The sequence below is a fragment of the Strix aluco genome, chromosome 5 (assembly GCF_031877795.1).
Source record: "Strix aluco isolate bStrAlu1 chromosome 5, bStrAlu1.hap1, whole genome shotgun sequence".
Lineage (NCBI taxonomy): Eukaryota > Metazoa > Chordata > Aves > Strigiformes > Strigidae > Strix > Strix aluco.
In genome coordinates, this window is record NC_133935.1 from 7,864,387 (window position 1) to 7,982,524 (window position 118,138).

A 118,138-nucleotide genomic window follows, 5' to 3' on the forward strand; every position below is an offset into this window, starting at 1 on the left:
ATATTTCTGATGACATCCTGGTAAAGACACCTTTATAAAAATCGGACCCCTATACGAAATACAGTAACTGAGCACTCCTGCTGTCATCAGCTGTGCTAAAGCGGAGCAACACATCTCCCAGAGAAACATCAGCAAGCCTTACAAAACCTGGAGGCAAGTGCCTTTGGTGTGTAAGCAATAAACATGGTCTCCACCCCTTCCACCGCCCACATCCCAGCCCCAGCCATTCGCAGATGATTTTCACCTTCTTGGTTTGGAAGCCAAGAGAGACACAGGTACTCTGTCAGGGCAGGAGCTGTATAGTCCTTCAGCTCTGGATGAGGGGGAGAGGGAAGAAGGAAGACAGCAGAAGCAGGGGCAAAACAGGGACAGAGGAGAGGCTAAGCTTTCCGTGGAGGGATTCCACCTGTCATCAGCTATGTGGAGCATCACTTTCCTGTGGGGCAGCATCCTTCTCCTGCCTAGCACGGTTGGAACGCCTGCAATGCTGTAAGAACCTCAGCTGCTTCATATATGTGCTCTGGTCTGTGGGGAATTTGGGGCGGGGGGGGGGTGGGTGTGACAGAAACAGGACAGAAATCCTAAGACCAGGACTGTTTTTCCAGAGAGGCATAATTTCTCATATTGCCAGGGTTTCACTTGGTTCTCATGTGCGCTCTCCCTCCCTCCCTGCCCCTACTACTTGGCTCTCCCTTTAGTGCCTTCGATGTAGACCATGCATTTCTGCAAGGACCAGACAGAGCAACTCTGCCAGCTTTCTGCATGTGTTTCAATTCTGACCTGCCAACATCTCATGACTCCTACTGTGCTCCAGAATGTGTTTCCTTTGGGGCTATGCTTTTCTCCCCAGAGTTATAGGTCACCATTTAAATCTTTAGTGAACAAAGCTGGGTGCCTTTACAAACCGGGCAAGCATGAGCGTGAGTATCTAATAGGGATGCTCTTTGTAAAGCAGTGTGTTCATTCCCTCCGCGTCTTTTCTCAGACCTCTGGCAAGGACCATTCCCAGCACTGCTTCTCTTCATATACTTTATCAGGAATGCAACTCCTGTTTCCAGCAGGCACCACTGTGATATACTGGCTTGTGAACTTGCTTTTGCTTTTTGAAGGCCTTTGCCTTTGCAGCCAAGGCATAAGTGCAAACAGAAACATGGTTGTGCTTGAACAGTAAATGTTAGTGGGAAATAAACCACTAGGTCGTAGCTGGGTTCCCTCCTGCTGTGTGTGGTGTGGCGTACACAAGCCTAGTTTTAAAAATATTTTCCAGAGGGAGTGTAGACTCTTTCTCTAAGACATGTTCCATAGGCTGACACAGCTCCCTCTCAAATGATGCTTTACTGCTACCTGTTTCTCACTGTTACCCTCACCATGAAGCTTTGCTTTAAGGAAGTATTGTTTGCTTCAGTAGGCTGTCTGCTGTGCCATCTGTATGCCAACATTTTTTGTGGATTCATGAGAAATTAATCCAGCCTGGCTCTTTGGATCCTTGAATGACAGCCTCAGAGATGCTGTCTCGTCCTTTTATAGCTTAGAAGGCAAAGGCAAGGGCTGAATTGTCAAAGAGTTGTAAGAAAATGTTCCAGAGTAAAAGGTCATTAGGAGCAAGGGAGGTAAGGGAGGTTCAAGCAGTGAGTCTTTAGTGCTCACCCCATCCTTTGGCCCAGTGGCAGGAAAATCAAAATGTCGTTGGCATCTGTTATCAGATCCCCTAATATTAGCAGCAGACAAGCTGCTCAAGGCAGCCTGACAGCATTCAAGTGTGAAAGCACTCAATGCTCCTGGCCAGCAGGACTTTGACTCCCTCTTGCCAGGGTGCTGAGCTCCAGCTAAGAACTGCCAGCAGGTCACGTCCCTGCCTGCTGCTGTTCTGATCTTTCCAGGCCCTGCCTTCCTGCTGCTGCAAAACATGACACTGCCTGAACCTCTCCAGAGGCAGTAAGCAGGAGGAGTCAGTGATAAGAGTTTTCAGACCTGCTTGAATGTTGGCTTTTCTTTGGTCTTAGTTGCTGCAGTGCAGTATAAGATGAACAAAAAACCAAAACAAACTATGAACAGCTTCTTGGTGTTATTCACAGGCACAGCTATGAGAGTAGCCACAGAGGTGTGAGATCTGGCATAAGAGAACAAAGCTGAAGAGAAGGTGGTCGTGAGACTCTGTGTCTGAGACACGAAGCCGGGACCCTGGGTCCCGTACACATGGTGTTAGTTCTGAGCTCAAGAGTAGCTGATAGGAAAAAAGCAGATAACCAACCAAGCAAACTGATGGGGATGCATAGTGTGGGTCAGGGAAAAGGCTGAAGTCTCAGGAAACATGCAATGTAGCCAAGCTCTGCTGCTGATCCCTTGGGTGACATGGGGAGATCTTTTCACATTATTATAAGGCAGTGCCTTCATCTTTTTACATGTGCACGCAGCATGTAGTGCAGACCCAGTGTTAATGGCTGCAGTACCTACAGATGAGAAGAACGGTGTGATCTTGTCCCACTGGCATCATGACAGTGTAATGAAGAGATCAGAAGTTTTATTAAAAGTACCCAAATACCATGGTCAAAAACTGCCCTCCTAGAAAATTAGTTTAACCTGACTTTTTTTTTTTTTTCCTTTTTTAACAGAAATTATGCCGTGGCAATACCATCTCAGCTCTACTACCCCTTCTCAGAGACAGTGTGCCTCCAGCTCAGCAAAAAGCAAGCAGTCCCAACCCATGTGACAGTAACCTTGCAAAGCAGAGCTGGGAATGAGACTCTGATCAGTCAGTCCATCTCTCAGCTCACCTTCTTTCATTGCACAAGCTTCCAGGTGAGGAAGATATTTTCAAGTGCTGTCAGTAGGGTGGATAGTGCATGAGTTCTGCTCTTGCTGGGCAGGAAGTCAAAGAATTGTGTCTTCCCATGGGGACACCTTAATCAGGTACTGAATCCTCTGCTTCAGCCTGTATGGGCCAGTGTCCTTCCTGCTGTGTAGCCTCACTGATATATTATTCTTCTAGAAAACATTCTAAAAAGTACTGTGAAGTCTTTCAGGGCAAGAAGAACTGGAGCAATACAAGAGCAGTATCATAATTGTTCTTCCAAAAGCCTGGGGATCCATGAATGTAATCCACCCTGAATGATGATTACAACTATGCCTGCAGGTCCCTCCTCCTGTTGGAAACCCAGATGAAGTGGCTTTTATTGTTGTCACAGTCCTGGAAGCCAACTCAGAGTTTGAGAAGAAACAGAAAGTCCTAATCAAGCATGCAGACAAGAAGACTTTTATCCAGACAGACAAACCTGTGTACAAACCTGGACAGATTGGTATGAACAGAATGCCATGTCTTATGAGAGAAAGAGCAGTCCTTGGGCCACAAAATATGGGGTAGCCTCTAGTGCTTGGAGCAGGGTCTCTTCTGCAACGGAGATGGGTCATGGCCTTCATCTCCCTTCTAGGCTTTGAGGGATTTGGGGATACCTCACTCCTACGTCAGCATGGCACATGTTTTCTCCAGTACTAGCCATTCTCAGACAGCTTGCCAGTGTGTTTTGGCTGATGCATGAGAAAAGGTTCAGATGCCACTGTGTTATATTCATCATTGCTCCAGTCAAATCCACAATAGTCTGTCAGTGCTCTAAATCCCTCTCTCTCCCACAGTCTTCCTCAGGTGAAGATCGTGGTCCTGCAGGCCCCATCACTGCCCTAGCACAGCTCAGCTCACCACAGGGTACAGCTGTTTGCCCCATGCCTCTCCACCCTTTTTACTGGCATGACCTTCACTGCAGGCAAGATGGAGTGCCCCACCAAAAGTCCAATGTCCAGCAAAATGCTGTTTCTGACCAGTAGAGCCAGTCTTGCCAGAAAGCCCACACTGTCTCTCCTACCACTTTTTTTCTATCAGGCTGCCAGCTCGTAGCAGGGCTTTGAGCATAGGCCCAGGAGTGGATGGCTCTAGCTGCTGCCCACACCCTATCAGTAAAGCACATGGGCATGTCTTAGCCATCCATTCTTATTATTATTAACAGATTTGATTTAATTTCAGCCAGTCTTGTTTTTCTTTTGCTCTGTAGTCAAGTTGCGAATTGTAACCTTGGACCAGAACTTTATTGCCAGCAATAAAACGGTAAGTCAAGAGGGGAGAATCCTTGATAAGTCTGAAAATGTTATGGGCTGCCTTCATGACTTCTGGATCAGTGCTTGGCCCAGCTAGGTGATCCATCTGTGGATAGCTAGTCCCAGTGTTGCTTTTTGTGCTTACAATCAGCACCGGGCACCACCTGTCGCACAGGAACTGCTCATGATGTTGGGTCATGGGCAGTCCCTGGGAATTGCTTAGGGAAGACTCATGGGTGGTTGGGGGATAAAATTACCGGGGAGGTGGATGGTAACTTGCCTGAAAGCATCCCAACAGTAACTGCTATTTTCTCCCCACAGCACCACAAGGTGGAACTGAAGGTAAAGCACCTACTTTATTGAAAGTGGTGATCTCATCTCACCTTGGGGAAGACACAGGTTTGGAGATGATGGTGGGATAATATGGATGCAGAAAGTCAGTTACCTGAGAATGAATCATAACAGTCCTCAACTTCTTTCTCTTCCTTCCTTTAGTATCCACACAAGTTTGGCAGTGTAGTGTCACGATACCAGCCACACAGGGGTCCCTGCTGTAAATTATGTGAGCCACTGAAAACCAGTCCCACACAGTGCCACTGAAAACTTTTCTAGAGTGGTCACAGGACTTCTAGTCCATCTAGCCTGTGAACTGAAGATTTGTGAAAATCCTGAAGTTTCTTTAAGGAGACTTTTACATTTAACATACAGAAAATAAAAGTTTGAAGTGTTGTGGCTACACAGCTAGAGAAACTTCCTAAAGCAGCTTTCAGGATATTGTTCTTAAAATCTGTTAATTTAGTTTCAATATTATAGGTAAAATATGAACTGCAGTCACCTGGGTTGAGGAAAGATATATGAAAGTGGTGGGGAGTTTCTAATAACCCATGCAGAGAGGTCACAGTTCCAACTAGCAATTGGCGGTAGCTAGTGCACATTTGCATGCCATACCCACCAAGCAATCAAGACATAAACACATGATTTCTGAGACACCTATGCAATGCTTCATGCCAGTTTATACAAACGTAGTACTCTGATCCAGCTCTGCCCTTTCAAACAACAGTTCCCACTTGTTCTATATGTTTATAAAATACCCATCAACTCATCACTGAGTCCCTCCTGGCTCGGCAGTGTGACCGTATCGCATCTTGCCCTCCCAAGAATCAGCAGTGGGAGAACATTGTCTGTCATGGACTGACCGTGACAGTCAACAAATCCTCCAAATGCCCTTGCATCCCAGGTCTTTACATCCTCCTGTCTATACTGGGCCACATGGTCCCCTGCATGAAGTTGTGGACTCATTTGTCCAGACTTCCCTGGGGATTCAAGACATCGGACTCCCCAGTTATCAATCCCACATAGCTCACGCCTTAGGCAGCATGTGCTGTCAGGATTGACCCTCTCCGCAGCGACCTGGGGGCTATGCCAGCTCAAATCACCACAGGGGTGTCTAAGAGGGACCACCTCTATCTCTTAGTGAGTCAGGCAGGCAGTAAACCACGGTTTTGCAGCGGTCAGTGAGATGGCAGTGCCACCGGAGAGCAATACTATCATAGGTTGACTTTGCCAATGAGACAGAGAGAAAAGCCCTATCCTCTTTGAGCTCAGACTGACCTGAGTGCTGTAGATATGTCAGAGACCTGGGCTCTTCAGGGCAAGAGGATATGTGCTCAGACCATGCTGTGGTAGCTTGGACATCCTGCAAAGGAGTCTCTTTGCACTGGGAAATAACTACTCTCTACTACTGCCTATGCAGGACCCTAAAGGGAACCGAATTGCACAGTGGCTGAATGTTACACCTGTGGGAGGCATTGTGGATCTGTCCTTCTCTCTGGCTGCAGAAGCACCAGTTGGAGAGTACACCATCAAAATGCCTGACCGCACACATACCTTCAGGGTAGAGGAGTATGGTAAGAGTCTTAGGGCACGGATGGCAGCAGAGAAAGATGTATCGCCTCCAGTCCTCCTCTCTCACATAGATTTGAATGGGCCATGCAGCTGTGACCAGCACAACCTGAGATGGCCAACTGCCTGCAATAGGTGTAATCACTGACTTTCACTGAGGCCCTCTGGCTTTCTGAGGATGGACTGAGGCACTGCCACACAGCTGCACTCCGGGAAGGAGGCTAAGGCTGTCTATTCCCACCACACTCCTGGCTGGGCTGCTGGTGCATTGCTACCAGACCCTGTGCTGGTAGTCAGGGAATGAAAGGAGAGATCTCTTTTCTGTGAACAACCATTTGGGGAGGATTGGAACAAACGAGCTCCCTCTGATCTCACTGAATTATATTTCTTTTGCTTTCACACAGTGCTGCCCAAGTTCAGTGTCTCCATCCAGATGCCTCAGGTGGTCACCATCTTGGAGGAGAACTTCCGTCTCCACGTCTGTGGCATGTGAGCTGACTTGTTGTGACAGAATGTGCATTCTTACTGGTTCGGAAACTGCACAGCTATCAATAACTGAGCTGAAAATGGTCTCTGCCAACCCTACCCCCACCCCAAAGTCTGGTACCCTGGCATCCTTTGCTAAGGAATTGTCCTGGACTCTCACTATTTTCCATATTCTCTCTCCCTACTTCTTTCTCTGTGAGTTTGAAAGTGTGGCAGTGGATCCCCTCAGTGGGGCATGTGCCCTACAATACAGTACCTCTGCTGCATAGATTAGTGCCAGTGTGGAAGGAATAATGACTCAACTTGTGGTCAGTTCAATGTCCCCTAGCACTGCCTGGTGGAACTGGTGTTGACTTGGAGAGAAGTCACCCACCACTGCCTTCTGTCTCAGTCTGATGAAGTCATTTTAACTTCTTGGCCTCTGTTGAGCTCATGAACCATGGAGATACTGCAGGCTGCTGGGTTGTATAGCTGCAAACCACAGGCTAAAGCTGGTGAGCCAGTGCTTCTGTATGTGAGTGTAAGTCCTCTCTATGTTTGCAGGTACACCTATGGGAAACCAGTCCAAGGTAGTGTGAAGGCTGTGGTGTGCCGTAAACATATCCGCCACAATCGGAAGTCTTCCAAAGCCAAGCACAGTATTTGTAAGGATTACACTGGCGAGGTGAGCATGTGGTACATCTACTCCTCTTGCAAAATTGAGGAATAGGAGCAAAGAGAGGAAAGAATACTAAGGGAAGGAGTGGGACAGACATCAATTATTGAAGCAGCATGCTCTTTGCTTGGGGATGAATGACTGATATGTACTTAACTCCCCAGTGCAGCAATCTCAGCCCCTCTCAGTGATTTCTCTGACTGCACTTAGAAGTGCTCAAAGGAAGAAACATCTGTAGGCAAGCTAAGTACTGCAGATTTGCCTACAAAACAGGTATTGCAACAGGACAATAAAAAATACAAACACTGTCCACATTAATTCACTTCTACTGGATGTCTTTTAGCACCACCTTTTAATCTGGTTTAAGCACCTATGCGTCGTTTCCCAGAAATAGCTGTTTTGGAGACACAAAAATTAACTCTTGCATCTAAACAAGAAATTGCAGTTCAGCACAGACTTTACTCGTTCACCTCTAGGGTTGAATGAATGTATCTGTATTTGTTTACATATTTTTAAGTAACCCAGCACATACCTTAAAGATAAATCCTACCCTAGCAGAAGAAATCATGTTGCAGGGCGAAATGACAACTCATGTTTGCTACTGCCACATAAGTGAGTGTGTAAAGACGAGACACGTGTGAAACAGCATCTCCTATTAGTGACTGCTCCACAGAAAAGAAGTACATTTCATGCCAGTATGGGAGTTGCTCCTTTAACTCAATTGTCTTAGTGATGTACCTTTAGTCTTCAGGGCCTTGGGTTTGATCTGCACTGCAGAAAGGATTAAGTGCATTCATGACTGGCTAACAGATATACTTTCACATCCCCAGACAAATGAGGACGGCTGCTTTGCCACTGAGGTGAATATTAAGATTTACCACCAGAAGCGTGGTGACAATTACGACTTCAACCTGGAAGCTGTGGCTTTTCTGAAAGAAAGTGGAACAGGTAGCAAAAACTGATTCTACGATTTGTGGAAAATCTTTTACTTTACACTCATACAACATGCTTGTCTTTGGGTTTTCGTCTGTAAGACTCCTTATGGATTCTTGTGTCTTCCCATCAAACCACCAGAGCTTTCTGCACCAGCTTACTTGTGGTCAAGTGTTCAGAGGGTTGTGTCTTTCCTGGGAGCACCGTGGCAGCACGAATGTTCTCGTGTGCCATACCACCCAGGTCTGACTCACATACATGTGAGTTCTCCCACTTGCAGGATGGGCTTTACCGGGATGCTTGCTCCTCCACAAGGTGCCGTGGCCAGCCCAGCCTGACAGTCACCTTAGTTTGGCAGAGATGGGCTAAAGCTACTTTTTCTCATCTTCTAGTCACAGTAGAAATGTTCACAGAGGTGGGCCAGGCCAGGTTCTTTTGTTCTTAAACCATACTTTAAGAAAGTCCATTGGAATGGGGAGATACTCAGAGCAACCAGTGATAATCAAGGCCCTGACTGCTCCTCATCAGATTTATCTCCACATCCCAGGCAGGAAGAGGAGGCTACTTGTCCAGAGCTACTGTTAAATATCCTTACAAAATTTTACAAACCCTTCCTTACAAGAAAATGTTTTGCAGCCCCTTGCTGAAAGCAGTGACACGCTTCACAAACAGGCCTAGTGAACAACTGCAGCGATTTCAGATGGGCACCACGTGACAAGACAGCAGACTATAAACTAACATGGTGAAGGCAAGGAAAAACGTTGCCTTCTAGTGACTCTGCTGTGAGAATGGGAGGAGAATGGAAATGGACAATTATGAGTAGAACCATCTTAAACAAAGTCAGAAAGGGCATTTGAGAACTGTCTGGCAGAGGCTTTCTGGTAGACTGCTGTCATTCTAGCAGGTCAGAATGTAGGAAGCACTATCGCCGAGTGTGTGTGTTAGATGACTCCTGAAGTTACATGGAGAAACTACAATCCCTTATGAGTGATAGTCCATCCAATCTTGCTGCCTTTGCTCAGATGCATACTCACCTGCATGCACCTCCCGTCTTTCCTAGGGGTGGAGTTCAACACCACTGAAAGCTGCAAGGTCACTTTTGATATCACAACAATTCAGTTCCAGGGATCAAGCTACTACTATCAGCAAGGAGCTCCCTACTATGGAAATGTAAGTGAACAGGGCAGAAACATGGAAAGCCCAGCAGCTGGGCCTAAGGGAATGGCAGGCACAGAAGTACTGAGGGGTCCCCTTGCTCTGAGCTGCCCAAAGCTGCTAACAGTCCTCTGTCACAGTGTCTCTTTTGACATCTCTACCAAGGGGTAATCCAAAGGTGTGACCACAGGATGGGCACATGGCTTTGCCAGATGAGATGGCTGCCAAATAAATGAGGAGTTAAGAGCTCACACTGAGAGTCCCTTTGCAGAGAGGGGAACTGGGACTTCTATTGGGAGGTAGATTTTCAATCCTGAGGCCTCCAATTCTCTGACTGTTCTCTGCATCATTACAGCTGGAACTCAAAAGTGCCAGTGGGACACACCTGAAGAACAAAGAGGTGATTCTTACAGTGTCCTATGGTAGCAAGAAGCAGACCAAGACCTACCTCACAGATGACAGTGGAATGGCCTCCTTCACCTTAGAGACGTCAGCATGGGACAACAGCAGTAAAGTTCTACTACAGGTTAAGCCAAATAATTATACTGGATTTGGTTAGCACTAAGCAACGCATCCCTCAGACCTATAGTCTGTGTCATTGTCTCGGTATAGCCAGGGAGATGAAGGCATGGAGCAGTGAAATGACAGATCTAGGGCAAGAGGAGTAGCTCATAGCAGAGCCCATGTTCTGGGCCCTGGTGCCACATGCAGTCCCTGAGCAGTCAGGAGACATGATGAGAGATGGGGCAGTGGACAGAAGCCCCATGAAGTTGTGACTGAGGTCTACCTACTATAGCACCTCTCTCTAAGATGGAAAGGGCTTTGTGGGGCTGGCCAGGAACAGAGAGCAAAGGAAGAACTCCCACATGGTATAGAACAGGAAGATAGCAAAGGAGCTAGGGATGAAGCATCTGAAAATACATGTGGAGAAGAAAACGTCAGTGACCAGTTTGCATTATGTTTCCTCATAGCATAAGAGTTAGGAGAAACCTGGTACATAAGAAGCAGAAAACTTAGGAGAGAAGGAAGGAAGGCTAATAAGGAAGCAGTTGCTGCAAGCCAATCTGGAGCAGAGCCAGTAATCAGGATGTAAGGAGCTAAACAAGGATGTCACCAACAGGGAACTGACAGAGAAAAGTTTGCATCTGCTTTCCCATGAACAAGAAAGGCTCTCTTGTCTGATTGTAGGGGTAGGTTTCTAATACCTGTCATATCTAAACTTCAAGGTCAAGGCACTTCAAGGCAAGCCCTGTCTCTTTATCAGAGCACATACAGTATGATGGATCTTGACCTTGCTGAAAGTCCACAAGATGTTAGTATCAGTCTCAGTGCAGATAGATCAATAGGTCAAAGATAAACAAGGCTATTGATCTTCAGTTCTCCCTTGCCACCTCTACCCCTAGCCAAGTCCTAGTAGTATACAGCTCCCTGCATCCTGTTTAGTTATCCCAGAGAGTGATGGAGCGGGCAATGCCAACCTCCACAGGAAGGGGCTGACTGAGATTGGCTTAGGTGGAAATAGACACCTTACCCTGGGAGAGTTCAGAGCCCACTGTCCAGTCAGTCTTGATTTTGGCATGAGGAGAGCCAGTCTTCAGATTGAGAGAGAAATCTTCAGACACCAAGCCACTTTTTTTGTGCCACAGGCAAAGACCGAGCCAGAGGACTTAAGCGATCGAAATGTGAGGGTGTCTTATGGCACTGCATCCCTCACACTGAGGGCCTTCTACTCCTCCAGCCGCAGCTCTGTGAGGATCCAGCCAGTGCAGGAGATGCTGCCCTGCGGGGACGTACAGCGGGTCACTGTGCACTATCGCATCCTAGCCACAGAGCTGGGGGACCGGGCTGCCAGGGCAGACTTCTACCACCTGGTGAGTGCAGGGCAGCACCAGCAACACGGTTGGCTTTGTGCCGGGTCTGTGTCAGCACAGGGCCCTTTGCTGGCCCAGAGACATGGAGCAGAGGCACTACTGACCCTTTGCTCTCTTCGTTACTCTTTAGGTTTTGGCTAGAGGATCCCTTGTGCATCATGGCCAAACAACAGTACTTCTTCATCCACTATTAGGTAAGAGCATCTAAATAACAGGAAGAGATTAAGGACCTAACAGGTAAAACCTTCCAGCCTAAATGGGCAAGGAGAGAAAAGAGATCTGAGGCCACCAGGAAACAACAGACTTGTCACAAAAAAAACAAGAGGAAATGGCAAATATTATCTTTATTTTGTCTTTTAATTTCCCCTTTTTTTTTTTTTTCTGATCAAATGATGAAATTGTCAGAGTTTATCTGCCAAGCAGGAATTATCAGTAACCTCCAAGAAAACTCACAGAATCTTCTTGCTGGACTCAGGTGGAAAGTCATTTCTCTTCCAAGTGCACACTGTTGCCAAGATCCCTCATGGTGTAAGGCCACTGCTACAAAATGGCACTAACCTACACCCTGGTCTAGCTGTGGCCTCCCCAGAAGCGAGGCAGAATAATTTTTATCCAAGGAACTGTATAGAGGATGAGCATGTTGCTGCTGTAATCCTTGGAGACAGACTTCCTTGTCTCTTCCTATGTTTTCTCTATTTCTCCTTCTTTCTTCAGGTCAGTATAGTGGGGCTTTCAATGTCACTCTGCCCATTGACCTTATTTCACCTGTGGCTACCCTCTTCGTTTACACTGCCTTCCCTGAGGGACAAGTGGCAGCTGACACCTTCAGTCTGAAAGTCTCCAAGTGCTTTAGGAATCATGTAAGTAGTGCACAAAACATAAGGGGGCAGGTAGCTAATTAGGCTGGTGGGTAGCTAATTAGGCTGGTGGGTAGCTAATTAACTGCAAATTGGCAATAGATGTCCAGCAGAATCCAGTAGCCACAGTCTCTCCTTTCCTTCTTCTGTCAGTGTCTTCAGCCCCTCTTTCTTCTGCTGTTTCAGGTGAAGCTTGGCTTCTCAGATGCAGTGGCTCTCCCAGGATCAGCTGTCCGTCTCCATTTGCAGGCTGCAGCAGGCTCCCTGTGCAGCATCCGTGCTGTAGACCAGAGCGTCCTTCTCCTGAGGCCAGAGGCTGAGCTATCCAGGGACAGTGTGAGTCACTTTAGTGCTGAGCCTTGCTAATATTGGAGAGATGTCTTTTGAGTACCTGTTTGCAGGCACTGGTTAATAAGACATGGTGAATATACCAACAAGTATTTGAATGGAGACAGGACATGGCTTAATGAGAAGAAATGAAGGCCAACATCAAACACCAGTCAAAATTTCCAGTCTCTATGGAGGGATCTAATAGAATAACCCAGTCATCCCCAAAGTCACATTCTTGTTAAACTTAGAGTGCTTTGCCACAGTGGCAACCAGATGGCAAGAGACTTCCATCTCCTGAACCAATTCATGACAGTGCTCTGAAAAACAAGAGTGATGTTTAAAAAAATGCCCAATGTGTGATATGTTCTATGTCTCTGTTCCAGCTCACATGAACCAGACAGTCTTTCTGTTCACAGTAAGTGCTGCCTTGGCAGTGGAAGGGTCCTATTTCTCCTCTAGACCTGGGATGCATTGGGTCTAAGGATGCTTGAATTGCCTCTTGACACTGTCTTGGTGGGTCCAGGATGTGTCTTCAGTCAGACAAGCAGCTATCTAATGACTCCTACAGGGAGTATGCATTGAGCTCACAGGTACAATCTATGAGCTAGAAGTGGCCACAGCTACACAGCCATACCCCAGAGGGGTTTGTGTTCATCTCTGGTGCTATTCATCTAGAACTTGTGGAGGTTCTCATGAAGCTCAAAAACCTTTGGGGCTGGGCTTTTGTGGTAGGCAGGATCCAAGCTCTGCTTCTGCAGTCACAGAAAATCTCTGGATAGAAATGAAAAACTTCCCACCTCTTACACTGACCTGTACTGTTTTCATTCTCTGTCTACAGGTGTACAATATGTTCAGCTATTCTCAGGAGCACCCGAGCACCCTCACAGACTCTTACAGTGACTACTGTGCTATCCACAAGAGCCCAGGAATCATCAGTTCCCCTCAGACCACCCTTCCTCCAGGAACAATGTCACCATTCACGTACAACAGATACTCCTATGCAGTGTCCCAACCAGATGTTTATGAACTTCTGAAGGTAAATCTAATTTCCAGAAAACCTGAGCCCTTTTGTATCCCAGGTCAGTGCTGGGTAGCTTCACAGACTGTCTTTCCCATAAACACTGGCAACTTCAGGCTCTGAATTTGCCAAGCTTCTGAACTGAGAGATCTCTGACACTCCATGCTCCCAGCTTGATAAATTCCCATCGGTCAGGCAGACCCCTAGAACACAGCTCCCTGTTTACCACAAATGCAAGACCCTCAGACTTTCTAGGAGTTGGAAGGAGAGGGGAGTCAGAGAAAATTTGAGGAAAAGCAAAGCACCTGAGATAAAAAGGGGACTGGGGAAAGAAGGGAAAGAATAGTAGAAAGGAATAGCAGGTGAAAGATGAGAACAAGTCTGTGTTAGGGTGGGCAGCAAACTGACACTGTGTGTGGGCAACATGGGAGTGGTGACGCCCACAATGCTGGCTGGAGAGAGCCTCCTTTGGCAGGAGGCCTCAGGACCAGGCTTTGGGAGCAGAGGGGTTCTGCGTTCTCCCTCTGTATAAATTTGCAGGTCAGGCTGAGGTACAACAACACAGGGTGGCTGATACGCTGGGAGGAGGGAGCAGAGACAGACCCTCAGATACACCACCCCTTCCACTGAAATCTACCTTCTTTTCTTCCCCTTCTTTCCCCCAGAATTCAGGTCTAACATTTTTAACCAGCCTTAAAATCAAGTCTCCAATTGAGTGCCGCACCCAGACCACTTACTACTACGACTACATGTGTACATCTTGATTTATGCTGTTTCTTTGGAAATCACGGGTAACATACAGGCTGCACAAGGGCAGCTGAACATGCAGTGTGCTGAGGAACTGGGGATGGCTTCCAGAGATGAGTGGGAGGTCACACAGGAGATATGCACCACAGGAAGAGGGAAAGGGTCCTGATGTGTGTGTGTGCCCAGTGCACTGGGGTGATGGGAGGGGTGGCTACATAGGAAGAACCTGCTTGCAAGCTTCTGCTGGCAGGCAGGAAGATAATACGGTCAAGGGGGAAAATGAGGCAGCTGTCTCAGGAAGGAACATCTGTTTGTAAGACTAGGAAAGGTCTTGCTGGAAACCAGAGAATGAGCCAAGATTGGCACTGGGCAGTATCTAGGCCTTTCTGCAGGGTCTGAGAGCACAAGTGTGAGCAGGTAGAGTTCCTCATGGGAATGTACACACATACTGGAATCCACATGGTCTCCTGGGTTGTCTCGTGAAAGACAATAGTGAAGTAGGTTGAGGGCATCTTGGAGAGGACAAGGGGGATTGGAGTGGGAGTGGGAGGGATGATGAGCTTTGCCCAGCTGAACTCTATCCTGATTTCACAGTTGCTCTGCCTTTGAAAAAATGCTTGTATTCCCAATAGCGTATGGTGAGCTGGCACACTTGGACAACTTGGACCCAGAAACAGATGCTGCTGTTGAACGTGCTGAGTATGAGCACGTTGATCTGGGTAGCGAGACAGGGCCAGTACGTACCTGGTTTCCAGAGACATTCATCTGGACTCTGGTTCCCATCAAGTGAGTAATTATGGGCTGTGGCCCCATATGGATCCAGACCTCCTACCAGCCACAGCAGAGAGGGAATGGGCAGGAGCAGAGCCAGGGCATTACTGCCTTCTGTGCCCACAAAGAAAGGGGAGGTGTGAAGAAGTGGATAAGGACAATGGACATCTGGTTCAGTTCCTGGCTCTGCTTGAGATTTTAAAAACGAACCTGGGGAACTTATAATCACAGACTCCTATAGGATGGAAAAGGCCTCCAAAGGTCTGTAGTTCAACATCCTGCACAAGGCAGGTCCAGTTAGATCAGGTTGTAATCCAAGGACAGAGATTCCACAAACTATCTGGGCATCTGTTCCAGTGTTTGACCATCTTCATGATATTTTTTTTTTTTTTACGTCAAGTCAGAATTTCCAATGTTCCAACTTGTATATGTTACCTTTCATCCTATCAATATGCACCTCAGAAGAGACTGGTTCTGTTGTCTCTACACCTTCCCAATAGGTAACTTCAGAAAGCTGAAAGATCTCCCCCTAGCCTTTCCCTATTAAGTTTGAAAACTCCAGTTCTTTCAGCCATTCCTTGTACATCAAATGTTCCAGCCCTCTGACCATCTTGGTAGTCCTCCACTGGATGCATTCAAGTATGTCAGTATCTTTCTTATACTGGAAGGCAAAAATTGGACACAATACTCCAGATGTGGTCCCACAATAGATGAATACAGGGAAAAAATAATTTTTCTCAAGCCAGTAGCTGCAGTCTTCTTAACACAGTCCAATAGTACACGGCCTTCACTGCTGTAAGGGCACATGAGATGTCTCATGCTCAACTCGCTATCTACCAGGATTCCCACCTCTTTTTCTGCAAAGTTGCTAACTAGCCAGTCACTGCCTAGCCTGTACTGTTGCATGGTATTATTTCATCCCAGATACAGAATTTACCCATTTTAAAGACCATTTCTCCAGCTTGTCAAGGTTTCTCCTAACAACATCCTTTCCCTCCAGCATATCAGGAACCCCTCCCCAGCAAGATATAGTCTTCTTATACATAGCAAGATTAGTCTGCTAATCTTGTGGAGGGTATCTTCTCTCCTATTATCCAGGTCATTAATTAAGCCATTAAGCAGTATTGGCCCAAGTATCAGTCCCTGAGGGATGCCACAGGTAAACAGCCACCAGCTTGACTTTGTGTCACCAACAGCCATCCTTTGTCCCCAGTGGTCCAGCGAATTTTCTGCTCACCTTATCATCCACTTGTCCAGTCCACACTAATGTGGCTACAAGGATACTATGGGAGACTGCGTCAAAGGCCTTGCTAAAGTCAAGTTATGCAGCATGCGCTGTTCTCCCCTTATTCACACATCTCAGCTTGTTTAATTCTCCCACATGCCAATATTCTCCATCTGTAAAATAAGATCTCTACCTCCCCATCTCATTTGGGTGGATTATGTCCATTTCAGGGCAGGTACCATCTTCCATTTTGTGTGTGCAGATCTGTAAGTGACACTTGTAACAATCACCGCTGAGCTGTGGTTGGGAGTTTGGGTGGTGGAAGTGTCACACAGTGCTCCCTAGCACAGGCTCTCAGTCCTTCCTTGCCCACCAACTTGCTATTCTTCCCGTACCTCTGTTCTACTTTCTAGGAATCCCCATACCTTCACATGCACTTCCAGTTCATAGTCCTTCTGCATTTGTCTTCCCAAGCAAAATCTTTACAGGGATGGGAACAACTCCTTCCACTCTGTTTTCTCCTCAGTGATTCAGGGGCTGCTGAGCTAGCTGTCACAGTACCTGACACTATCACAGATTGGAAAGCCATGACCTTCTGCACATCAGAGAGCCATGGGTTGGGAATCTCAGAGACCACTAGCCTGCGGAGCTTCAAACCCTTCTTCGTGGAACCCACCTTGCCCTACTCTGTCTTCCGGGGAGAGTCATTTCCCCTGAAAGTCAAAGTCTTCAGCTACCTGAAGGAGTGCATGGTGGTGAGTGGCTCCCTCCAGGATGGTTTTTGGGCAGGCGGTTGTGTGGTAACAGTACTTCACTGATAGAGACCCAGACAAGGGGCTGCCTCCTCAGGCACTGGGCAGAAGACACTAAGGAAGCTCTCCACAAATCTCCATGTAAAGCCATCTCTGTGCAGCTTATCCCTCCCCATAAGCTCAGCCCTACAGGACTGCAATATCCACGGGCTGTTGGTGTCCCACAGATATTGCAACAGGGCCATCATCATACTCACCCTGGTTTTCTGGGCTTGACTGACATTTGGATCAAGGACCTGAAAGGAAAAACACAGCAGCAGCTCTGTAACCTGAACTTCCTTTTGTTTCACCTCTAGCTCCAGCTTAGCCTAATGGACTCCAGGGATTTTGAATTTGTGCATGCAAATGTCAGGTTCACTCTTTGTCTGTGTCCTGATTCAGCAAAAACATTTTTCTGGGATGTGAAGGCTACAAAATTAGGTAAGGGGACAAGGGAGGGGCAGGAGTGGGAGGCGCTGGCAGAGCTGCTTGAGGAAATCAGAGCTGGGGTGGAAGGGAGAGTGGCCTATTATGCAAAGCATGAGTGAGCAGCCTTAGACTGAGCAAACTAAAACATAAGCATGGATGTGCTAACTGGCTTCGTGATGTTTTGTTCTTTAGGGAAGGTGAATTTCACTGTCACTGCCGAGGTGATGGAGCAGGAAGAAGTTTGCACTGAGAGTACAGCTGTTGTGCCAGAGTCTGGAGGGAAGGACACAGTGGTTAAACACCTTCTGGTGAAGGTCAGAGTGTGCTTCAGGGTCCTGGAGAGGCTGGAGTGTGTCAGGCTCAAAACAGCCTGGTGGGTGACTCTGGGAAGGGAGAGTCGCCCAGGCAGGTAGGCACGTTTCCCAGGGAGGCTGGTCAAGGACTGATTCTAAGGGTAGGTTTGGTCAGGGCATGAGCTGAGCACCTCCACTCAATGGACAGAGATGTCAGAACTGCTTGATAGGAGGGCAATGGGGACAAAGGCCACGTAGCAGCTAAGAAACCTGCTTCCCAGTGAAGCTTCTCTGTCGGCGTGCATATCCCTGCTGTCTTTGCATGGCCTGTGAGGATGGAAAAGGAACTTGCAGGAAGGTGGGGTGCTGCGCAGCTGCTATCTCATTTTACTGTTCTCCCTTCTGAGCTGACCAGCCTTTTCTCCACCAGGCAGAGGGGCTGCTGGAGGAAAAGACCCACACCTCCCTCCTGTGCCCTAAAGGTAGGTGCAGATACCCCAGAGACAGCGACTGTCTTACCACTGGAGCTGTACATGTGCACAGAGCAAGGAGACCGACCAGAAGCAGTGTGGTGTGTAAATAACTCTAGGACTATCTGGAGGTACATGGGAAGGGGAAAGTCAGGGATTCTGGAGCTTTTATGGGGAGGCAAAGCCATTCAGCTCTACCCAGCACTACAAGTTCCTGGCAGCACCAAGCCACTGCCTAACCCCATCAGTCACTCATCAGTGAGTGGCCTGATCCCTGTGTCATCCTCTCTTTTGAATGTTGATTTCACCAACTGATGACGTGATCCCAGCCTTGTTTATACCATCTTCTGGGGATGCCTGTGAGTCTGCCATCTCCCTCCCGCCTGTTATTGTTCTGACACTTTTGCTGTTTGCAGGAACTTCAGCTTCAGAAACAATCACTTTCACTATGCCGGAAAATGTGGTCCTTGGATCAGAGAGAGCCCACATCTCTTTCTTAGGTGAGATTTAGGGGGGCCTTGGAAAGTCAGATTTTTCTCTGCAGGGTTCTTTTCTTCTGGTGCCACCATGTCTGCTTTAGCAGAGTAACAAGAGGGAATGTGTACAGAGAGGTGTGACACTGGGCCCTTATATCTTCCAGAGAAGCACACCACATCTCTTATACAAGTGACACTGGGCCAGATGATGTATAATTTCACCCAGCCAAGGGGAAGATAGACAGGTACCATATCACTGTTCTTACAGGACTCTGTGGACATTAAAGTCACCCTAGTGTGACCAGAGGTGAACTGAGACCAGTCTTAGCAGGTTATCTGGAGAATCAGCGAGACCAGAAATTTTTTACATGCAAGAATATGTAAAACTTCCAAAGCTGTGGTTCTGACTTACAGGTGACATTTTGGGGACAGCATTGGACAACATAGATGAGCTCCTCCAGATGTCCAGTGGCTGTGGTGAGCAGAACATGGTTCATTTTGCCCCCAACGTCTTTATCACACGATACCTTGAAGAAACAGGACAACTGACTCCAGAAATCAAACAGAAGGCAATTGGCTATCTGGAAAGTGGTGAGTGGATTTCTGCTCATGCTGGATGCTCATGCTAGTGATGTCCACTACAGTAGGTGGTGCGGTGGGGATCTCAGCAGAGGCTTGGTGCTGAACAGGATTTGTGCAGCATCCCTTGCCTGACACCATAGGAATTGTAGCAGTGCAAATCAGGCCGCTGTGTCTCAGCTGAACAAGGGGTACACGGCACCCCTCCGAAAGCCCCTTGCTGAATTTGTCAGAGACAATGCTCTCTATAATGATCAGCAGGATTGACAGGGCAGGTTGTCACCTTCAGAACATGACAGACACTGAGCATCTTCACTACCTCCAGCCTCTTCCCACAGGATATCAGCGGCAACTCCTGTACAAGCACACAGACGGCTCATACAGTGCCTTTGGGGAAGGAAGTGAGCCAGGGAACACATGGTAAGCAGAGATATCCAGACACAGTTGATGAGCAACAGCTTGACCTGGTCAGGCTCAAGCTGGCTTGGATTTTGGTCTGGGGAAACAGAGGGAGTCTGGAGGTGTGGAGTTTCTAACAGAAACTGTTTTTGAGACTTTTTGGAAGAGAACTGTGCCAATGAGCTGACTTGAGGTACGCCTGTTTGATTGTTTGTTCTTGGGCACTCCAACTGAGGCTGATTCTGAAAACCTGGCTGCAAAGACACCTTCTATCCAGGTTTTCCAGAGTGCTTTGTGACCCAACAGGATTGTGAAAGGGGCTGAGTGAGCTCACTAAATATCAGCCCTCCTGGCTTTAAATTGAACAAGTGCACCCTGTTGGGATTGGCAGAGTTCTGGGGGAAGCACTGAACTGTCGGTGAATTTTTTCTCTCATTCTGCAAATGGATCTGAGCTCAGGCTTGAGGAGCATCTAACTCATGTGCATTGCTTCCAATTCTCCATCTGCACAGAGGCTCTGGCCTGCTGGTATTTCTCCAGGAATGAGAGAGTGGAAGACACAAAGACTCCTGACTCCTATTGCAGATGGTTTTATGAGTGACTGGTTCAATTTGATTTTTCTTCTCCCTTCCTTGGCTCTAGGCTTACTGCCCTTGTCCTCAAGACCTTCAGCCAAGCCAGGGACTACATCCACATAGATGAGCAGAATATAAAGGATGCTGCCAGTGCCCTGATTAAAAGTCAGACTCCATCTGGCTGCTTCAAGAGTGTCGGGAAGCTCTTCAACAATGGTCTGATGGTATGACATGCCCTAGCTGTTCATTAGGTACCGCAGAGCTCGTTCACTTTCTGGTCCAATTTGAGTGCCAAGAACAAATGAACCCTACTGCAGAAGGGAGACTCTGATATGCCCAAGGCCACGCTTGGTTAACACTCAGGGTTCTTAGTCATGGTGGTAGTTTTTCAAGTTATGAATGAAGGAGGTTTGCATTTGACAATATACTCATGAGAACTGAACACGTGCCCTACGCTAGCCCAGTCTCAAAGCTAACACATGCCTCAAAAAACCCACAAAAAAGTAGTTTTCAAGCTCTGTGTTATTCCCTTGGTAAACTGGTTTAGCTTCCTTCCCCATTACTGAGCTGCCGTTTCTTCCTTCAGTCTGAGATCCGCCCCCTGTACAGAGGGAGTCAGAAATTGAGTGAATGGAGATTGATGGCAGCCACTCATGTGAGGTTCACCTTGCCAGGGATGCGCCCTATACATTCAAAAACACAGTTCTTGTGCATGCACAGACACACACAGAGTACCACCAAAGTGGAGCCAGCAGCAGTTTGGTGGTAGGACCTCAGATAATTCATCCTTTAAGTAAAGAGAATGGTACCTTTCACTTCCGCTTGCAAAAGATAATTTTTCTTTTGCTCCTCCATATCCTTGCCACTGTCAGGGCCCTCAAGTGAGGTGCCACCTTGCAGCTGGGTTGTGGAAGCATCTCTTTTCCCTGGCACTGAAATCTGCTACTGAAAATCTTTTGCAGGGGAGGGGAATGGGTAATGTGTTCAGCAGAGGGAGGGAATCGGCTACCCGAGGATCTTGGGGCACCGTGGCTGAAGTGCTCTGGTAACCAGGACCTGCAAGAGTAGATACCAGCCCTGGGACCACCGTAGCAGAAGGAATAGGACCAACACTGTTGCCTGTGCTGACTTTTGCTTGGGGAGCAGAAGGCACTGGAAAACTTCTCCCTCTCCCTTCTCACAGCAGCCCTCCTCTCTTTTGTTTTGTGGTGGCTGCAGGGTGCAGTGGAGGAAGGACTGGGGCTGAGCTCTGCGATTGTCACAGCTCTCCTGCACGCAGGGATGCCACGCTCCGTGAGTATCGGCAGCAGGGACGGGCTGTGCGTGCGGCCTCTCGGCAGACAGCACGCTGGCACGCTGCCTTTGTGCACACAGGGGTACGTTACCAGTTTTGTCCCCATGTGTCCTGTCCCTGTTTTCACCCTCCTCTGCACACATCCAGGCTGCGTCCCCTCCCCATACACCCTGTCAGCAACCGGTGTGCTTTCAATTATATCCTAGGACCCAGTTGTGGGGAAAGCTCTGAAATGTATAAAGGACCTGGTCAATGCTGATACTGGCAGTTCCAATCTCTACGGCCTGGCACTAGCCGCAAATGCCTTTGCAGTAGCAGGTGATAAGGCCCTCAGGCAGAAAATCCTCAGAAGATTGGATAAGGTCGCCATAATATCAGGTACCAAAGACTGTGGGGCAGAAGAGAGGGCCACTGGCAGAATTGTGTGGAGATCCCAGGCTTGAATGATCAAGGGAATGGAGGACAGGAGTGGGGGGTACTGGCAGAGCTCTGTGGGGAGCCCAGGGCTTGGATAACTTCTGTTTGCCAAGCTGTCACAGGCTATATCTATATTGTGAGACTTTCTCTATGGATGATCTCAGAGTCCTGGTCTCCCAGTCATTCAAACCAGGGGAGCTTCATGGATGTTGCAGAGCTCCTTCCCAGCCTGCAGGCCCAGGTTTTTTCTGGGAAAAGCAGGGTATGGGGGGCAAATAGGGAGATATGCACCCATATCTTGTCCCAGTGTACATGTTCACTCAGTACCTAGGAACAGGGACTGAAGTAGGACTCCAAGGTCATTAGATACAGCTACACACTCCATAAGTGTTCCCACTCCATCTCTAGATGACCAAATATTCTGGAGTCAACAGTCCAAACAGGAAGAAGACTCTCTATACTGGTATCGGGCTCCATCTGTTGATGTGGAATTGACATCTAGTATCCTCATGGCTCACCTTTCAAAGTCAAGTTTGTCTTCAGATGAAATCAGAAAGGCATCCCAGATTGTGTCTTGGCTCACCAAGCAGCAAAACCCTTATGGAGGCTTTGCTTCAACCCAGGTAATTCCCTTGAGCCATCATCATCAGAGAACCTGCTGTCAGCTATGGTTGTTGAGAGAAATGGGTTCTAGCACAGCCCATAGTAAAAGAGAAAAAAAATATGTATGCATTTACAGCTCCTGGGATTTGGGAAAAGGTGAATATTTGTATTCATCTGAGCTAATCCCATGCTAAAAGTCCAAGGGGAAAGCTCAACCCTTATTATGCTGTAGACGTAGTATGAGGGAGGGAAAGGCTAAGGACTGGGCACGCACAAGAAGCAGGGATCCTATTTTGCCCAATGTGTGTGTCTTTCCTCAGGACACGGTGGTTGCTCTGGAAGCCCTAGCTCTGTATGCAACCAAGACCTTCAGCAAGGATGGCCCTGATCTTCAGGCTTCTCTCTCCTCTGAGGGTTTCAACCAAAACATCCAAGTAGACAACACCAATCGCCTCCTGCTGCAGACAGTGGAGCTGCCAGCCATTCCCCAAGATTATACTGTGCATGTGCAGGGCCAGGGGTGCCTCTTCCTGCAGGTAAGCCCAATCAGGGAGAAAAGGTCAGTCTGGGGAAAAGCCTTGAAAGCCAGGGGACTTCTCACCTTGCTACTTAGCCAAGACTGAAAACAGACTGCTGCTGTGGCTTGCAAGAATCTGGGCTTCAAGGCTGGTAGGAGTAGCTGGGATCCAACAGGAAGGGAATAGCAATTCCCCAAATGAAATCTGGGTCATCTCTACCTAATCAGAGCCGCACCTCTCCTCCAAGAAGTCCAGTGAACACCACCTAGTGCAATGCTCTAGCAGAACCTCTGCTTGCGCCACAGAAGTTTTCTCTTACACCAGTGCAAGACAGCAAACAGCAGCCAAACACTAGACAAGGATACTCTCCAGCAAAAAAACCCTGCTATGTCCACCAACTAGCTTCTTTCTGTCCTGGCAGGCCATTCTGCGGTATCACATCCCTCCACTGAGGAGTGACGTCACCTTTGCCGTATCTGTGCAGACAGAGTGCACCGCTCCCAACATCACCCAGTTCCCTGTCACCGTTCATGCTCGGTAGGAGACACTCAGTTGCCCCTTGCCTCCCCTGTGCTAAGAGGCTTCTGGCACCACACCAGTCTTTTGATGGCCAAGATTCCCCTTCACTCATGAGGTCCAAGTGCTAAGATGTCCCCATTTAACTATGCTCTCCTCAGCTGGGTGAAAGGTACAAGGTTCCAGGGAGATGGCTGAGGCTATAGTCCTATCTCTGGGATCTCATGTCAGTCACCACAAGTTCTCCCAAAGTCTATGGGTCTCACCCCCTTCTAGGATTAGGTCTCAAAACACTAGTGATGTGAAGTCCTGTGGGACTGACTGCTGACACTTATTCCTAAGTCTTCCATCCCCTGCTCCTGGTTGACTGTCACACCACTCTCCTCTGTTGTACCCCTCCCTGACTTGGGACAGAACTGCCACGACAGCAGGAGGAGGATGTGATATTCCCTACCATGCCTAGAGCAGGTAACTCCAGAAACTTTCCAAGGGATTTATTCTCCTTGGCTCAGCACAATTGAAAGAGAGATCAGGGGAAGCACAAAGATTTATTACAGTACACGAACAGCTACACTTACAGGAGAAACACTGGAAGGAAAGGCAGATTCCTCCACCTGAGTACCAAAGCTGGGCTGGAATATCTGGAGATCATGGCTCAGAAAGTAACGTTAGTGCTGTCCCCTGGGTTCCTGCTGCAGCTACACAGGGAACCGTGTGTCCACCAACATGGTCCTGATCCAAGTGGAGCTGCTCTCTGGATACAGCCCCGTGGCAGGTTCACTGGAAGAGGTGAGACCGCGAGTTTGTGTCCAGCTGGGATGGGAACAGTGATGGATGTCCATCATGCAGGATTGTATGCAGAACTGTGATCATTCCTGTGGGTAGAGAAACACGGTTCTTTCTTCCCAAGAAATCTTTATACCTAAAGTCTCTTCCAGGCCACATCCTTTCCTTCCCCTACCTTAAGGGCTTCCTTGGCCATGTGAACATTTTGCCCACACTCTCATAAGGACAAATATCCCTGAATATTTCACTTTCTGTTAGAGTCTTTCTGACATATTTTTCCCCTATTTTCAGCTAAAGAAAATGCCTTTAGTGAAGAAAGTTGAAAGCGAAGCTGACCGAGTCATTCTCTACCTGGAGGAAGTGAGTGGAATTTAGGCTAACACCATCATTAAAAGGACGAGTGTGTCCAAAGAAGGGCAACAAAGCTGCTGCAGGGTCTGGAGCACATGTCGTACGAGGAACAGCTGAGGGAACTGGGGTTGTTTAGTCTGGAGAAGAGGAGGCTGAGGGGAGACCTCATCGCCCTCTACAACTACCTGAAAGGAGGTTGCAGAGAGCTGGGGATGAGTCTCTTTGACCAAGTAACAAGCGATAGGACAAGAGGGAATGGCCTCAAGTTGCGCCAGGGAAGGTTTAGACTGGATATTAGGAAGCATTTCTTTACAGAACGGGTTGTTAGGCATTGGAATGGGCTGCCCAGGGAGGTGGTGGAGTCCCCATCCCTGGAGGTGTTCAAGAGGTGGGTTGACATAGCGCTGAGGGATCTGGTGTAGTTGGGATCTGTCAGTGCTAGGTTAATGGTTGAACTAGATGATCTTCAAGGTCTTTTCCAACCTAGATGATTCTGTGATTCTGTGACTATGATAGGCAGATAACTTTTAGCTTACTCTTGTATCTTGGTTCTATTAGCAATACTAATATTAGCCATATTTGCTAACCTGGAGAACTATGTTGTGTCAGCCTGCAGTAGTTCAGCTGTAGGGACTGTATACAGGGACGCTTAACTTGAGTGAAATGAGGCTAGCTCTGATGTTAAGCCTACATTTGTTGGCACTGTTCAGAGACTGGTGAAAGTCAATATACAATGTCTGATCAGGATTGGGGAGTAGGATCCATCTAGTAAATTCAAGCAAGCCTGGCTTCTTAGAAAGCCCTTAAACAGCCTGAATGTAGTAGGGAGCATCCAAGATTGCCCATGGAGTTTGCCAAGATTAAACCAGATAGTTGTGTGAGGAGTGCTTGCTCCACAACTTCATTAATCATCAGATTAACAACCAGCCTTTATCTAGCTACATGCATACCTAAACAGCACCAGAAACAAGACCTGGCAAGAATTTTAAAACTTCGGAATTTCCAAGGAGCACTTCTACGTTTCTGTGATTCTTTATTCCCAGTTGTCAATAAGCTGAGCTAAGCTAGTTTCCCAGTAAGCAGGTTGTTGTCATGTGGTTGCATTAGACTTGCAGAGATGCTGCTTTTGTTAGACCTACAGCACAGAAGAGAAAGGCAGCACAGAGAAAGATTTTGGCCTGCCAAGTAGCACAAGGTGGAACCTAATAAACAGCAGGTCATGTAACTACTACCATTTGGCAGATGTTCATCCACACCCTGCATTTGTCTGCTTAATGATGAGGGTTGTGTGATACTGGAGAATAAAAGCCGATGTAATGGGACTGTGTATAAGAAAGAAGCCACTGAGGCAAGATACATGAAGGAGCTCAGAGCAGAGCTGGATAGGAATTTGGGATTGGTTGGGAACACTAGTGCTACATTTAGATACCTAGTGCACATTGACTCTGTGGGTTTGATGTCTCTCATGAGCTGACTTAAATTTGGTGACTAAAAATGGAAGATGGCCATAGAATGTGAAGTAAGAGATATTTCTGAGATGGACTGGAAAGCAGAACAGATCTGTCACAGTGGTGAGGCCTCCATGGAGCCTGAGTGTGAGCAGGTGGAAAGGATTGTCTTACAGGATTTTGGTTCTGACTGTAATCGTTGCATCTCTTGGTCTTAGCTGACTAGACAGCCTCACACCTACACTTTGCTGGTGCAGCAGGACATGCATGTGAAGGATCGCAAGCCAGCTAATATCAAGGTCTACGATTACTACATGCCAGGTGAGCTCAGATGCTGTACTGCAGCAACCACCCAAATGTACCACTGGAAAGAAATTTCCTGAAGTTATCAAGTCTAAGACAATATCAACCCTGACATGTTTATCTAACTGCCCCTTAGAATCTCTCTAGTGATGGATGTAACCTCTTGGGTTTCAAAATGGTAGATCTTTCTTTCCCTGGTCCCAGAACTTGCAAGCTTTAAGTTGGCATGTAGATCCACTTAGGGTCTAACTCTCCCAACAAGAGGGGAGCAAGGAGCTCAGCACCATGCTTTTGTACACTCATTTTGTGGGAGGCAGCAAAGGCAGAGGGACCATAGTGATGGGGTGGCTTAGAAGAATGACACAGAAAACAACTTGTCCTCTCTTATCTGGGGTCCCTAGTGGAAGGAAAAGCTAGAAATGTGTCAGGGATTGGTGTTGCTTCAGAAAGTGAGGAATCTGTAACTGTAATGGAGCTGTTTGGGACTTAACAGCTTCAAAAGATTGCAAGCCCCATGACTTGCATGTCATCCGGACTCTGCACACAGAGTCTTTGGCACATAACAGGGGTTTCATGTGTCACAGCAGAGGGGAGTCATCACCTGTAAGCTGAGGGAACACCTCTCCTAGAAACAGAGCCACAATGCTGAGTTGTTTGAATGAGTTTTTGGCAAATGTATCTCACCAGCACTCTTTTTTCTCATCTTCCAGAAGAATCTACAGTGATGAGTTACAGTGCCCCGTGTGAGTGAGGTGAGGCCCAGAACGTCTTTTGTCATCGCAGGCATGGTCCTGAAGAGTATGGAGAGGGAGGGAGATGCAGGCAAGGGCCCTTGGTCAATAAACTTGACAGACTGCACTCTCAGGGTAGGAAGTGATTAGCAATGCTAAGTAAGGGTGAGTTCCTGTATCCCAGCAGTTAAAATGAGGAAAAGGGAAAACTCAAGTGGAAGGTTTGAGGTGCCCAGCTCATGACACAGTTGGAGGTATGTTACAGTAAACAAGGGCTGCCTGTCCTGAGTCCTACCACCACTCTTGGCATTTTGCATCAAATATACGTTCCTCAAGTCAACACAGTTCCTTTCCCTGCAGTTCCACAGCCCTCCAGCCCTGTGCACGCAACACCGCAGGGCCTTTCACAGTCTCAGCTTGGCTTCTGAAACATGCTAGGGGACAGGCACCTGCCTGTCCTCTTTCCAGGCTGGACAAAGGCAAAGCTTGAACTTGACCAGTACCTGATCCTGTTCTAAACTTTGCTTGCATCTGCATGCTTCCTTGGCCACAGCCCACAAGATGAAGAAAAAGACCTGCTTCATAAATCACGTGTGGGAGGCACAAAACCCTGCCCTGGGATGCCTGCCAAAAGCCCAGGGTAGAGTCAGAGAGAGCCCTGTCCTTAATGGCTTGACAGTCCCATTAGGTCATGAGGTACAAAAAGCCCCCTAAGTTCCCAGTGGTTAGTTTTAGTACTTTGGGAACACAGATTTTTTTTGTCCTTTGTTGTCTTCACAGGAACATGGACAGACCCATCCTCTGCAGTCTCTGTCCGTCAGTCCTTTGTCACCCTTGCTAACAGCCACCACATGCAGACGAGAAGCAAAGAGAAAATACTTGAAATTGCCTGCTGAGCAGTTAGTTTCTGAAAGGCTCAGACTGTGCCTGGCATCTTATTAAAAGTCGGGAGACTAGAACTGTCTGATTGAGTGATTATTCAAGTTTAATGTTTTTCTCTCAAACCAGGAAAACTGCGTTTGTGAGCACCCAGGAAAAATAACTTCTTTACCCCTGTATGTACATGTACACGTGCAATACTCTATCCCTCCAGTAGCAGACTTGCACAGGAGGAGGTAGAGCATGCAGCAAGGCAGAGTTGTTACCTAGGGGAGGCGACCATCACACAAGCTGGAGGTGAAGGCAAGGGAGGGCTGGGATATGTTCAACAGTTCCTTTGGCCAACAGTTGCATTTAGAGACCTTTATCAAGAGCAATTTGCAAGGCTGTACTGCCGAGGCGGGGTGAGGGGCTAGAGACTCAATGCACTGCATTACTATCTGGAGACAGCTTCAAAGAAGAGCTGATGGAACCGGAGCTTGCAGGAAGGGCACAGGAGATACAGCTGTCACAGCATGTTCAGTTGCATCTTGTACTCCAAAGCTGCCTGAGTCCAGCTGCAGGAAGTATTAGGAGAAACCATGGGAAGCATGAGGAGAGAGCAACAGACGAGCTGGAAGGTTTGTACGTTGGCAATGGCAGACATGGTATCTTCATAGGCTAAGCCTGTCATTCATCAACAACTGGCACAGAGATGGCAAGGTCAGGCCTCATGTTGACTTTAATTTTTCTTCCCAGGTGTGTACCAGATATGTGACCCACCCCCACCCAGCCCCAACCCAGGCCCTCACAGTGCAGGCACAACTGCTGGACTGTTGTGATCCCTCAGTCCATCCACTCAGGTGCAGGACCACATGGGCTCAACTTTAATGTGGGCTGTGTCCCAGCTGGGGCACTTCCTTCCATTCAGTGCCTAACCTGAAATATTGGGCAAAGGCAGAAGTCATGGTATGGCAGTTCTTCTCCTTTCCTTTGCCACAAATTTGGGAGCTCCTCCACCCCTTTCTGAGGAACCATGTGCAATTGTGGGGGCAGAAGGTAAGACAAATAAGGAGGGCATGATCCAGTCCCTCCATGGTTGTCAACAGGCTGTGGAAGGTGCCTTGTCTTGGTTAGTAATGGGGGTGGCTCTCTAAGTAGGTCCCTAGGCATCACTCTTTCTGTGGGATGATGTCAGGATGCAGCATGTACCATGTCAAGATTCTGTCTTATCCTTCCAGAAGGGACTTCTTCAGACCTGTCGTGGATTCAGGCTACTACTAACAAGCCATGCCCCTTCTGGCAGCTGAGTACGTCACCCCACAAGACAAAATATTGCATCTTCCCAGCTTCAGCTTGCTCCTTTGGCTCCCTGAATCCCCCTTTCCTACGCTGCAATGATATAGAGGCGGGTGGAGGAAATGGAGCTATGTTCAGGTCTGAGGGCCCTTAGCACAGGCTGCTATAGCTCTGCATTCTCGCTCTACGTGATGCTCAGCCCTTCCTTCCTTACTCATTTTGAGGGCTGCTGTCCCTGTCTCTGCCTTCCACCAGAGCCTTCCAGCTGCCTCCTTAGCTGCAGAAGAGCCCCCATCCTAGCTCCACACACCTAGCCACAGGCAAGTGCCAGTTCCTCTTTCTAGGTGGATATATGCTTCCCACTGATTACCATCCTCCTTCTCATCTTTTCTTACATTCCCTCTCTCCCACCCAGGACCCATCATTTCATGATGCCACTGTTTGTGTCACTCAGGGACTTGATGCCTACCTCAACTACAGACAGCACTGTATTCAGCCAAGGCTCGCTCCTCTGCAAAAGGAAATGAGGAAGTCAATTGCACACAAGTGCACACACAAAAAGAAGAGTGTACAACACCTTTTCCCAGCCAGAGAACTGGGAACCCACCTCCCAACCCCAGAGCAGGAGGGAATCTCCAACCCACCTGGCTGGTAGTAATCATAGACTTTGATGCTGGCTGGTTTCAGGTTCTTCATCTGAATTACTTGTTCCAGTTGCAGAATGAAAGTCTGAGATTCATCATTGAGCTTGTGGAAGTGGGAAAAAATTAGCAAGGAAGGGGAGAAAGAACTCATTACATCTTCATCTTCCCTAGCCTGAATGTTTTCATGCACTAAATCTCTCTAATCCATTAGAGATTCTGGATTTCAGAAATGGAGTATGTGTGAGGAATAGCAAACGCTAACGCAACAGCAATGAAACTGGGCAAGTTCCCTCTGCCCACAGTTCTACCGGTGCTCTTTCCCCACGCTATAGCCCAGCCTTGGGCTTCTCAAACAGCTCCTTCTGCTCTGGCTTTTTGCTCTTGCTGTGTCAAACCAAATGCGTTTGTTCCCACTTACCTTCTCCAGATATATGTAGACCACATCAGTTTTCACTTCTATTTTCTTAACAATGGTTCTGCGCTCCAGCTGGGATAGGAAACAATAACACAAGGAAATTTGTAAGCACTTTTCTTAGAGTTTCCTGACCTGAAGGAGCCACTGTTGTATTGAAGGGATGGTGTGGAGCTGGACTCTCTGTGGAAGTGTCTTTCTCACGCATAAGGGTTTTAGTGGTTGTATCCTTGGTAGTCCCTTCTGGACATCCCTTGTGAGCATCTCGGGGATGAACTATGCTGTCCCTGCTCAGTTAGAGGAATCTCCCACTCTGAGGACAAAAGGCTGTGTGGATAATACATAGGACTGATGCATTGGTCAGCAAAGAGGTACAGGCATCAGTAAAGATTCTTTTTATATCATCTCACTGACTGCTAGACTGTTCTTAAAGAACTGCCCGAGGGTTGTGCAAATAATTAATCTTTAAGTTTTATGGCTTAATTGGAAAAAAAAAATCTTTTTGGCTAGAACTAGAGTGTCTCTAAGAAATCTTGTCTTAGAATTGCTGGCAAACAAATCCTGGTGTTTAGCACACCCTGCAGCACATTTTATTCCTGGCCCAAGACAGAATAGTGTTAGTGGGAGAAGCTGAACCACCTCTGATCTGTAGCCAACCCTTGTGGGCCCTGTATGGAAATGAGAGGTTTTGGTTCAATTACAACAGCAAAGGACCCCTGCTAATTTGGTTACCTCATGGCCTGAAATGAACAGTTCACAACAGGAGCAAGCAGGTGGGACCCATTCACCACAGCTGCTTTTTTTAAAATTCCAGAGTCCTTACCAATATCCTGGATCTGGGAGCCAGGACAAATCCAGACAGCAGGGAGACCTCCACAATCACCATGTTGGATGTGACTCTGCTCCCAATGTAGCTGAAGAAGAAGAAACAGTCAGAGGGTCTGATTCCGTGAGAATAGTGCCCTCCCAGCCCCTCTTCCCTCCAGCACCTACCCTGTGTGCAGGACCCTGAGCCAGGTAGCCCACCCAGGACTGGGGACATGGCAGCCACTGCTCCCTGCCGCAAGAGGTAGCCAGCACCTTCCTTCCCCCCACCCCTTCCACCTACTAAATTCACCCTCTGTCCTGTCTGCCCCAAGTGCCAGGTCCCTCCATCGCAGCCCTGAGGCTTTCCCAGATGTTGTCCCCCAAGAACAGCCAGTCTTGCTGGAGGAGGGAACTACCCTTGGGGTCACCTGACAAGGATGCGGATGGTGAGGACACGGGCATTGGCCTGGCTACAGTTGGTCAGCTCTGTGTTGACACGCAGAGTGAAGGTTACAGCAGCCCGTGGGGGAGGCTCATGGTACCTCAGCACTGTCTGCAGGATGAGGGCCAGGAGGGGAAAAGACAGCTCAGGCATGATCTCATGCAGGGAGAAGAGGCAGAGTCCTCCACCTCTCCTCTCTCCCACGCTCGTCCCACCACCTCACCTGAGTGAAGACACAGGTACTGCCATGGACCTGCACCAGGAGCTGCCCTGGGACCTCTGTCAGTGCTGCCTGCTGCACCAGCAGCCGCTTCTGGCGGTTGACTTGGAAAGCCTTCCCAAAGCCCCTCTGGGACTTCACCCTCACAAGCGCCTGGCCTGATGGGCTGAATGTCCTTGCTGCATATTTTGCTAAAGCTTGCAAGGCAACAACTGTGTCCTAGAAAGGGAGAGACAGTCACCCCTCTGAAAGCATCAGCTCTAATGAAGCTGACTTGGAGCAGGAAGACCTCAAGAGGACTTGCCCTGCCAACATTGGGTATAAAAGTAGAGCAATCCACAGGGAGCTACTTGTTACCTGGGTGGAGGCAAAGCCCCCGTAGGCATTCTGCTGACGGGTCAGCCACGCCACAATACCAGCTGCGGTCGTCATGTCACCTGCATGCACCCGTGGCTTCGAGAGGTACGCCAGGAGCACGTAGGCTGTCAACTCTATGTCTACCGACTGAGTATCAGGCCAGATGTCTGTGGAAGCCAGAGAGCTTGGCTTGGGGCTCCAGTGGATCTGTCCTCCTGCGGAAGGAAAAGGAGGATGGAGGTTATATGGAGAAGATGTAATTGGGGGTTCACAGAAAACAAAACCCAGAGTGCTTTCAGGGCTCCTTCAGCTCATTCTCTGTACTCAGGCCAGGATCGTTTTCTTCAGTTTATTCTCCAGGGCTTCATCTGGTATTACCTCACAGATTCCTACCTCCTCCCTCAAGAGGATCTTGAAATCCTCCAGGCTGAGGAAACCCTTTCTGATGTCACCCTCACAGCTTGTGAAATAACTTATTGTATTTTCAGTCATGCAGTGCAGTTACTGCACAAATACAAGGAATATGTACAAATACATATGTTATTTTTAACCACTCTAGCTGGGCATACGTCACTCCAGAACCCAGCAGGTGAAAACAAGAAGCATTACCCCAAACAGCAGTCAGCACCTGATTTGATGGCCTGTTCCTCCAGTTTGTACAGCAGCTCCTGGGTTGTCTCATAGTCCCCAGCCAGGGCAAAGGCATAGGCCAGCACGGCTTCTGTGTAGATGTTAGTGATGTTGTGAACCACCTGCTGCAGGCAGCGGAGGGTAGTTTGCACCAGTTTTCCCTGTGTTGGGAGAAAAGACACGTGCCAAACTCTGACAGGGGCAAAACAGGGGGCAGGGGAGTTCATTCCAGGGAGCTGGACTATGTCTTCATGATGTAGCTCCAGAGAAACCCATTAAATTGCACACTCTCTTGAGGAACCATGCCGCGCAGCCCCAGTGTGCACTGGGAGCCATAGCCACCAAACACTATTGCACCGTGCCAGTTTTACCACAATGTCTCTTTTGAGGCATGAATTCACAGTTTGGCCAAACTTTGGCTCCCTTTCAGCAGTTCGCTATACATTCCTGGCCTGGAGAATACCAGCATTTTGAGCTGTTGTATCACCACAGCGGTGCCCAGGGGTGGGAGCATACAGGAGAGCTGGAGGGAGCCAGAGCATAGCGTGCTCACCTTCAGCGGCTGACCCAGCTCCAGCAGTGCTGCAGCAACATACGCCCCCAGCGAGATTTCATCGTCCACGCTGCCCTGTGAAGGGAATGCACCTTTCACTCTCTAACTGGTGTTTGGAGGGCGCAGGCAGTGACTCCCCAGAAGGAAAAGCATTCTTTTCGTGTTCCCCACCCCATACTCTGCTCTTTTTAAGGCTGGTTGCATGGGTTGCAGGAGTGACTTTCCAGGATCCTCTGGGATCCCACAATCTTTTGCTGTCACATCATCTGTCCAGCCATTCCCCAGCTGTGTTGCCTGGCTTGGCCCTCATTTACCTTTAGGGAGGAGTGAAAGTGGCTCCCTTTGGTGGCAAAGCAGCCACTGGGAAGCTGGTTTTGCTCTAGCCAGCGTAGGGCATCCTGGACATTCTTGTCATCTACATAGATGTATTTTCTGGCTTGACTGAAACTCTTGACTACAAAAGCTGTCAGCCTAGGAAAAGGAGGAGTTGTGAGAGAAAGAGAAACACAAAAAAGGCAAAGAGAAAGTTGAAGGCCTCCTGGTGTTTGTCCCTGAAGTTAACCCTGACATAGCAGGGTGCCAAAAAAGAGTCATTTTCATACAGAAAGGCAAGCTAAAAGTGGAAATGGTCCACAGCACCCAAGTGACTCCTCTCCCTCAGCCTGGCTCCACAAAAGTACTACTCATGTACTACTGCTTTACCCGGTCGTTTCACAGGTGAAAAACTTCTTATCCCTTCTACTTTTACCCATTGCACTTCATCTCTCCCAGATACCTAAAAACAGTCCTTCATTCCCCCTTTTCTTTCCCCCTTCCTTTCTTCATTTCTCCCATCCCAGACACCACAGGGTCAAGCTGGGCCAGTGCAGCTCTTTCAAACTCTCCCAAGCAACACCCACCCTGGGGAGACCATTTTTTTATTGCTCTTCCCTGATCTACCTCCAGTCTGTATGTACCCCTCTTGGCTGCTGGGACACCACCAGCAGTACCCAGTGTTGTCTGTGGGGCAATAGCAGGGCCACAGAGACAAAATGGGACCTCCTGCCCCTCCAGCACCACATCTTCATTGTTTCACTTTTCCAGAAAATCTGCTGCCCTGCCTCACTGCTTTTTCAAGTGGCTCAAGTCCCTCAATCTGTCTCCCGGACAGAGAGCTCCTGGGGTCTCCATCCAAAAGAAGAAGCACATATCCTATCATCTTTCCCAGGCACATTAGCTTCTCTGGCCCAAACAGGAAAAATCAGGAGTGAGGGATATTCGCAGCACTTACCAAGTGTTCCCTTCCCCATCCTGCTGCCCAAAGACACTGTAGGACCCATCTCTGTGCCTATAAAGCAGCTGCATCTGGTACCCTGGGGAGATGGGAACAGTGATTAATCAGTACAGTAGCACAGAGGGGCCAACACTGACAGAATGAGTGCAAGGGCAAGAACTATTTGTAGGTCGAACACAAGGGAAGGCCGAGGGGCAAGGTGGCTCTGTTGTACTTGCCATTGCGCAGGAATCCTGTTGCCCTCTCCTTGATCTCAGGGGTCAGCTGCCTCGTCTTCTCCAGGTACTGCAGCACATAGACAATGGGGGCAAACAGCACCATGTTCTGCTCCCCACAGCCGTGGGGCATCTGCACCAGGCGGTCCAGGTTCTGCAGTGCCACCCCTATGAGGTCACCTACCCAAGGGTGTAAGAAACAAAGCAAGTATGAATATGATTTGAGGTGCTTCTCAGACAGGCAGCGGATAATAGTGCTTTATCTCAGCACAGGAGGAAAACACTGGAGAGAGGAGGAAAGAGGAGTAAGCAAGAGTGCAGGATGGAGAGTGGTGACTGCTTTGCCTCTTCCCAGTCTGGCATCGTGAGGCAGGGTGACTAAACTATGGAGTCCCTGAGGAACTTTATCAGCTTTTGCAGTCTGAAGGGCTCTAACCATAACAAGTACCATTTGTAAAAAGCTGTGAGCAGAGCTGCAGTTGCTCAGTGTGTGTCGTACAGACTGACAAATATAAAAGCACTTAGGGAAAACTTGAGATGTTTCTGGTCTTTAGCCAGGCCTGTTCTACCTGGCCATATGTCAGGCATCAAAATGTCAGTAAGACAGCAGGGGTGCTAGACAGATGGTGTGAAGGTGTCCATATGTCCTCCAGCCAGCCAGAAAAGCCTTGTATTTAGTTTCTTCCTCTGGGGCTCTGTTGCATAATATCCATGGCTACTTATGCCAGGCCTTGCTTCATACCAATTCTGGCACTGGTGCAAATGAGCCCAGTGCAAAGAAGTGTATTGAATGGTAGGTATGTCTGGTCCCAGTAGCCTCTCCAAAGTGTTCTTTTGCAACTTAGTAATGCTGAGAAGGATATCTTTTCTCCAGGAGCTTCCGTTGTAGTGGCAAAACTTAACAGGGAGACAAGATGGTTATGAGCTTTGCTGATTGTATCTACACAGAATTAGCCAGGGTCCCAAAATCCCAGTAAAAATAATGGCTTACAGTCTCTGCTCCAAAGTCCTAGCTAGAAAAATAAGAATTATTCTCCTCTGCAAATTACTTTTCCCATGAAAGTCTAAGTGCTAATCCAAAAATCCGAAAGCCTGGTGTTGGCAAACCTTGCAGAGAATAGAAACACAGAATCCTCTCTTTTGAGCAGCTTCATGTCAGATGGATCCTCTGACACCATCACCAAGTTAAGCCTTGCTCATCTGTAACAGCAGTCAGTGAGCCCACAATAGAAATCATTTACCTGAGATGGAAATGGAAGCCCTGGCAGATCGCTTTACTACATTGTCAGGGAGGCGAAGAGACACAGGTTCTTCAGCCGTGTTTCCTGGTAATGAGAGGATGAAGGTGTAGCATGAAAAATCAAGCCAAATCATCTAACCAGAGAGACAAGACTAGCCCAGATAAATGGGACACTGCCTACACCCCACTCACACAGACTGCTCCCTACAGTCTGTCCCAGCCATCACACCAAGCTCCATCACCTGGAAACTTTTCAGATTAGAAGAGACACAAGAGCTGCCAGCCAGGTTGAGGGCTCACCAAGCCTCACAGCTCAATTCACTACACTTCACAAGTTTCACAAGCATCACAGTTGGTCATCACTCAGCAGGGGGATGTGCTGAAGAGACTTGCAGCGTTGCAGGGACAGGGTGGGAGGGTTGGAGCAACTCCCACTGGTGACTATCAAGCCACAGGAACGCCCAGGGGCTGCAGTGTGGTAAGGAGACTACAAAGCAGGATTTTGCTACCTATATTCAGTGGCAAATTCAGTAGGGCAGCACATGTGGAACAATATTTTTTGTTCTTTCCTGTCGAATATGAAGTGAAATTTCCTATGTGAAAAATCATTTGAAAATATTCTTTCATCAGACCTCCCACAGTTCAGTCCTACTCTCAGGTCTAGTTATTTCAGGCTGCAGAACCCATTCAGACTGTCCACATACCTCCTCTCGGGCACAGAAGGGAGCTGTAAGACTTCTCCACTAACACACCTTCTGGCTGCCAGGGCAGGAACATGAACATGGGACAGGAGAAACAAGAATACACACAAAATTCCCAAACAGCAGCAAAATTTCAGAGCAAGTTCAGGTCTGAATTCAGTGGTTGGTCCCAAGGCTGTCAGGGACTCTATCCTCCTCACCTTTGGCAGGTCTGCACTGAAGCTGCCTGCTTCACTGCTCAAGAGAGCAAGAGCAAGCCTGAGGGATGGGGCGCTCTGGTCAGTGAGCATATACAAAAGCTCATGTACAGTGGGTGACTGAGCAGGGAAAGGTACAGGGAGAAACACAGACATGGTGTATGAATGCAGCTTAAGAAAGAATATCCCAAGAAGGGAATAGGCTTGGCTAGGTCCTGGGGGGAACAAAGCAAACTGAGCCACAGTCTTGGTATGCTAACGCTGGCCAAAAAATGATGAGAGAAAACCATTTAGGCCAGCTCAGCCTCCCTTCCCCCAGGGGCAGACATACTCAGAGAGAGAAGTAAATCTGCTCTCATACTGACCTGGACCAGCAAGTGTTTGACCAGCATATGCCTCCGCCTCATGGTAGCTGGCAAGGGCTTCCTGCCTCCACACCGTGACGTGGTGTCCAGTACCTCTATCCTCACTGTGATATTCAGAGTCCCTAGCAAATAAATTGAACAGAGCCTATTTATTTAACTTGTGGCCAAATGGAGTCAACTTGCTTTAACTGATAGTTGTCTGAGATGCTTCGGGTGGCTGATCTTCATAGGCTCAGCGGTTTGGTCGGTAAAGGTGAGCCAGCAAGTACCAATGGCTTGTTCAGACACCCTAAGCATGAGGGAACTAAGTAACGTCTCCCCAACGGTGACTTCATTGCACTAAATATGACTGTATCAACGGAAAATCCAACAGCCCCTTGGACCCAGTGTTCCCTTCCCATTGCATAAGAAGCACAGCACCAGCAACACAAGGTTCTCCCACCCACATCCATGCAGTCCCTTCCTCCCAAGCTGGTCCCACAGCTATCTCTTCGAGAGTTCTCCATGCCACTCATTCAGTTTCTGCCCTCCCTGATGAACCTCAGAAGAGTGAAAGAAAGCAGACACGATGGATCACATGTTTGAACCACTAAAAACAAGCTTTGGGATCCAGAGGAAGCAAGGCTCTGCCAGCTTCTCTAGACCTCCCACTCCCTCTCACTTCAGTTTTAGGGTTCCCCATCACCACTCCCATTTTTGCTTCTGTACCCAGCTGGACTGCTGTCACATTCCACGTGAAGGTCTTGGACTCCTCCAGACACAGACACTCCTTGTCCCTGCAGGTCCGGCATGGTTCTACCTGGAAGTCTGAGGATTTAACCAAGGCCACGTGGATCTGAGGGAATGACAGATGCAGGCAAGTAACTGGCAAACTCAGGAGAGATGGCTTTGGCATGATGCACTCTAAAACTGGAGGGCATGGTAGGCCTGTCCCCCACAGTGTTACCTGTGGCACAGGCACACACCTGTACGCACTGCTGCAGGTAGTTGAAGACAGTAGCTTTCAGCATGAAGGTCTCTCCTCGAATGACAGAATACGGCAGCATCACATCCACAAAGAAGGGCTGGACTGTTCTGAGGCTCGTGGATGGGGCAAGGCCAAATCCCCTCCCAGCCAAGCAGAACATGTTGACTTTCCACTCTGCGGCAGCAGCAGGCGTTGTGACCAGGACACTCCTGCTGCCGTTGGAGCTGAGAGGAAGAGAACACTTGCATGAAGAAATTCATCCCGCTCTGCTGCAATGAGGAGGGCTCATGGCCCTGGGTGAGGGAGGTTATGCAGGTCCTCTTGCTCAGATCAACCTCTGATATATTACCAAAGGCCTCTGTTACAGTGGCTCACAGCAAGGCAGCTCCCAGCAGTTTGTTCCCTAAAGCCATAAACCCTGCCTAAATGCCATCAGTAATGGCTTTACACCCTTCTCCTGAGCAAGACACTGCCCAAGCATTCCAGCTCTGTACACTCAGTCAACAACATGATGTTCTGGAAAGCAGCAGCACCATATCCTCCTGAGTGCTGATCCATCAGGCTTAATCTAAGCACTGTGGCAACAAGGACTACAAATTTAGCTGGTGCACCCACCAGATTGAGAAGTTAGTAGAATGTACCCCAATATGTGAAGAGAGGATACTTAGTGGTTTGGTTTTGAAGTGTATTGCTCTTCTCTAAACCTGTGTAGACTTCAGTTCTGCACCTCAAAGCCTACTAGTTCTTCAGTTTGACACACTACAAATGCAGGGAAGAGCCACAAATTCACAGGCAGACCTCTCTTTACAGCTATGGCTGGACTTTTGCACAAATGCAAGTCAGCCAAGACCCAATAACAGAGAGTTCATCCTTCTGTCCATTTGTAAAGTCTGACATCACTTACCCAACTGAGAACAGATTCCAGATCCAAGTTTCAGGGAAATAGTGGTGAAGTCTTCCATGGGTCGTAAATTGGGGTTGTTCCTTAGTGATTCTTTGGTCTTCTGTAGAAGGCCCCCCTGAAAGAAAGAATAAGGAGTCCCACCAGAGTAGGAGAGGTGAACCCTGCCAAATATAGACAACCCAGCACTGGGCCAAGAGGCAAAGCAAACAGTAAGAGAGACATGGGAAGAGACTGGCAGAGGAAAACACAAGGGCGTGGGCTGATTTGTCAGAAGAGGGAAAATAGGAAGGGGAAAGAGAGTGGTAACAGGAGAACCATCTTGCAGTGAGCTGGTTGCAAGTTTTCCAAGACATGGTTAGACAAAGCCCCTTGCTGACCTGACCCAGAGTTGGTGCTAAAGAGATTAGGGACCTTCAGAGAGCCATTTTCTGTAATTCTGTAACAATTCTATAACAATACTGCGTGCTTGTCTGTAGAAAATTCTCAGTCTTCTGCAAGCAATGGTTTAAATATCAGCAGGCACGTAAGCCAGCTTAGTATGATTATCTAGTGCAAACTGAGACAGAGAGGAAGGAAGTGACTGTCCCTGCAGCCACAGGTGGGGACTGAAGCCAGGTCCCAGCACAGCCTGTGGGGTGGTCACTGGGAAACAGATCCTGGCCCACGCTTGGGTTTGCTTGTGCCAGGAAAGGGAATGTCATCCATTAACATAAAGGAACATCCAGGTAGTGACATTCTTCAGAGTCCTTTTTATAGGGACTGGGTCTTTCCTGCTGAGGTTGCTGGGCTGGGCAGCTAGGCTGTGGCAGCAGCACCCGTTGCTCCTCAGAGAGCCAATATCCAACCCCAGAGATCAGAGGGCTCTTCCATCTGGGTGACCTCATGTCCCAGGTAGGCTGAAAGTGCAGCTCACCCACAGTCAGCTTCCTATCTGCCCGATGAAAGCACTGAGACGTCTTCTTGATTACAAGGTTTGAGAAGATTTTCAGCCCCATGTTCTGTTAGGAAAAGAAGGAGGGCAGGGGAGGCAGAAAAGCATCTGTGAGCGGGGAATAGTGGCCACTGCTCTTCAAAATTACTCAGAAAACCACCAGGGCCAGGACGGCCCAGTCCTCAGGCAGCCCAGAACAACACTGGCCCCAAGCAGACACAGTGCTGAGGGAGGCATGGCACAGCCTCTCCGATCCCTTTTTTCTCAGGAGGTCACTAAACCACCACCTCTCTTCTGGGGGACACTGGGATGTCCTGCTCCTCTCAATGCATTTCCAGTGGCAAGGGCACAGAGGAGAGGTGTTAGAGTCCTGTCCCGTCCCCTCACACACGTTGGAGGGAATAGCGGGATGAAATCTGCCCTCTGAAGTCATACAGAGGTGTGACGGGAAGCACACATTCAGCCCCTGGGGCTGTGACATGGGCCTGTCCACAAGCACAAGAGATGTCCCTATGCTGTGAAAGAGCCTCCAAGGATGTGTCTCTATTGCTAAATAAAAGAGTACAGGGTCTGATCCCCAGGTCCAAGGCCAAATGGCACTGACTGTCTTGCATCCATGAAGCTTAAGGCTAGTCCGTTCTAGATGAGATCTGCCTTAAAGACAACAAGAGATCTGCCTGGGAACAGCCCAAAGCAGTGCCAGAGCACAGACTAACAACTAAGCCATGTCAATAATCTGTGGTCTAATGCTTGGGATCATTAATGCTGTAGACAAACAGTACACAGCCCAGGACCTCATTCCTAAGCCCAAAAAGATGGGTTTTACTTGTCCAGCATCTCATCATCTTGCTTTCTGCATCTGTGGAGCGGAATACAGGTGTTCACACTCATAATGTGATTGTACGTCTCTTGAGACAGCACAGCTATGTCAGGACAGACCAGCAGGAGCTGTCTGGAGAAGGCAAGGCCTTCTCAGTCTGCTTGGGGAGAAAGATACCTCAGATGCTCATAACTTCAACAGCTTTGGGAAAAGTCACAAGGTGATTACCCAGAAAAGGTTAAAGATGTCAGGCTGAAAGGAATGCTGTGGCCTCCCTCGTAGCAGAGATGACGTGGACTGGGGCTGAACACAGTGATCGGAATGCTCTTCTACTTGGGCAGGGTAGCCGTGTCGGTAGGCAGCAGGGAACAAACCATAGACCTAGGGAAACTCACAGGCAGGGAAGAATTGGGCAAGGAGCAGATACCTCCAAATGCTTCACTCCACCCTCCTCTAGTATACATATCTGTTCCTGCCCATCTCCCTAGGCAGACTCTGCTTTCTCCTCCACACAAGGATCTCCTCAACCATTAGCCTCCAGCTCCCCTTGCCGCAGCCCCTGCCTGCCTCCCCTAGTTGATCCATGACTCCTGTTTTTTTGCCTGGTTGCACAGACACTCACCATTTGGCTTGTCAGCTCACTCTCCGGTCTCATGGAGAACATATTTTCATTCACTGCTTGTACTGCACACAGGGATCCAGGGGCTGCCTGCAGCTGGAGCTGCACTGTTGACCCTGGGTGGGCTTCTTTAGTTGTGAATCCTACCTTGACCTTGAGCAGCACACCAGGAAAAGAAATATGGAAAAGAGAGAAAAAGGAGTGAGGAGGCTGACAGACAGGTGGCACAGACAGAAGGAGGGAGACGAGTTGGAGTCTTCCCTGCTCAGCCATGCTATGAACACAAGTCACTACTGAAGCTTTTCTGGTCCCTGGGCACTGTGCTGCAGACATTCCCTTCCTCTCTTCTCCCCCATTCTCTTTTTGAAGGATCTGAGGGTCTCCTTCCCTCAGGCTTGCTAACTCCTGCTTGTCAGCTCTCCCCCAGCCGCAGGAGTGAGTCTCACCTCATTTTCAAAGCACAAGGCAACATCAAAACGGATGCTGTCAGCTGTTACCCCTCCATTGGGGAAGATGGCATACACCACTAAGGAAGGTGATGGGGTGAAGTCAGCAGTGAAGGTCAAGGGGATGGAGAAGGAACCCTTCAACACTGAGGAAGGAAAGGCAAAGTGTTTTCATCACAGCCGCACCAAGATCTCCTTCTGCCCTCCTTTTTTCTGCTTTATAATCCCACAATGTCAAAACAATTCCTGCTGCTGCTCTGTCTGCCCTCTCCCTCCTTTCTCTGACCATGTGTTCCATCTTCCCACATGTCCTCCCAGTTTCTCTTGCCATCACTGTTTCCCTTGTTCTATCTTTACAGCCTCTTCCAGCTGATGCAATTTCTTCCTCAGTCTCCCTTTGTCCTGTTCACTGGCTGCCCAGGACCTATAGATTCAGGGAATTTGGGAGAAACTCTGGCAGCTCTCACTGTCTGACCTAGAAATTCACTGGGTGCAACTTTTTCCCATTGTCCAACTTCCATAGACTTACTGTTCAGCTTCCCGACCTGGACACTCCTCTGGCCCCTAACAAGAATTCCAGCCTTTCCAGTGACCTGCGGGAGGAGAGACTCAGGATGAGCAGACTGCTCTTCACCACTGGAGCGCAGTCACACTCACCCATGTGCATCTTGCTCTCCTAAGCAACCTCAGAAACAAGCTGTGGGTCCAATCCAACCCCACACCTCGGGTCCAGCAGATTTGCAGACATCACAGTGTGGGAGGAGAAGCTTTAACATGTGAGATACAGTTTTAAAGACAGACGAGTTTGACAGCAGACTCTGCACAAGACACCTCCCACTGCAGCCTTGGCAGAGGCTAAGGGGGCGATGGGCTGCAAAGGTAGAAGCCTCCTCCCATCCATGGAGGTGACTGGGACACTGATACCAGATTCACACTGTGGCCAGGCTGAGCTCTACTGGATGTAGACTTCACCCAGTTCTCCAAGAACAAGTTTTTCCTGTCACCCCTCCAGGGATGATCTAAATTACACCCTCAACATTTCACTGGGGTCTGGTCCCATCAGTGCAGCCTTTCCCCCCAGGTTCTCTACTACCCTTACTCACATAATATGCAAAACCTATACGGCTGGTGTCTTCTCCCAGGTCATCCCGACTGAGCGTGAAGGTCACCTGGACATTCTGTTTCAGCCCACAAGGTAGTGTTTCTGTGAGTGGGTGTATGTCCAGGAAGCTCTTGGTTGTGACGTGGAAGGGCTGCAGGTAATGGTAAGCGTTTGTGTAACTGAAGTCATTCTTTTGAGGTGTGTGTGTGAGATCCTCCAGCGTGAACCTTCCCTGAGAGGGGATCAGAGACACACAGAAATCAAGAATTTCATGCTTCAGTGCTTTGTTAGGATATCATCAGCTTGGTTTGGGAAAGGCTGTGCTTGGTACCTTCCTGCTGGCTCTGCACAGGCAGAGCTTTGTGGGGAGCCCAGGCCTGGGCTGGCAGGGGGGCTGCAGGGCAGGAGTGGGGAGCACTGGCAGAGCTCAAGGATTCTCACTTTCCTCTATTCAGAGGCAGGATTTACCTCCAAAGACACTGATGAGCTGTTCCAGGCAGTTGTGTCCAGGTTGAACGATGCTATTCCGCTGTCATCTGTGATGTATGTTTTGATAAACCGACGCCTCATGAACTTTATAATGAGGTAAACTTTTCTATTTTTCATACTATTTCCATAGTGATCCTGAAGCTTAATCTGGTGACAACAGGGTGAGACAGAAAAGCCAAAGTGAGATATTTCTTCCAGTGTCATACCCAAAACTTTCCTCCATCTGACAAACATAGAGCCTCCGGTGTAGGCGGCCTTAACTTCAGGCTGGCCCCAAGAAGACAGACCTATAAAACTTCCTTATCTCTAAATTTAAGATGAAAGTGATTAAAACCTGTCTGCTCCAAAAGGTGTGTGTGGCTAGAGCATGAGGAGCTCATATCCTAGCGAACAGGTGAGACACCCTTGCATCCCAGCACCCCTGCTGAGATATCACTCATTGCTCTCAGCTGGAGGTGTAAACACATCAGGGAAACTGAAATGCAGAAACTGGAGCTGCACTGTCAAGTAATGTGTCACACTGCAAGGTAAAGTACTCTCTCTGAAGAACAGAAAATTATTTGGGTCAGCAAAATTTACTAGCCAGTGGGGAGTGAAGAAGCAAGGGAAAAAAATCACCTTCCCCCTGTAGGGTACTCCAGGAATGTAATATGCATTTGGTGTCTCAAACACTGCCCTTGGAGCTGTCCTGGAGACGAGGATTTGTCTGGAGGTGTTGATCTGAACCCCTGTTGGAATGCAGAGTCCAAGGGAAGCAGGATCAGTATCGGAGATGACCACCGCACCCTAGTTCAATCTCACTTTGTTATTCCCAGCCTTTCCTTCCCAACACCAGCACCCTTCAGGGTTTGGAGGCTGTTCCTGGGGCAGCTCCTTCATTAGTTAAGATGTCTCCAAACCCCTTTGTGGCCTCAGGGACCATGATCCCAGCCACACCTCATCCACCTACTGCTGGCAGAGTCCTTGGGCAGAACCGCTCTCTGTGTCCTGTGATGGTCCCAGCACCAGGTGCAAGAGAGGGGCAGGTGTGCCTACTCTGACCCTCACACCCCCAGAATGGTCCCTCTTGTCCTTGCACCTTCCCTGATGAGCCCCTGGGTACCTGTGCCCATCTCCAGGAGAGAGGCTTCTGCATAGAGCTTGCTGTCTTCCTCACTGGGAGCCAGGTTGAAGACTGACATGCTTACAGAGGGGGTGAAGCAGCCCTTGCTCATGGTCTGCAATAGGAAGTGGTAGACGTTATTTGGGGCTGGGGAGAAGGGAATGAGTTAGACGTACAAGGTATTAGTCATTCTGTCATAACTACTGACTGCAACAAGTCATAATGCTGACTCATATATAGATAGATATGGTTCACATTTTAAATTCTGTATTTTCTATTTTATATGCATGAATACATGTAATTCATATTTTAGAAATATAAAACAAAACACGTGTCACAGTTTTATTAAAGTTACAATGTTGGCAACTTTCCAGCTTTAGTAGAAAACTGAAGATTGCACTAGCTGGATCACAGAGCAAATATATGAGTATTTTAATAGATCTAGCTAGAAGAACTGCAAAATCAAATGAAAACTCAAAGTAACGAATCATTTCCAGAGCTGGAAGATTACAACTACCATAACAAGTCATAATGACAAATCATAAAGCATGAAAAGTTTTCAACCATGTATGTACAAGGGAAGAGCCCAGCTATGAAATACGTTGTTAGGAACAGGAAGACGTAATAAGAAAAATATAAAAATATGCAATATATAAATATATAAAAATATAAAATGAAGTATAAAAGCCACTGTGTGATTTGGCTATGGAATTAACCATATCTCCACCATACGCTAGTGTCCTTGTGCAGCTCCAGGATAGGTTCACCGTAATAGGGTAATTTTGCACCTGAGAATGCTCTATTAATTGTTGTTTCTTACATTGCATCAATTTCTGGCAAGTTATGCTTCTCTCAGAACTCTAAATCTTTCTGTGAAATTCCTCTTTTCTAGTCCCTATCATTAATAAGCAAAGTTACAAAGAAGAACTTTTGGACACAAAGGCTTCTCAGTTGGTCTGGGCAACAATAATTGCATTACTAGAATAAAAACAATTATTTAGTCTACATTACAGAGGTTGGCAAACCTTCCCTACGTAACAGTTCATTCTGTTCACTCAGCCCTTGACACTCAGTCCTGTGTGGTGTTGCTTCATTACCCAAGTATCTTCCAGGATTTTACTCACCGGCCCGCTGTATTCCCTACAGATGTCCTTGCTGGCATTTGGAGGATGCCTCCTTGTCTTCTGGCACAAAGTCACCCTCATGGTCCCTTGCACTGCTTTCCCATAGCTGTACCTGCAGGGAGAACGCCAGAGGAGCTGTCGAGCAGAGGCACTGTGTGTGTTCTTCTGAGCATGTTGCTCCACACAAGTGGCCTTCCTGATGAAGGTCTTAATGCAGCTGGGAAGCAGGCAGGCATAAATGAAAATATAGCACATTGTGTACTTTGGGAGTGCAAGAGCACAGTCCTGTGTCCAACAGAGGCAGAAACAAAGCACAGGCGGGAAAGGACCCACAGTCTCCAAAGCTCACCCACTTCTGGATGCTTGCTGTCCTGGAATTGCAGGCAGACACAGAGAGCTGACCTGAGCCGATGTGTCCTCGCAGCTCGGAGCAGCACCCAGTGCAGATATTAGCTCAGAATCACAGAATGACAGAATCATCTAGGTTGGAAAAGACCTTGAAGATCATCTAGTCCAACCGTTAACCTAGCACTGACAGTTCCCAACTACACCAGATCCCTCAGCGCTATGTCGACTCTACTCTTAAACCCCTCCAGGGATGGGGACTCCACCACCTCCCTGGGCAGCCCATTCCAACGCCCAACAACCCCTCTGTAAAGAAATACTTCCTAATATCCAGTCTAAACCTTCCCCGGCGCAACTTGAGGCCATTCCCTCTTGTCCTATCGCTTGTTACTTGGTTAAAGAGACTCATCCCCAGCTCTCTGCAACCTCCTTTCAGGTAGTTGTAGAGGGCGATGAGGTCTCCCCTCAGCCTCCTCTTCTCCAGACTAAACAACCCCAGTTCCCTCAGCCACTCCTCGTACGACCTGTGCTCCAGACCCTGCAGCAGCTTTGTTGCCCTTCTCTGGACACGCTCGAGTCATTCAATGTCATTTTTTCAGGTGTGAAAACAGCAGAAACCTGCGTCCCTGCAGACAGCAACAGCAAGTGCATGGTATGGCAGTAATAGACCTACAGAATGGCCTCAGACCTGCCTCACTATGGGCTTATCTCATGATTTGGACTCTCATTTCCATCTTCAGACCTGCTCTGCTGTTTTTGCAAGGTACAGCAGACACGTGCCCTTGTGAGGGCAGACATTTCCGCTGCCTGCCTTGCTGCCTTTCCCTGCTTTGACTCCTCTCTGGCTTTCCCTTTGGAGTAACGCTCCTGTCAGTAACAGGAAGACATCTACGACGCACCCTGGGGATGTGGAGTGCTGTCCTGTTTTCTACTAGAGCTTCATATGGTCTAATTTTAAAAGTCCCAATTAATGAGAAATTATGTCAGACCAGCAGCAAAGAGACATAAAAAGTCTCTGGACAACCCAGCCCCAAATACAAATGAGCTCACCCCCTTTATCTGTCTACAAAATGCTTTCTGGATCATTTTCCTTCCTCCTTTGTGCTTATATCACCTGAGGTCATGCCTTCCTTCACACCCTCATCCGCTCAGTTTTTCTGCTAATGACTACATAGCTAGAGAGACGCACCTGCTGCTTCTAAGAAGGTAGTAAGTTCAGAAGCATGTAAGTGAGAAGGAACAGCATAACCTTCTAAAGAAACACCAGATCCTGCTCCTTTACCTCAGCAGATCAGTCCCATATTAGATATGTGCTTTCCCCTACATAAGGTCTTTTAAGGCTGGACACACACAGCTTCCAGAGCAGGGTATCGCTTGCCTAGGGCAAGTGTCCCTATAGCTGGATGGTCTCTCCCAAGTGTGGCTTGTGCACCTCTTCCCCAGGGAAGAACCCATCAGTTTGACTCTTGCACTAGTTGGGATTCTTCAAAAGGAACGACTGTGTTTGGCCCTTCTTGAGCCACTTCTCCTTGACGGATTCAAGAGACAGGAGACATATAGAAGGAGAGACACAGTTTTGATGAGCTCTTTCCTTTCCCCTGAACATCCTCCTTACCTGCCACACACACGCAGTGGGAAAGTTTTATCTGAAGCATAAATCTGAGCTGGTCCCTCGAAGAAAACATCAAACTTTTGCAACACTGGAACAAAACCCACAAAGTTACTCCATCAGAGGCAACAGACTACCTAGACATGGGATTACAGAAGGGAAGCGTGCATTCAGGTAAGGTTGGAGTCCCATGAAGGAACAGGTTCATGAGGTAAAAGCAAGGACTAATTAAAAACAGGGAAAACAAAGAAAGAATCCCCTTTTCCCCCAACATACAGTCTCACAGAGGTATTTAGTGTATTCTCATTCTGTGCCAGCCTAGTTGTTAGCAGACACCTTCTCCAGCAATCTCCAGCACAATCTCCCTTGTGTTAATTTCTGATATTACCCACCCTATAGATTAATCTCAGCTCTCAGACAGTAAATCTTAGTTTATAATGTTTGCCTATATATTGTTTTACAGAGAGAAACAAGCAATTTTTTCAATCCCATTCTTTGTTCTCCATATTCCATCTTACCGCGTTCCTCCACCTTAAAGGTACTGGACACTTTTGGGTTCGCCACACTGATGGTGTAAGTCCCCAGAGAGAGTTCAGCAGCTAATTGGAAAGAGAGATCTGCAATGCCCTGTTTTGGTCTCACATCCAGCCACTGGCCAATGCGGTTTTGGCTTGGGTCCTGCAGTCCAAAGGAAGGAAAGAAGGGGCAGTCATCAGCAACACCTGCTATTCTCTACCCAGAGCCCACTGGATGCGAAGGCATTTCAGAAGCTTTCACAGGTTCCTGATGTTTTTTCCCCCAGATGGTGCCGAGGTGACCTGAGTGCTGGAGCATCAACAGAGGAGAACCCAACCCAGCCAGGGTTACTCTACTCTGTACTGCCATTGAAAAAGAAGCTGTGAAAGGTCCTGACATTTAGACTCTCCAGTCTTACATAAAGATGAATTATAAGAGTTAGCTAAAGCCTGGCTGGCATTCCTGAATGTAGAAATGGATGGAAGCTGAACTATTTGGAAGGTCAATGTCTGTTGAGAAGAAGTGTGTGGGCAGAGTATGCACGTGCATGTGTATACACCGACCCTAAGAAAACTTCACTCAGTAAGACAGCAGCCTAGGTATTATCCATACTGAAATACCTTTCCTCATAACACCTGGGGAGTCTGAAACACCCACCTGGAGTTCCACCATGGCGTACTGCAAAGCAAACAGACAGCAATGTCAGAAACTGGCACGACAGAGCAATTTGCATTTAAACTTATCTTACCCACCTAGCCCGTGTGCTGTGACACCTCCAGTCCCAAACATTACAATACAAGGAGCTTGATCCTACCAAAAACAGGAGGATGGCTTTGAAATAGTAATGAAAATATGTAACATAAAAATCTGTGCTGTTCTCTGGATTTGCTTTTTGATCCCTGAATTTTTACGATACAGTTTGACAGATACTCTACAACGGTGAAAGCTAGAATTTACTATATAAAAAAGGAGAAAAGTAGAGACACTCACAAATACCATCATCCCAAGTTCGCAAATATCAAAAGGCATCAGTTTTGTAACATAAATCCCAAGAATTAGAAAAACTGCATCACCTATAGGAAGAATACACCCCATATTTTCCTGTAAAATCCCTGGCCTAGGAGGTGAGGCTTGGAGATATGAATTACTGCTGACTGCAGCTGACAGTAACAGGGAGGGACAACGAAGGACATACTTCAGCCCTTCTAGGCCTATTAATTCTGTATTTGTTCCTGTATCACTGCAGCTATCAGCCAGGAGGCAGTGGTGGTGAAGGACATGTGATTTGGGAGCAGGAGGCTAAGGAGGTAGGAGCAGGGGCTCAGAAGAGTAACTGGTCTGTAAACAGAAGGCCACGTGTAATTTGCATTATTCATCATTCTAAGCTTTCATACAAGTTATCACGGGCAGCTCTGTTTTCACTAAAATGGAAAAAAATAGTACAGGTTAGCTATTTTCATAACTTGAATCTAATGTCAGTGCTAAAACAAAACATGTGTGTTATCTCCAACCCATCTAATTTACAAACTCTATATTATAGCTTTAACACTGCAGTGTACTCAAGCCTGATAATAGCTTTGGTTAAACATGATCTCTTTAGAGTTTTTATCACAGCATTATTAACCGTTATGTTAATTTACTTATACTCACACATAGACATCAAACATTTACAGTCAAATACCTCATGAACCAATTGTAGTCATGGAAGCAAATGTATTGTTTACTCTATTATCTAATATAAGAGATATGACCTCTCTGTTGGGAGGAGAAAGGAATGTGTGATCCTAGGCCCTTATGAATAGCCAAAAAAAGAGGAAATGAAGTCAGCAATAAAGAAGCTGGAAGGATCTCGCCCTTTATTTCAGTCTGGAGGGATTTGATCCAACTCTCTGCTCACGTGTGCCCTTCAGTATTTATTTGCTATGGCATGAATTCCTGTTGGCTCTCCCTAAATTGCTTGAGGACAGGGGAGTGTGAAATAGCTGTAGCTGCTGCCTGCAGGTATAATTGCTTGCTGTAGAAAGATGCTAGTCTTGCAGTTTTCTGGCTAGCACGTATGCAAGTCCCTGGCAACTTCTCACTCCCCTGACATGGGGAGAATGAGCTGCTGCCAGCAGCAAGTCAGTATAATTTGCTTATACTGTTTTCTCTCTTTTCTTTTTTTATGATCCCTTCATGCGTATCCTTTCCCATATCAATTGATTTTTCTTGAAACTTTGCAGATGCGTTACAGCTTGCTTCAGACCCTCCTGCCACCACCCTTAGGTGCAATGCACTCCACAAATCGCTGAGCTTTCCAGAGCTGTGGGAGGGGAGCTTCGGGTCTGGCCGAGTCTGTACCCAACTTGCCTTGTAACTGTGCCCGTGGACAGCAGCAGGGGAGCAGGTGCCCACGGCTCCAAGGCTGCCCTGTACTGATTCATCTAGCTGGGAGTGCGGGCACGCTCCCCAGATACCACCAGCAGCGCCAACCCTCCCACTGGCCAGCAGCCATTCTGTGAGAGAGACAGCACAGCCCTTGGCAAATGGGCACTGCTCTTCCAATTTAGTGTAGTAGAGGGTTGGCGTTGGCCACTCTGTGTGCTGCAGGAATTGGGACTGACGCAGCCTCCGCGGTGTGGGGCTGGCAGAGGAGGCAAAACTGGCAGAGGGAGCCTCGAGGCTTCCTCACCTCCACTCAGATGGGCTTTACCTTGCTGTTAACAGGAGAAAAATCTTGGGTCAACGTCACAATCCGGAATTTCACTGAAGGGAGAAAATGGAGAAGAGCACATTACAGAGATGGAGTGCTTTTAGGAATGGACCTGCCCTGCACTTGTCTCACCCCAAAATCACAGCTCCACACACAGCCCTACGGCTGCCCTGCAGCCCTTAACCCTTGCTCAGCCCTGCTCACTGCCTCTTTCCCCCAAATGCATGGCAGCAGCACAGCAGCCAGCCTCACAGTTTAGGGTCTTTCCCATGGGCAACACCCGGAGTTACCCTTACGCTTCCTTGCCTGCAGTGTGAGCAGACCAGTCCTACCCGGCCCTGGCTGAGAAGACCCACGTTCAGGTCTGCTCCCTCTTCCGAGCCAGCTCTGCTCCTAGAAAGTGTAAGACTGACCCTTCCAGTCCCCTCCTGCTCCCAAAACATGGTGCATGGATACTTCACTTCAGAAGGCAGCAGACAGCTTCCCTCTCTGGCCCCATGGAGGTTGCATGGCTCAAAGCACTCAGCATGCCACTCACGAGAAGTTGGGAATAAAGTCCAGGCAGGTCAAGGCAGGGGAACTGTCAGGGTGCTCCATGCAGCGCTCACCTGTCTGTCCCGGGTTATAGACGGGTTTATCCATCTGGATGAAGGTGCCTGTGCCAGCCCTGTGGATCAGAACTTGCTTCTCTTCGTTTGCGCTGAAGTAGTGGCCGTTGGAGATGCGCAGGTGGACAGTGCCCACCTCCTGGCTGCCTGCAGGTTGGGGGACCTAGGACACAAAAGAGGAGCCACCAGGTTAGCAGGCAGGAGGAGAGGACAAGATGGCATCAGTGCTCTTCTCCTCAATCCTGCTGCATCGTGAGGCCAGCCGCTTCTCCACCTTACTCTGAAGGCCAGCACAGAGTGTCCCCTCAGTGACTGAGGGCTGAGTCTGTGGAAACACAGAGGACAACTCCTTTGCACTTGGGACAAATCTTGGACAAGAGGAAAAGGGAGCCTGTTCTGGCACAGAATTGTGTCTGCCCCTTCACAGGGACACTGTTAGAGCCTGCATGGAGTGAGATGGAGAAGACTTAACCCAAGGTAAGAAAAGGTCTATGTCAATGAGAAATCTGTGTCCTAGAGTGGGTCATGGAGGCTGAAATCCATTCATTCATCAGTGCAAAACAAGAAAATAAGGTTCATGACTTTGGCAGATCAGAAAGACTTGTGCTGAGCTTGTGTGCACACCCTCACATGCCTTTCCTAGTCCTCCAGCACATTTTCCAGCCCTAAAAGAGAAGTTTGGAGGGAAGCAGACATGATGGAAGGCTGAGATGAAAGTCTGGCTTTTCCTGCATCATGATTCACAGACAACACCCTGTGACAGTGCTTCCTGCTCAGAGGAGAGAATGAGCTGTACAGCTGCCATTTGGGTGCTTCTAAACATCTCCATCCTCCCCAGTCCTTTGGTGCCTGGCTAGGCAGCCTTCCCTCGGTGTGCCACAGGGTGGATTGTGAGATACCCAGCAGGAGCAGCATCATGCAGACAGACAAAGGCAGGGAGCAAAGACACCAGGCTCAAACTAAACACTCTCCCTGAATGTGCACTCACTCCTTTCCATGCCCTCTCTCCTCCTGTCATCCTCCTTCTCTCTAGTGAGAGAAGTCATGAGCCAAAAGAACATGCTGGGAGATGCCAGCTAGAGCTCCCTGCCAAGAACAATCCTGACCTGAAATTTGGAGCACTCAAAGATCCAGTTGTTCCGGACGACCTTGCGGTAGAGGCTGAGGTTGCCAGATGGATGCACAAGAGTTAAGGCCACACGAATAGGCTTCTCCACCCCCCGGAGGTCCAAGCACACCCTCTGGGAAGATGGGTAGGGCAGGGCAGCTGGAACGATGATCAAGTACCTCCTGCATTGGGGAAACAAGGCATCAGATTCTGGGAGCAGTTTCACCCACTCTTGACACTAATACTCTGAGGAAGCAAGAGGATTTACCACCTCTCTGGGAGCAAGAGGTGCTGCTGTGCTGGAGTAGGAGGGACAGATTAACAATGAGAGTGGGAACCTCTCACAGGGGTGATGGAAGGTATATGGTTAATTTCAGATAAATACAAGAGAAATGCTTTCAGGTGACATCAGGTCACACTGGTGTGTACATGGTTTTGGAGAATGCTACAGTAGTGCAGAGAAACACATACAGTAGAGCCATCTCTCCTTCTGCAAAGGGAGCCATTCTTAGGTGTTCCCCGTACACATGGAAACGCAACAGTCCAGCCCCTCAACAGAAAAGGATTCACCCTTCTTGCTTTGAGACAGCTCCTCAACTACCTTGGCAGCAGCCTCGTTCCTGCTTAATCATCTCCAGCCCTGCAACCCTTTTCATTTGCCCTTCCCTTTACCCTACACCTTTCCCTTCAGCCTGCCTCAGACTGCAGCTCCTCACTCTTCTTGTTCCCACCACCAGTCCTCACCCAGTTCTTGTACTACACCGATATCCATGGGAGAGGTTTCCACCTTCAGGAGGATCCCGTGTTCATAACAAGTCTTGTGGCATGCTGTGTACCACCCCATATTTATCCCTTCCAGGAGATGACTCGCAGGGTCTCATGCTCTCTCCCAGCTATCCTGGCCCCTCCCTCAGCATCACAACTATCAATCACCAGATTTTTAAACGGCACTTACGGTTGTGCCACTATCCCCAGGGTGTAGAGCAGGCAGCTCAGGAGGAAGGGAGTCCACATTTTCATGGGAGACCCCCAGAGAGGTCGATTCCTCTGGAGGGCCTGTCAGGAGAGAAGGTAAGGTGCAGCTTCTCTCCTTCCAAAGTCTCCAGGCCACCTGCTATTGTTGCTGTGTGTCCCAGGAAGCAGACAAGAAGCCCCAAAGTTTCCTTTCTTCTGCCTCATTCCTGTGTTTATAGTGCTGCAGGCACAGGGTTGTACCATTCAGGATGTTCCCCAGCCAATCCAAGTCTTTTTGGACTCCAGCCTCTCTGCTCTCCTACTCCCCTGTGGATGGCCCAGCATCATTCAGACAAATTTACTTTTTATTTTGCTAAGCACCAGCCTGTTTCCTGTTCACTGCACTGACCCTGCTCCCTGTGCCAGTTGCAGCCCCAATCCCATTGTTTTGCCTCCAGCAGGATTGTCCCACAACCCTTTGACATGTGCACTCAGCTGGAGCTTGCGGTGAACTCTGGTGGTCATGCTGTCCTCAAGCTTTCTGAGTTTGCAGCTCCCGGGGCAGGTCTCAGTCTTGAACTGGACATCAGGCTTTGTATAGAATAAGTATATATGCACAGTGCTCTGCTCCTTCGCGGAGCACTGCCTTACCCAGGAGGACAGCACGGAGAGCAGGCAGAGCTGCAGCCCTCATCTTATCTCCGCCCTACAGCTATTTCAGTTTGAAGAGGAAATCTAACAGCTTCAGTTCCCTCCAGTGGTATCACACAGTCCTCTGCGGTCCAGTTAGGGTCAACTTACACACATCCCGCTGGTGGAAATGAGGGTTGAACATCAGTCAGGCTGGTCCTATGGGGTTTTTCTCTAGCTACCAAGAGACTGTGGCTCTAGCTCTAGGTGATGGGAACACACACTATCTAGTTTGGGAGCTTCTTTCCATGTGCTAATTTTACAGTCTACAGATTATACTGAACTTTGCCTTGAGCATCTTACCATAATTGAAAAGGAAATCTGGTTCTTGAAACTACTTATTCTTAAAATAAGGCAGTTGTTCTATTTTAGTGTAATGGCCATTTCATATCAAAATGCACCACTAATTTATCTTCCAGTACCAAACTGAGCTCTTAAATATGTAGGGCCTAGTAATACTTTCCTTTTCTTTAGGAAGGACTGATATATAACAAGGAAATTAGGGTTTGGGGCTTTTTTTTTTTAACGTCCCCACCACACACACACAGCAGGCAGATACAAATCCTCTCTCTCCTTTTTCTCCACCACCCCACCCCCCCACACCCCCCCACCTCCCCGGGCTTTGTTCAGCTCAGAGCTGCTGGTGCCAACGGCTGAGAAAAAGGTGTAAGTGCACCTGGATAAACAAGCGAACAGGAACCGGAGCAAGAACGTGAATCACTCTCCAACACTAGGCTGTCCTTTGTTTTTTTTCATGGGTCTCAAAAAGTACAGGCAGTGCCTGCTGAACAGTTCCAGCTAACATTTGTTCACTGTAGATCCACAGCAGTTCTAGGGACAGCCAGATCCCTCGTAACAGCACAGGGGCTCAAAATGGCAAAGGTATCGAGAGTCTTGGCTCCTACTGACTCCAGCAGCTGTTTTATGAGAGTGGACACGTAAGCACCTCTGAAGTTCTGGACTCAGCAGTGATTGAAAACCTACATTCTGAACAATCAGCCCAATTCAACTCCCAGACAATGAAGCAGAATGAAATAAATGTTGGAGCAGCAAAAAACAAAAGTCACAGGCTTGGTGTTCATGATTCATCTGACCCAGCCCCATCTCCACCTCCCGTTACCAGCATGGTGACCAGCTGCCGGTGGCCAGGAGGCACTCGGGAAGTGAGCACCTCTTAGCAGGGCTCTGCACCCTCTGGAACTCAGGGCAGGGCACAGGGTACCTGGCTGCTGTCTTGTGCTGAGATCCTTCCCCAGTCCACAGACCCATTGATTGCTTGGCCCTGGGACAGGCAAGAGGTACACAAGGAGTTGAGGCTGGATCTGTGTCCCTGAAGGCAGGCAGTCCTCAGTGCTCAAGCAGCAGAGCTGATTACAAGCCAGATGGAAGCACATGTACCACCAAGACTCCAGGCTGAATCACTGCAACCCTTCAATTTTGGGAAGGATAAACAAATGAGTGTGATGTTTGACGCCTCCTGCTCTAAGCAGAGGTGGAAGTTTAGGCCACAGAGAAATCAATGTGTTGTTCCCATCTTTAAATTCTCCTGGAAGACAGCCACTTTCCTCCACCAAATGCTCTCTAGTAGCCAGATACCACAGGTACTACAGTTTAAGTCCAAGAAAGAATATTTTGAAGGACCCAGAAGAGATATGAAGAAAATGAGCATAGAAATTGCAATGGATATTGAGTCAAACATGCCACTATGTGCGATTTTTACACAAAGTGTGTACATATACACGCATGAATGGGGGTTTTCTCTGTGTGAACTCCTCCTGCAATAATGGGCTTACGCATGAGCTACCCCTCCTGTGGTCAGTAAGGAGGAGGTAGAATACATGTGTGTGTATGACCACTACAGTAGTTGATTTCTCAGTAAATCTCTGTTCCAGGGACTTTTATCAGACCTGTTGCCTGTGCTTTGCTAAGCACTGCAAAACAGATGATAAGAACATGGTGGCATTGGCAGCAATAAGCGGGGTCCCTCCTGCTCTGTGAGAGCCCTAGCTCTAACCAATGGTGCTCTCCAAGTACCAATACCAGGTGTAGGCCTGACTAGCTCCAGTTCTGCGGTTTGATATCAGCAAGGACAAACATTGCCAGGGGTAAAGGCAAGGGGAAGAGGAGACATTTGCAAAGAAAGCCACACTATCTGAAAAGTTGGTTTTAAAAAGTTTCAGGGAAAGTAGTATTCTGTCAAAAACCCTGTGGGGTCTGCATTGCTCACAGACTGCTGAGGAAATTGAATAAAGAAAAGGAAAAAACACCTGTTTAAACAAAGGTGCAGAAGGAGGGAGACCGTGACACCTGGAACGAAGCCAACCTCAGCACAGCCACTTCTGGCACTGCACGAGGCACTGGTAACACCTAACTGCTGTGGTGAATTTATGCATTCCTTCTGGTCCTGTTAACCTGCACACGAAGCACAGAGCAGGCTTTCAGGAGCCTGCCTTGCTGGCACATCTCCTCAGTGCGTTATGGAGAGTGATCGTTCTTAAGCAAAATAAATTGCAATGCCTGTGTCTTTGCCTCATAGAGCGGACTTGCTGAGACTTCAGGCTTACTCTGGAACTTCAAAGTTGAAATTTAAACACACTTTCCAAATCCCTCCCTTTAAACCACCACAAGGGTTGGCTGCAGGGTCTGGTCTGAAGGACTTTCAGGGCTGTAGCCAAATCCAGACCCTCAACTCCCACCCCCCTCCCAGACCTTCCACTCCTCAGCCTGACTTTACGCTTAGCCATCACACTCTCACAGCCAGCTCTAGCAAGAGTCAGTGGAGACCTACCTATCTATACAGGGACATAGCACTGCCAAGCTTGAAGATCCCAGATCACGAGCTGGAGTTCCTTAAAGCATGAGGATTAATTTAAAAAGCAGTGATAGATGTTGAATTTTCACATACGCTTTGGTTGCCGAATTGCCCTTGCACTTCCTTGTCATGTAACAAAGACCCTGTTTGCTCTCCAGTAGCTCATTAGGGGGGAGAGCTCAACCCTGGGGCACCATCCCTACCTGACAACTCACGATTGAATTGTGCAAGATTCGGCTTCACAGGAAGTGCAGAAACTAAAATTACTCCCTGCCCTCTTTCTATGCTAGGAGGACAGAGGCTAATCTGTGAGATACACAGCAGGGTATATTTACTTTACAACCGTGTAAAGTGCAGAATCAGCCAAGAATTTATTGCTCAGCTACATCTGTGTGCAGTAGATGATGCTCAGTGGGATCAGTCTCCATGCAGGGCTAGGAGTCCTCACCCCACACTGGTGGCTGCACAACACTGCTGGAGAGAAATCCAGGGCTGGAAGAAATGAATGCCAGGTACACGGTTCAGATACACTCTCTGTATGAGTTCGCTTCTGCTCTCTCCTCCAAGGTAATCCTCTGTCACAGAGGCCAAACACACACCACAGTACCCAGATTTGTGATTTATATTTTATTTTCATTCTTTTCACAAGCAAGAAAATCCCTGGATTAAAACAATCAGAATTAATCAGACACCCCAAAGAATTCACCAGGAAAGGGCTGTCAGGATGAGTGGCATGGGCTGGAGTTAGTCCTGAAACCAACTTGAGATCTGTGCCAGCAACAATATCCCAAGCCCACCGAGATGCGACTTTCCAGATGATGCATACCCCATCGTACCCAAAGCAAGAACACAGCAGCCCTGCTGTCCTAGGGCTTCTCGCACGAGTGGGATCCCTGTGGGCTGAAATAGTGGGCAGTAAGGGAGCAGACCAAGTCCCTGGAGAAATAAGAGCAGAAGAGGGAGTAACCCAGAGAGCAAATAATATGACCCAGATTATTAACTCTGGGATGTTAACAGCTAGGGAGCCCAGGCTCTCAGTAGGGACTCTAAAGGAAAGTGTTTCTTTGGTTTGATCTAGTGCCCTTGTTTTACCTCAGCCCCTCTCCAGAAAGGACTCTCCATACCCAGACTAAACTGAAACTAGTACCATTAATTCTGCTTGAATGTTCTTCTGGAACAGCTCAAACCATCTACGAGATGGCGGGCAGATCCATACCCTATAGCAGCTCAGACAGCTGTGCAGAGTCACAGAAAACACACACTAATCCTTCACGGCACGGACACATGTTAATCACTTCACATCCTGCCTAAAGACTACATGACAAAGTCCAAGAGGGCAGAGGCTAAAGTCCCTGGAGGCTGAGGGAGTTCCAGGTATAGTCCTGAATGAAAAGAACATGCTGAATCAGAGATACACAGGGCTCCTATGGGACAGAGAGGGACGGCTGGGCTGCAGAGGAAGCATCACAAGGCTGCAAGGTCTGTACAGGGGCTGAGGAAGGGACTCACACCTACCTCAGATGCAGAAGACATTATAATCAGCCAGGGCCTGTTCCTCTGCAACAGGACAGGAGAGATCTAAGTTATCCTTGCACAGAGCCATGTGCAAACACCCAGACAGCCCTGGCACCCCACGGTTCCACACTGACCTGGATGGTAGTAGTCATAGACCCTGACATGGCGTGGCTTCAGGTTGGTCACCCCAATCTTCCGCTCCAGATGCAGGACATATGTCTCAGACTTATGGCTCAGCTGGGGAAGAAGAGCAAATCACACTTCACTTATGAGCTGTTCTTTTTATAACTCACCTAAATTTGATCCTACTGACAGGCAATAACAACTCTGGAGTCCAATGTGGGACTTTAAGATGAATCTTGAATATCTTGCTCTGCTAGCCCAGTCCTGGATTCTCCACACAACTCTTCCACTGCCCTCCACTCCTACAGCTTCTCTAGTAGCGCACACATACCTTGTCCAAGTAGATGGCAACACCTCCTTGTGTTTTCTCAGTTCTTCTCACAGAGTGCCAGTGCTGCAGCTAAGACAGGAGAGCAGAGGAAGCAATTTACTTGGGTCTTCTGAAAAGCAAGTATGAGACATCCCAACAAGGCCTATCTAAGCTTGAGTGGGAAGGTTCTCATTTACTCACTTCCAAACTTATTTTGGGCTCTTAACCCTTCAGGCTGATCTCCCTGCAGGGCCACTCAGCGCCTGCAAAACCCAAGGACAGGAACCCAGGCTACTTAGCTGTCAAGGATATGCTGAGTGAATTGGGCCAGAAGGATCACTATCCTCAAGGCACAAAGAGAGAGCTGACAGTATGTGTTCACGTTTGTTGTGTGGCAGAGGGGAAGGGATGGTGAGATTGCTCAAGAGGGAGACAGGCGACACCTTCCTATGCAACCTCCCCCTCTCCTTGGGCACGGATGGTCCCACTGACACCACATCACCATCCTGATTCCAGGCTTCTTACAGACATCCCTGATCCTGGAGCTAGGATGAATCCAGACAGTAGGGACACCTCCACGATCACCATGTTGGAAATGGATCTCTTCCCAGTGTACCTTGGGGAGAAGATCAAAAAGAGAGTCTCTTCCAGATTCCTCTTCCCTCCACCACCATATCCTCTGTGCAGGACCCTGAGCCAGCAGCCCAGACCAGGGCCAAGGCAGCCACTGCTCCCTCTCACAGGGCGAAGATGATGGCTGCACTGCTCTGAGCATCCCCAATCTGAGGTGACTACTTGCACTCCTCTTCCTAGCAAGAACCAAAGCCCTTGGAAACATGTCCCCATCCCCAGAGACATTTGTATCTTTTCTTCTCCATCTTCCATCTGAACCTTCTGCTTAAACTGCCTGGCACCCCCATTGCAGCCAGGAAGACCCCCTCAGCTCTCCAGCCATGCCTGGCTTCCCTTCCCAAGTGGGACAATGTCTTTAGAGTCACCTGACATTGACATAGACAGTAACAGAGTGCGTATCATCCTCGGTGCAATTGATTGGCTCAGTTTTCACTCGCAAGGCAAAGGATGTGGAGACCTGTGGGGAGGGTGTGTTGTACCTCAGCACCATCTGCAGGGAGAGATAAAAAGACAGAATAAGACATAGATAATTAGTTCAATATCATCTATCATAACTTTTTTTCACTGAATACTCAAATCCTCAAGATATGGACCCCAGAGAGTGACTGGATAAGCCATACACAGCAAGCACACTCATCCCAGTACCCAAAGCAAAGGTCACTCAGATTCAAAACCTTCCATGATCCTTCCAGCTGGGGCTCCTTCTCCTCACCCTTCCCCTTGAGACTGTGCAAGTCAGGCACACAGCAGTGCAACCACTATACAAAATTTCCATCCTCTAATACTCCGAGAGCCATGGAAACTGTCCTCACATCTGGACACGTTCCGTCTCAGAGTCTCCTCCAGCACACAGGTTTTTTGCACTGGCAACAAGCTGGGATTATCAAGCACAGCCAATGTGCATTTCCTTGCGTAGAGCTGCAATGGAGAGTTTTGGGTTTGAGAAGGCGATGAGCAGAGGGTTGTCACAGCAGGGTCTGTGGGAACCTACCCGGGTAAAGACACAACAGCTGCCGTGAGCCTGCACTGAGAACTTGCCCGGGACTTCTGTCAATGCTGCCTCCTGCACCAAAAGCCGGTTCTGGTAGGAGACTTGGAACTTCCTCCCAAAGCCTCTCTGGGACCTCACCCTCACTTCTGCAATCCCTTTCGTGCTGTACGTCAGTGCTGCATACTTAGCCAAGGCCTGCAAGGCGACTACTGTGTCCTGAAAAGGAAGGAACAATTACATTTGTAGTTCTGAGACCCCAAGACACTTGAACTCACCATCCTAAGGACCTCCATATACAAGGGGTCCTCTCCCCAAAGCATCCACACTTGTGTATATTGTGCATATATTGGGCAGAGGTTTCCTCTCAAGGAACATCCTCTTCCCTAGCCACAAGTTACCTGTGTTGAGGCAAACCCTCCATAGGCATTCTGCTGTCTGGTGAGCCAGGCCACAATGCCAGAGGCTGTGGTGAGATCAGACTCTGTGACATTTGGCTTGGAGAGCACAGCCAGGAGGACGTAGGCTGTTAACTCCACATCCACTGACAGTGGCTGTGACCAAGGGCTGGTGCTGGGTCTGGGCTTGGACGAGGTCTGACTCCAGTGGATCTGCCCACCTGGGAAAGGAAGGGAGCAGATGTCACTGAGGGATGTCAGGAAAGAAAACCTGAGGCCTAGGAGGTACAGTGGCTTGTGTCTACAACGACCATGGAGTATATACCTCTTGGCTGGATCATCATATCACTGGGTGAACTCCAATTCCATGTATTTTGCAGTACCCAATACTCCATATTACACACCAAGGTGATATACAAAAACTAATAGGCCAATAACCTGCATACACGTTACCTCCCAGACGTCCAACTTCTCCATTGTCCTGTTTGCCAGCTCCACTAATCACCTGATACTAGCTAACTACCAAGAAGCCACTTCTGGGGGTCAGGGACTAACAAGAACTGGCATGGCCTGCCACCTCGCCTCCCTCTCTGATGCTCTGCAGTCCTGCATAAGAAATCTCACTTCTCTTGGAGCCCAGCCTCCACTTTGGGTACCAGAAAAGGGGGAGAGGTTTGAAGAAAATCAGCACCCGCACCACAGTATTGCCAGCACATACCTGGAGTTCACACACTGGCTGTTTAAAAACTCTCTTTGGTGAAGGACCTAGAGGGTGAGGCTCTGGTGCTTCCAGGTTGCATGTAACCAAGGGCTCAGAAAGGTCACTTGTCCTTTCTCTCATGTTCACCTGGTACTGAGGTTTCCCATACCTGCTCTGATTGCCTTTTGATCAAGCATATCAAGCAGCTCTTGCGTGCGTTGAGAGTCCTTAGCCAGGGCGAAGGTGTAGGCCAGCAAAGCCTGGGTGTAAGTGCTGGCAGCTTTGGGAAGGGAAGGAGCGATGCAGCCCAGAGCCTTGCGCACCACTGGACTCTACAGAGAAGAGTTACATGGGTGTTGGTCACAGACAAACACATGTGAGGCAGACAAACACTGAGACAGAAGCAGAAGGATGCATCAGCATATGCCAGCACAGAAAACACCCCATACATTCACCCAGGTATCTCCATGCTCAAGCCTGCACTCCTCTTTGTATCAGTGCAGCACCAGTAAGGAGTGTCTCCAGCCCTTGGTGCAAGGTGCTCGAGAGCCCCCCCCCCCAAGCTGGTCATGGGTTTCAGCAGTGCTCTCTTAACGAAATGAATGCCCTTATTGCTGGAATAACACCACCATGTTTTACTTTCCAAGTCCAAACACAACAAGAGCAAAAGCACACAATTGCAAATGCTTACACACAGCCTGCTGACCAAGCTCACCATGTTCAATTCATCTCTACAGTGCCTTACAAGGGATTTCCAGTTTCCCCTGGAACACCAGTACCGCTGTTGGCAGGAGGCAGCAAACCCACTGGTCTCAGCAGCATTGTATTCCAGAATTCAGCTATGCTGTTCCAGACATGAGCCAAAGGCTTACAGTGGTTGCATGTCCCATATGTGTGCATCTACAGCACCTTCTGGTCTCCCCTCTTCCAGTGGCCTCTTGGTTAAGTACAGTAAGGATCACACAAGGGCTACATTTAAGATTATTCTGACACATGACATGCTCCTCACCTCTTTACCTTCTAGGAAACAGGAACGGTAATGCCCGTTATCTTTGTGCTTTCTAGATGGTGGAGTAGTATTGCTGGATGCAGCCACCAATTCTCAGAAATGCTCATAGTATCTACTCACGGAGTACCAAAAGGTCCCAGGATCCAACTGCTGCTTTTTGGTTGCTGTCTCTTGATAAAGCCCAGCAGAAGCCCTAAGCTAAACTTACATCATTTCAGTAAGTCCTACTTTTCTGTTTGCTACTCTTAAACATAACAACAGCAAGCACCACAGTAACCTTTGTATTCTGTAATTGAATAGAGCTAAGTAGGGATGACAGCAAATTCATTAATTTTTTCAGAGGCTCCTTTATTCTTAAATCTTCTTTCTTCTTAAACCTCTTCCTTCTTAAATCTGACTCCATCCTAAACAATTAAAATGGAAGTAACAGCACTAGTGTTTGTACAGCTACTAAATTTCAAGTGAAAACACCTGATGTACCACCTGTGAAGTGCTGACTGTCATCATACATCTTAATAACTTGTCTAGGGACAGACGTGTATTATAACCCATCTGGCTCTGGTGTCTTCTGGTGCATCTAACACAAGAACTGAGAGTGCCACTCTACTGGAAGTGTTTTCACACTCACTGTGCTCATCCTGGTGTTGACAATAGCAGTCCTAAGTGCATACTGTACAGAAGCATTTAGCCACTGTGGGAGCAGTCCTCTGCCAGTTAAGAAACTGCTCCTCTACATGCCATTTGTTTCTCCAGTCAACATAAACAATCTGTTTTGTTCCAAGAGATCAATTTCCAACACAGAGCGGGGGTAGAGTGCTGTTTGCCTCTGCTTAGATTTTTTTTTTTGTCATGCAAACCACACTTTAATATTGGTTCATTCAGGACAGTGTAAAATATCTCCAACTTTTTCCCTGCATTTTAACCCCTAATGACTTTCATGAGCCTTTTAGGTATGCTTGTAAAGGAAAGTAGGATCTGGTCTGAACATCTGGAGTGCATTAGCCCTTGCAGGACATCTTCAAACGGCTCAGAATTTTGACCTCCAGTGAGCGCTCATTCTTTGTAAAATCATTTATAACCCACTCAAGGACACTCTTTTCCTGGGTGCTGTGGCAAGGTTTGTATTTCCTACTTCATCTACCCACAGACGTACTCAGTAAATTCCTTCACCTGGGCTAGGATAACTCTTTGAGACTTGTATTTTTACCTGTTCATTGTTACTTTTGAGTGTCTTTCATGATGTAAAAACAATAGTTTATGAATGTATGTCCAATTGAATAACTGTGGTTACTTTCACAACAACAAATCTGCTGCTGCAACAAATCATTCCTCACTCCATGGACAATCTTCTGAGCTAACAATACTGTTGCCATCTTCTCTGGAGCATGAGGAATTCCATGAGGTTTCCCACCTTGTGGTAGCCTAGATTTTCCATCACCTGTCAGAGCACTAAGTCACCCTCTGTGGATTCACTCTGGACAGAGTGGCTTCCACTAGCTCATCAGACAAATTGCTCTGAGGTCCTGTTTGTCTCCCTTTCAGGATTTTACTCCTGGATTTGAAGCACAGTCTGGTCTCTTCTCAGTAACTTTGCTTTCCTTCCCAAATGTTGTAGGTCTTAAGACCTACAACAAACTCTTCATTAATTTTCCACCAGGATGAAGATCCTTGTCCTTTTGTTTCATTCTGCTGCAGAGCACAATACGTGTCAAATATCTGTCATTCAGTTTCATGAAAAGCCTCCTCCAAAAAAGTCAAGCTAAAACATATTAAAAATGTCATTATGTCTATTTACTTGACTGCAGGAGCAGCTACACCCACCTCTCCTCCCTAAAAACTTACCATGAGCTCTCAGTTGTGTAGGGGTCACAAGGGGATGGGAGGATGAGGTGGGGGAGCAGGAATGAGGAGCTGAAGCCTGGAAAATGGGCACAGTATCTAGCCATGAACTCCAATGGCTCCCAGTAGTCTAACCTCACCTTCTCCCCTGGCAGTGACATCTTCCTCAAGGGATAGTTGAGGCTTTTTCCTGAGAAGTGGTAAGTTCTTCCTCTCCCATCCTATCTGTCCACAAGGCTCTCCAGAATGCTCTGTTGCCTGCCTCAGTGACACCACTAAGCTCTTCAAGATTCAGATCTTAAGGTAAGAGCATGGCAAAGAATCCAAATATTTACCTCTGGTGTCTCTCCTGCCTCCAAGTATGCAGCAGTGATGTAGGCAGCCAAGGGGACTTCCCCATCCACACCTCCCTACAAAGAGCATAAACACCCAAGAATCTGGGAAAATTAATACACAAAGACCTAAAGCTTTTCAGCAAAGGTCCCACCTATCCCTGGCTTGCTCCCATGCAAGAAAACAAAACAAGACAGGAAATTGAACTAAAAATTACTAGCACACTTGGCAAGAACTGTTTTGAGTTGTCCTACAAGGTGCTCTGGCTCCTACCTTCATGGCTGTGTGGAAAAGCTGGCCCACATTTCTGAAGCAACCATTGGGAAGCTGGTGGAACTCCAGCCAGGTGAGAGCAGCTTGGATGGTCCTGTTGTCCAGGAAAATGTATGGCTTGGCTTGGACAAAGCATTTAACCACAAAGGCAGTCAGCCTGGTTGGGGACAGAACAGAAAAAAAGGCGTAAGAGAGGGAAGGGAGAAGCAGAAAGAGATGGAGTGAATGAGAGAGAGGGAAGAATGAGTGGAAAGAAAGAATCTAAGTAGAAGTTGAGGAAAAAGAAAAAAAGTGGGAGTTTGAAACTGGTGGGTCTCTCCTCACCTATCAGTGCACTATTCCTAATTTGCTGGTTCAAGGACAGTTTATCCCAAGGACAGCTGTATACCCCTGGGGTGCCCTAGCCCACAAAGCACCTGGAACACTTTGGGTCCAATAGGATGGAAAGGATTCAATGCTGGAAGCAGAAAGCTGCCCACCCCCAGGCTGTCAGAGAGCAGGTAGACAGCAGGGAGAGAGCCCAGGACTTACCAAGTATTACCATACTCATCCTTGGTACCAAATTCACTGTAGGAACCATCAGGGTGCTGATACTGCAGCTGTATCTGGTACCCTGGGAAGCAGGATAGGACATTGGTGCTCAGAATGGTGTTTGCAATGAAATCACTGTGAAGGGATTGGGGTGGCTGAGTGCTCTGGGTGGAGGGGGAGTAGGGACCTGGGACTAGTAGTAGGTTGGACACAGGGGAAGGCAGAAGGGCAAGGTGGCTCTATTGTACTTGCCGTTGCGCAGGAATCCTGTTGCCCTCTCCTTGATCTCAGGGGTCAGCTGCCTCGTCTTCTCCAGGTACTGCAGCACATAGACAATGGGGGCAAACAGCACCATGTTCTGCTCCCCACAGCCGTGGGGCATCTGCACCAGGTGGTCCAGGTTCTGCAGTGCTGTCCCCATGAGGTCACCTGGAACAGAGCACAGGCACCCTGACCACCTCCTGGGCAGGAGGCTTGGGGATTCACCTCCTCCTACCCATGACCCCTTCCCAGCAGGGCACCAGGCAAGACAGGCCCAGCACAGGAGTGTGGGGGCTCCTCTCTCCAGCCAGCTTATCAGTTCCACTGTGTCCTCCATATGGACTGTACATACTCCAATCCTGGCAGGGGAAGCCTATAAACACAACACTCCCTCCTTCACTGGGTGGTTTAGGTTATGGGGAATCAGGAAATGCAGCCACGCACATGGGAAGAACAAGGCAGTGGAGACCTGGAAACCTCAGGAAGGGTGTGGGGTTTTCTAGGGCTAAACGTAGAGAAATGTGATTTGCAAAGGTACTATGATATCTGAATTCCTTACCAGTGACAGAGACAGTCGCTCTGACTGAACCTTCAACCACATTTAGAGGCAACATCAGGGACACAGACTCCTGTGCTGGATTCCCTGAAACCGGTGGAGTAAGGTGTGTGTGGAGAACAAAAAGAAAGTGATTCTGATGAAAACAGCCTTCAAAATCCTCAGAAACTGTTCAAGACTGTTCTGTGCTAACATCCCATTTTCCTGTCACAGAGGTTACAAATCACCTCAAATACCCTGTCCCATTCTACCCTCAACTTCCTCCATCCACCTCATCACAGAATGGTTTGGGTTGGAGGGGACCTTGAAGACCATCTAGTTCCAACCCCCTGCCATGGGCAGGGACACCTTCCACTAGACCAGGTTGCTCAAAGCCCCATCCAACCTGGCCTTGAACACTGCCAGGGAGGGGGCAGCCACAGCTTCTCCAGTGTCTCACCACCCTCACAGTAAAGAACTTCTTCCTTATGTCTAATCTAAATCTCCTCTCTGACGGTTTAAAACTGTTACCCCTCATCCTATCCCTACACTCCCTGATAGGGTCCCTTCCCACCTTTCCTACAGGCCCCCTTTAAGTACTGGAAGGCCGCTATAAGGTCTCTGTGGAGCCTTCTCTTCTCCAGGCTGAACAGCCCCAACTCTCTCAGCCTGTCCTTACAGGGGAGGTGCTCCAGCCCCCTGATCATCTTCGTGGCCTCCTCTGGACCTGCTCAAGCAGGTCCATGTCCTTCTGGAAAACCCTCTGTGGTCAAAGCCATCTGCTTTTCTCTACATAAGTTACTCCATCTCATTTCAGTTGCAGGCATGTCTTCTCAATGCACCTTGTGCTCTCAAAATCTGCTAATGGTCCTGTCATACACCATAAAATTAAAGACAGGAACAGCAGTCCTAAGTCATGTCCTCCAGCCTCGCCATGTTCAATAATCTGTTTTTTATTACCACAGGTGAAAAAGGCCTCAAGCTGTCACATTAGTGTCAGGGCTGTTGATGCTAAAAGATTGGACCTCCCCACATCCTTACCCAGGGGAAGCTCTAGCTGTCACCGCAATTAGAGTAGGCTTCTGTAACTTGGTCATGTTGACAGAGGTGAAAGAAGAAAATAATCTCTTACCTTTTTTGGGACACAGGACGGAGCTGTGAGCCTTTTCTACCAACACTCCCTCTGGCTGTTGGAGCACATAGAAGTACCATTATAATGACCACAGGGGAGAGAAACAGGATTACAAGTGGATTAGAAATGGATATGGACAAAATGCTGGGTCAGGCTGGAGAGTCAGCTGGAGTAACATCATTATCATGTAAAAATGTAAATTATTGTCAATTGTTTTCATTTCAGATAATAAAACAGCATGCGTTTTCAGAATATCATAACTTCTGAATGTCTGTGAAACGGATGCTGTAAGATTCAGCAGAGAGCTCAGGAAAAAGGACATAAAAGAGTGTACATATTTAAGAGTGTACGTATTTAAAGTCTGCCATGGTATGAAGTGGAGGACACCCCTCTACCTCCCACACCCATCAGCCCTCACAGTTGGGCCCAGTTCAAGCACTGAGATTCTAATTACACTCTTTGAATAGCAAGGGGTAACTCCCACAATTAACCTGCACAAAATCTGGGAATTGCACAAAGATCACTTTTAGGTCTAGGTAACAGAACAACTTGTCTGACCCGGACTGGAAGGAGTTTGGTGATCATGTCTTTCTGTCCTTGCTGTGGGACAAATGGTATCTCCTTGCCACAGAGCTCTTCGGTGGCCACAGCCTCTGTGCTGAGGGTGATGTTCATGAGCCCTGAAAAATAACACACATTTAAGTGCATAAAATATCTTCTGAGAAAGCACTTCCCATTAATACAATAGAAGTCACCTGTTGACAACAAAAGCTGGATCAGAGCTCTATGTGGTTCTGTACCTCCCAGCACAGACCTGCGAGTAATCATTACTTTAGGATGAATGCAGACGAATACTCTGATTAACAGGGCAAACAACTCCTCACTCCATGCCAGCTCTTATAAAACATCCCCACCTTGGTCCTATCCCTTCCCAATTCTGATTTGCCACCTCCCTGTTCTTCTCACCCAGTTGCTCAGCCGTGACACTCCACTGAAAGGTCTTTGCTTCACCAGCACATAAGCAGCTGCTGTAGACACAGCCCTTGCATGGCTTCAGCTGGAAGTGTGCAAACTCCTCCAGGGTCACTTGGATCTGAAGGGGCAGCAGGGATGGCAGGTGGTAACACGATAAACATCACAGGCCATAGATTTCAGCCATCTCCTACCTGCCCATACCCTGCTTTTCTTGCAGAGCCTATCAGGGATCACCTACCTTCATGCATCGCTGCACGCTGTTGAAGACTGTGGCCTTCAAGATGAAGGTCTCACCCTGGATCACAGAAGATGGCAGCGTGAGCTCCACAAGAAAGGGCTTGAAAACAAGCAGACTGGAGGTTGGAGCAAGTCCAAAGCCATTACGTCCTGTGCAGAACATCCCTGCTTTCCATTCTGTGATGGTGTCAGGCACAGTGACAGTGATGTTCTTGTTCCCACTGGGGCTGAGGAGAAGTAGACAGCAACGGAAGCATTTAACTGAGTCTTGCTGTACGTAGCACCAGGTGACCTGGTCTACGCCCTTCTCTCCAGTGCACCCCATCCCCTAACCTCAGCCTAGCCCCTAACCTCTGCTTAACTTGTAGCCCTTGTAGGGTTACAATTAGGTCCTCATAGAAGTAAGGGCCCCTGCCTCAGATGCTTGTATCAACAGAACATTTTTGACAATAGGTTACATGGATGCAAGATGTCGTCAATCACACTCAGTGCTTTCCCCAGACAGTGCTTGGCCTTTGCACGTCTAAAAATGGTTTACAGATGCCAGCAGTTTTATTATTCTTAGCCTTGGGATGGATAATCAGACACCAGAAGAGCAACAGGACTGGCTCAGCATCAGTAGAACAGAGCAGAAGAGACAGATCCAGACATTCACCTTCCTGTGAGACACTGACAGCTTGAAGTCCAACATGAAGACAGGGCAGAGACTTGCCTTGTGTCCACATCACAACTTCTGAGAGCAGCAGACTGTTCTGTGGCTGCTAGCAAGCAGACATAAAAACAGCCCTAGCTAAAGCTAATGGTATTATTTGACTTCAATAACTGGAGATATTCACTTCTGGCAGGCACTTACAGGAAGGCAACACAGACAACATAGGGACCTTTGGTTGCTCAGATGAGGCTGGTGGACAAATCACATAGGAGGTATCTGCTGCTAGAGATGAAGAGACAGATGTAGCTGGAAGGCCAGTGGAGGTGGAAGAGTGTAGATGTGGGGGCATCTGGGCCTGAGCAGACTCCAGTCTCCAGACACCAGACAAGAAATTCTTGGAGTCAGAGATGAAGTCTCCAAAAAGCTCACTCAGCAGACCCTGGGTACTCACTGAGCCTTTCTCACAGCACAAAACTCCCAGTCCTGTGAAGGACTTCTGTGGAGATCAGCTTCCCCTGCATCCCAGGATACATCCTGTGACAACAGTTTGGGAAATGCTGGCCCACAGGGCTACCACAAGCAGAGTGTAGGCATTAAACCAAGCTGTTTTGCTGTGATGCACCTGCTTTCCCGCCTTCCCATGACAGCCACCTCCCGTGGATGGACAATACTTCTGTATGATTACAGAATCATAGAACAGTTTGGGTTGGAAGGGACCTTAAAGATCATCTAGTTCCCACCCCCTTGCCATGGGCAGGGACACCTTCCACTAGCCCACGTTGCTCAAAGCCCCGTCCAACCTGGCCTTGAACACTGCCAGGGAGGGGGCAGCCACAGCTTCTCTGGGCAACCTGTTCCAGTGTCTCACCACCCTCACAGGGAGGAATTTCTTCCTTACATCTAATCTAAATCTAGTCTCTGACAGTTTAAAACCACTACCCCTTGTCCTATCCCTACACTCCCTGATAAAGGCCCCCTCCCCAGCTTTCCTGTAGCCCCCTTTAAGTACTGGAAGGCCGCTATAAGGTCTCCCAGAGCCTTCTCTTCTCCAGGCTGAACAACCCCAACTTTCTCAGCCTGTCCTCATAAGGGAGGTGTTCCAGTCCCCTGATCATCTTTGTTGCCTCCTATGGACCCGCTCAAGCAGGTCCATGTCTTTCTTGTTCTGGGGACCACAGAGCTGGACACAGCACTGCAGGTGGGGTCTCATGAGAGCAGAGTAGAGGGGGAGATCCCCTCCCTCGACCTGCTGGCCACACTTCTCTTGATGCAGCCCAGGATATGGTTGGATGATCATCTAGTAGAGGAAAATGCATTCTATGCAGACATCAGCTCCAATAGGAAACAGCCTGACAGGTATGAGCCTCATGACATATGTACATACATCCTTAAGTGTCTTCCTCAGCAGCTTATGATCTAAACTAAGTTGTATCTGCTGCCGCTCCTGGTCACACTAAGCCACCCAGACTAGATCCCCACTGCTCAGTTTACTCACCCCACAGAATACAAATCCCATATCCAGGTTTTGGGGAAATGCCTGTGTACTTCCTCTTCAGCTGAAGAAGCAGGTGAAAACACAGTGGGCTGATAGGTAGATGTTGTCAGATGTTCCGCTGGAAATAACAAAGACCCAGTCACCACAAGATCCTCAGGACCTGGTTTAGAGCAGAGGAGCTCCAGCCCAGCTCAGGCTGCAGGTCATCCAGTCAGCTCTTGGGAAGCACAGCACTGGAACAGAAGGTGCTATCCTAAATTTTAAAATCTCTTGCCTCATTTCAAATGCTTTGGGCCTTACTTGCATTTGTAGGCACCATGGGAAGGGCAACCATTCCACCACCTCAGAGGAAAGACCTGGGATCCAGACAGTCCACTAACATCTCAGAGCCAGAAGCTGTGAGCCCCAGGCAGCCTCACACTAGCACAACAGGTTTAGGGCCAGGGAAGCTCTTTCTCCTCCATTTGCAATTACAGCAAGTACTGCCTCTTAGCTCAAATCCAGGAGCTTTCACCTGAAAGACTAAGCATCCCATGTAAGAAGAAACAGTTGGAAAATGCTTACTGTTATATGCTTTATGAAGCTGGGCAAACATCAACATGGGCCTGGATGTAACCAGTCCTGTTTCCTGCAGCATAGTTGTCGATGGAGTGGTTGGACATACTCTGGGTTTCCTGATATTGGTGTTGGACATAATTTTCAACCCCATTTCCTGTAAGAAAAAGAAAGAACTGATGCACCAGAAGCTTGTCCTCTCCTCTTTTCCCTCTACCCTGTGCCTTCTTGTCCCCTCATGCAGTGGGGACTTGGCCATCCTTTGGCTTAGCAAAGCATTCTCTTGCCTCATTTTAAGCAGGAATTATTCAGATCCTCAGCAACATGCAAACAAGGTCTTATGAGCTAATTCATCTGGCCTCAGTCAGGCAAATTTATTATTTTTCAAACACATAGTCATTTCGGTACTATGCCTTCTCAGCCTGCACAGTGCAATTGCTCATGCTATGGAGATTAAACAAACGATGTGAAATTCAATTAAAGTAACCGATAAGCCTTGGCATCCTAAATCACACAACCAAAGTGCAGTAACGACACAACAATTTCTTCTTGGTCCAAGCTTCAAGTCACTTATTAAAATAACAAGGGAGTTACAAGGGCCTAAACTGGACCTGTTCCCTGTACTGTCTGTAACGGCATCCCTAGGATATTGGTAAAGTCAGGGGGCCACACTTCCCTCAGTTAATGAATTATCCCAACCCACCAAATCAACCATTTTTACCCTGAATGCTGTAAACACATCAGGCTCATCAGAATTTGGGAACCCGCATGAATGATCATCTTCAGACACCTGGTGAGGATACCTGGAGCTATAAAGAGATGGGAACAGCCCATAGATCTGAGAAAGCAAGAAAAAAAAAAAAAATCAGCACAAATAAAACCTGGCATTCCCTTCCTGTCATACATCCAAGGCCTGTTTGAACTGCTCCTGGCTACCACACATGAAGGCATGCCAGAAAGCCCAGGCTCACTGTCACTCGTCCCTGGCTCTGCTCCGAGAGAGCCAGCACAACCTGCTGAACTGAATGTGAGAAGAACAGAAGCTGATTTACCACTAGTGCACTAAGTGATGTTCAATCTCTTTCTTAACACATGCCTCCTCATCCTTACCCATGCCACACTGAGAGCACGGCTGACCCCTCTGGGCAGTGCTTTGAATTCCTTGGGAGATAAGCTCTGCACAGAGGCAATGGCCTGTCTGTCCCCCTCCCTCCCTCTTCATGTCAGTACAAGGGAAGGGAAGAAGTCGAAGCAGACTCACTCACCAAGTTGCTGCTGAGCTCTTTTTCCGGCTTCAGCAGAAGGACACTCCGATCGACAGCCCAGAGGGCACACGTGGACCCAGGAGCTGCCGACAGCTGAAGATCAACCTCTGAATTTGGAAGAGCCTCCAGCGTTGAGAAGCCCAGCTCCACCTGGATGGGAGGAATGAAGGCAATACCTGAGTGACGTTGCTGCTGCTGGCCACCCTACTGCCTCCTGAGCAGGGAAGGGACCTACATAAAGAGAGTTTCCAAGGACTTGCCTTGGATGTAAACATGAGGAATCTCCCAAGGACCCCCAGAAGGTATTTAAACAAATGTGACACTGAGGTTCTAACAGGAAAGATGGCAGAGGGGGAACCATCAGTGTGCGCAGCTCACGGTACTGGAGACATTCCTGTGTCAGAACACAGCACTCTCTTTACTCAGCAAACCAGCCAGCCATGATCATACACCTCACACAGCTGTCTTTCTGCTCCTTTTGGAGCCCCAGATCAAAAATAAGCCTAGTCCTTAGCTCCAGGCTCTTTGTGGGGTTGGTCTTAGTTTCCTGAAGCACTTCCTGTTCTTGCTTGAATCTGACTGTCCGTGGCAGATAAAACAGCCGTGGAGCAGGGGTAATGCCAGTCTTCAGAAGTTCATCTTTGGAGTGCAAAACACAGCCAAGAAAGCAGATTCCCATGGATGTCACAATGACCAGAAGCACTCAGCCCTTTCTGGATGACCAGTAAAATCTACTTCTTCCATTGGCCACTTTCAGCCATCTTCCGAACACCATAACTAACAAGTGTCTGCTGCAGCAGCAGAGCAGCCCTGAGCTCTCCAGGAATCACAGTACCCACCTGTGCTGGGCTGTGATCCTGCTGGGTTGCTGTTGCTATACAAGCCTATGGAGACAGACAACAGCAATTCTCTGCCTTTCCCCAACACTGCAGCAGCCCCCACGATGCTCAGCCCATACTTGCTCCATACATCACAGCACGCTTCACCACTCACACGCTGCAGTTCATGTGACAGCTTCACACAGCTACACATACCACTCACTCCTCGGTCTCTTCTTTCACTGCAGCACGGACGTACACTCTCACACCTTTAGTGACGGCCTCAGACACAAATCCTACCTTATTTCTGAAACACACGGAGACGCTGAAGATGGCAGAATCGGCGATGATTTTTCCATTAGGGAAGATAACATAAACAACAAGTCTTGGAGCTGGGGCATAGACTGAGCTGAAGGTAAGAGGGATGGAGAAGGAGCCTTTCAGCACTAGACGGAGGAGAGAGGGAAGAAGAGAAAGTACATTTGGTAGTGAAAATGGACTCTGATCAGCTTTCGTCATTCTGCATGTGCTTGTTTAACTCCTTTCCTCGAGTCTTTCAGGATCAAGGAGATTTCTGGATACCACTGAAACAATCAGAACATCTCTGGATCTGGTATTCAAGACCAGCAAAAGAGTCTTCCTGGTTCTGTTCATTGCCTCAAGGAGCTGAAAGAGATCTTTGGAGTTCAAGCTTAGCTCCACAAAGAGTGAGAGTCTCAGATATTTTTCAAAGCTTCCCATCACCAAACATCTCCCATCCCATCAGCAACAAAGAGGTGACCTTTGTTCCAAAGCACCTATCATTTAGGTTTAAAAAAAAAAAAAAGCGCTGGAGAAGTAGACAACAGCAAGTCAACACCCATCAAAATGATAAGCCGTGGCATCCTGACTACTCAAGACAATTTGTAGACACAATTGCAAATTAAAGCATGAGAGTTTTGATAGAGGATAAGGCTCCAGCTTCATGCCCCTTGCAGGGGCAGCAAAAGACGACTTTGAAAATTAAGACAACAGAGGATGAACCTATGGGCTGGGAAATGCTGACTATTGTTCTCTTGATACCAAGCAGGAGGGTAAAGGAAACATGAAATCTGGAAAGGCACACTGCTCTGATGCAACAGAAAAATGGTGAGCAAGCACCAAATTGCAAAGAGACTTAATGCTACATATCCAAATAAGATGGGATGCTGCAGAGCACTGTGTGCTTGCTAGACATGAAACAGGGGAGTGCACTTACTTCTTGGTAGCCCAACCCAAACAGTCTTCTGACCTGCATGGACTATCCCTCTTTTCCCTGTGACCTAGGGAAGAATACAGAAAGAGTAGGGAATGCCAGTCACATAGTCTTTGAGATCACTATGCAGATCAAAGTAACCCTGAAACTGGAGATTAAATGGGGGCAGGGGGAGGGACATGAGCTTTACTTGCTCTTATGTATCAGGGAGAGCTCAGGGGGTCAAGAGACTTGGGAGAGGACAGGTAAGGCCAATACCTTGCCCTGCACCTGTGCAGAGCCTGAAACAAAGGTGTTGCCTTTCTTGCTATTACTGTAGCCCCAGAATCGAAACCAGGATCCAGCCCTATGATGGCTGGATGAGATACCTGTCCTGGGCTGAGCCAAATCTATTAAATACCAGGCTTGAATCTGCAGCTGCTGATCTTGTGCCTTTAGCCATCACCCACTAGCACTTCCACAGAAACTCACAAAGTAGGAGAAAATGACACGCTTGGGCCCATGTTCCAGGTCCTCCTGGTAAATTCTGAAGTCGACCTGGACAGCCTGCTTTCTACCACAGGGCATTGGTTCTGGCACACGGACAATAGAGACAAAACTTCTGCTGGTGCTGTAGAAAGGATGTATGAAATGAGAGGCTCGCTGGTAACTCAAATCAACTGTCCCTGGGTCTCTATCCAAATCTTGATGCAGGACACTTGCCTGGTGAGACAAAAAAGAAACCAACAGTTAAATTCTCAGGTCAGCTGCAAATCACCCTAGCTGCAACTTAGGTAAGAAGCTCAGATCAGGTCTGAGTAACACCATAGCACAGGTCTCTGTGTGGTGAGTTCATGAGGAAAGCAACGGAGATCCAGAGAATAAGCTCTCAGATGGAGCCAAGATCCAGAACATGCTGTGGTGTTTCAGGTTTGAATTACTGTCCTTCTAGAAGGAACGAGGGAGATGTCTGTGGGGCAGTAAATAGCTCTGAGATGCACACGTACCCCTGCCAACAAGACAGACCCTTCCTCACTTACCTCCAGGGAGACTGAGGTGCTGTTCCAAGCAGTCGTGTTCAGGCTAAATGAAGCTGTCCCAGAGTCCCCAGTGATGTACTTCTGCTTAAACTGCTGCTCGCCACAGCTTATTACAAGGAGGACTTTTTTGTGCTTCACTGCCTTGCCTTGGTAGTCAATGACTTTAATCTGAGAATATTGTGGTGAGCAAAAGAAGTGCAGAAGAGGACAGAATCAGTGGAGAGAATCTCCTACTTCTCCAAGTCAGGAGCAGCATTTCCAAAGACAGCAAGGTCACCCTTTCAGTCACTAACATTATTATCAACACTGCTACTGGTCACCTCCTATTATCACTTGCACTACCGTGTTCGTTCACCCCTATGCTCTCTACCCCTTCACAGCAAGCGGCCTCCCGGCTGCTGAAATTCCCAATGTTTGGGTTTGCACCCCACCTATGGATCCCCACAGCTGCTGCTACTGAAGGCTTATTTAGCAAATGGCGGTCTTGAGTGTTATTCTCACCTTTTGACAAATCAAGAGTTTTGTCTCTGGGAGTCATTCACACCCTCCCTAGCCCCTGGCTGGAGGTGAGGTCAGAAAAGACATTAGGTAACAGTCGCTGTGAAGGCACTGCTCACACTCTCCCCTCCAAAAGACTGTAACTGGGAATTACCTTCCCCCTGTACCTCTCTCCAGTGTGGTAGTAAGAATTCACATCATCAAACAAGGCCATCCCGCCAATCTTGGAGATGAGTAATTTGTGGGAAGCATTGACATGTATCCCTGAATGAAAGCAGCGAGACAGAAACGTAAGGGAGGGACTAAGGAAGACAAGCACCCCTCAGCAATTTCCCTGTAGAGTGACCCACTGGTAATGCTGATGCACATGTTCAGCTGCAAACACATTTCATACCAGGGAGATGATCTGCCCAGGGCTCTGTTTATCTTGTCTTCCTCCCACTTCTAGCCCTTAGAGAGGTCCCTAAACTTCACCACCTGAGACCACAGGCACTCAGAGTGAAGTGTGTCACACCATCAGGAACCGGTGGCTCTGTATCTGTGAGACTAGATGGGAGTCCCTGACAGGCTCAGAAAGCTCAGAGCCCTTGCTAGCCTGAAAGACTCCAGTGTTCTTGGTAAGATTAGTGCATCTTCACATGCCTCTTCCCAGCCATCAGAGATGTTTCCAGTTACCTGTGCCATCCTCCACCAGCAAGGCCTCTGCAACTATGCTGTCCTGGTAGTACCGAAAGTCTCGACTGAAGGAGGACAGACTCACATTTGTGAAGAAGCAACCCGTCTCATCTGTCTGAAAGTACAGAGAGACGAAACAAGGTCGGAGCAAGGGACTTACGTTAGAATCCCTGCTCTCAGGGAGCTTGCTTTTTGACATAGCAGTCTGGGAGGTGGAGCAGGCACACGATGCACACCCAGTCGTAGTCACCAGGCACAGTTACTAAGATGCAGCATCAGTAGACCACTGGCCAAGTAGCCAAAACCATGGGGTGACATCACTATTGTCTCAGCTAAAGCCTCCAGCAGCCTTGTTGCATCTTAGGACTGAGCACAAATGTGTCTGAATACAGCTTAGCTCCTGCTAAGCATCTCACCTGGTTGCTGAATTCCTCACAGAGATCAGGTTTCGAAGCACTGGGCAGGAACGGGGCTATCTTCTGACAAAGGCTCACATGAACCATCCCCCGGACACCTTTCCCATACGTGTATCTGTTTGGGGGAGCAGGGAAAGGAAGTGACAGTCATACACAGTGAGAGAACACCTGCTTTGCATCACCCCAAAGACCACTTATTCACGGATATTCATAATATAGCACAAGAGTGGCAGTCACACAGCAAGCCCAGAAGCCCTAACGCAGTAAGAAGAGTCAGGTTAGGGCACTGCAGTGATGGGAGATCAGGGGCTCTGTTATATAATTAGTGCCAAACTAATCTATTCTGGGAAACCAGAGTGTTGTAGTCACTGACTCAGCACAGAGCTCTGCACTCTACATCAGCATCACCTGCAATAATCCCATGAGATGCTGAAGGCAGGCATCATTTCGTAAGCAGAAGCATGGATGATTAAGAAAGTGCCTTTCTTTAAGAAAGCACCTTTACATGGGGCTTCTAACCCTAGCACTGTCCTTGGGCTGCAGCTGGGGCAACTCCTTTTTGCTTCTCTAGCTTCCTCTAGAGCATAACCTGGAAAAGTTTCCGTCCACTTCCCATGAGTTTGTTCTGCGGGGAGATGAAGACCAAACACCTGCCATGTTCTGCCCCACAGATGGCTGCTTGTCAATGGGTAGGCTGTTCCCTCAGGTTTTGTGTGTAGAGAATTGTGGAGTGTTTTTAGAAAAGGGACATTAGAGTACCAGGACAGTTATAGGAATATTTTGTGTTGCATCAGGGTGCAACCAACTGCTGTGGAAGATTCTGGCCTCCTGTAACTGAAGGGTTCTAAATTTCCCCTGAGCTCCTCATGATTACCTGGCCATCTTGTGCTCATCAGGCCAAAAATTAACACAGGGCCATCCCTCCAAGCCAAATCCTCACCTGCCACATGCCCGGAGTGGGAAGGTTTTATCTAGCGCATAAATCTGATTTGGCGCCTCAAAGATCACTTCAAATTTTGGCATCACTGAAAGGAAAAAAACAGAACTGTAGGAAACACTGACCAGGGGCAGCCTTTCCAGAGAACCAACATGAAGAAAGACTATGGTGGAATAATAGCCAGAAAATGAAGAGGGAAGTTGGCAAGAAGGGGAAAGGGAAGATTCCCACTGTTTCTTTAACACATTTGTGTTTAATCCTTGGTTGATTGCTCCCACCCAAACTAAAACCCAAACATGTCCATGTCCCTGCACTTCTGACAGCTATTTGCACTAAGACTAGACTCCCAACACAGTTAACTAGGGGATGAAAGAGAAGTGGGATGGCACTGGACTTCATACCCTCTGGAAAAGCCCAACCTAAATGACCTCATTTTGCCTGATGCAGAGATCTGCGGGATTCAGCTCTGTCAAAGGTCTGGGGCTATGCACAACACTCCTCCCACACACTGACCCAAGATCCCAAAGTGGTCTCTCTCCTGAGCCTCACCTCAGACTCTTTTCTATGCCAGATGCTATTACTTTTCCCATTTGCCCCCAGGATGGTTATCATGGAATAAACACCCAGCTTCCTGAATTGAGAATGCAAGGTCCTCTCTGCAGCTCAGACATACCCCCCCATATGCTCATACCATAATCCTCAACGGAGAAGCTGCCATATGCTTTTGCACTGGTTACGTTGATGACATATGTCCCCAGCAGAGGCTCATCACTTAGCTGGAAAGAGAGATCTGCAATGCCGTCTTGGGGGACCACATTCAGCCACTGCTCTAACCGGTTGTTCTTAGGGTCCTACACCCACAAGAGAGGAAGAAACAGTTTTTCCAGCATCTCACTGATCCACACCCCACAAATTGAGCTTCAGGATTTCAGTGCTGGAGTCTACCAGGTTCTATAGCTACGGAATGAGGTTTGGTATAGGCTAGTTAAGAAACTTTGAAGACAATAAAACGCTCAGATTCTGCTTCCAGCATCTGACTCTCCTTCCACACTTCTCTAAATTCTGATCTCAAGGAAAGATCCTTCACAGTTCTAACCTTTTTCATAAAGCTCTAAGTTGATCTTTCTATACTCTTGCAAGTCTAGAAAACCTCAGATTTCTACTGAAGTAACTGGGAACGTAACGTCAAACGCCTAAAACAGAAGCCATAGGGAGTATGTTAGTTTAAGAAACTTTGAAGTTCTACCATTCCACTCACAGGTCTCTCAGAATCTATCAGGAGCTGAATATGAATAGCCCAGTGAAATGGCTGCTATCAACATTACTGTAACACTAGATTTTGGCATCACTCACCTGGAGAAACAGGGAAACCTGGGGGAAAAAAGGCAAAAACATTAGAAGACAGAAACACATGTCAGCAACACACACAAGGTACTTCAAATGCAGAGCCTTCTCTGAAGAATGTGCAACTAGTGACTTGGAAATTTAGAGCACTGATGAGAATATAATGTAAAACAAACATCACCAAAAAGGAGAAATACTGGGTGGGTCCATTACCAGTAAAATATGGAGAAAGAGAAAGGGAAAGGAAAAGCTAATCTGGAGGTCACTCAGCACTTGCTAATGACTTCCTGGGAGAGTCCTCCATCAAGAAAACTCACTTCCCTAACAGACCTAGCTCTGGCTCAGCTGGTCTTAAGGAGCTTACAGAGGTATAAGGTCACAGAGTTTGGAAGGAACTTCTGGAGGTCATCTAGTCCAACACCCTGTTGAAGCATGTCTTGTTAGAGCAGATAGCTCATAGCCTTCTCCAGACGAGTTTTGAACATCTCCAAGGATGAAAATGCCAACTTTGGGTACCCGTTTCAATATCTGATCATTGTCACAATGAAAAAGTTTTTCCTAATGTCTAATCAGAATTTCCCATGTTCCAACTTGTAGGAGGCAGATTAAGAGCACTCCTCCCCACCACACCCCCAGGAAAACCTGATTTGCAAACTATTCACTACCCACATGACACCATCACATCAAGAATCAATATGTCCCATGCTTGTGCTTGCACGACCACTTCACCAAGACGAGCCAGAGACATGTACACCTCCGCCATCTTCATGAGTTACCAGCTTTTACTTGAGTTACTATTCTCCTCTGGAGACTCATCAAGCCTGGCCCAGGGATGAATGTGGAATCATTAGAGCTTTGGCAGATGAGCAGAGTAGAAATGAAGTAGGATCCATGCATGGAACAAGGCAGCCTTTTCCACAGCCCCCCAGGGATGGCTTACCGAATCGTTGAGAGCAATGAATTCTTCATCCAGAGTCACAATGCGAAATTTCACTGAAGGCAAGGAAATCAGAGAATATATTTATCAGATCTCCATCCTTCCCTACAGACTCCTGCTCTGCTTTCCCAGTTCCTGTCTCCATTCTATACACATTTGTGATGACACGGGCATTCCCTATTGTCAGATACCATGGGCAACGACCTACTGCCTCCTACAACTTCACAGTCACCGCAAGCTGGACATTACAGCCACTGAAAACATCACATCAACAAGAGACATTGTCTCAAAGCCTTCTGCTAGGCCTGTCCATGAATTTCAGGCAACCACAGGCTTTCCACAGGGTGTTACCAGCAGAAAGCCTAGGGCCCACAATTGCTCCCATTTGCAGCTCTCACCTGTCTGCCCTGGTTGATAGATGGGCTTGTCTGTTTGGATGAAGGTGCCACTGCTGGCCTTGCGGATCAGGACTTTTTTCTTCTCCTCAGTGCTGATCCCTTCACCTGTGATGATCAGTTTGACAGTGGCAATCTCCTCTGTGCCATCAGCTGGAGGTGCAACCTATACAGAGAGAGAGGAGAGCACACAACCCCCAGGTAATCTTCTGGGGACCCTGAGCAGGAATTGAGAGTCAAATGGAAGAACTAATCAGTTCCCCTCCACCTGTCCCAGGACATCCCCTCCAATATCCAGATCCAGATCTCACTCAGTCCTACATGACAGCAGGAGACCCTGCATGTCATGGAATCTTCCACTGGTTAAGGAATTTTATCTCTGGTGATAAGCAGGTGCCTGACACCTCTGAGTCTTCAGACTTGGTCAGGAAGATGGGCAGATGCCAGAAAGGTGGGATATGGTAGCAGAGAATCAAAAGACAGAGATCAACCTGCAGCACAGCCTCAAATGCTAGGCCTTCAGAACTACCCAGCACCTACAAGTAAGAAAGCCAGATTAGAAAAGACAACCAAAGGGTCTTCCTGACTCCAGCAACCAAAGGCCCCAGCACAGAATATACTGTATAATAGAAGGGATACTGATTAGGCATGTCTGCCTTATCCTAGATCTTTGCTAAAGTCTCACCAACAATGAATCAACTCTAAGATGCTGTTTAAAAATAACAAGCACATCCATTGCCATCCAACCGCTCTTCAGTAGCTCCTAAGAGCTGCGTTGCTGCCTGACTTCAGGTCCTAGAGAAGCTGCAGTATGTCATGCAAACCACCATTTCCCTGGGCTTTAGCTGTGGAGCTGCACAAGTCCTTCAGAGAAGAGCTAAAGCTGCTTCATCTGGTCTGGGATGGAAGAGAAGGAAACAGATGGGTTCTTCTTATGCATCCAGAAGTGTGGTAGATTTTAATAAATGTAACTTCAAATTAAAAATTAGATTCAGAAGGGCAATTTAGTGCTGGCCAACAGATGCTGTGCTGGGCTACACATCCCTAGGCACCCCCCACTCCACTTCCTAGCAGGCTCGCTCCAAGGCAAAGTAGACCCTGTCCATGTCATCACTGGTTAGGGAGTAACACAAGGGATTTGCAAGTTCCTGAAGGGAAAATTGGTGATGGCGTTTGCATAGGGTGGCTCACCCAGAACTTAGTGCACATGAAGGTCTTCTCCTTCTGGATGGTTTCTTGCACTAAGAGATCACGTCCTGCAGAGCGCTCCAGGACTAGATTCACTTGAAGCTTTGCTTCATAACAGGTGATATGGAGGCAGGCAACTTGGGTGGATAGGTAGCGGAGATCTGCAGGGATCACCACCAGGTAATGTCTGGGGCAGAGGAAAGAAGACATCAGAGGTGGCATCAAGCTGAAGGCTCAGAGATGCAAAAGAGATTCCTCGCAGCAGCCCACTACTGCAGAATTCCTCAGCAACGTGCCATGGCTGCAGTCAATATTCAAAAGCCACAGTGAACCCAGTGGATTGCTTCACTGATAACTTGAGAAATAGTTTCTGCTTGATTAAGTACAGACCTATAATCTTTCACAAACCCCTTACTCCAGTCATCTCCTGAACTCCCCAAAACCATTTCTTGCAGTCTTCAGAAGTGGCCTCATAACTTTGCAGTCTAGACACCAGTAATTTGATCTGGCACAGCAACTGGAGAAGAAAACATCCCTGGGCCTAAGGTCTGACTTTGGAAGCCCCCCAAAAAGGTGACTTGTATTTAACTCACAAGATTTGACCTAATGCATGGGAGGCAAGGTAAATGACTCAGCTACGCTTTGGGGTGATCTGATAGAGCAGGAAGCAGAAGAGCTGATGGCATGGAATGTGGTCCATCTACCTAGACTGATGCCTTCATGAAAGAGACTGAAACAGAAGTTCAGCATCACTCACAGTTGGTGAAAAGCAGCTGCGATGTGGAACAGAAGGCTCAGGAGGACAGCTATCCTCATCCTGGGGGCTCTTGCTGCCCAATCTCCAATGGCCCTCTTCCTCTGAAATCACTGAGGCTGTTTTTAGAGGGGTACTTTCTTTCCAGAACACCCTAAATGAAGAGGCAGGATGGAGGAGGAGCCAGCCTCTTCCCACCTCTTCCTGTCTCCTGAGATCATACTCAGGCTGTAGTAGAGATGGGTGTACTATGCTAAGTGCCCCTTAGCCAATAGTAGCCATGCTGGCTGCCATCCACCAGTTCAGAACATCCCCTCCTGCAAGGCTGCCATGGAGACATCTGACCAAATGGACTTTTCATGGAAAAAAAAAAAAAAAACAGAGAGAACTTTGCTGATCAGTGACCCAGGCCAGGTCCTGATCACTTGTCACTTGCGTCCCTTTGTTTCAGCTGGAGATGGATTGCTGCTGTGCAGCCAGCAGCAAGAGCTCACCCCAGCACACAGTCTGCAGTGTTGTCATCCAGAAAGAGACTCAATAGCTCTAGATCAGATTATGCAGATGTGGGTCTCGGGCTGTTTGACTTGAGAATGGGAGCAAATCCTTGCATGTGCACAAGGAAGCACTGTAGTAACACTACCACCAGCCAGCAACCAGTAACGAGCTGATCACTTTGCCTTTTCCTTTCCTGCATACAATGAGGGAAATGGAAATATATACTGGCCAACAGAAGTCTCCACCAGCTCCCTGCAACACCCATTAGCAAGGAAAAGGGCCTCAGGAACTGGTTCCTGTTCCACATTGTTCATGTCTGGGTCTGAAGGGTCGAGGGTACAGAGATACAACCTTTTTATTCTGTTTTTGAACTTGAGGGTCAGGTTAAAACTCACAAATTAAACATGTGGGACATTTTCTAGCATTGATGACAACCTGTACGGAAGGGTAGACAATCGTGCTGTTTAACCAGCCTGGCCTCCAGAAAAGCGCAGTCACCAAATAAACTGCCTGTTGGGAGTGGTACACAGATTGCATTAACTCACAAACTACATCTAAGACTTGTGTGAGACAGTGTTAGTTAGCCCAGGCTGAAATGTTCCAGGGACCGTCCTAATAATACAGACAGCTACAGTCCTGCGCCTGGAAGTATTTCCTAGAGCTCTTTAATAGTGCTGATGCAGTCTAAGCTTTCCATATCTGAGTCTCCACACAGTGTTACTCAAGCAGGCAGTTGGGATCTGTCTGTCAAAACCAGGTTCCAGGATGCCTAGAAATTTCCAACAGACTTGAGATCCCTGTTCCCAATGCTCCCCATACTCTTCTTCCAGCGGAGGTTGGGAAGACTGATCTCCATTTTACCTCTATCACTGGACCACTCTAGACAAGCATCATGCTGACTGTACATTATGCACAGGAGCTGTTAGGGGTAGCACTGCCTTTGTCTCAAGTAAATATTTCACTGCTCAACTGACTGACACAACTGGCCAGAGGCCAGATACCCCAACTGATTTCAGGAATCAGCTTCGAGTTGGCCTAAATCAGTGCTAGGCTCCTAGGCAAGGAAGACTGTACACCTTTTATTTCGAAGGGACACATTGTCCCCATTCTTGTCTCTTTGTGAAGGAAGGTCATGAGGCAGGCAAATGGCAGACAAACTTACAAATTTTTGTCTAAAACCTGAGATTTTCTTACAGAAGGCACCAGCCAGATCTGTCATAAATCAATAAACCACAGCCAGAGAGGTCCAGCTGCTGGCAGACTTCTGACAGGAGCTGTACCCCCCAGGGCCAGCACTGGGGAGATCTCTCTGACCCTGGCCCACGGTGCTCCTCCTACTGTGTTTGCCCAGGTGCGTTCTCTATTCCTTGCTTGGCTTCAGCAAACCTGGTTCTTGGTCACAGAAACCTACGTTTGAAGGATCTGCATCGGAGGCAGTGGCTGACAGCTGCACAGGTGTCATGGACCTGAACAAAGGCTCTGAAATAGAGAAAGCACAGCAAGGCTGCGCAGAGTTTCTAGTTCTGCAGTTTCTTTCTCTAAATGGACTCAGAGAAGGCCTTTGTGATAGAAGTGCTGAGCCAAGAGACCTGTGGGGAGCAAGGGATCTACCCCTCCTGAAAACACACTCTTCAGCTGGAGCAAAGGACACAGTACATACTGACAGTGCAAAGCCATAGAGATACCTGTTCTCCACAGGTAACTTGGATCAAAAATGAAAAGGAAGAAGAGGAGACTTAGTAAAAGTCACATCTATGATCATGGAAGATATCTTCCATGGTTCAGAGTGAGGACTAGGAGCAATGGCACCTTGGAAATCACTCCAACATTTTAGTATCTTTGAAGAAAACGAAAAGGCAATAGTATAAATGTTCTGTATGAGAAGAGTACTGGGGAAGCACTGATGTCTGCAGAGCACTTTGACAGGAGACTGCAGAGAGGAGGAAGTCATCGGTTTCTTTAAAGAATCACATCTGTTAGAGAACCTGTAGTGCAGAATAATTCATCAAAACAACCGAATCACTCTTCATTCTCCTCTAGATACTCATCACCAGCCTCATACAGGTCTAGGGCCTCCTCTGTTGTTGCCTTCTTTCCTTTCCAATCACAAACTTCATGCTCCTAATCACTGACATTTCCAGCTCACCTCTTACACACACTCTATAACTGCTGCGTAGCATCTTCAAAGACAATGAGATCTGATATCCTTGTGTTCCAATAGTGAGGTGAATACTTTTGCATTAAGGATATTTTGCCGTCCATGCAGGGTTCATAAAAAAAAAATCTGTAAGGCCATAATGTTTCTGCAACCTGACCAGCACCCATAACATAACGGAACCCCTCGAAAGAATCTCTCCATAATGCCAAGGTAGGCTGCTGCACCCACTTTCTGCTGCCTTGACATCAGAATTTGTCCACTGCATCAAAGCCAAGCACGGAATTGAGAACACACCTGGACAAACACAGCAGAAGGAGCAGGAACTGACTGGGTCAGAAAGCTTGAAGGCAACAGTGTAAACTGTTCTATGCCTCTCAATGTTTGGCTCCTACACCGAGATCATTCAAAGAACTGCAACTCTGAAATTTTTGCCCAGAAATCTAGTGCAAGCTTTTAGATTGTAGGCTTTAAATTTGTTAATTGGAGTGGAGCTTTGGAGAATTACAGAACTATGCCCAAGGGAGACTGGAAATCTTCACAAGAAGGCTCCCAAACCATGGGTGATCCAAAGAACAGGTGTGAACCCTGAAACTTACAGCTTTGCACACTTTTCACAAAAGGGCACGAAGAACCAGTGCAGCTTATTTCTAGCTAATGCTCCAAAAATCCACACAACCCATTGAAAGAGCCTATTATCTTCTGAACCTTCTTGTCCCAATACCAAAGCTCTGGTTCTTGCTTCATCTCTCTACTCACCCCGCCAAACTGAGAAAGTCTCACCAGCACTCAGGCATAGTGACTTCTCTGAATCACAACACTCTGACTTGTAAATTCAAATCTACCCATCAAGTAGATAAGCACTCATGGAAGTTGAAAACTGTTTATAACTTGGTAAGGTGGCTCAACCAAAACCACAAAGACTTCCAGATCTGAATGCTGTGGCTTAGGAATCATCTCCAGTGTTAACAAAGAATTAAAGCCCCAACCAGAACCTAGTGGTAAAGTTTGGTGTCCTAGATAAAGCAAGCTCCACCAGAATAATTGTGGTGAAACTTCAACTCCATGTAGTATATTTGTGGATCCATTTGTCAGGTGTTATGCAAGATTCTTAACTTTGGCAAATCCACTTACTTTCTCAATTATGTGGGAATTTTGATTACACCCAAGGACCTCCTCCTTGTTGTACGGACCAAACAAAACTCATTTTGTATGGAAATAGTTCTAGTAAATTGACCTGAGATGTTGCAGTAGCTTGGAAGAGCTGACCTCTGTGGAATACCTTGAACACTGCCAGGCGTGGGCAGCAAGCTACACTCAAAGTCAGGATATCTCCTCAAAATCTTATGACTGTGCCTTTTACATTAATGTAGAACTGATCCTACAACTGGAGGTGAATCATGCAGCAAGTGACAGACACCTGCCCACGATTACTGAACACAGGCTCAGAAGTTTAAAATTAAAAGGCGTGTGGAAGAAGCATCAATGTAAAACAGATATTCAGTGTTACACACAATTCACAATGATGCTCTATCTGCACCAACTATTTTGATGACACACATACACACGTCAGGTACCACCTTTCTGGAGGCTGCATGAAGAAATGCACAGGAAAGATTTCTTCCTTTTGAGGAAAGGTATCAGAGATTCTTCTTCCTCTGGCAACGTCACTGGTCCCTTCTCTTGCTCCCCTCCCTTTCCTCTGCTATCTTCTTTGGGTAGCCTTCCTTCGCTGGGTTGTAAGGGATAGGACACAGTAAGCAGTTGGCCAGTTCACAGATGAGCAGAGCTATAGTCCCTGGGCACTTGGAGGGCAAGGACCTGCATCACAGGGTAGTTCCCTTCCTGGGCATTGGCGTGCTCTGTCAGGGGGACAGACTCTATTTAACAAAATTCTTTTCTCCTCTCTGAGCTTATTATTGTCCCACTCCACAGTTCTGCTGTGATTCTATCTCCTTGATTTGCTGCACATAGAGAAGGTGAAAATATTTATTTCCTATATCAGAGACACCAGCTATTGCACCCAGCACCCAGACCCAAGCAGAATTTCCTTCACACTGCACAGCTTGAAGGAAGGTGTGATAGCTATCAGTGGATCTATCTGCTAAATACCAGGAAGACTTCAGGGGCACTAAAGGTAGTTAGTTAAAACTTCTGCGCCTGTACCCACTCTGAGGACATGTTACAACACACAGTTATGGGGCTGAGTTAGGTTAAGTACCTACCTAGCCGTTTAAATATCTATGGGGCACACTACAGCAGTTAAGCCTATTTGTATTCCATAGGAAGCAATGAGATGATTTACACCATAACATACATTGTTTGGGCCATACATGCAGAAATCTGGGCAGTGGCTGGATCTCATGCTGTGGTTCCACCCACTAGGAATTTAGAGGGTAACATGTCAGTACTACAGCCGAGCAGGGGATCTCCCAGTTCTTGTGTTTGCAGGCACTCTGGCCAGCAGCTGCTTGTACCCTACTGATTCCAGATCACTTTTCTTCTCCTTGTGGAAGAGACAGAAGAAGGAGGGGGAAGTGGGAGAGATAACAAAATCCTGAATGAGTTCATCATCAGCCTTATGCTGAGCTCTCCCTTGCTGTGAAGCCATGGCTCACAGAGTTCCCATCCACAGCACAGGTGCACCAGGGGAGATTTAGACTGGATATTAGAAAAAAATTCTTCACTGAAAGGGTTATCAAGCATTAGAACAGGCTGCCCAGGGAAGTGGTTGAGTCCACCCCTGGAGGTATTTAAAAGACCAGTCGATGTGGCGCTTAGGGACATGGTTTAGTGGTGGAGCGGCAGTGTTAGGTTTACAGTTGGACTTGATGATCTTAAGAGTCTTTTCCAACCTAAATGATCTTTCTTCTAATGGGTTCCTGAACTTGCTTCTGAGGAGAAGTGAATACAGTTGCTTCTCACACCCTGCTTGTCACATGGAACAGCAGGATTAGGGTGTTCAGAGAAATACCCATCAAGAGGTATCCCATGTTGTTATTTATTATTCCCTCTCTTAGTACGTAAACATAAGCAAACAAAGCCCCTTGCCAAAATTTGCACCTACCATGGAGAGAGACTAGTGAGCAAGGGCAGGCCTCCTGGCTGCACGTCCGCGGCCATGGGGAAGAGCTGCCCCACATTTGCACAGCAGTCATTACCCTGCTGCTTCCCAGCCATCTGGATGATCTTGTCACCTACGACGATGTACTGCCTGGCTCTCAGGAAGCATTTGGTCACGGATGCTGTTAGCCTAGGAGAGAGAGTCTGAGACAGGAGAACAGGCTAGCAACAGTTGGGCCTACATCAGTAGTCACAGAGAGTTTAGGAAGACTTGTTCTTTACTGTACTGAGGAGAGGAGGGCATTTGTTTACCAAAAGTTGCCTTTCACATGACCATCTCAAAATCCAGTGGAGGATCCATTGCTATGTTTGAACAGGAGCTCCCTCTGGTAGCCTGGGTGGGAAAGAAACAAGAGTGAAAATTTTTCCAGAATCAACAACTACTTTCCATCTTCCATAATTATATCGTACTCCTGAACAAGGAACCACCTGATAATGGAACAAGGTTACTCATTACTGAGGGTAAAAAAAATAGTGTAACAGATCTAATGAACCTGTCTGCAAGAATCCCACAGCTTTAATCTTTAGCTCTTCTGCCAGGGCTAAAGTATCATTGGGAACTTTTTTTAAACCAGTTCCAAACTTACCACACATCTGGGGAGTGGCTTATAAAAAGAGGAAAACCTGAGCTGAGAGACCTTAACCAAATACACTTTTTCAAGCAGTTGAACATAGTAGCTTTCAGCACAAATGACTCTCCCCAAATCATGGAATATGGTAAGGCCAGACCTGCAAAGAAAGGTTTAAAGGCCATCAGTCCTACTGTGGGAGAGATCCCAAAGTCCTCACTGCCTGAGACACAAAACATGTTGGCTTTCCATTCTGTTACGATGTTAGGGATGGTGACGTGAACTTGCTTCTCTCCTGAGCCCCTGAAAAGAAACCAGATCCCAGGATAAAGGAAAGAGGATGCTCGTTTAAAAAAAAAAAAAAAAAAAAATCTCTGAGGATCAATGCTAATACTAAGATTAACTGTAGTACTCCCATCTGTGCTTTTTCAAGTTTTGAAATGCTGAAGAGAAGACAGACCAGCTACCTCAACCTCTAAGAAACTGAGGCATAGAAAGGGAAGAGACTTGCTCAGGGATGCACAGTGACTCAGAATCAGGTCCAAGGAGACGTCCCCAGAGCTCAAGGCCAAGCAGACATTTCCTCCAGAAATATTAACCTTTCATAGACTGGGGTGCTGGGTCCAAAGAAGCAGCCCCCCAAACCACACCTAACAATTTATGCTGGACTCAGCCAGTGGGGAACAGATCCCAGATTCAGGTCTTGAGCGGAAAAATGACAGGTGTGTGACTTGCTTTACCTGTGGATTCTCTGTGGAGAGGGAAAGCCATTGGTACTTTGGGAAACAAACACAAGGAATATCCAGAGATGGGATTCACAAAGGCAGCTCAGCACTTAGAACAAATGCAGAGGTGGAAAGAAGAGGGCATGGCAGACCAGCCCCTCTGTCGGAGGCAGACATCAGGAGGACTGCAGCTGTTAAGACAGTGGAAAGAGACTTTACACATAGGAACAGCCATTCCTCTGAAAGAAAATAAGGAGCTCCTCATGATTACATACGCAGCCCACTGGCTTCTTTATCTTGCCATTTGGCAGAATTATCAATCCCATGTACTCTTTGCATTAGAGATTTAAAAACCAAAACAAATATAACATTAGAATAGGAATTCTGTGCTTCCTCAGAATCTCTCTTCCTGGTATGTCACTACAGCCATTTCCTCAGTTTTCTTTGTCACCCTCCATCTCTTTTCTTCTTCCTACAGTCTTTCCTGAGGTCTCTACATACAACTCGAGGAAACTAGAGTGTAACAACAACTCCATGAAATGGCCAGTTGTCCCATCTGTCATCATCCGTGCCAGCAGCAGAGGGCCCAAGAACCAGTCTGACTGGTTAAGCATCACCTTGCATTAGCAGCATGGAGCAAGCCATAGGCACAAGGCTATAGTCCATAATAACATAAGAGCTGAGCTTGTAAAGATCTACCTTGTAAAGATCTAGCTGAATCCTTGTTACTGTTAGTTGTTTGTTTTTAATTTGGAAAAAAAACCCCACCAATTCCCAGATCTTCTTGCAACTGCAGGACTAAAAAAAAAAAAAAACCACAAACCAAAAAACCATGCAAACTTACAGGCTCAAATTCAAACCTTAGGACCATTCTGCTATGTTCACTTGCATGACTTTCTACTCTACTCTCCTAAGACCCCACCTGGAGTACTGCAGTCAAGCTCCGGGGTCCCCAGTACAGGAAAGATATTGACCTGTTAGAACATGTCCAGAGGAGGACCACAAAAATGATCAGAAAGCTGGAACAACTCTCTTATGAGGACAGGCTGAGAGAGTTGGGGTTGTCCAGCCTGGAGAAGAGAAGGCTCCAGGGAGACCTTACTGCAGCCTTTCAATATATAAAGGGACCTTGTAAGAGAGACAGAGAGAGACATTTTACCAGGGTCTGCAGTGACAGGACAAGGGGTTAGTGATTTAAACTGAAAGAGGGTAAATTTAGATTGGACATCATGAATAAATTCTTTATGGTGAGGGTGGTGAGGCACTGGCACAGGTTGCCCAGAGAAGCTGTGGCTGCCCCCTCCCTGGCAGTGTTCAAGGCCAGGTTGGACGGGGCTTTGAGCAACCTGGGCTAGTGGAAGGTGTCCCTGCCTGTGGCAGGGGGTTGGGACTAGATGAGCTTTAAGGTCCCTTCCAACCCAAACAATGCTGTGATTCTATGAAGAGCTTGTAGGAACCTACCTTCAGAAAGCTGAAGAAGTCGGCTAGTTGACTGAACCACAAAGAAAAATATCTTCTATATTCCAGGGGCAGAGGATCAATAACACATACTGGAAATTACCTTACTGCTGGTACAGAGCAGTCAATGTCCTCATTGACTTCAAAGGGATAATAACCTCCATTCTGGGAAGAAAACAGAATTCACCTGCATAATCACACAAAAAGACCAAGAAAACTGAACAAAAGGCTCACACTGCAGACAAAACATGATAGATTGCTACTCAACCACCACCACACATATTTCTCTCTCCATTCTTAACCTTTTTAAATACCAGCAACCCACCATGTACTCCATCCTGCAAAATCCAAATAGGTCATCCTTCAATCAAGATTATCTATTTTTAATAGGTACAATTTTAGTGTCATCTAGTCACAGTTCCACAGGTTTCAACCTCTGTGGAAAGCTAGGGTGCTTGCATCTTTTCCCTGAAAACAATTTTTTAAACCATTAAAAAAAAAAAAAAAAAAAAGAGAGACTAGATTTCATACCTCCCACTGAAGAGGAGTATGCTGTTTGAGATCAGCAGTGGTCTGTGCTGTACAGCAGCTACATGGCCAGCCAGTCAGTGGATGGGTACCAGTTAGTCAGAGGGAAAACAAATAGTTCTCAACCAGCCAGAATATGCGTTGCCTCTTGCCCTAGCCAGAAGTGCAGAAACACAGGAAAATGGGGTTATAAGGGTTAGGAAGCTGGGAATACATAAACAGGGAAAGTTAGAACAAAGGAGAAAGGTGCAGACAAATAGGATACAAATCCCTAAGTCAAGCTTTCTTAAATTTTCCTGTTTATTTAACAGCTTGGCTTAAAAATAAGCCTTTATAAAAGTCAGTTTAAAGTCATAACAGACATGCTGAGCTCTGAATATCCTTTTAGAATACAGTCGTGTAATTAAAGTAAAAAATTAATAAAGCCCTATGTGTTTTCTACAGTGTTTTAAAATTAGACTGCTGAGCAAGTGTAAGTCATTAGTAAACGTCCAGAAAACAGTTTACAAAGGTGTTCAGCCAGCTTTTGACAAGAGCAGCCTGTTCATGTCTCCACAGAATATTTCCTTTTTTTCTGTTTATTCACCTGGTTCAAAGTAATGGCTAGCTTACTCAAACTGAAAGAGCCTCCGGGGACTGCAAAAGCATGGAAATTGCTTTTGCCTTCCATATCTGCAAATAGGAACTCGCTGTGAGGAGCTAAGCTCTATGATTTCTGAAACACTGAGGAACACAGTGACCAGAAGAAGAAAAAAAGAAAAATCAGTTAATTATTTTTTGAGAGATGAATCTTGCTTTGTTTAAATTGAATCCATGTAAACGTCAAATATGTTTAGACAAGCTTATTTTCCATGAATCCAAAACATCTAAGGTAGCTTTATTTAATGACAACTTTTAAGTGCTGAGGGATTTGTGCATTAATTGAATTCCAGCTTCCATGAATTCTATACTAGAATGAATTGAGAAACAAAACCTGATACTTATCTCGTTATATTCTTGCCATGAAAAACTGATAAACTACAACTGACTCTAAAACATTAACCTGGCAGGGTTGATTAAACATGCACAGCCATAGCACACATTTCTGGATAGCAGAAATAGGTTTAAAAGGCAACGTAGACAATATTTGTTCAGTGTATACTGGTTGCCAGCCTAAAAGAAGATGAAATAGTTTAAATAAAGGCTTCTCACTTGTTCATTTAAATGTATTTAAGTAACAATTTATAGTACTTCAATTTGCATCAGTTCATCTCGGAACCATTGCGGTTCTGACCCCAGCACTTTTCCCAGCACAGGGACCTGCTGTCCATTCATCAGCTCAGCTCCTTCTACCACTCCACACAGTTTTTATGCCTTTCCTTCCTTATTTTGCTGCTTCACTGCCTGTCGCAGCAAGCCACTCAGGCTGCTGTTACAGAGCTCGTGCTCTAGTCCCGGGAGCAGCACCAGGCCAGCACACAGCCAGCTGGGAGCTGCCCTCAGCTGGACACTCACTGTAGCCCCTGACAGGTCTTGATGTTGTGAAACCTCGATGTGACCTATGGCAGCAGGCTCCAACAGGGAGAAAGCGGCCTGGGAGCAAACACGGTCAAAAAAAGAAGGCATTGGAAGGAGAAACCAGGCAGAGGACACAGGTAGCGGCCTGGCTGTAGTTCTTCCACGGCTTCAGCAGAGCTCTCTGTGCAGTGCAAGCTAGATAATGCCTTTCTCGTTCTTTCCTCCCCTTTCTGCACCTCTCTTACTCCTCCAGTCTGCTTCAGCGTAAGCCTCACCAATTTACTGAAGTACAGGGAAAACTTGAATTCTGCTGTCAGCAACAAGACCTCCAACTAGGGAACACGGTGTGAGCCACCAGTGAGGGGCTGGGAGCAGAGGAGGACGAGGAGAGAGGGATCGAGAAAGAGACCTTCAGACCTAGGAAAAGAAAGAGGAGGAAGTGAGAGTCTAATCAACCACATTAACACTATTCCCTCCTACAGATAGAGCCCTTCTCCAGCCCACCAAGACATGCCTTTCTCAGTGACCCCCTCTAATTTGGAGGTATCCCTGCATTCAACAGGGCACAGCCTCCGTTACTTCAGAAGCGACTTTCCATACTTGCAACATCCTTCTTGAGGTCGAGTTTCTGACCATCCACAACAAGCCTGTCATTGCCATCACCTGGAAAAGAAGCACAGCACATGTTCAGTTGAAAACTCCCCTCTCTGACACTCTTCCCCATTCCTTCATACTCTGCTAGTGCCAGGAAAGATAGAGTAAGATCAGACAGCTAGAAGTGAAGCAGCAGAGAAAAGCACCTTGAAATGCTTTAAAAATAAGTTCAAAGGTCACAGCTAATTACTATGCCTGGAAGAAAGGAGAACCAACAGTGGGAAAGGGTGGAGTGATGCTGCAAAATAGAACAGTTGACTGTATCTAATGACCATCTCCAGGGCTGTCTGGGCTAAGCACAGCCCATGGACGCTGCAGTCAAGACCAGTTTTGCCATTACCCACAGCATCTTGGCTTCATCCACCACTGCCCTGCTCCAAAACACAGAGGTCCCCCACCCACTATGACCACAGGGTGCTCACAAAGAAGAAGAGGTCCACAGGGTCAATATCGTAATCCACCCAAACCTCCCACTATTGGGCACAGGCCAGCACCCAATACAGACCCCTGGCTTTGAGGTAACTCTTGGTGGTGCCGTACTACGGCTGCAGGTGCAAATAGCTGCCCTGGTAGTACGGACCAATGGTCCCCAACCCACACACACAGGATCTTCATTCACAAATTTCTCCTGAAAACGAAATACAGACAGGCAGGCAGTTATTCAGACAGAGCTCCATGGTGTCAACATGCCTTCAGACCTTTGTCAAGTAGCACCAGCGTGGCTCAGGCATAACACAGCACCTCTGATTCTGCAGAGGCTGCCTTTCAGTTTAAGTGGCAGTCCTGTGCTGGGATGTACATAGACCAGCTACTCCCAAAAGACCCCAGAGCACTATGAGACTCCAGTACAATACAGATCCCAAAGCAGTTAGATCACACTACCAGAGCATATAAAAACCTGACATTAAGAGTAAGATTCATTTTGGCCATCTTCAAGCATATTCATCTGAGCTAATCCTTCAGGTTCCCTTTAAAATTAGTGGGGAGGGGCACACACAGAACATTTCTAGGGTGAGATGACTCAAGTCTAAAGATAACCCTCCAGATCCATTCAGACACACAGCATCCAGTGGTGGATTATCTTTCACCATTAGCTCTACAGGAAACACAAAGAGATTAGCCCAGATATAAGTGCATATATTATCTGCTTGTAAAATAGGTTAGATCTTTCCTCCCTTAACATCTATTATTAATTATATGTTACATGTTACAAAATATTATTGCATATACAGCAACAGATAAATATCTGCAGCACATAGGTACAAATTGTTTTCATGCTGACACCATCAGCTGCTTTGAACTAGGAAGAAACGGCTCCTGAGGGGATTCATGCCTAGATGTCCCCTATTTATTTACATAGTCTTTTCAATTTCTTCCACAGCTTGTGTTATTAGCCATATTCAGAGGCAGCATAGTGCCATTGTTACACACCAGTAAGATCTGAAAAGTCCTACACTCTGCATTCAGCTACATAAGTTACTAACATACCAATATGAAAATTCAGCAGGCTGGATTATGGGACACATAAAACAAAAATATCAACAACTTCATAAGTATCCATTACTGGAAGTCTTCAAATAAGCCATTTCTTTCTAAACACTGGCAGCCTGGGAAATAGACTCTGGATTTACCCATAGATGTGGCTGGAATCCAACAAGACTAGCTTGCTTTTTCAACTACACAGAGCCAATTCTTGTGTGATAAAAATTCAGCAGTCTGTGGATCTGCAGAAAAAAGCCTAAGAATACCATGCACAAGTTCAACAAAGAAAATCTTAAGATGAGGCTAAAAGGAGACAACTACCTCAGAGCTGAGCAATTTGTCTTTCCTGCCCACCTAGAAACTGGGACAAGGTTCCAAACATGCAGAAAGCATCTCCAGTGAGATGAAGGAGACTTTTCACATCTAGTTCATTCTCTCATGTCCTTGCCCCTCCACGGGATAAGAGAGAACTCTGGGTGACCCTCCAGTAGATTACTACTACACAATTCAAAAAAATCCTACTGTGCAGCAGACAGCTTGCCAGCCTGGATAGGTCAGTCACTGCCCACTCAAAACACACAAAAAAAGCTCTACTTCATCCTCTAGTTTGGAGTAGGAATAATGGAAAACAAAGTCATCTCATAGTTCCTCACCTTCAGCTCCACCAGTGAGTACTAGCAGAAAAAACAAAACTGATTTCTTATTAGCGCCTTGAAACCTTTTTTGTAATACAGTGGTGGCATAAGGTCTCAGGAACAGTCATGAGGATTCAGCTCACCATTCACAAATCTCAGGAGGATTAAAACCAGACAGTTAAGGACCATTTCCCCGAGATTTGCTGCCACAGTTGTTTACATTCCATCAGCCCGCAGAAGATACCCAACATCCACACCAGAAGGTCAGCTCAAACAGCTTTCTTTCATTTTGCTGGCAGGGACTCTGTGGATTTCTGTGCAGATCTTGAACTACTTACTAGAGACTCACTTGATTTCCTGGAATGGTTCTTTGGGTCGAAAGGAAGGAGCTGCGCTGGAGTGCAGTAGCATAAGGGCAGGAGCTGGCAGTCCTTCAAAGTCATCCAGCTCCAGGTTAGAACGGGGTCTGAGCTGGGTTATCTCCAGGGGTAGGTCTACAAGGATCTGAAGCTTTACCTGGGCTTGATGATGAATTCCTGCTGCTGCTCAGGAATGCTGGATTTGTAGTTCCTAAAGAATAAAATGCTCAAGGGCAAGAACAAAAGCAGAGCGCTGCACCCCTGTGAAAGCCCAGACTAAGTCTCCTGTTTACATTTTCTCCTTTACATTCCTCACCTCATCATTCAAAAGGATGAAAATGCTGTTCAGAGTGACAATTTGAGACTGTACTGCAATGGAAAAAAAGCAAACGCAATACTTGTGAGCATAACCTTCAGGCACAGGGTCAGCCCACCCCTACCCAGCTCATACTCCAAAAGTGGAGGTGTCCTTTCAGGGCATTCACGTAGGCATCACGCTTTGGTTCTCAGAAGATCTGAGGGCCTAACAGGGCCCTGAGGATATAGACTGAGAAGAAATCCACAAAAAGAATACGAGAATATGAGCCTAAGAGAAATGCTGAAGGAGGAAAGGAGGTGCATGTAATCCCTAAGACATGAACTTTTATTAACAGTCTGCAAGAGGTGAGACTGGATTGTTTGCAGGAAGCAGTTCAAGTATCCTTTACTTCACATTATCTTCAAAGCATGGTAGTGATTCAACAAATAGTAACAGTTTTGTCTTACAAAACGCACAAAAGACACAGGGCCTTGCAAAAAGATGTTAAATATTTATTTCAATAATAATATTTATCCACCCTCATGGGAAAGAATGTGGGTGTGTCATTTTACAATAATTAAAAGTAAGCCATGCCTTCAGTGTACTTACAGTGTTTGTTACTGGAGAAGCTATTCTGAATAGGTCAGGCATTACTGAAGCACCAGTCTGTGTTAAAAAAACATACCAAAGAAAAAAAAATATCCCACCCCCAGTGATACACCAACTACAAACAGAAAAGCGTGGTTTTCTGGATTTGATGGAACAAGGAAGATGTCTTTCAGGCAAAGATTATATGAACAGCTTAGATACAACTAACAAGTATAAGATGATGGTCTCTGATAGATGACAGACAGGTGCCAGGTGAGTTTCCACCTTCTAAAACAGGCAGAAGTGCACCATGGCATTTGGAATCCAGAGCAAACAACGCTCAGTAAAATATTCTTGACCAGTCCTTGCTGGTCATAGCTAGCATGATGTTTCCTGGAGATCACTTAAGATTGGTGCTTATAAACCTAACAAGTCTGCATCAGGGTAACTTGAGTAGGTCGGTACAGCTGTTTTAGAAACAAGCCTGAAGTAACAGTAGAAACATGAACTGCACATCAAGTGTGATTTCTTTACTAAAATCCAGGGCCAAGGTAATTATTATACCTACCGGGCAACCCACATCAAAGACTATGTTGTTCTAGTGGGGACATATTGCAAGGAACATCCCCTCAGCCCTCCCCACAGCTTACCTGTACAGTCCTCAGGCTTCCCTTGTTGTCCTGGCATGTAAATGGGCTTGTCAGTTTGCACAGTACAGCTCACAGTGTTCTGGATGAAAACCTCAGTTACTGCATCACTGCCCAGAAGGAGGCAGCAGGTCAAAACTTCCTTGATGCCTTTTGCAGGTAGAGGGGCTTGAGGACTACAGGAAAATACCTCAGGGTAACACCTGAGAAATTCTTGTAGGAGAATTGGGCATAGCACTTGAGCACACATGTAATCAGATAGAGGTTAGTTTACAAAGGAAAGAAGAAGTTTGCTGCTCTACTTACTGCTGAACAAGTTACTCCACAGTTGACATGGAAGAGACTGACTTTCTTATAACTGCAATGATACTTACGGAATTTATACAAATTTATATAGATATCCATAGTACAAGGACATGGGAAGCATTAAGAGGCCAGACCCGTACCCCATGTTGGAATGGGTTGAATAGTATTTATTAACAAAATGAGAACCCCTGTTTGGACTTCAGCAAGTCAGAGCAACTAGAAGCAAGTAGATCTGACCATCTTCTGGACAGAATGCAGAAAGAATTCCCAGTCCCCAGATGCTTCCTTTAACATCAAAATGATGAAACGCTTGACTTCACGGATTCTTCCTGCTTGATAATGCTGCAAACCAGGCGGTCCAAGGGGGACAGACAAATGTAAACATAGGGAATTCTTAAGCATTAGTAATGGACACAAGAAATAAACTGCTGCCTTTCACCCTGTCCACAAGTGCCACAGTCCCTGACACTTCAGGGTGTGTTACTGATTGGGAGATCAGAGGATGAACAAGCACGAGATGGGAGATCAGCCTCTTTCACCAGTGACTGGCACAGCACGGAGCTGTGTTCTGAACTCCTGCCAAGCACTGCTGTTACCCAGCCTTGATTTGACAGGTGCTTTGCAATCATACTTCATTTCTTTTCATACATGTAAGATTAGGTACTCACTTTCCCCTACTGTAATCCACTACTTCTCACTGTCTAGAATTTGCATTAACAAATGCTTTGTGGGACAGAAGGTCCATGGGCATACAGTTGAGCCTACACGCAGAAGGCAACTTTGGCTGCCACCTCAGAAAAAGGTCCTAAATGGGTGCCTCACTAGCCCTAATATAAATTAAGATGAACAAGTCCATTAATAATATCAGCAACATAGCTATTAATATAACTCTTAATTAGATTAATCCTTAACAGGAACCACCATGTAACAGATTGAACATCAAATCACACACAGAGGGCATCAGTAGGTACATACATGGTGCCATTATCAAAAAAAGCATTCCGTAGCTCCAAGTCCCAGTCTTCTAGAATGGGCATCAGATCCCATAATTCTGCTCATTACAAGGCTGATGACAAGGCTTTACACAGGACCGCAAGCAGCCTTCTGATACTGCTTGCAATTGCTTTGCAGAACTGCTGCTCTTTCAAAAGGCAACACGGCAGCCTGTTAACATGCACATTTGTGAAGAGTCTCTTTCATACAGGAATACAGAGTCAGCACTAAAGCATCTCTACACTCACCTGCAGGGAGCCTGGCACAAGGACACTTCTGCTGGCAGCCTGTTTGGCCAAGGAACACGTGCAGCTCTGTGACACTTCAAGAACCTCCCCATGGAGCAAAGCCCCGGTCGTAACACCCTGGTACTAAAAGCTGGTGTTTGCCTTCACTGCTGAAGTAGCTCCAGCCTCAACTTTGAGATCCCCACTAGGAAGGTGAAGCACGGAAACAGTCTTCTGAAGGCCACAGAGCCACATACAGGTCATGACCTCAGTCTCCACCCTGGGGGTAAGCAGTAGGGCTCCTCCACAGTGGCAGAAAGCCCACACGGACGTTCTCTGTAGCTTGGTCATGCTGGCAGCACCACCCCACATGTCCTGGCAAGATAAGTGAAAACTGGGACAGAGAGGTTTAACAGCATTAATGCTTTAAAAAGGGAAGCATCTGTGTTTAAAAAGGAGAAGAAAATTCAGAAGTGAATAGAGTTCTTCACTAAGTGGTGGCCTGGCACCAATGTAACTGCAGCAGTCTATAAGGGCCTGCAGGACACCCACATCTCTGTCTGTCCCTGCCCAGCCCCCCTAGGGCTCCCCCCGACCTGCCCACAGCCCAAGACCCCATGTCAGCCCCCCAAGTCCATCAGCCCCTGCCCCAGTGATGCCACAGCAGGACTGTTCTCCAGCTCCCACAGCCCTGCCCAGCCATGGGCCCTACTGACCCCATCCCACAGGCTTCTCACCTTGGACCTGCCTCATCATTTCTTGGGTGCCAAAGGGACCCAGCGAGGTTTGTGGACTCCAGCATTAATATTTGGGAACACAAAGGAAGTGGCCCAGGAAATTGCACAGACTGAGGCAAGAAGTGCTGGGGGACCTGCCCTACACCCAGTGAGAGGAACAGGCATTTGAAGTACCCCATCTCTCAAAGGGAAGGGGTCCTGCTGTTACCTCTGAATGTCAACCAGAAGAGGCCCTTAGCCACTCCCCATGACATCGGGATTGTTTCTCTGTCATCCAGTAACAATGCTGCAGAAACAGTCTTCACAGAGGTACCGCGTCTGTGTCATCTTTCTGCCTGTGCCACCATCCTTTATCACCACTGTGCCTCTGAGCAGTGAGAACCTGAAGAAGACAGAGGCACTGGGGAGCCACGTGAGAGGGCAAGAGCGATCCCCAAAGGGCATCTGTCTACAACACCCTACGGTCCTTAGCCTTCTGTGACAGTAAGACAATGACTAGCTGTTCCTTGAAGGGAAAAACCAGTGGCAAGTGGAGTGAGAGGAAACAGCTTTCAATGTTGCTCTCCTCTATTTCTACCATATAAAGAACAGGAAAGAGGGTGAAATTGGAGGGGGAAATTGTGGCTACTCAACTAGTTTCAACAAAAGGTTCTCAGAGCACAACACCACTGTTGGCTTTTCAAAACCCCAGTTACACCTCCTCCAAAAGTCACACTAAATTGCAAAAATGTCCAGCCTCTCCCTCCTTTAGTCCCTTTGGCTCCACTATACATGGGAAAAACCTCACAATTGGTCTTTCTGGTGCCCTCATCACATCACAGGCACCTCCCTATACCCACTAGGCACCTGTCCCATCTCCAATCTCACACAATGCACACTCAAACCAAGCCGCTAGCCTTCTTCCCTGCCTCTTTCACGTGGTATTCCCCATGCCTCTGCTACTCTTTTGTGATCAGACCCTTCGTCCAATGTCCATCCAAAGCTGTAAAGTAGTTAAGGTATGAAAAATTCCTGAATTTTACCACATAGGTGTTCACAGCAGACCAAGCTCTGTCTAAAACTCACCAGCCCAAACTCTGTAAAACAGCTTCTGTGCTGTCGCTGCTATTCCCATTGAGCCTACTGTAGCAGAGAACCACAGCTACCAGGTCTGCTGGCGCATTTATGTCAGATTTAACAGAGAGCTCAAAGGTACTGGAGGCCTCACCTAAGAAACGCATGGTTACAAGACACACACAGCCGAATGCCCTGAGATCTTTCCCAGATACCTTGATTTGAGGGACATCAGATTGTCACAGGGAAATCAATTTGATCTGAACTTAACAGCTGCAACTTTTCAAGTATGTCAGTTTGATCCTGGTGAAGTTAGGGGGCAGTTTGGATTTTTGTTAGTAACTGGTATGTCCTGCATGGTAGGTGTGAGACAGACTGAAATCTTTTCAGATGCTCATCACTTCAGCAAAGGCAGCAAGATAACAGAGAAGGCAAAGAGTAAGCAGTATGTAGTTCAGCAGAACAACTCTTTTAGCCAGAGGAAAGCAGTTATTGGAATAAGGCAGTTCAAGGGGGAGACTGCAAAACAATTTGCAGCGAGTTGAGAGAGAACAATGGAAACAATCCTCCCCGCTGCTCTGAGTGACCTTTTTCTGAAGAATTTATCTACAGAATTAAATTTTGAAGGATCTACTGCTTGCTGAGATTAAGTCAAATGCTGTTTTATTGATGCATGCAGGTTAATAGCAATTCATCTGCAGGATGGTAGGTGTTGTAGTACCCTGGAAGCTCCAGGATTCCAACTAAAGTTGTTTGTGTCCCTTGTTTTGCATGCTGAATGTACCCTTATGCCTAGACCTATGATCTCCTCCAATTTTTTTTTTTTTTTAGACTTCTTGCATGTTTCCACAGAACTGTAACCACAAACTGCCACTTCTGCAGTTTTCTAGTCAGAAATGTTTGGAAATCAAGATGTTGTTGGAGTTAATAACTGGAAGGCTCCTCTTTTAACACACTTTACCCACAGCTAATGAACCAAGGAACGTAATTTTCAGAAATAAGCTCTATTTCTGTTTTGATCAGCCCATATCAGCAAGTTCTGCTTTTTCCTGCCCTTACATATAGGGAGGGTGATTTCTGGGAAGTATCCCAAGCACCACGGGAAGAGTTCCAGAAAGCTCTGAGCCCCAGTGCAAGGCTGACAGACAAGTCCGCACCAGTCGCTGCGTGGGCACACTCACTTGAAGGAAGTAACACGTGATCACGTCAATACCCTCACTTTGAAAGAATTATTTCCCCTCCCTGGGTGTCTGAAAACACATGCTAGCCTGCCATCATCTGTTTGTCCTTTTTCTTGTAGACAAGCCTATATGGAAAAACGCTTGAGCTCGGTTACTAATTTATGACATAACATGCTGCCCACACTGCAGATCTCATCCCAGGTGAAGAAGCAAAGGTTGCCTGCCTCCAATTCACAGGCAACACGAGCTGCTGAAGAGCACTATAGTACAACAGGTCAGCTCTGCCAACCTTACTCCTCTGGGCAATAAATTACCATTTTCCTGCCCTGTCTGCCAAAACCAGGGAAAAAGTCGTTGCCCTGCTATGTTATGTCTCCATATAAGCTGCAGATTCCACTAAAAGTGCACAGAGCCATCACGCACATAAAATAGACTCAGTGCGGCCCCCCCAGCTTCTGGCCCTGACCCACAGGAGTTAAGTAGGCACAGTTCATAATGTGCATGGCACTGCTGCTCTTAGCACGTTTCTGAAGGACAGCAGCAATTCTTGTGAGGGTCCAGCATCCAGCTTAGCATGTTCCTCACCCTCCCTCCTCCCATCCCTTTCTATAGCAAGCCCAGAAGTTTCCTTCCTCTCCTCTTTTGATCTAGAAATCCAAGGTTTCCTTTGCTGAGAGGATGTTTAGCTTTGCTATAGAGCAAAGTTTAGCTAAAACCATAGTTCCACAGTATCCAGCTTGGGGCACTGCCAGATCACTTGTAATTATGCACGTGATTCAGATGAAATGGGAGCACGCAGTGCAGTTCTGCTGAACACACCTACGTTCTTCCCTGACCTGTGGGAATGCAGATAATGCCTGATCAGGCATGAAGCCCACTAGGAAATTTTCCTCTTTCAAAAAGAATAGCACCTTGAACCTGTAGGACAAGTCTGTACGTGTTCCACTCTGTGCCACATGGCCACAAAGTTTATAATCCAATTATCCAGTACACAGGATGTACTGTGTGTGGAATCAATCTGATACCTAAGTGGAGCTTGGAAACTCTACTTCTAAACCAGCTTCCCAAACTGGAAGGATTCCTTTTCCACGCTCAAGACAAGGGAATTTCAGCCTCTCCCCACTGGCTCTTAGAGGTCTGTGCATTCTGCTGCAGGGATTACTAAAGGTCACTGAAACCCAGGCCTGCTGTTAGTGCGCGCACACTTTTGCAATATGAAATTCTTCATTCTTACTGGAAAACAGAAAGACAAACTTCTTAAAAAAAAAAAAAAAAAAGCTTGCAAACAGCTATATGAGACTTCCTCTTCACTTATCAACTACTCCCACCTGATCCTCTCAGCCAAACACAAACTGATGGTCTGAAAACGGCTGTGGTCCCTCTTCACTGGCACGCTGTTCCATACCACTCCCCCAGTGTGTCTCGTGACCTCCTTGGCTCTGCTGTAAAATAACTGGAAAGTCTGTCCAGCTCAAATGATCTCCTTTGTTTCAACTTGCATACACAGATGTGGCATTCAGACTCCTAGGATGTTAGAGCTGCTATGAAGCCACATTCTACACTGTAATTTATTTTATCAATGCAATCTGCTCTGGCAGATCTGCTTGAGGATTCCCGGTTTGAGGTGTGGCTGGACAGTGAGGAACACAGATAAAAGGAAGTCAGAAAGGCCAGAAAGGGGAAAAGAAAAAATACAGCTATTTACAATACACTTGACTTTCATTTGCCTTGATATGATTTTACCTTCATAAAAAGAGCATGAATTTCAAGAAAGAGAAGCAGAATCACAACCTAGAAACCATATGAAAGTTGTTAAGATCAAGGCAGCAGAAAAATGTTTAGAGTGAAGCTGAATAAGTAGAGAAGGTAAAGCTGAGGGATGATGGCAAATTCAGGCTGAATGTCAAGAAATCCTATTTAACAATAGAACTTCTTAGCTATACTGGTACGTGCAATAAAAGATTAAGACATTAAGAAACCGACACCTCATTCTTCAAGAAGCAGACACTAGCCTGAAGCTTTTTAAAGACATTTGAATCAATTTAATCTCTCATACAATTACACGGGTGAAAACAAAGTCTGTTCTGCTCAAAGAAATTGTGTGTTGCATGACAGAGGTCACCAAGCCCACACACCTAGAGCAATTAAACAGGATGTTTTGCTTACAGTGTAAGCTATATCCTCTGCTCTTTGCAAACCTTTTTCCCTGATCCTCATTTTCTCAGTCTCTAATCTGTTTTACCCTTGGCCTTCTCTATATTTCCTACCTTCTCTTCTGCCTCCATTTCAGATCTCCTCAGCAGAATGCAAGCAGAATAGCGCAAGATCAATTTCAAACCCCTCAAGAGTCCATACACATTCCTGGTTTGCCACACTTTTGCCAAAGATGCGTGCAAAAACATGTACATCAAAAAGAAATACTGAGGTTTCAAGCAGGTCACAATTGATGTTGCCTTCACCACATGGCACGTACTCTTGCCTCTCCCTGAAGCTGCACTGAGATGGACAAAGTTATCAGCAAAGATGATGTTAAGCCTAATTAGGTGAATGGATATCCCTAACGGGTAAGTCTGTCTTTCAATAGAGCATCACTCTGATTAAGCAGCATCTACTATCTCCAAAGGATGACTGAGTTAGAGCCTGAGCAGTTCTTAATCTTCCAGAGCATTTTCCCATACACGGCCTAGATGAATATGGCAATTAACTTTAGAGATATGCGAAGAAAGGTTCGTAAGTGCCCTAAGGTAGCAGCCCTCTTTCCCCACATCCCTGTCACACCCTCACAGTACATTGCCAGACTAACATCACACATTGTCCCTGCAACCTGCCTCCCATGATAACGGGTCAGCCGGGGAATTCTTAGCTCTGGTTACAGACTTCAGAAGCCAAGTCGTCGATGACCTGAAGATTATTATCTTCCCAACTTCTGGCTTATAGGAAGCTGTAAGGAAATACAAGACACAGTTTGACATTATTTGAATTATGAGTATCAACACTCTCAAACCAGCAGACAAACCTGACAGGCAAAAGGTGGAATAAAGTTTCTGACAAACTGGGAATCCAAGAACCTCCCAGAGGACTTACCTCATTTTTAAAAGCAAGAGTTCTAGAAGTACTGCAAATAAACTCTGGGAACTTGGTGTTAATTTCCCAGGGCTTTCCCAGAATGTGCAGAGATATTTGGCCCAGTGACAGACCTCTTGTCTTGCCTGTTAAGTCAGCAGCATCTCCAGGTGGTCTTTGCTCTGAAACTGCTCACACCCACTGTAATTGCCACAGAAGAGAGTGGAAAATGTTTGACACATAAAAATTGGCTACTTGTGTTTAACAACAAGTCTCCACAAACTAAGACACCCAAAAAGAGAAGGAAAAAGGACACACAGACCCTTCTCAGAGATTCATATACACACACCTGCCATCAGCTATAGGTAAAAGACAGAGTACCATTACTGTCATGACATTTGTAACTGGTATCACTGTCATCCCTTTGATGTCCAAAAGCTGAATATTCCTAAGGACAAGTACTTTTTTTGAGTAGTTTTCCTTACTTCAGAGAATCTAAGTTCATCGCTTTTCATTCAAGACTTTGCCTGAAACTAACTATTGCTAATATTAGTTTCTTTTTTGTTAGTAACTACAAAGGCATACTCAGATATTGCAGACAACAGATTTGGAAGACAGACAAATCTGAAGGCAAAGCACTTCTCTGCCTCAAAGCAAAATGAGATTGGCTGCAGACAAATAATGGGTTGAGATGCTAAATCAATTAACAAGAACAAAAGATGGTTTTGAAGTCAGGGAACCACATCAGATAATAAAAAGGGAGCATTCTACTACAGAAGTTTTTACTGGGCTTTTATAATCCTCTTTCTCCTTGCCAACAGCCTAAGCAAAAACCTGGCACTTGGGACTTCTGCCCAGCACTGGTTTCACTAAAATTCTCAAAAATGGATAACCAGGAACCACAGGGCAGTTTGCTCCCCACGAAACATCTGCTTTCTGGAGTGAAGGAATGTGACTAATATAGTTGTGCCCTACAGGCAAACATGCCCTCTTTACAAAGGGCTGAGCAGTTATTGTTTCAGAAGGGATTACCTAGTGTGAGCCAATAATCACGGTTGCAGTTTCTGCTTCTGTGCAAACTTGGGGTTCAGTCTGCATGTGTACTAACCATGCAAAATCTGTTCCTTAGATAGAATACTGCAGGCCAGAACGGACTTGCAAATCCAGGTAACTCTAAGCAAAACTGTAGTACCTCTTATTAAAGCTAGTTCTTCTCAATATAACAAGCTGGTTTCAGTTGCAGTTAGCAGTCCTGCATGACATTTTCCAGGGCATGCATCTTCCTCACAACAAATTTTTTGAAAGCTTCTGCCAAAAGGTGCACACTTTCCCAAGGAGGAAGATAGGGAACTGTAATGTTGAATTTCAACATCAAAATTTTCTGGTGATCCTTCCTTACAACTCGCTCATATTGGAACTGCAGCTTGGAAACAAGCACGGACTCAGTCAGAACGTGCTAGATCTTAACAGCTTCCTGAAGCCTCTCTGCTAATGCTGACTATGTGTACCATCCCCAAGGAAATTCCTTTTTAGTGCTCCAAAAGTGAGGATAGAGGGTAGCTTCAACAGCAAGAAGCAAATGTTTGTGCTGAGCAAGGTGTTGGCCTTGTCTGCTCTGAATGCTCACTCACCTCTCTGTATTACCATGCAGATAGTACATGGAAGGCAAATGTCATACTCAACTGCAGAAGCATCAAAAGCACCACCCTGAGGCACACAAAGGGGAGGACAGCCTGTAAAGCAGGCACTGCAAATGGCCAGACTAGGCCACAGAACTCTGTAAGAACCAGAACCAGTGGGACTGAAATTAAAGGGAAAACAGGGAAAGAAATTATTGGGAAGTGTAGATATATCCAAAAGCCAAGAAAAGGAAAACCATTCAAAGGTGGGCAACGAGGTAGGTTGTGGAAGAGCTCTCAGCCCAGAAACCTGTGGGAACAGGAAAACGATCACTCTAAGAGAAATTGCCTGAATGTTCAGCTACTACTTCTTGAGCGTCTACAGATACACAAGAGTCCCACACAATAGTAGTTTGGAAAGATTTCTGCAGCCGTCTGCACACAACACACTCTTGTGTACTATTCCCAAGCAATGAGGAGTAGAATAACCTTCTGTCTTCACTTTATTTCTTCTTTCTCTAGAAGCTTAATGCTAAAATAACAAGCTGAGGACAAGGAGATGGGTCATGGGATCTTCACTTGCTGAAAAATAGTGAGATCAATGAGCCTTGGAAGTCAGTAACAGCCTTTTTTCTGCAGAACCCGCTTATGGTAATGAGTTAAACAGTCCAGTCTTGCCAGTGGACTGAGCTGGGAGTTCATCTGAATACTACCCTCCATACAACTAGTTGGTAGAAGTTTGCAGCAGCTCTTTAAACTGCATTGGGAGCCATTCTGTGGAAGATTCAGCTTGTTTATAGCACGGGCCATTCCAATTGGATGTGCAATCGCAATCCATTTTGTTAGCCTCTGATCCAATTTTTCTGTGCTGTCAAAAGAAGGTATAACCAAGGAACCTGCTAAAGGATCTCATTCTGTTTGAGTCCTTGGGCTTAGAATATCTATTTACATTGATGGGACAGTTTTGCTTCATTTCAGGATGATTAGGCTCATCAGGGGGAAAAAAAAAAACGAAAAACACCTTAAAAGCAAAGGCATTCCTAAGTCTTGATCATCATGAAAGTCTAGTACCATTTTTTTAGATAAATGCGAGATGATGCTTCATGACTCTGAATGGAGTACTTCAACTGGAAAGACTGACATATAGCTTGTCTTTGTAAGCTGAAATAATAGCCACTAAAAAGTCACCTTCATTGGCAAGTAATAGACTGAAGAAGAAAATATTGGTTCAAACAATGGTTGTGTCAAGTATTGAAAGATCTGAAGTCCTACAGTGATGAAATCTTCCTGGCTAAACAATAAAGATTTGGTCCGAGAAACTGAATTCATACTGTATTGGTAAGTGGCAGGCAAATATTGCTGTCGATTGTGCCTCTCTCCTACTGTAAAATAGGTTCTAACAATGACAAACACTCCAGAGTAACTACGTGAAGATTGTCTAAGACGCTTTCTTTTCAGCTTTGAAAAATAATTTCACTTAACAGCGTAAGTTGTGGCATAGAAAAGCTTTGGAGTAGTGTTCTCTAGGTATCTGTAATGCAATCTTGTTTCTGTAGATGTTGTTCAGATATGCTCCACACCATGAGCTGAGGAATATCCATCTTGATGGAACGGTAATTCTAAATTCTGCAATGTACCATCATTTGGGATTGCACTACTGACTTCTGGCAATGTGTGTGGACAGAGAATATAAAAAACAGAGCTACTAGGGTTAAGCTGAAATTAATACCACTATCTGAGCACAGTCCTGTCTACTCTTTCCCTGAACCTCTGTGAATTCTGAGAGGCAGTGCGAGGAAACCTCTGAAGTATTTGCTATCAATACCAAGATATTCTGTTCCCGAGAACAAAAGGAAAACTATCTGCTTTGTCTTTGGTCACAAAGAGGTCCACCTTAGGGATAAATATCTATGGAATACTTGGGGTACTATAAATAGTTTTAGGACCCACTTTAAACCATCTTAAATTAGTCTCAGGCTGTAGAATTGCTGAATTTAATAGAATCAATCTTTTCAACAGGGGGACAGTCTTAAGAGAACCTTAAACTGATGATCAACATATACCTGCAGAGATCATTTGTGGGAAATACAGGCTCTCTTGCTCAGATGGTCTGCCAACTGCTTGCCCTCCCTGCAGAGATGCACGGCCAGTGAATTTACTCAATTTATGATGTTCAGGTCTCATAACACATTAGCTTCCTAACATAAATTGTTTCATTCCCCTTGTTTGCTTAAGGATGTTAAGACAGTCCAGGCTCCGACACAAAACGTTTCTTTTCGAAACCCAATGAAAGATTTACACAACAGCCATAAACAGCTCTGAAGTTTGTTTTTGATCATACTCCACGTATCAGAAAATTATGTGACTGGGGGATTAGTAGGCTCTAGTGCTCTTTGTAGGTAAACATTTTTCTGTTCTTTCCACTATGGAAAGGGTAAGAAAGATTTCCAGACTCTTACCAGCAGACTAGCACTGTTAATATTCTCAATTCACTGACATCTAAAACTGTCTGAAGTATGACCAAGCAAACTGTCACAAATATGCAAGCTGCTAGATAACCTAAAGGACTGCTGTCTTCATTCCTGATGAACCTGGATCAGCTTGCAAATCCTATTATCTGAAATCTTTTGGATGGCTGAGAGAGAAGGAAGGGTCCTTATGATTCTGAAATCCAAGACCCCAAGGTCTTGAAGGGACTGTTTCTTCTCCCTAGAGTTCAAGAGACACGAAAAGTCATACAGCCATTGCTCCTTCAAGGCCCTGGTTCATCCAATGAGTATGTACCATTTCTGATACCACCTCCTTGCTCTTAATTCAGAAAGCCTTCTATGACTGTTTTGGCCACTAACTAGCAAGAGATGACTTGGAGAACACCCTCTGATGGAAAAGGCAAAAGGAATCTCCCACAAGCAATCAACCCAAAGAGCCAACTTCCACGTAGACAATTAGCAACAAATGCAAGATCTGTTACACCAAAGAGAGCTTGACTTTCTAACCTATTAAGGTGGACATTCTAAGAGGACTCCAGAAAAATTCATTTCACCACTCACACCACAAAAATATCCTCATCTTAGCATACAGAGTCAGAACTCCTCTTCTTTCCTCCTCCTTTGGCTCCAAGTCTTATATTTCCTCTCTCTAATACAGTTGTAGATTCAACAGAAAGACTTTCACAAGTCTCCCCACCCCACTTGCCTATACCTTGATGGTATGGGCACTGTAAGAGTAAGAAATAGCCATGACAGTTCTCAGCACCTTGAAAACAAGTAATACCATTTCTTCGTCTTCCACCATCAGGAATTTTGGAATGAGGAGCCATGGCTACCACAGTTGGTGCAGGGTTTAGTGCTGCTGGGCCACACAAGGGACTGTCAGCAGATCTTATACTCTAGCCTTGTTAAGACAGATACCAAGATGCTCAACACAGCATGCTCTGTTCATAACATAACTTTAGGTGACAAGCATTGGCTTTCACCCCCTTGAACATCTCAGACATGAGGCATGACTCCTGCAGAGCCTCTGCTACATCTAGATTCTACAATTTCATCTAAGTCATACACACATATTGAATATATCTTTTAGCATGGAATCTGTAAGGGCTTAAACCTGGAGACCATACTTAAAACTGTTACAGTATTCCAGAAGCTTTGAAAGAGCTTTGCACAGATTTTTGCAGCTACAAATTTCCTCTTCTGAGTACAGTGCTATCAGGTGAAGAAAAGCAACCACTTTTAAATTTGCATGCACAAAGTAGCTCTAAGAAATATTGCTACTATAGGCATTAAAATCTAGATAATAAAAACAAGGTAGGGAAAAAGCACATGTTTAAACTCCTTATGAGCAACTTGAAAAAAGATTTTGTGGCCTATCCAGACTATATAATATAACAATTTTATATGGGGGCATCCTGGTTATAAACTATTGCTACTTGTAAGGAAGATCTGAAGTACGGTTTTAGCTTCTACTCACGTATACATGTGCATAAACTGCATTTGAGTTTCCAGAAATCAGTACTATTACTCACTTGAAAATCTATACACCTCAGTTTCTAAATGACCCAAGGCCTTAGTTTCAATCTTTTTTCTTTAAATCTCTAGCAGTTTCACAAATGGACACTGGTAAAATGGTCTTAAAACCAGTGCTACTTGTAATTATTATTTTTTAAATCTTAACATGCAGTGCAACAAATGTTCAGATGAACTTTATAAATTTCCATGTAATTTAGATTAGCTAATCAAGCCAGATAGCAGTATGAATTTTCAAAAATATTATTAGTTTGAGTGTTATCAAAATATTACTAATTAGCCCAGATGAATAAAAATAGGAGACTCTAAAAACTGCCATTTTGCCTTTTCAGACTAACACACTCCCCCCCCCCCAAAAAAAAAAGGTAGCACGCATATATCATACAGAAAAATTGGCAAGTCATTCTAGTCCAATGCTCTGCTCAAAGCAGAGTCAACTTTACATCTAGATTGGGTCACTCATTAGCACTGTTGCTGTTTCTTTCTTAATTTTATTTTTATTAATAAGCTATATTTTGTCACTGAAGAAGACAGTTTAAAAGTTTCTTGGGATTACAAGGACACAGTAGCTTCAGAAGCTTGGTTTTGAGGGAAAAAAAAAAAAAAAAGTCGGCAGTATTAACTACATGCCAGCAGAGGGAAACACAGCCTCAAGAAAAATAGCTCACCCTCTTGGAGATGTTTTTTACCCATCACATCCATTGCAACTGACTGATTTACCCAGGGATAAATTAGACTCATTGAGATGTGGTAGGGTATGTTGCCTTGTATCTTGTATCTACTATGTACACTGACAAAAATAAGTCAAAGTGATCTCTGCTTTCAGTTGTATCTGTTACTATATGAGCCAGACATCTTGGGCTTAGAAGCGTTGTAAGTGTTTCCTACTCTCCATGAATGGGTCCAAAGTGCTCTTGGCAAAATATGATCCAAATCCAGCACAGTTAATAATGACTGCTGGATGTTGGAATTCACATCTTTCACCTTGGAAGATGTCATTCAAACACCAGTCTGTGGCACTTAGGTGCTCATGACAAAACCACTTCTAGGAAAAAGAAACAGAATGAACAAGCATGACCGGCAAGCTCTAAGAGCACTTCTCACAGACCAGTTCAATGCTTCTCTGTCCCAAACACTTATGACCCACACACCTTTGCTATACAAAAGAGAAGTGCTGTATGAGGCTAGGTTTTATCAGGAGTTCAGCAACAGGGGAATATTGCTGCCTTAAGGAGGTATGTTCAGACAGCATGTGTCCAAAACGCTGTGAGGGCTTCCAAAACTGATGGGGAAGGTAGGAATTGTAGAAAAAGCTTCCAGGAGCGGGACCACATACAAACATGAATTTCACCTCTCTGAAAGCTCTTCATCACTCTGGGCTCACAACATCTGCTCGCAAATCCCTACAAACTAGCCCGCTTCTCCTACTTGCTGTTGTACATCTGTTAAAGGACACTTATGGAAACATGTAATTAAAAGACACTGAACTCCTCCAGGCAACCAAAGCAAACACACACACTATGACCTGCTTACCAACTCTATACAAACAAAACAATGCACCACAGTGTGCTCTGCTCCAAGGGACACTGAATGCAGTGTATTTAACACCAGGAAATTTAATTAAAAGTTGATGGCTATGACGAGTAATTTTGCAAGATTTGGCTGCCTTAAGAACACATTCTTTTCTTTCCCTCCCCCACGTTCAAAGTCAGCTACAGCCTCATCCTAGAAGGTTTTTTTTCCTCTGAAGTCAGGAGGCACTGACAAAATGAAGCACTTTGAATCATTTCCCACCAAGCATCACAAATGCATTCCCCTGATTCTTACTGTACTCCTGCCCACACCATGCGGAAGAGCTCAGTGCCACCGCACAGTGTCATGTGACAGTGAGTTTTGGTCATCAAAAGTGGGTCTGCACAGCATCCTTAATGTTAAATTCTTGTGACTGCATCCTCACTGGCATATTCAGCTGCATGCAGCTCACTAGGAGCTCCCTATGTGACAAAGAAAACTCTGGCAACTGAGCCTGGGAAGGTGGGTCACCACTAGCCTTCCTGTCAGTATGCAGGCTAGGAAATGCATTAGCTGCTCAAGAACAGACGTCTACAGTTTTTATCTGCAAATGAAATATGACTCAGGCACTAATTCCATACATGAGGGTGAAAAACGGAATGCATGCAGAGTATAGCAGTCAGCCAACATACAGAATCTTGGTAGTTTTTCATCTCTTTCCATCCAATGGACCCTACAGCAGAATGGGTAGGTGTCACTGCACCACAGATGTGTTACACCTACTAATTATTGACATGCTGTTTCCCTGCGTCCTTCCACCTTGCCATCTGCTTTGACTGTATGCGTTCCAGAGTAGGCTCATCTTTTTATACAGTCTAGAATAACACACATTCAATGCTGCTTTCACCTCAATAAGTAACTAAAATTCCAAGGAAACACAGCTAAACTCAGCTGGTGCAATAGCAGGAGCTCCGTATCAGTGATGACGCAAAACAGTCCTGCACAAAGGGACATTAACCACAGTCCATTAAAACTGAGGAGAAAAATACAATTCAGTGGTCCCTCCACAAACCTTTTAGGCAAGGTGATACACACAGATTTTTGAAATTAATAGCTAGGCTTGTAAGAAGTGCCACAAGACCTTAGCTCAGTTGCAAAAAAAGGAACCTGCAACAGTTAAGAACTATAGACCTTTGAAATTAAAGCAAAAAAGCCACCTACCAAATCACTCTGCAAACTGGTCTCTCAGTAGAGCAATGGGAGTTTGGAGAAGAACGCATCATTAGGAACCCCTCTTACCCTTCTGCTACTGTCACCACTACACCAAGCAGAGTCAGCTGCATCTAACCAAGGCCATACTCCTTTAATGCCTCCCATCCAAGCAAACTGACTTAATGTGACAGCTGATGAAATCAGAACCAGGAGTCTTATAACAGAAAGTTACACACACACACCCCTAACAAAATCTGGAAACTTAAGATACTGAAACTACTTTCTTTCCTTCCTTCCCTCTACTGGGCCTCTTCTCCCATTTCAGGGTTTGCTTGTTCCAGAGTGAAGTCTCGTAACTGGGCTGCAATTTTTCACTTTCATTCCCTGCTCACAAATTCAGCTGTTTTCAAAATATGTGAGCTATTACTGAATTAAGCCGAAAGATCACCAGTTCAAGCCATGAAAGGATTCAGGCTGAAAAGCTTTGATTTTGCTGAGTTCTTCCCTTGGAGTTTTACCTTGCAAACAGGACCACAGAAAGCTGTATGGTGTGATGTTACGGGGAAGACTAAGGAGATGTTCTACCCTGTAACACAGCACCGGCCACGAGGCTGGAAAGAAGGGGCTAGAAAACTGTGGAGGTTGCTCCTTTATTTCTCCAAAAGCCCAAGCTCTCCACCCTGCCTCTCCCCCCCCACAGATGTGACCATCAGCTGGAAGGGATTCTGCCCCTTCCTTCCCTGCTTCCTCCCATCTCAATTTCACATTCCTAGAGAGACAAGCACTGTCGCCACTAAGCAGCTGAACATGGATGGGTATCAAAGATGCTAGAAAGCAACATCCCGTTCTTTTCTTTTGGAAGCTTATCACTATATTCTTCTGTTTCTCTTTGTCCTGGATCTTAAGGGCTGTAGGGGAGAAACAGCAAGTAATACTAAGGACAGCTCTGACAGCTGCTGTATGCTCTCTCTAGGAGGAAGATGGGCAGAACTAGGATTTTTTCCTTCATTAGCAATCTTTAAAAACACTGTCACAAAAAAACAAAGAATTTTTTAATGAAAAAGCTGAATAAAAATATGGAGCGGAGCAGTTGTAACTCCATCTCTGTCAGAAACTCTTCCTAGTGTGTTTCTCATGATTTTGGAGCCCAGTATTACTCATCTCCCTTCCACAAACTGGGACAGATCCATAGCAGATGAGGGCAAACATGCAGGAGAGCAAGGAACGAGCAAGGAACTTCCCTGCATCTCAGCACCAGGCATTTGCAAAGCAAGAAAGAGCACAGCAGTACTGACACAGTAATCACTGATCTCACCAACTGGCAGGGAGAAGTGCTGTTTATCCCAACCACTGAAGCATGCCAATGTCGAAGATAAAGTGCATAAGCCAATAACAGTGTAGGGCTTAGCTTACTAGCTTGTGCTTTGCTTACTAGCCTATGCACCAACAGATAAATTATGGGGGGAGCACAGCACAGCAGCCTCTCTCCCATGGATTCCGCCCTTAAGGCTTTTGAGGCAACTTCATCATAGCATTTTATGCTCTCCCTTCTCAACAACATTACCATCTCAGCAGAGGAAGCTGTCCAAAGTAGCATGTCTGGAAAAATGTTGAAGTGATGACAGCATGGGATGAGAGAGTCACAGAGAAGATGATGCGATGTCTAGTTCCAAGCTGATACCTAGATCTTGCAGACCACCTAGAGGTAAATGAATAGTGAAAAACCAAAGCTGTTTGGACAGGGAAAGAGAGGCTTGGAGAAGCAGCCAAGGTGATAAGGCAAAAAATAAGGAAAATGACCCAGAAAAATAAAAAAGGCAGTGGTCAAACACAGCTGTCTGCTTACATCATACACAACTGGGAATGCAGGCCAGCCAAGTTAGAGGTTTTCCAGATCTTATACTAAACAAAATTACAACCTCTCTCCCAGTTTGGCCTCAGTACAAATATACTCCACCCCACGATTTCATTATACAAAGCAAACCAGTGTTTTACAAGTACTCCATTTCTGTAACCAGCACAAACCCACAATTCCAATTAAGAGGAAATGAAGAAGTGCAAAAGGAATTGTTTATATCAGGTTTCCCTAACCATTACAGCACAAGTCAGCATTATCACTACAGACCTATTATTACTGTTTTCACTGTACTGTACAAATAGTAACATCAAAAACATTTGTATTATGAATATCTAATTACTATTTATTGATAGTATTCATATGCAAAGCACAAATTCAAAGGAACAAAAGGAAGTCAAAGGAAAGTAAAACTTAACGTGTTACTAACATGTTCTTGACCACAGCTCTTGAATTAGAGCTTTTAAGTGAAGTACCTGAAGAGATGGATTGCAAGGAGACCAATCCCTCTCATCAAAGATAGCTAAATGAGTGCAACAGACAGGGACCTACTGATCTTCTCGATATTGCAATTTGCTGACTCTCACTCACTGAGACATTACAGTGAAACTAGACATCTCTATTTTTATGAACTTCGTTTAATTTCTACTTAACTTCTAATGCATTTTGGGCTGTGAAATATGAAAAAAAAAATGCATAGTTACAAAACTCATCTTTCTTCCCCTAAAAAAGGAAAACACACTTGTAGGGTAATTAACACAAACATCAAAGAACAGTTATAATAGACACTGAGTAAGAAATATCTTTAAGCTAATAAGAGGGTGCCTGGGACAAGGACAAGAACAAGTAGGGCCAGTGGTTAAAAGTAGAAACAGCAGCAGATCTTTTCTTATGACCAGAAGCCAGGAGCATTTGGAAGGGGGAAAAAAAAAAAAAAAAGAAAAAAGGCATTCTGGACTATGAAGGCAGGAGGAGCAAATCTGTGACCTTTAGGCTGTAGAACAGGGAGAACATAGCTGAACATCTGCAAAGAAAATAAAAGAGAAACTGAAATACAGATAAGGGCCTGGAACTAGCTTCGCAAGATGGGATATATGAAACTAAGCAGGAATTTAAAAGGTTCTCAGCTATTCTACTTTTATGTCATTAAATATTAAGGAAAACGACAGAAAAATCACTTATGGAAGCATTAGCGTATGCATCAGCATACTCCCAAGTACTGAACCACAAGAGATAAAATGGCCAGAAGCCTACAGAGGCAGCCATTTTACCTGCTGACAGAGGTATCAGAGTGATACCAGAGGCATGGTTTGACATACACGTTTGCAAACCAGTGAACCACAAATTGCAGCTACTGGAGGAAAGGCATAGCTGCAGAGTACCAGCCTCACTCCTAGTTTCCACCAACATATAAATAACTATAACAGAAAACAGGAATGAAAATATCCATACCACCACATGGAATCTTCTTCAGTAGCAGCCTTCACTCTTCGACAGGTTTCACAAAGCAAGTTCCTGTACTGTTTGTTATAATATTAGAGAATGTAGAACCTATTATCCTAGAAGACATGCCTCAGTGAGAATAATTCCATTTCAAACTTTAGCCATCAGAACTGTTTACAGATTTACAGGTGATGTCTCAGCTCAACCTTGCACAATAGCATTGAATCTCTCCCTCGTTGGAATACCTCTCTAGAAACATTTGAACATGAAGCTGTTTGCCCTTCTCATTGCTACAATACACTGGTGGTTCACTCATCATGTAGATGACAGTCATGTAAGTGCTTATAAAAATGAAACAATTGCCTCACCCTCACTAAATTCTTGGCCTGAAAAGCACTTTGAAACCGATTCCTTCATTCATCTTTTAATCTAAGGGCACTTTCTGCATAAAGTATATTACACTAATTTTACTCAAACTGTGCTAGCTTTCAGCCTGCTGTGATGCAATCTAGCTTAAAAATATGTTCGAGATTTAAAATCCAAGGGGATACTACCCTTTTATTTCCCTATGCTCCCTCTTGCAATTACCAGTTAGCTAAAGGTTTTACAATTGACTCAATTTTCCACTTCAATTCCACCAATTCTTTGTTTTTTCAAAT

The 118,138-nt window shown here is 46.6% G+C and overlaps 3 protein-coding genes across 3 annotated transcripts; 1 reads left to right on the plus strand and 2 right to left on the minus strand.

The window, feature by feature from the left end:
- Window positions 1-292: 292 nt before the first annotated feature.
- On the plus strand, window positions 293-27,974 carry LOC141923979 (alpha-2-macroglobulin-like protein 1). Its single transcript, XM_074825764.1, has 36 exons — window positions 293-489; window positions 2,613-2,799; window positions 3,134-3,296; window positions 4,044-4,096; window positions 4,408-4,428; window positions 5,840-5,993; window positions 6,393-6,477; window positions 7,018-7,138; window positions 7,960-8,077; window positions 9,123-9,232; window positions 9,573-9,743; window positions 10,864-11,088; window positions 11,219-11,282; window positions 11,803-11,948; window positions 12,132-12,281; window positions 13,114-13,311; window positions 13,959-14,046; window positions 14,673-14,826; window positions 16,563-16,791; window positions 17,145-17,268; window positions 17,449-17,570; window positions 17,980-18,031; window positions 18,436-18,519; window positions 18,910-19,086; window positions 19,413-19,494; window positions 20,116-20,272; window positions 21,267-21,341; window positions 21,549-21,720; window positions 22,168-22,382; window positions 22,683-22,898; window positions 23,302-23,417; window positions 24,095-24,185; window positions 24,474-24,542; window positions 26,200-26,302; window positions 26,995-27,036; window positions 27,796-27,974. Exons 1-35 carry the CDS (start codon window positions 419-421, stop codon window positions 27,033-27,035), a joined length of 4,404 nt encoding a protein of 1,467 aa, XP_074681865.1. The 5' UTR covers window positions 293-418; the 3' UTR covers window position 27,036; window positions 27,796-27,974.
- A 1,668-nt stretch (window positions 27,975-29,642) lies between these two features.
- Window positions 29,643-53,624, minus strand: LOC141923978 (alpha-2-macroglobulin-like protein 1). The gene is made up of 35 exons (XM_074825763.1): window positions 53,566-53,624; window positions 52,609-52,792; window positions 51,503-51,665; window positions 50,895-50,947; window positions 48,860-48,880; window positions 48,205-48,364; window positions 47,693-47,777; window positions 45,733-45,844; window positions 44,609-44,723; window positions 44,125-44,234; window positions 43,486-43,653; window positions 43,019-43,249; window positions 42,445-42,508; window positions 41,916-42,061; window positions 41,473-41,622; window positions 41,079-41,231; window positions 40,013-40,097; window positions 39,100-39,214; window positions 38,194-38,419; window positions 37,937-38,063; window positions 37,229-37,350; window positions 36,670-36,724; window positions 35,967-36,050; window positions 34,729-34,905; window positions 34,508-34,589; window positions 33,552-33,708; window positions 33,238-33,312; window positions 32,683-32,845; window positions 32,055-32,269; window positions 31,701-31,916; window positions 31,464-31,588; window positions 31,052-31,142; window positions 30,235-30,303; window positions 29,817-29,919; window positions 29,643-29,683 (listed from the first exon to the last, which is right to left on the minus strand). The coding sequence occupies exons 1-35, from the start codon at window positions 53,622-53,624 to the stop codon at window positions 29,643-29,645; spliced, it is 4,302 nt and encodes a 1,433-aa protein (XP_074681864.1).
- A 4,061-nt stretch (window positions 53,625-57,685) lies between these two features.
- LOC141923976 (alpha-2-macroglobulin-like protein 1) lies at window positions 57,686-83,102 on the minus strand. The gene is made up of 36 exons (XM_074825757.1): window positions 83,044-83,102; window positions 82,290-82,473; window positions 81,102-81,264; window positions 80,707-80,759; window positions 79,776-79,793; window positions 79,114-79,273; window positions 78,426-78,510; window positions 77,486-77,600; window positions 77,070-77,184; window positions 76,549-76,658; window positions 75,897-76,064; window positions 75,349-75,579; window positions 74,881-74,944; window positions 73,944-74,089; window positions 72,826-72,975; window positions 72,282-72,398; window positions 71,570-71,717; window positions 71,006-71,123; window positions 68,860-69,085; window positions 68,613-68,739; window positions 68,205-68,326; window positions 67,647-67,701; window positions 66,539-66,622; window positions 65,971-66,147; window positions 65,719-65,800; window positions 65,188-65,344; window positions 64,917-64,991; window positions 61,903-62,065; window positions 61,037-61,254; window positions 60,639-60,854; window positions 60,013-60,137; window positions 59,540-59,630; window positions 59,036-59,104; window positions 58,716-58,818; window positions 58,582-58,644; window positions 57,686-58,002 (listed from the first exon to the last, which is right to left on the minus strand). Exons 1-35 carry the CDS (start codon window positions 83,100-83,102, stop codon window positions 58,583-58,585), a joined length of 4,356 nt encoding a protein of 1,451 aa, XP_074681858.1. The 3' UTR covers window positions 57,686-58,002; window position 58,582.
- Between the last annotated feature and the right edge of the window lie 35,036 nt (window positions 83,103-118,138).

What these genes read in the sequence shown, in the direction of transcription:
- LOC141923976 (XM_074825757.1), bottom strand. Translation starts at nt 83,102, where the DNA reads ATGAGGATAGCTGTCCTCCTGAGCCTTCTGTTCCACATCGCAGCTGCT. An exon ending in CTTCTCCGTTGAGGATTATG is followed by an intron (nt 78,511 to 79,113) that starts GTATGAGCATAT and finishes TTTTCCTTTCAG; the next exon opens with TGATGCCAAAATTTGAAGTG. An exon ending in GATGAGTATGGTAATACTTG is followed by an intron (nt 65,345 to 65,718) that starts GTAAGTCCTGGG and finishes GTCCCCAACCAG; the next exon opens with GCTGACTGCCTTTGTGGTTA.
- LOC141923978 (XM_074825763.1), bottom strand. Translation starts at nt 53,624, where the DNA reads ATGTGGACTCCCTTCCTCCTGAGCTGCCTGCTCTACACCCTGGGGATA. An exon ending in AACAGGATTCCTGCGCAATG is followed by an intron (nt 34,590 to 34,728) that starts GCAAGTACAACA and finishes CCATCTCCCCAG; the next exon opens with GGTACCAGATGCAGCTGCTT. An exon ending in CTATGATTACTACCAGCCAG is followed by an intron (nt 29,684 to 29,816) that starts GTGGGTTGGAGA and finishes TTCCTTTTGCAG; the next exon opens with AGGAGCGAGCCTTGGCTGAA.
- LOC141923979 (XM_074825764.1), top strand. Translation starts at nt 419, where the DNA reads ATGTGGAGCATCACTTTCCTGTGGGGCAGCATCCTTCTCCTGCCTAGC. An exon ending in ACCACAAGGTGGAACTGAAG is followed by an intron (nt 4,429 to 5,839) that starts GTAAAGCACCTA and finishes CTGCCTATGCAG; the next exon opens with GACCCTAAAGGGAACCGAAT. An exon ending in ACTTCTTCATCCACTATTAG is followed by an intron (nt 11,283 to 11,802) that starts GTAAGAGCATCT and finishes TTCTTTCTTCAG; the next exon opens with GTCAGTATAGTGGGGCTTTC.